This window comes from Sinohyriopsis cumingii, chromosome 6 (assembly GCF_028554795.1).
Source record: "Sinohyriopsis cumingii isolate HCF-2022 chromosome 6, ASM2855479v2, whole genome shotgun sequence".
NCBI classification, from domain to species: domain Eukaryota; kingdom Metazoa; phylum Mollusca; class Bivalvia; order Unionida; family Unionidae; genus Sinohyriopsis; species Sinohyriopsis cumingii.
The window spans coordinates 33,838,159-33,982,337 of NC_142966.1; the positions used below are offsets into that span (position 1 = coordinate 33,838,159).

Here is a 144,179-nt window from a genome sequence, read left to right on the forward strand (position 1 = left end):
TCCATCTTTGTATGCAGTGTAATATTTACATAAAAGTGAACATAAGATCATTTTTAATATATGTAGCATATGAACAGGCGTATGCTTAATTTTAAATCGAAATCTGATCTGTCAGTTTAATAATATATATCAAAGTACAATATGCATGAGTGGACACTGTGGGTAGCACATGCAAAGTCAAAATTATATTCTTATCAATATAAATTATAATAAATACTTAAATATACAAAATACATATTGATTTCACTCTATCTTATTATTGTTGTTTGTTTGTCATCTGAATGTTTGGACATACAACAACAGTACCTAAATTTACAACAAAACTCCACAATATGCTGATAACATATACACACGAATATGATGGTCACATATATTCAGGAATATGTTGGTAACATATATGCACAACTATGCTGGTAACATATAGGCGAATATGCTAGTAACATTTATACAGGAATATACAGGTGACATATATACACATATATGTTGGTAACATATATACATGAATATGCTGGTAACATATATACATGAATATGCTTATAAATCAGATTTGTGTTCAGTTTAAATTAATGGCAATCGATGCTAGTGTATGAAAATCAAATCAATTTGCCGCTCCAACTAGTATTTCTTTCTTTCTTCCCTTTACTATAATTCTTGTTCGGTGATTGGTTAACATTTCTGAACGCGTACAAACATTTACTCGTGAATTATCTGACCAGATGAATGATGCATATCGCTGTCTGCTACTCCATTGATTAGCTGGATAGGGTAGGTATGCAGTGCTGGATAGGGTAGGTATGCAGTGCTGGATAAGGTAGGTATGCAATGCTGGATAGGGTGAGTATGCAGTACTGGATAGGGTAGGTATGCAATGCTGGATAGGGTAGGCATGCAGTGCTGGATAGGGTAGGTATGCAGTGCTGGATAAGGTAGGCATGCAGTGCTGGATAGGGTAGGTATGCAGTGCTGGATAAGGTAGGTATGCAATGCTGGATAGGGTGAGTATGCAGTACTGGATAGGGTATGTATGCAGTGCTGGATAGGGTATGTATGCAGTGCTGGATAGGGAAGGTATGCAGTGCTGGATAAAGGTAGGTATGCAGTGCTGGATAAGGTAGGTATGCAATGCTGGATAAGGTGAGTATGCAGTAATGGATAGGGTAGGTATGAAGTGCTGGATAAGGTAGGTATGCAGTGCTGGATAGGGTAGGTATGCAGTGATGTATAGGGTAGGTATGCAGTGCTGGATAGGGTAGTTATGCAGTGCTGGATAAGGTAGGTATGCAGTGCTGGATAAGGTAGGTATGAAGTGCTGGATATGGTAGGTATGCAGTGATGTATGTGGTATGTATGCAGTGCTGGCTAGAGTAGGTATGCAGTGCTGGATAAAGGTAGGTATGAAGTGCTGGATAGGGTAGGTATGCAGTGCTGGATAGGGTAGGTATGCAGTGATATATAGGGTAGGTATGCAGTGCTGGATAGGGGAGGTATGCAGTGTTGGATAAGGTAGGTATGCAGTGCTGGATATGGTAGATATGAAGTGCTGGATAAGGTAGGTATGCAATGCTGGATAGGGTGAGTGTGCAGTAATGGATAGGGTAGGTGTGCAGTGCTGGATAGGGTAGTTATGTAGTGCTGGATAAGGTAGGTATGCAGTGCTGGATAAGGTAGGTATGAAGTGCTGGATATGGTAGGTATGCAGTGATGTATAGGGTAGGAATGCAGTGCTGGATAGGGTAGGTATGCAGTGCTGGATAAAGGTAGGTATGAAGTGCTGGATAGGGGAGGTATGCAGTCCTGGATAGGGTAGGTATGCAGTGATATATAGGGTAGGTATGCAGTGCTGGATAAGGTAGGTATGCAGTGTTGGATAAGGTAGGTATGCAGTTCTGGATAAGGTAGGTATGCAGTGCTGGATAGGGTAGGTATGCAGTACTGGATAGGGTAGGTATGCAGTGCTGGATAGGGTAGGTATGCAGTGATGCATAGGGTATGTATGCAGTGCTGGATAAAGGTAGGTATGAAGTGCTGGATAGGGGAGGTATGAAGTGCTGGATAGGGTAGGTATGCAGTGATATATAGAGTAGGTATGCAGTGATGGATAGGGGAGGTATGCAGTGTTGGATAAGGTAGATATGCAGTGCTGGATAAGGTAGGTATGCAGTGATGTATAGGATAGGTATGCAGTGATGTATAGGATAGGTATGCAGTGCTGGATAAGGTAGGTATGCAATGCTGGATAGGGTGAGTATGCAGTAATGGATAGGGTAGGTATGCAGTGCTGGATAAGGGTAGGTATGTAGTGCTGGATAAGGTAGGTATGCAGTGCTGGATAGGGTAGGTATGCAGTGATGTATAGGGTAGGTATGCAGTGCTGGATAGGGTAGTTATGCAGTGCTGGATAAGGTAGGTATGCAGTGCTGGATAAGGTAGGTATGAAGTGCTGGATATGGTAGGTATGCATTGATGTATAGGGTAGGTATGCAGTTCTGGATAGGGTAGGTATGCAGTGCTGGATAAAGGTAGGTATGAAGTACTGGATAGGGGAGGTATGCAGTGCTGGATAGGGTAGGTATGCAGTGATATATAGGGTAGGTATGCAGTGCTGGATAGGGGAGTTATGCAGTGTTGGATAAGATAGGTATGCAGTGCTGGATAAGGTAGGCATGCAGTGCTGGATAAGATAGGTATGCAGTGCTGGATAGGGTAGGTATGCAGTACTGGATAGGGTAGGTATGCAGTGATGTATAGGGTATGTATGCAGTGATGGATAGGGTATGTATGCAGTGCTGGATAAAGGTAGGTTTGAAGTGCTGGATAGGGGAGGTATGAAGTGCTGGATAGGGTAGGTATGCAGTGCTGGATAGGGCAGGTATGCAGTGCAAAACTGGGAAGGATTTGATTTAGAACTATGCATGAGTATGTTATAGGTAAACAGTGAATACTTACACGGCATTGTGCATTGGAGTTACCCATGTATATGATTCAGATATTTATTCAGTAAATGTTTGAAAGGCCGTGTGTAGGAAGTTTGCATGGGTCTGATTAATGTGCGTATAGATTGCAAACAGCGAATACAGCATGTGCAAATTATGATACACGTAAAAATGCAGTGTGTGTGTGTGTGTTATTTAGATATATAACGTAGCTTTAACAATTTTTTAGTCACATCGCTACGATGCCTGCATTGTGGCAGTTTAAAGTGATGTATAACACTGGGGCATCATGCAGACATGTAGCATGATGTCCCATGCAGTGACATTATTCCCCTGACTCTGGGCAGACCAGTCCTAACAGTAACCCTTAATGATGAACGCCAAACGAGGCATCTGTTAGTTTAAGTCTTCGGTATGTCTCGGCCGGGGTTCGAACCTGCGATCTCCCATATCCGAATCGGACGCTCCAATCCCTCAGGCCATCGGAGCGGTCATAGTAATGTAGAGTAGACCGGAGAAGCTGATAAGTGAGCAGGGACATATAAGTGAAAATTTGGAATTTAATGTGGCAGAAATACCCATAATTGTGACATAGGTATGTATCCATTTAATAATTGAAGGGCTGCATGTGAGAATTATGCAAGATACTGACACAGTTGAAGTATACAGTGAAGACTGCAGCGTGTGTGTGTGTGATTAGGATTTTTAACGTAGCTTTAACAATGTTTCAATCCTATCGCTGAGCAGCAGAGAGGGTGAACAGACCATAGAATTCCGACAAAATAAATAAAACAAACAAATAAATCATCTCGTAGAAAGGTCCAGATTTTACAAATGAACTTTCCTTGAGATGTTTATTTTTGCAATTACCGATTGTGCTAATAAAACCTCAGTTTGAAATAGTATCTGAAAAAATAAAGTACTCTACGTGTTTATTTATTTCTTGTTTATTTTTTTGACGACCAACGTTGGTAGGTACCCTCTCTGCTGCTCCTCTTCTGCTGATATTAATTAAATTATTATGTTATAATAAAATGGTACATCCAGAATCTCATACTGCAAGAACAGCACGAGAACGATTAGAAACAATTAAAAAATTTCTTCCTGTCAAAGACTCATTTAGAAAAAATCTACAAGCGCAGCAAGAAGCACAAGTTGAGTATGAAGAGGACACTAAAAAACTGTTTAAGCCCGTCACTGCAGCTACTAAGAAAGTTAGAACTGTCATCAAAAAAGATCTTCTTCCGGTATCAAAACAAACTGCAGCTCTGACTGAACAGACAATGGAGATTTTACGAAATCTTCCAACTGACATAGCTGCAGCTCAGCCTCCACCTGTTGGTGAGGAAATACTTGAAGGCGTTGAAGAACTTCGTACTGAAGTCGCCGATGTGAGAAAAAAACTTGCATCTAAATCCAAACCAGCAGGAGAAAACGTAGAATTAATTGCAAAATTTAACGAAGGAGTTGTTGAGGAAATTAGAAAAACTGAAAGAGAGAGATTACCTGAAGCAATATTAAATAGTATATCTAATAAATCTAGTATTTTAAAACCCCGTTATGAAAAAACAAATGATGATAATTTCATTAAATGGATATATCGCGTATATTACAACAAAAAACAAGCTAGAGGTTCAGAATTTGAAAGACTTAAAGAAGAAGTAAAAATACTTTATAGAGAGAGATGGGAACAACCAAAACAAGGAGAGTCCTCCCAGTATCAACTTCCTCCACCTCTGCAACAAATAGAACAACAACAATCTTCGCCGCAGCAAAGGTTGAAGTCGGAACTTAAAAGGACTAAAGAGTCACTTAAAAAAACACCCTCCTCGAAGAAAATTCCTTCACCTTTACGTAAAATTTCTGCACCGGATGTAACATTTACACCGACAGGTTCACCACATGGATTTCGAGAAGGTTCACCCCCGGCCACCACTGAAGTACTTACTCCGGTAATGCAACCACCAGTATTTAAAACACCTCAAGATGAACCTAAAACAGGATCTGGTTTATGTCCTGATAATATCATCAATGACGTATCACGGTTAGAAGTTCTCATAGGAGGAAAACGAGCTGGAAATAATTCACCAGAAATAACCAATGAAGCAGCTGATATTTGTCGGCGACTATTTCAAGGTGGTATCATGGATATCGGCGTTTACCGAGAACTTATTGATGAGCTCGTTGATGACTAGTTGTTAGATAAATGGTAAATAAAATAAGATGATTGTGCATGATAATCATCGTAAACCCACACAGGTTAGAGCGGTAAACTCACGATTACCAATCTATGAAGCAATTTACGGAAATGGACTTGGTGATGTCATCCGAGGATTATTCACGAGGATAGCTCCAAAAGTAGCACCTGTTGCAAAACAATTATCGATGAAGGCTATTGATATTGTTCGTGATAAAGCTCCTGGAGCAATTGTCAATGTTGCTGGTAAGGCGTTCTCGGCGATCAAAGAAAGACTAGCACGATTACTGCGACGAAAACAACAACCACCGGTGAAACTGGCAAGTACTGAGGTGATGCCCTCAGACGTAAGTAAAATAATAAATCAGGCTGCAAATCAAAAACTAGCGGCGATATCTGAAGAAGCAGAAAAAAATATAACGGCAAATTTAATAGAAGGAAGCGGTCTTCGTCGACGATGATTATCATTTGGAAAAATGATAATTATAATAAAAATGTTCAGGCGCGAATCAGACCCAGCATTTGATATGGAGGCACCTGTCCTTAAGTACGAGTCAGTACGTGATTATCAGTTTTATTCTTATGACGCAAGACAACCAAATCATCCGGGGAGAATCGAATTACAGGTTCATGATACAAGTAGATATTTCTTGCCCGCTGAAGCGTTTATTGAAGTAGATGGTACACTTGTAAAGGGGGATGATACGGCATATGGTGCCGATCTGCGTGTTGGTTTTGTCAACAACGGAATTATGGCACTGTTTGATAGCGCCACATACATGATTGATGGAAAAAATATTGAATCAATTCAGAAGGATGTTGATGTTGCTACAACAATAATTGGTCTGGCGAGATATTCTGACGACTTTACAAGATCAGCTGGTCCAACAATGATGTTCGCTAAAGATATCACCGACAACGCCAACCATAATCAGTATATCAAGTTACTCACACCACGGGATACTTCTGTTGCTGATCAGGCAGTAGCTGCCAACCCAGACCGTGAAGGTAGACCAGCTGCTGAATTTGAAATCATAAAAAATATTGCCCCGACTTTCAACTTAGGGTTTGCAACACGCCGATCAGCGCTGTCGGGAGATGATAGAAATTTTTCGTGTGCAATTCCATTATCTCACATCTTTGGATTTTGCAGAATTGTTAGAAAGGTCATCTTTGGAGCTAAACACACAATTGTGCTCGTAAGAAAAGGTAATGATAATGATGCAATCTGGCGAGGTGCTGGTGTTGCTGATGCTGGTAAAGTAGATATAACAAAACTTTCATTGTGGATGCCAGTAATGACTCCATCTATTACTGAGGAACAAAAATTACTATCTTTTATGGATCAAGGCGGTAAATCATTGCTATCATGGTTAACAGTAACCACAGATGCTGCTCAAAGCAGTATTAATGGTTTATTTACATGGCATATAGCATCACAACAGGGTGTTTCTGCACCACGACATATTTTTATTGCACTACAAGATAATGCTCGGACGAATAATCAACAACGTTCACATATGATATTTGACAACCTTGGAGTTAGTGAAGTTTCTTTACGGATAAATGGACATCAAGAACCAACAGAAAATATACAACTAAATTATGCACAAAATCATGTAGCGCGCGCATATCATCGTTTAATGTCATTCATGGGACGTGATCAAAATATAGATACCGGGTTGCAAATATCACAACTAGATTTTAGAGGTCTATATCCGATTTATTATTTTTCACTAGAACATCTTGATTTATCCAAACAATCTGTTGTTGATATACACTTTCGAGCTCATGTTACTAACCCTCCTCCTGATATAGCTGGTCCACCAATTGTTCGCGGCACCTACAAAGCGATCGCGGTCATACTTAGCGACAAGGCCATGTTACTTGAAGGTGGCAGTGGTCGAATGAGGGTCGTTGATGCACCGGTGGAAAATCTTTAATCGTGTTATTTAGAAAAATATATTTTATATAAAAATGTCGTATAGTCATGTTAATGTTACTCTGACCCCGGGTCAGGTAAAAAAGCTTCAATCAAAAACCGCCAACAAATGCGGAACTAAAATATCACTAAAACGAGATCATATTAGTGGTGGTCCAAACAAATTATCGTTGACAAATAATCAGATTAAACATTTCAATAAAGCCCTAGAATCAAAAACTGGAGTTCAATTCCATCTCTCCTCGAGCGCCATCAAAGACATGGTTAAAACGGGTGGTATATTCCCACTATTTGCGGCCATTCCGGCATTACTAGCTGCGGCTGCTCCAGCCATAACAAAAGCGGCCGCGTTAGGTGCTGTTGGAACAGCCGCTGGAATGGCACTAAAGAAAGCAACAGGGCAGGGGTACAAAAAAAAGGGACGCGGTCTAAGATTACCGGGATCTCGTTGGGGGAGAGGCCTAAGGCTTCCAGGGTCATTTCGTTAAACGTTCCATCATCAAATTTTGATTTACTTGATGCTGCTAAAAAATTAAAAATATCCGCCTTTAGAGGTGTTTTTATGCGAGATCAATTACCGAAACAACCAAACAAACTTGAAACAGGTATTATTAATCTTGACAAACGTTCCGGACCTGGTACTCATTGGGTATCATACGCGGTTGATCCGCGTGGAATTGTTTATTTTGATTCGTACGGGTTAGCTCCACCTGTTGAATTTATCAAGTATGTCGCACCACTCCATGCAACCAGAGGTTCCAAAGTTTGGTATTCAACGCTACCAACACAAACAATGACAGATCCGCCAATATGCGGCCGTGAAGTAATTAATGTACTCGACGCTATATCAAAATCATCCAGGCCACCACATAAAGTCGTGCACGATTATACAAGCAACCGATATGTTGCGCGTAAAACATTTTAAACAACGGATCTTATTATAATGGTTGACATTTACGGAAGATCTTCTACTAGTAAGAAAATAAAATCCGACGTTGATCTGTCAAAGTATGCGACTAAAGATGACCTCGCTGATATTATGAACCTGGCTGGAGTTGACCCAGATGAAGTTGTTATTTTTCAAGATCGATATGGTAAACTAAAAACCAGCAATATCAAATGGAATGATATAGTCCGGCGAGTACTTGGTGCAGTTACAGATAATATTCCCGTGTTTACTGAGAGCGGCAAAATCAGAGATTCAAGTATGTCACTTAAAACCATCAGAGATGAAATTGCAAAAAGTGTTGCTAATCGTATGAAAAACACCGGTGACACAATGATGGGTGAACTCAGCATGAACGGAAATAAAATAGTAGTTTTAGCGGATCCAACATCTGACGAAGATGCAGCAACAAAAAAATACGTCGACGTCAACTATGGCACCGTAGACGGTAAATTATCCACGTTACGGGCCGAATATGATGTTCACGTAACCGGTTTTTTAAGGTTTCGAAGAAATTTTCAGAAAAACGATGATGCCATGAGTAAGTTCTTTGGAACTCCTTCCGTCATTGACATGAAACTCGTTGATATCAAAAATAACCTAGACACGATCAAACGAACACAACTAGACATCGTAACGGGAATTCCTGAGATTATCAGTAAAACCAATCTGATTAAAATTCCAGCTGCAATAACTCCCGGGCATATCACAAACATCGTATGCACGGTATCATCTGGATTTGCAACATGGTCGCAGCAAAATAATACTATCAAATATACCGCAACAGTCACTGGCGTGTACAGGCTGTCTGTGTTTTCCGCCGCTAAGTTTGAAATATTTACAACGTTTCCATGGCGTCATTCCACAGACAGGTTTTCCGGGGTTGTATCTGTTGTATTAAATAGCGGAACCGAAGAAATATTTATTCTGGAAGCAGATGATAAGAAATTAACCGCAACATCCTTCTGGTGGTGTTTGGAATTTGTAGCTGAAACACCTCAATTGGTTACGGCATAAAAATATATATGGACGGTGCGCAATACAGATACAATCAAGCGCGTGAATGGCAGGCTGCGCTAAAAGATCAAGTTGATCAATATACAGTAAAAGTAAAAAAATATCGACGACGATTGGTTATCGTTGATGTGATTGTTTATTCAGTATCCGCTGTTGTTGCTGGAACCGGTGTAATATTATCAGCGTTGACAACGATGGCACCAGTAGCTGTAACTATCTGTATTTCAGCAGCAACAACTATTGCAGGTGTGCTTAGTATCATCACAAAAAAAATATGTACTTGTACGAACGAAAAGTTATCCGATTACAAAATAAAATTACATACAGCGACGGTAGCATACTCGAAATTATCCTCGTTGTTATCAGCGAGTCTCAGTGATGGAATTATATCTGATTTCAAATTTTCAATGATGACCAAAATATACGATGAAGGTATTAAAGATACAAGTATCAATAATGACAGAATTACTCCAGCAGATCGTGACCAACACAACTCCGCCAAAGATAACGATGATCTCGGTAAGTTCAACTAATCCTGAATTTAGTGTTAATTTTCCTATTGCAATTCCAGTAAAAGAAATAGCACTAGCACAATTACGAGTATATTACAGCTGGCCAAATATCAGATCAAAATCATTTAATGGTACACCAGCAAATAATTCGCTCGTATTTACTAACAACAACAAACCCGATGGAACACCTGACTGGGTTGTTGTTGGAATACCAACCGGCAGTTACCAGATTGAAGAGATCGGTGAGGAATTTGCGCGTAGAATAAAATCAATAACAGGAAAGGAATCAAAAATATCAATAAACGTTCATGAGCCGACGTTGTCCTCGACGGTTGAAATAAACTCGCCTGATTATGCAGTTGATATTTATCAATCTTCAATCAGATCCGTGCTAGGTTGGCCGGATGTTCCCCCGGTGTATGAAGGACCACCAGAACCGAAGTTAGATGAATTTCTCACAGATGAAGCAAAATTTATAACAATACCAAAATACCGAAATTTGTACCCGTGGACTGGAAATGAACACTACATTTTAGATGGTAAAAGATATCCTGTGATACCGTTTTCTCTCATCGATTCTGATAGGAAAACTTCAACTGAATTTGTTTACGAAAAAAATTTCAAAATAACAGCAAATACAATTAGAACTGAACACACAACTACATTAACGACATTAGCATATTTACTTAAAAACTATATCCTGGAGTATCCCAATATCAATCTAAAACATCAGATCATTGTAACGATACAACATTTAAATCAAATTGTATTAGATCTTAAATACGCTAATCAGGCTGTTATTAAAATGATAAATGATGGTTCTCCTTGGTCAGAACAAAGCCTCAAACAAATATACATTGATCATTATAAAATAACTGAATCGGATTTATTAAATTTTACACTACCAGGATTTGAAACAGATGAATTAAGAAAAACACTTAAGGATCTTATCAACGAAAACTTCCCTAAAATACATGATGCATGGAGAAAACTAGCACCACCTCCAACTGTTCTCAGATATGATAATGATCCACACGGCGGGGGAAGGCACGTATCCCCGCGGATCGTTAATATAACACCGACGGTCGCGGTCAATCTGGTTTGTGACGTAATCGATGGCAGCTATCAAATAGATCTCGGAAGATCAAATCAAGCTCAACAAGGATACATCCTGTACACGTTTACACCACAAGTTCCCCCTGGAAATTTAATCGTGCAAGAACCAACTAATCCCGTGTATTTGCGGTGTCACAATAATATGTTAACACGAATCAATTTTAAACTCACAGACCACCTTAATCGCTTGATTGACATACGTGAAGAAGAGCTTATAATAAATCTGTATGTAAAGTCGTAAAGACTTCCGTCTTAAGGAGTTTTGTCTTAAGGATTTTTGTCGTAAAGACTTCCGTCGTAAGACTTTATCGTAGATCTTTATGTGGAGGGTTTTTACACGCGAGGATTTCTTAACAGTTAGAAGAACATTTGTAACAGAGATCAGAATCAAATTCGATCAACTTAAAAAAATATTTTATTATTACTAGCATAAATTTGTGTTTGGTACAAATTAATCGGCCTAGGCAACTAAGGCCTAGGCAACTAAGGCCTAGGCAACTAAAAAAGCTAGTCGATGAAAGTAAAATTAAAATTTCTATCACAAAAAAAAATAATATTTATTAAATTTCCTGATTTTACAAATTACTTGATTTTGACTACCAACTACCCCCTCAGAAACATAAAAATGCACGAACTACTTGATTTTGACTACCAACTACCCCGTCAGAAACATAAAAATGCACGAACTACTTGATTTTGACTACCAACTACCCCGTCAAAATCAAGAAAGTTCTAACCTTGTCAAATTGTTCCTAACAAATTTTATTTATTATAAATTAATTTTATTTATTAATAATATTATTTTTACTGAGATTTTTATTTTTTTTTTACTAAAATACAACGAAATTGCTCAATTTTCCTGATTTTGACTACCAACTACCCCGTCAGAAATCAAGTAATTTGTGCATTTTTCTTTGATTTTGACTACCAACTACCCCGTCAGAATCAAGTAATTTGTGCATTTTTCTTGATTTTAGTAAAAAAAAAAAAATCCTCAGTAAAAATAAAATTTATAATAAATAAAATTTATAATAAATAAAATTTATTAGGAACAAATTTGACAAGGTTAGAACTTTCTTGATTTTGACTACCAATACATGTGGTCAGCGTTGACTTGGACCCCAGTTACCAAAACTTTCATTTTCATTATCATCAGTAACGAAGTTACCTTGGATCGTTTCACCAGTAACGAGGTTACCTTGGATCGTTTCATGATCTGACATTATTTTTCTTAATTGTCTTATGCGAGTACTAATCGTTTTCTTTGCCTCATACTCGTGGGATAATAACGACTTAATTCTTTCTACGGCGGTAGAAAGAGGAACGAACTCCTTCACATGATCATCTTCTACGGTAGCTAGCGACTGAAACATTGCCGATTGAATCCGTTTCATGAGCCTGTATTCAGATGATAGTGTGTGTGTCCCCATGGTTTTACGTTCTTGTAAAATCTCAAAGTCAGAAACTATTTTTTCAGGATTAAGTTCATCAGATATATTAATTCCATCTTTTTTTAATTTTTTAATAGCGACAATTACATCATTGATATTTTCATGGTTCATTATATAATATATAAATCTTTAAAATAAAAAAAATATCCCTAGAACACCTATCGAGTGTATTAGCGAGTTCGTCGGGATGTTTCAGGGACAGCACAGCCAAGAACTCGTAGCTTGCCACCGCAATCTACCAAGTTCATTAGGCAAATATTCCCTCTACGAGAGCCCCTAACCCGCCAAACAACGGTCTAGAGGCCCAAGAGGGGGGACGGCACAACCCTCATAAACTCGTAGCTTGCCACCGCAATCTACCAAGTTTATCGGATATACACATAACATATAACTAATTAAGGACAGCACAGTCCTCATTAAACTCGTAGCTTGCCACCGCAATCTACCAAGCTTAGAGGATATACATATAACATATATACAATGAATGAAGAGCCCCTATCGAGTGTATTAGCGAGCTCAGATTATGAATGAAACGGCACTAACTAAGGACAGCACAAGGACAGCACAGTCCTCATTAAACTCGTAGCTTGCCACCGCAATCTACCAAGTTTAGAGGATATACATATAACATATATATAGTGAAATGAATGATATACAATGAAATGGTTATATACAATGAATGAAGAGCCCCTATCGAGTGTATTAGCGAGCTCAGATTATGAATGAAACGGTACTAACTAAGGACAGTACAAACATATACGCTCAGCAAAATCACACCCACAATAATTAATCCAGTGGGTGATACGAAAATATGTATCAACAACCAGTCAGTATTGTGGTTGTGAATTTGCTGAGCGGAGGGGTTCTTGCGGTTCCCCCCACTATTATAAAAATCGCAATTATGCGCACCACCGACAAATTGTCAGCCATGGGGATTCGATCCTGGACCGCGAGCGTCACAGTCCAATACCATACTGATCGAGCTATCAAACATTGTTACGAACATATGTTTCGGAAGTTAATATATAGCTAAGGAACCAATATTTACAGTAAACAGCGGTTTCTGAATCATAACAGTTTCTGTATTTGTAGCGGTTTCTGTATTTATAACAGTTTCTGCATTTATAACAGTTTCTGAATAATAGTTTCTGAATAATAGTTTCTGTATTTATAACAGTTTCTGTATTTGTAGCTGGTTTCTGTATTTAACAGTTTCTGTATTTGTAGCGGTTTCTGGATAATAACAGTTTCTGAATAATAACAGTTTCTGTATTTATAACAGTTTCTGTATTTATAACAGTTTCTGAATAATAGTTTCTGTATTTGTAGCAGACCGAAAATCAATAATATAGTGGCATTAATGCACCAGTCAAAGAACTTTCCAGAATTGTAAGTTCAGTGAACACACAACTGCAGGTCAATTACAATGAGTAACGGTTTCTGTTTCACACACAGCTTCCTACGGATCAATAATATTATCATGTGTTGTATGATGGGAAAATATTTAAAAACCATAAATAATACTTATGAGTCTGTTCGTCGGCACTATACGATGCAATTAGTTAAACTGACTAATTACAATCATAAAAAACCAACCATCTACGAAGAAAACTATATATTACAAAGTAATCTCCCCTTAAATCAAAAATTCAGTAGTGTATGGAGGACCTCTGTGGCATAAATTAAAAAAATTAATTCAATGTGGTGATGATAGTTAATAATGTGGTGATGATAGTTATTGATACTGAAAGATGATTTTCTGCTTATATTTTTTCGAGAGAGCAGATCTGGTTATATTATCTGCTACATTTTGTACTGAACGCGAGTTAATATCAAAATATGTCGCAGCCGCGTTCATAGACTGAAACATAATTTCTTTACCGGTTTCTATGTTTGTAGAAATTACCGCCCTCTTTCCGATTGTCTTACATCTTCCTGTATTACCACATGCAGAGTTCACGCTTCGAGTTGTCACTCGAAGGTTGGATAAATTATTGTTTTGAGGATTTCCATCAATATGATCAATAACAAGACCGTCATTGATCAAACCCTTGTGACACTCGTATGTAAATCTATGACATAGATATCTTCTCTTTCCAACTGTAAATCTAAGATAGCCAGTATTAGAAACATTACCAACTTGTCTCTTCAACTTGTGGTGTCTGATGATACCATTAATATTTGATTCATAGTTTGTTATGACAGGATGTGGGACAAATATATTTTGCTCCATTATAATAATATTATATGTTTAAATCATTGTTTGTCTGAAATCTTGATATATAATCCTCCACGGATTTTATAGCGTTTTCACCGCTATTATTTTTTTTGTCATAATATCTTTTAAGTTCTCTGAACCGTTTCCCGCCACACTTTCCACATAATTTTGTCTTTCCTCGCACTCCAATACCACACCGTAGACATGGTATTGGTCCTAGACTTCCTCGTCGTATGTTTTGTGAGTGCATCCAACAAAATTCCTTTCTACAGGATTTGTTGCATCGATTTACTGAGCCGATCATCAACCATCTGCATTGGGACATTGTATATATATATAATTTTCTTTATTTAAATATTTGTTTTAGTTATATGAACGAGTTTGAGAGATTATCCCAAACTAGGCCTGTTAAGTATAAATTCAACCTTGACAGATTATCTCAATTGCCAGTGCGAGATTTGGTTGATCCGAAAAATAAAAGTTTGATCTCGAAAATTCATGACGCTAAGAAAGAATTTTACACGGATGGTGCATCTCATACATGGTCAACGTTCAAGATTATACGCCCTGACTCCGTCAGGGACACTGACTTTGTCACGGACGCTACAATGAATGACAAGCGAGCGGCAACTATCATTAACTACATCGCTGAATACGAGGGCAATCAAAAATATTTATTCAGAGTAAAATTTATTGTATTAACAGAAACAGATAGTTGGATTATCCGTGACAAATATGATCCTGTCCTTGGCAATAATAAAACTATCATATTAAGTAAAAATTCCAGACCGGGTCTATTGACTGGTATTGATAAACCGTAGTATGAGCGAGCGTATCCTGTAACAGCAGTTATTTATGGAATTTATGAGATAAATAAAAAACCCAACGTTGATAAATTAGCGCCGATGAAATTATCATCCTTGACCTTGTCAAGGTTAAATTGTGTAGCTGAACGAGTAATAGAACACTTTACAAACGCGATGCGTGGAAATGGATTAACTGATTTAAGGCGTGAAAAAATAAACTCGTGGGCTGATTCAGTTAGGGATACCGGTGCTACAATAAAAGATGTTGCTGAGTTAGGAAAAATATTAAAATTTCCAATAACTGTGGCGACAATAACGGGAGAAGTACTGTACCAGTCGAAATATAAATCGAAAGGAGCTCCAATAAATATTATCGATCATAACGCACACGCATGGACTAACGCAGTAACAATATTTCCACGTGATCGAACTGTTAGATTTTATCCCACAGAATTATCTGTGGCAGATATGGCTGTGGCAGATATGAGTATGTTTGATTTTATTAACGAAATAAGTAAAACCGATCCTGTATCGGTATGGTTATTCAAAAGTAATGAGGAGGGTGAATTTGATCAGTTTGTCAAACCAAACGGTGAAATATATCGCACAGAATCCCTCCATGACGAAATGAAAAATCTTGCGAAGTTTTTACAGTGCAAGCACGCGGAAAATACTGACAAATTACTAACTAATTGTTTTACCGTTCCATCTGTTGCGGCTCATTTCGCCAGAGAAAGAAATTCATGGAAACCAACACGATTTGATTTACTCGAGGACGTACGCGCAAGTTGCGTCGAATATGGACATGGCGGATTATGGAATACCAAATACAATTACAATGATGTTATTTCGGTTGATATGGTTGCATGTTATCAAGGAAGTTTTCTGGGATACGGAGATTGTTCTACGTACTTTGAAAGATTTGGTCACCCTACAAACGAGATGACGCGAGTGGCAATTAATGGACCATTACCTGATTTTGATCTGACTGGATTCGCCTGTATTGAGTCGTTCGAGTTTAACGAAAATCTTCACAAGATTTGTTATGTTTGGTTTGGCAGACATTTTTGTGAAAAACGTTGGACACCTATAGTTCTGTTGCGATATATGCTAGATTGTGCGATACTGACATCGTTGGTGGTCAGTGAGGCAATTATATCATATCATGCACAGACCAAAGTTTGGTTGCCCATGTCAGATTCTGAAGTTATTAGCGAGTTTAAGGACGATATTCCTAATAAACTCAAAACCGCAAAAGATCTTGGTAGAAAAATTATAGGTAAATTTACTCAAGGTGGTGCATATGATTATAAAAGACATCACGCACGATTAATTTTAGATGATGCCGAGTACGATTTTATAATCGCTGATACAACGGCGAAAAATACATTTGTAAATCGAGAGAGTGTTTATTTATCCGACGGAACAAAATTAGGTACGATCGTTAGTTACATAAATGACGTATCCCCGCAATATACTCATCTAAGATCTTCCATGTTGGCTTATGTTTCTATAAATTTATTATCGATGATTAATAGATTTCCTGAGGCCGCAGTCAGAGTCGCAACGGACTCGTTTTATATTTCAAGTAAATATTTAGAACCTGTTATGAAATTTACAAGTAATGATGAACGATGGGGTTCGTGGAGAATAAAAAAGGAACTATTACACAATTATGTAGAATCAGCAGATGTTCCAGTGAGAGATGTTTATCGTGAGGGTAATAAAATATCAGAAATGTCGAAAGCACCATCGTTGAGTGATCCAATAACCAGATATAAGACAGTATATCTCAATGGACCTGGTGGATGCGGCAAAACAACTCGAACGATTAATGTTTTTAGAAATTCAGATATAATCGTGCTGACACCCACACATAGACTTGCACGTGAGATGAAACAGCGGCAAGTACAATCGTGTACGTATCATAGTTTCTTTCGATGGCGCGGGGATACATGGACTCCTGAACGGATGGGAGAAAAATATATACCTAAAATAATTATTTGGGATGAGATAAGCACGGTGTCATTAGATACATTAAAAATATTTCTTGATTGGTTGTTGACGAAAAATACCGCCATAATAATGTGTGGCGATCATGGTCAACCGCCGCCTTTTGTTGGACCATCTCCACATGATTGGTTAAAAAATTTCGTTAATTATTACGAAGAAATAGATGATGATCATAGAGCTCTTGATGCAAATTTGAAGGAGTTTAAAAAATTAATCAGATTACAATCAAACAAAATTCAGTGTGAAATAATACGTGGAGTGATCTCAGAGACATCAATGAGTGATTTTTTGAACTCATGGAGACCCACCGATTTGATCGTAGCAAGTAGAAAAATAATCAGAGACGCTTTACAACAACAGTTATTTCAACTACATAAAGAACAATATTCAGAACTACCCGTTCCGTTATGTTATAGACCATCAGATACACGAAAACAGAATATTAATGTTGATATTCCAGGACCCTTGACAGAGTCAAGGAAGCAAAATCTCGTATTAAATGATATTGTCACCGTTGATATCAGTGTGGTCGAAGATGCATTACGCGCTGACAAATCTCCATGGGTGTTGGGATACGCTATGACGATCCACTCGTCACAGGGATTAACTATTTCTGACACACGAGTCTGGATTGTAGACGATCGCATCGAGTGGTCAAATTTAGTTTATTTAGCGGTATCGAGGGTCAGAAATATATCTCAATTACGTAGAATTATAATTCCTGAAATCGTTGATAAATTTAACATCATCGATGATTATATAATAAGAAAAAAATTAATCGGATACAAACAATCTGACAAAAAAAATAAACGTGACTTTGATCTTGATGTTGAATTTATTATTGAGTTAAAACAGCAGCAGAACAATCATTGCACCAGTTGTAATTGTATAATGTTATGGCGGTATTCGAGTAATGATTCAAGACAATTTACCGTAGATAGAAAAGATAATAGTCGCGGTCATACACGAGAAAATACCATGTTAACCTGTCTTGAGTGTAATCGACGTCGGGGTGCTGGCACCCTTGGCGCTAGCGCCTTGGGTGCTAGTTAAGTGATCGAAATCACCGAAGTGATCGCGGCGGTAGTTGTGTATCCGCGGGAATTATTTGTAGTTGTTCACGTGTAAATCCACGTTGAGGAGCAGCAGAATCTAATCTGTAGATTGCAGGTCTGGAAACGCCTACATTTCTTCCAGTGGATCTTGTCACGGTAGATATTTTGTGTGTGGTAACACTCCAAATAGGATCAGTTGCTCTCGCGCTACCACCTTCAAGTTCACCAGGCTCATATAAATATCTGACTGTGACATCACCTAATATTTTTTGTTTTCCAGCATCTTTCCGTTGTGTTGGTATATTTTTTTTTGTGACCGCGCTAATGGGTTTCATGTTGGTTGTTCGTGTGATCTCATTATTTAATGCAGCTATCACGATTGGTAATCTTGCAACCCATTCACGAGATCTTTTATCCTGAATAAATTCCCTCGCGTATTGATATCCAAATAACCGCTCAGCAAGTGTTCGATTAAATCGCTCAACAATTGCTTGATCACGGTGAATTGCAGTATGACCTCGTCGTATTTTGGTATTATGTTGTTTCATCAGCGATGATACTGGACCAAGAAATTCTTTACCAGGATCAACCTGTAGCAGCTGTGGCCATCGCAGACCACCTTGTGGTCCGAGTCCTCGTTGATAAATTCGTTCAAACGCATCGGCTACTTCAGATGATGTTTTCGCTGATAGCGGCTCTGCTTCTTTATATCTACTTGCAACATCAACTACGGTTAGCGCGTACTTGTACGTTTTTCCACGCACAGTATCATGCGGTAAAAACAGAATATCAGCTTGATGAACTTCATTAGGAACACTGACATCGAAATACGAGTATTGAATTTGTTTAGGACGTGGTAGATAAATTTGCCATATTGCTTGTTTAGATAACCACGTTTTAGCAGTAGAATGTTTAACCGATGCTGCATCAGCAAGTTTACCAATTGCTGCTTTGCCTCTCCAGTATCCTCTCGGTGAATAATAAATTGATTCCATTATTAATTACCAGCCCCAATCGCTAATTTACCTTTCATCGAGGATCTTACTAACCAATTAGCTAATGATTCTCTAATATTTTTATTTTTTATAGAATTTAATGAATGAATTAATTTTACATCTGCAATATGCCTATCTTGTAGATTTTTACTTTTATAAGCTACATCATGAGCATGACAAGCTCGATCAATAGCGTTTATTGGTTCCTCGCCTGGTTTTGGTTGATCTTGATTATCGAGCCTGATATCGAGTCTGGTACCAGGACCGCAATAATTATATCCTGGTTGATGTTTTTCTCCGCTGTATTTAGCCCATGGAGCACCTGGAAACTTTGACATCAAATTAGCAATATCACCACCCCGCTTATTAGGTAAAAATGAAAATTTCTTTCTACAGCAGACAGAACATTTTCCACCGTACGCTATTTTTTTATTTTTTGTTGTAACTGTAGCTAAATCAATAGTTGGAGTTTTAACTTTACAGCGTAAACAATATAAATTCATGTTATAATATATATGGATATAATTGATTTCTCAGCAACTCGGCAACGAGAGCCAGTTAAGCATCATCCTGCGCTACCGAACTCCATCAGAATGATTATCATAGGACCATCTGGATCGGGTAAGACGCAATTATTACTTAATCTGATAATGAGATGGTTGAAATGGGATAAGTTGTATTTAGTAGCACCATCCGTTGATGATCAACGATGTTATGATGTACTTAAAGATTTCAATGAAAACGCGCGATTACTGGATGAAGATACTGATGTTATAGAGTTTATAACCGATATTGATGAAGCACCATCCGTAGATTCCATAGACGGATTTATTAATAATTTAGTTGTATACGACGATGTGATGCTAGATAAACAATCAAATCCAGCCAGAATATTTTCCCGAGGGAGACATAAAAATACAGACGTGATCTATGTTACTCAACGATATACACAAATTCCGAAGGTGATCAGAGACAACTGCAACATTTTAGTTGTGTTTAATGGCGTAGACACACACACGTTGCGAAATATTCATCAAACATGGTGTGGTGGTGACATGGATATAATTAAATTCAAAAATTTCTTCTCACGAGCGCAAGCTACCCCGCATGGATTTATAACAATAAATTTACATGATCCAAGAACAAGATATCGTGTGGGTATTGATAAAATATTTGGGTAACAGGGGGAGCAGCAGAGAGGGTACCTACCAACGTTGGTCGTCAAAAAAATAAACAAGAAATAAATAAACACGTAGAGTACTTTATTTTTTCAGATACTATTTCAAACTGAGGTTTTATTAGCACAATCGGTAATTGCAAAAATAAACATCTCAAGGAAAGTTCATTTGTAAAATCTGGACCTTTCTACGAGATGATTTATTTGTTTGTTTTATTTATTTTGTCGGAATTCTATGGTCTGTTCACCCTCTCTGCTGCTCGCTGTGATGTCTGCAGTGTGACAGTTTATAGTGATGTCTAGCACTGGGGCATCATGCCGCAAACATGAAGCATGATGTCCCACCCAGTCACATTATCCTGACACCAGGCTGACCAGTCCTAACACTGACACCAGCCGCCAGTCCTAACACGAACCTCCTAATGCTGAGCGCCTAGCGAGACAGCTTTTAGTACCATTTTTGTAAGTCTTTGATATGACTCGGCCGGGATTTGAACCCACGATCTCCAGCTTCCGAGGCGGACGCTCTAACCACTAGGCCACCGGAGCGGTTGACTTCAGCGTGTAGGAAACCAGTATTGGTCTAATACACTAAGTACATAGTGAAAACTGAGATGGTTGTGTGAAACTTACACGTGGGTCTAATACAGGTAGGTATAGAGTGAAGACTGGAAACACGTTGTGTAAGAATTACGCAGGAGATGTACTTTATGTACTCGTTGATGAGCCGAGTCAAACTGCAAAAAACAAAAATAAAAACAAAAATCATGATCTGCCGAAGCATAATGCGACTGTAGATCAGAGTCTATGCTGTTTTATCTACAGGTTACTCCCAACAACTTGCACATATCCAGATCTGCCGGCGCGTGATGCAATGGCAGATCGGCTTATGTGCATTTTGCAGTTGGACTCGTTTCATAAGCGAGTAAATAGGGTATATTCATAGACATGCGCTGGACCTTTGAAGGTTGTGCTTGAGAATTATTCATGAATCTGATGTAGGCAGATAAGCAGTGAAAACGGAGACGAGTTCCTGTACAACTGTTTCTTGTCTCAGACACTGACAGTCGAGAATATACACAATCATACAAAGAATGCTGAAATGTATAACCAACAAATATTTTAAAAAGTAACATTTGTTTTTTAGCTGAACAGTTGGTTTGAGTATTCGAGATTTTTCCTTATTCAGCTTAGCAGCATTTTGTCATTATTAATTACATTGATGAACGCTCCGGTGACCTAGTGTTTAGAGCGTCTGCCTCGGAAGCGGGAGGTCGTGGGTTTGAACCTCGACCGAATCATACCAAAGACTTACAAAAATGATACTAACAACTGCCTCGCTTGGCGCTCAGCATTAAGAGGTTAGTGATAGGACTGGTCGGCCTGGTGGCAGGATAATGTGACTGGGTGGGACATCATGCTACGTGTCTGCGGCACGATGCCCCAGTGCTAGACATCACTATAAACTGCCACACTGCAGAAAGTGTAGCAATATGACTGACAAATTGTTAACTGTTATATTAAAAATCACACACACATACACACACAGACACTTACATTGTTTCTTAAGCTTAATATTCAACTCCATGTGGAATCAGTGCTCCTGTTTTCCTCTCTCATCAATGAGCTTTGAAATTTTAGACAACATGTCATAAACATTGTCCTAATCAGATGGACGGTTAAACAGATTCATCACAAGAGGAACATCCGTATCGACTACACAAGCATATTATGCAACGAACGACTGTCTGGTTTTATCTGGTTGAGTGGTCCAACTCTCAAAAAACACCTATTGTCCAGCTCTGAAAAAAATATGAATATTCCAGAAACGTTCTCATATCTTTATTACACTACACTGGTCAACAGTGAAATCATTACTGACTTGAAAAGGCCCTAATCTGTAGTATTTTGGTGTGCCGAACACGAATATAACCGTGAAAAATTTGTATTGGCTCTCGTTTTGAAGATATTCATATACCTCATTTTCTATGTTTCACTGTGTAAATTTCTCCAGTAGGACTGCAGCAACATCCGGAATAATGATGTAACATTGCATAATACCATCATGCTCACATCATCCACAGTTGATTGCATCATTTTCTGATGCAATGCAATACTAATGCCATGCGGCTGCTGAAGTAAGTTGACGTCAGCAGTGTACTATACATGTGTAGGCCTATTATACTAATGCCAGGCGGCTGCTGAAGCTGACGTAAGCAGTGTACTATATAAAGCCCAATCAGATAGGTTCAGCATTTAAAATATTTTAGACGTTGTGCGAGACAGTTCAAGCTACTGTTATATAAAACTTATTATTTTATCCATTTACGTACAATAAAGAACAGTAATGCCTCGAAAGTGTGTTAATACCGCGGACAATTTTTGCTATATTTGTGGGGAAGTGACATTTGCCAACCAGAAGAAAAGTATCAATTCTCAAGTGAAGAAGGCATATCATCTTTACTTCGGATGCAAGGTTGGTGACCAAGACAAGCCTTGGGCTCCGCATATATGCTGTGCTACATGTACAACACAGCTTTCACAGTGGTTGAATTGCAAAAGGTCATCAATGCCGTTTGCAGTCCCAATGGTGTGGAGAGAGCCAAGCAACCACCTAAATGACTGTTACTTCTGCTTGGTTCCTCCTCTTTCCGGCGGAATAACGAAGCGAAAGAAGTCGAGAATAGTCTACCCAAACATTCCGTCTGCATTGAGACCAGTTCCACATGGTGAGGGACTTCCTATTCCAGAACCTCCAGCAGAATATTCTCTTGATTCATCTGACGAAGACAAAGGTGAGTCGACCTGTTCTTCTCCTGGTCCATCAGCATGCAGTGATCCAGATTTTCACTGTGGTGCATCATCAACCCCACACAGAATAACACAGGAAGAACTAAATGACCTGATTCGTGATTTGGACTTATCAAAGAACAAGGCAGAATTGCTAGGATCAAGACTCCAACAATGGAATCTTCTAGAAGAAGATGTCACAATTACTGCATATCGAAAGCGCCACGAGCAATTGGAGCCTTTCTTCAGAAAGGAAAGTAATCTGATATTCTGTTCCGATATTGAGGGCCTCATGAATGCTTTAAAAATCACTCATGACCCACAAGAATGGAGACTATTTGTGGACTCTTCGAAACTGAGTCTCAGGGCTGTGCTTTTGCACAATGGAAACATTCTTCCATCTATTCCAGTAGCGTATGCTGTCCACATGAAAGAGACATACGATAACTTAAGGCAGCTACTGAATTCCATTGAGTATAACAAGTACAGCTGGCACCTCTGTGGTGATTTGAAGGTAGTTGCCCTTTTAATGGGACTGCAGCAAGGATATACAAAATACATGTGTTTCTTATGCGAGTGGGATAGCCGAGCAAGGGAAATGCACTACATGAGGAAGGAATGGACTCACAGGCAGAATGTAGCCATTGGAGAGAAGAATATCCAACACCCAGCTCTGGTTGAGGCTCAGAAAATCTTGCTACCACCCCTTCACATCAAACTAGGTTTGATGAAGAACTTCGTGAAAGCCATTGACCGGACTTTGCCAGCATTCCGATACCTGCATGAAAAATTCCCTCGACTCAGCGAAGCAAAGATTAAAGAGGGAGTTTTTGTGGGTCCTCAGATTCGAGAGCTTTTCAAAGATGACCGGTTCAACAACTTGCTGGAAGGTGACGCGAAACAAGCATGGAATGCTTTTCGCCTAGTTTCTACAAACTTCCTCGGAAATGTTAGGGCAGAAAACTATAAGGAACTAGTAGAAGACATGTTGATGAAGTATAAGAAACTTGGCTGCAATATGTCTCTAAAGATTCACTTCCTTCATTCCCATTTGGATTTCTTTCCTAGCAACTGTGGTATTGTTAGTGATGAACACGGCGAACGTTTTCATCAAGATATCGCAACAATGGAACAAAGATACCAGGGAAAATGGTCCACTACAATGCTGGCTGACTACTGCTGGACACTCCTCCCGAACAGCTGTACAAGAGACAGGCGAAGAAATCTAAGATGTAGTCAATGACTTGATTTTTTATAGGTAGGCTATTACAGTTGACCTTTTACTATTGGAATGCATTTCGTTATGTAAACATTAATTTCTTGCAGATTACAAAAAAACTAGAGCCAATTTTGCAATTTGACTGTCATATTCGTGTTCAGCACATAAAAATTGATAAGAATTGACTAATTTTATTTCAGTAACATGACTTTTGTAAAAATTTGTTGTCCAGTGCTATTTATGATAAGTGTAAATCTTTCCAAGGTGTAACATGAAAAATTGGAGCAGAATGGACACATCTGTACTTCTTAAATTTTTTAAAGAGAAACCTCCTTAACTAATATATTTTTGGAAACTTATAACAACACCAGTACAGAAGAACAAATAGAAGTATATACTGGTGATGATTCTGATTAGAAATAAGTAGCCCTCTGTGAACAATGTATGGCAGGGGTGCACAATCCCTGGCCCACGGGCCTGATCCGGCCAGCGAACGTTTTCTGCCTGGCCCTCAGGGATAATTAAAACAACAGACAAATCTGGCCCTTGAACAGCAATTATCTTAAAGAAGTTAGTGCATGCAGCCCTCCAGTGGACGAAGAAAATGCAATTTGGCCTTGGCCGAAAAGGGTTGTGCACCTCTAATGTATGGTAACTAAAGAAAGGGTTTTTCTTCCTCTAAAGTTATTTTGGAACCATTATTTTATAATAAAAATAATGCTATAATCAACGATTGTAAATGTTTGTATCTAAAACATGTAGGCATTATACTGTATTATATTTTTCCCCAAATACTCTCCTGTAACGCGTGCCAATTCTGCTACAAAACAACAATATTAATCATTAGATATTCACATTTATATACATTATCTTTGGCTATTTTGTTTAAACGTTATTTTTTATCTCGATTAAAAAAGTGAAATATTTTCCTAATTGTATAGTATTACTGTCATCCACCTGACTAGAGGTGTGTGTGTGTGTGTGTGTGTGTGTATCTGTGTGTGTGTGTGTGTGTGTGTTTGAATTTTATTTTTTAAGCATCTTTAACAATTTGTCAGTCATATTGCTACACTTTCTGCAGTGTGGCAGTTTATAGTGATGTCTAGCACTGGGGCATCATGGTGCAGACATGTAGCATGATGACCCACCCAGTCATATTATCCTGACACCAGTCCGACCAGTGCTGACACTAACCTCTAAATGCTGAGCGTCTAGCTGTTTGTACCATTTTTATAAGTCTTTGGTATTACTCGGCCAAGGTTCGAACCCGCTACTTCCCGCATCCGATGCTAACGAGAAGTAATTCCATGCATATATATCATGACAAATCGTCTGTAATGTTGTCTTCAATAATCTGTTCAAATTAAGCCGTCTGTAAAATTAATATATAAAACTATCGTTCTTAATAGGAAGTAAATTAAATGATGTGTTCTCAATGGTAAAAAGAACCTAATTTATACACGTATGGATATCTTGTGTTCTATAATTGTATCATATAATATTCAATTTGGAAAACATATGTACTATGCAGGTCAATTTATTGCTTGTCAGCCATGATTTTGTGGCGTCCTATATATACATCCTGTGACAAGTACCTGTTAGAATGGGAAGTGATAGAGAAATTAACATTTTACAGACAGCTAAGAAAATGCTCGACAGAAATAACTCTGTAACCCATCACTTTGTAGCAAATACAATTAATTAATTTTGCTTGAAACGTTTCAAATTCGTGTTATAGAAATGTGTTTCATAGATGTATACCATCGTAAACATTTTGAATGCGGCCACTAATATCTGAGAATATAATGTTTCTTATTATTACTCTTCCTATCTTTTGTCTGCGATCAAGTAAGTCTATAAAAGAAAAGGCTGATGTGCTGTTATTAATCCTCGGATGCGGGAGGTCGTGGGTTCGATCCCCGGCCGAGTCATACCAAAGACTTACAAAAACGTACTAACAGTTGCCTCGCTTGGCGCTCAGCTTTAAGAGGTTAGTGTTAGGACTGGTCGGCCCGGTGTCAGGATAATGTGACTGGGTGGGACATCATGCTACATGTCTGCGGCATGATGCCCCAGTGCAAGACATCACTAAAAACTGCCACATTGCAGACATCGTAGCGATATGACTGAAAAATTGTTAAAGCTACGTTAAAAATCTAAATCACACACACACACACACACTGTTATTAATCATCTTGAAACTGACTTCTTAACGATGCTTCGATAAAACATCAGCGTGGGGCTTGCTACTGTGTGATGGTGCCGGAATCAGACTTATTATTATACACCTATCCATTTTTACTCAAGAAAGCGCCATAATTGTACCGTTATTATCTAAATATCGGCAGAAACAATATTCTCATTTCCCAGAATCCCTATCACCTTACTCTCACATTATGCTACTGGTCCTAAAGATGTTCTCTAGCGACGGAATTCTGACACTAACAACAATTATCACCGCAGAACATTTGCTTTATATTTGAAATATCTCAAAGGTCCAAATATGGTTTGTGTCATGGCAACAACAAAAAAGTAGTTATTCCTTACTGTTGAAGCTGTAAATAGAGCTGCAATATTCTTCTGAAGAAGGATCACAATCGGAAAATACCGACATAACATTAAGCACATTAACGGAAATTCATGATTGTTAACGCTGCAGCGTTTACTGAATAATGAATGCATTTGAAAACAAAATATTGAAGATTTGTTTAGAGACGTGTTCCACATGTAGATTATGGACAATAATGCGATTCTGCTATCGAAACTTAATTATTTTCTTGACAATATCGCTTAACCTGACACGAAAGTAAACCAGGTCCTTATATTTGCTGAGCATTCCAATTTGTAAACGGTTTGAAAACGAAACCTCTGTGAGGAAAAACTAATAGTGTTGAGGAACGATTTAGAAACTAGTTTTCATCATCCTCATGGTGCAAATTTAGTAATATGAGTAAAATTGCTGTTACAGAACCTGATGGCCATATCTTTAGGTTTATTTGTCTGTCACGACGTCTGATGGCATCGAATACGAGCCTGATCCTTTATACAACTTGTCACAGGTCAACTGACATGTACTTTCATGCGAATAATTATCCATACAGTATGATTATTGATTATTTATTTGTATATAATTATACTGTTTCAATTATTGCTCTTAAGTTATTGCTTTTATTGAATTCTTAGTATCTAGTTATAATATTTATTAAAAGCGTTCTTTCTAATTATACAATGTTTAATTTTTCTAATTATTTCGCTTTTATTATATCATTATTTTATTATGTTAGTTTTATTTAGTAATATTTCGAAATCAGCGGCATGTCTGTTTCTTAAATGGACAAGTCAAAGACCTTTCAACTTCGAGTGCATGGCCTTCATAGTATTCCAAAATTTGGAGTTATTGACGTGGTTGCATGTATTGCCCAAATTGTTTCCATTTTTGTTTTTGACAGATGAATATTATATTTATTGTATATAATGTCTGCAGTTGCTTTGATTAATGTCACTCCATCTTAGATAATTAGATTATTGTATTATAAGCAATGTAATAAATTAGAATAGGCTTTTTTGCTTTACAAATTACAACAGAATCGTCTAACAGTATACATTACCAATGTACATTTGGTATAGGATGCTTTTGATATTCTTTGAGTATATATGTGAATTCCCTTTAATTGCCTTTTAATGTACTAAAATATGCATGGTTTGAGGCAATGTTTATTTTAGACCTCGTTTAGAAAGAGAAAATGTTATTATCATTATTATTAATATTATTATTATTATTATTATTATTATTATTGTTAGTAGTAGTAGTAGTAGTAGTAGTAGTATTTAAGAGCAGTATGTGTATCTTTGAGATGGGATCTTGGACAAAATTTCTAAAGACAGTACTAACCAGAATGCAGCTCAGCTGAAGTATGTGTTGGAAAACACGTGCTACAATACAGAATAAACAAATTCGATTGGATAAGGACTTCGTTTTGTCATCTTCGCTAGCCATGGTTCAGATATGTTAACCCAATCTACACCTTGACTGATCGAACAGATAGTTTAGTGCTTCAGGTCAATGAATGTCATTGGATGGGGCGGCAAGCCACTGCATCCGATCAAAATTGACTTGTTCAAATTTGAACATTCTTCCTACATGATCGAGAAAAGGGAAGCACGCAATTGTAATGTATTCACAAATAAGCAATTTTCCAATGCTGGTCCGTATTTTAATACAATTACGTCCTTTGCCTCAAATACGCCTGTTGTGACTTTGCTCTTTTACGTAGCATACTTTCGATGTTAAACTTACAAAGTATCCTTTTGAAGCCCATTGCCTCTACCATTTTCGACTGATGTACAAAGCACCTATGTTGCACAGTACTGGTTAGTTGGCATTTCATATTAAGGGAGGCAACAGTGGAATCCAAGATATGTCGCTAGGACAAAGCATTGAAATATTTGATCGATGCGCCAAACTGTAGATAGGGTTAACATATCGAAATCGTGCCTAGCGAAGATATCGTTTTCAGTAAAGTAACGAGAATATTAAAAAAAATATTATTTTAAATGAAGACTATAGATAGTATATATTATATCGGTATAGATATATTGAAATCGTTTTAGGTGTGCAAAATAAGAACATGATTTTCTAATAATAAATTTGTATGAATCTTTTGCTGTGATGTTTTAATCTGGGTCATCCCCAGAAACGCACTCAAATCTTCTATCTAAAATGGTTAATAGTGTTAGAACGGAACGAAAATCATATACATGTTTACATTTTGTGTAGACCGTGTACTAATTTTTATTTATTTTGTTATCTGGATTAAATTTTCTTAATTTTGTTTTTAACTAAAGGGAAATTTAGAGCTCTGACATTTACTATATTCATCCAGTAGATTCTTTGCAGAATTGATATTTCCCTTGAACTGACTGCCCGCCATCTGTTGAAAGAAATGACATCCTTGGTAATCTAAGCGATTTCAAGTAGCCGGCGTGTGCAGAATAGTACAATGAACAGTTTGAAAATTATACGTAATCAAGAAAATACACGGAATAACTGGCACTCATAGTATTAAAATATGTACACCTACCTATACTTATGCAACTGGATGAATGTTGATCTACAGGGTGGCGAACGTTTTCGTTTCAAAAGGAGGCAAATCCTACTGGAGCTGAACGCTCCCTAATAGCCAGCAAACACATCATTCTGTCATCATCCTCATTTCTCTTTTGCTGTCACCATCTTTAAAAATAATATACGTGTAGTTGAACCTGGACTTCTTTCATTACTTTCTAAAAACTTTTACTCGGTATTTGCTTTTAAAAAAAAGTCTGACTGATAGACTGGTATTTGAGGAAAGAACCAAATTATTCTGCCTTAAATACACATAACTGTACGTACTGCTTATAGACTCCGGGTCAGAGATATTACAGCAGCAGAGAAGTTGTACAGACCAGAGTTTCCAGACCAAATAAACCTTCCTACGAGAACTTTCTCCGTAGAAGCCTCAGAAAGCAAAAATAACGCCTTCTACGAGAGCTAATTTTCATGCATTTCAGACCAAGTGCATCGGGTGGTCGCGCCGGTGTGTTAGTAAATATAGCATCCGAGACAGGAAAAATAAATGAAGGGAATAATTTTTGTTTTTTGTTGCAACTTGGGGCTGCTTTTTCATGAATAAATTTGATCGAGACCAATTCGATACCAACTGCGTGGATCGTGAAGATTTATCGTGATGAAACCATGCGGCGTTGCCTGAGCGCGGCTGAATAAATTTTTAAACTTATTTATGTCCATGTCGCCGTTACACCAGGTCTGATGAATATTTCTCAGCGTGTGCGTGTCCACGCCATTGAACACCGATAAAATATTACAATTATCTCTAATCACCTTTGGAATCTGCGTATATCTCTGTGTTACGTAAATAACATCGGTGTTCTTGTGTCTGCCACGCGAGAATATCCTAGCCGGGTTGGTCTGCTTGTCCAGCATAACGTCATCGAATACAACAAGATTATTAACATCGCCGTCCAAATTTTCCACGGATGGAGCTTCATTGATGTCTGTGATGAATTCGATTGTACCTTCGTCGGTATTGTCGCTAAATTCCTTTAACACCTGATAACATCGCTGATCGTCAACGGATTGTGCAACTAAATACAACTTGTCCCATTTCAGCCATCGCATAATCAAATTCAATAACAATTGTGTCTTACCAGATCCAGATGGACCAATGATTATCATTCTAATCGAATTCGGTAATATCGCATGACGTTTCACCTGCTCGCGTCGTTTCGTGGCTGAAAAATCAATTACATTCATGTTACTAGAATACATGGATCTATATTGTGTGAAGTGCCGCAAACACACAGCTACAATAAATCCAACCGAAATCGTTACACGCAACAACAGAAATGCAATCGCAGGAGAATGCGAAGTTTGCAAGACACGCAAGTTCAGATTTGTAAAAAAAGAAAACTAGAAGAACCGGAGGAGACATTTCCGCCTCCTTGACAAATCTACCTGGAACGCCCTGGGCAAAATATCCCGGAGAAAAGCATCTACCTGGATATAATTATTGTGGACCCGGAACAAGGCTCGATATCAGACTCGACGATAATGACCAACCATTTCAGGGTGAAAATCCGGTAAACGCTATCGATAAAGCTTGTTACTACCACGATCTTGCATATCGCAGCGGAGATTTACAACAAAGGCATCTCGCTGATATCAAGCTAATTCACGCATTAGACGCGATTCCTAATAAAAGTTTCAAAGAGAAATTAGCAACCTGGCTGGTAAAAGGCGCGATGAAAGGTAAATTAGTACTCGGCGCTGATAAATAATATGGAGCAGATATATTATTCTCCGCGAGGATTTTGGCTAGGAAAATCAGCGATTGCCAAACTCGCCAAGGCCGCTAAAGTAAAACAATCCGTCGCTGAATCGTGGCTATCGAAACAGGCAATTTGGCAAATATATCTTCCTCCGCCTAAGAAAATACCATACGCAAGTTTCACTGTCAGTGTCCCTAATGAGGTCCATCAAGCGGATCTTATGTTTCTTCCTCACGATACCGTTGACGGCGTCACGTACAAATATGTTCTGACAATCGTTGATATCGCTAGTAGGTATAAAGAAGCAGAGCCGTTATCGAATAAAACAGCAACGGAAATTGCAAAGGCATTTAACGAAATTTATTCACGATCCCCGTTAACATGGCCGAATCTTCTCCAGGTTGATCCGGGTCGAGAATTTCTTGGCGCGGTTACTTCATTGATGAAGAAGAATAATGTGAAAATCCAACGCGGTATTGTAGGTGTTCATCACAATCAAGCTATCGTTGAAAGATTCAATAAAACGCTCGCGGAACGATTATTCGGATATCAGTACGCGCGCGAGTTTATTCAAGATAATCGATCTCACGATTGGGTATCAAGATTGCCTCATGTAATTAACGCGCTAAATAACGAGACGACTCGAACAATAGCAATGAAACCCGCAATTGCAATTACAAAATCGAATATACCCCTAAAGCGAGATTCCACAATTCAGCCTGTACTAGGTAGCGTCACAGTCAGGTATTTATATAAAGAAGGCGAGGCTGAAGGAGGAAGAAAAAGAGCAACCGACCCAACCTGGAGCGTTACAACGCACAAAATATCTGCCGTGACAAGATCGTCAGGAAGACCAGCGATTTATATCCTAGATTCGTTAGCGCCACAACGCGGATTTACCAAAGAAGAATTGCAAATAGTACCAGAAGATACTCAACTACCGCCAGCGTCACTTATGTAGTTTACTCGAATTCGTCCTAGCTGAGATAATTTTCTTACTCTCGATACGGCCAAATATACCAAATTTGACCAAGATATTCTATCATCGACGATCCAAACTTGTCCATCTACGGTCAATCCCTGCGACGAGTGTATCGTTGTTGCGTAGCCTAATTTCCACGGTGATTTTTCTGCATTTAACGCTTCATTAACGAGACTAATATCAACGAAGATAATATCATTCAAGACCAAGTTTTTTTCTTTTCCGCATGGCAAAGTAACGTCGATATTTTGTCGTCGAGTATTAGCGGGCCTATAGCATAACGGTACCTGCAGCGTTGGAAATTTCTCGCAATGCAGCTTGAATAGCATTTCCTGAATATTATCACGAATAATTTTTCTACTAGCAACGATCAAATGATCGGGACGCCACAAATTTAGAAAATCGTTCATCGGAGTCTCGTTGATTATTCTTCTCATTACGTCACACTGAATCTTATTCGGCTGTAATCGAATCAATTTCTTAAATTCGGTCAACAAATATCTGTAGATCTATAATCAGCGTCGATTTCCTCGTAATAATCAACGAAGTTTCTGAGCCATTCGTGAGGCGATTCGCCATCGATAGGATTAGGTTGGCCGTGATCTCCGCACATTATTACAGCGGTATTTTTTCCTTCCAGCCAAGCTAATATCGATTTTAGTATATCTAAATTTACCGTGCAAATCTCATCGAATATTATAATCTTGTTGACATATTTGTCTCCCATTCGCACCGAGTCCCATGATCCACCGCTGTATTTGAAATAACTGTGATACGTGCACGAATTAACGCCACGCTGCTTTATTTCTCGCGCTAATCTATGTGTCGGAGTCAATACAATCATATCGGAGTTCGTAAATAAATTTATTACTCGCGTTGTTTTACCGCTACCACCAGGACCATTTAGGTAGACGAATTTGCTGCGTGAAATTGGGTCAAATGCAGATGCGGCTGTCGAAGATTCCAGAATCGAAGATTCTCCAAATTTACCTTGGTGAAATTCATCGCGATCTTCAACATCAGCGTCTTCGCAATAATCTAGAATATCCTCGTTTTTTATTCTCCACGTCCCCCAGGAGCTACCATCGGTGATTAAATTTTTCAGCCTATCTTGGTATTTTTTATCGATATAAAACGAATCTGTTGCGACTCTTACCGCGATATCAGAAAATTTGTTTATCATCGAGAGCAAATTTAAACTAACATAAGCGAGCATCGATGATCGTAAATGCGTAGATTGCGCTGATTCTCCGTCAAGGTAGCTAATCACGGTACCTAACTTTGCTCCATCAATCATAATATTCTCTCTATTACAAAATATTCCTCGTGATACCGTATCGGCGATTATAAAATCCATCTCGGCGTCGTTGATAAATAATCTAGCGTGCCGGTGTTTATGATCAACAGATCCACCTTGAGTAAATTTGCCAATTATTTTTCTTCCTATATCTTTCGCGTTATCACAATCTGTCGGTAGCCACACATCGGTCTGTTTCCTATACGATATAATCGCCTCGCTCACCGTCAACGACACTAACATCGACGAATCCAGCATATATCTCAATAACACCGTAGGGACCCAGCGACGCTGAGATAAATGCCTACCGAACCAAATGTAGCAAATTTTATGTAAATTTTCAGCAAACTCGAACGACGTTACACAAGCGAATCCGGTCATGATAAAATCAGGCAACGGTCCGTTAATTGCTACTCTTGTCATCTCGCTGGTAGGATGGCCGAATTTAGCAAAATAATCTGCACAATCGCCATATCCAAGGAAACTTCCAGGATAACACGCGCTCATGTCAACGGAAATCATATCTTCGAAATCGTACTTGGTATTCCACAATCCGCCATGGCCGTATTCGATACAACTAAGTTGAATATCAGCGAGATATTCATTCCTCGTAGGCTTCCATGAGTTTTTTTCTCTAGCGGCATGAGCGGCCACAGACGGAACTGTAAAGCAATTCGTTAGCAACTGGTCGGGATTCGACGAATATTTCACCGCGAGATTTTTCATCGACTCGTGTAATATTTCGTCCCTGTAAATATCACCGCATGGTAGAATAAATTGATCGTATTTTTCTTCACTCGAAAATAACCATATCGATATTGGATCAGATGCGCTTAATTTTTTGATAAATCTGAACATGGCATCGGAATTATTATTCTCAACATCCGCCGTGGAAAATTCCACGGGATAAAATTTGACAATACGATCTCGTGGAAATATCATTACCGACTGTGACCACGCATGTGAATTGTGATCGACAATCTCGATTGGTGCTCCTCGGGATCTATACGGTGATGAGTATAATATTTCTCCCGATAACGTTTTCACCGTAATTGGAAATTTAAGTTTCTTGCTCAACGCAGCTACATCATCCACCGATGCACCATTAGCGACAGTCTTCGCCCACGCATTAATTTTATCTAGCCTTAATTGTGTTAAACCAGATCCACGTCGGGCGTTTTTCATGTGCTCGATAACACGCTCGGCCGCGCAATTTATCATTGGCGATTCTTTCATCGCAGGTAGGTTTTTTACGTCCGGATTGTTATTCAGCCGATAAATTCCATAAACAACTGCGCTGGCTGGATAGGATCTAGCATAATAAGGACCATCGATTCCAAGTAATAATCCGGGCTTAGAATTTTTATCGAGAACAACGTTTTTCTTACCGCCACGCACAGGATCTCGTTTATCGCGAATAATCCAAGTATCATCAGGCATTTGTGCGATAAATTTTATTCCAAAGATAAATCGCTCTTCTTTGTGTTCGTTTTTTATGTGCTCGATTATTTTCTTAGCTCGCTCCAGATTCATCGTAGCATCAATAGAATTTGTTTTCCAAGTCGACCAAGTGTGAATCGCTCCATCGTCGAAAAATTCTTTTTTCGCTCGGTCAACTTCAGGAATAATATATTCTGCCTCATCAAGATCAAATGCGTCCATCGATTATATTTTAGACATATGTTTAAATTATAATGAGTAAATGCAAATGGATACTAATCGGCTCAACAAAATTCTGTGACAAATCCTGCAGAGGCGATTATTGCGGTGCTCATATACATGCGATTCGGCGTGGCAGTAAAGGACCACAACGTTGCTTAGTTTGCCAAGTTGGCACGCGAGGAAAAACTCGATTGTGTCTGGCTTGTGGAGGAAAAAATTATCGGGAATTACGGCGATATTATGAAAAAAGATCCTCGTCAGTTATAACATGCGAAGAAGATTATATTAATCGATTCAAAGCAAATAACGATTTAGACATATAGATTATCATATATGAGCCTGAAATCAGCGATTCCAGAAACAACAATGACACACGAGTTTAAATCTCATCCAACGATCGAGGGATACGAAGCGTCGTCTGATGGTGTCGTTAGGCATATCAAAACGAAAAATCAAGTCGGTAATGTTAATAGATCTGGATATCTCAAATTTACCGTCGGTAATGATAAAAAACGAAGATGTACGACTTATTTCTGTCACAGGTTCGTATACGAGTGTTTTCACGGACCAATAAAAATCGGTCTTGTTATCGACCACATTGACGGAAATAAACTTAACAACAAACTATCCAATCTTCGCGCGGTAACTCAAAGTGTAAATTGTAAATTTAATGGCGGATATCGATCAGCTAAGGCGGTAAAATCATTAAATCGAGAAACAAATGAAGAAATTGTATTCACGTCGATGAACGCCGCCGCAAGGTATTTTGGTATTAATCAAGCCTCGGTGCTACGTGCGGCAGAAAAAATTCAAAATGCAACATTTTCATATAAATTCGGCGAGTGGATCAAATCTTCTTATATTCCGATAATATCCGATTCGGAAGGTGAAATCGAAAATTTTTGAAATTGAAGATTACAAATATAAATATAAATGAATGAAGAAAACGTAAATAACATCATCGAAGCCATCGAGGATCTGAAAAATAAAAATGTAAATTTATCTTCTGATTTGGACGCAGGTAAAATCCGGTCCGAATTTGAAACGATCGTCCAAGGAAAACTCGAATACAGGTACACGCTACCATCTGAATACAAGTTTATAAAGAAAATCCAGATTGCCATGTACCAATCGCTTGCGTCTGTCAGCGATGATCAAATCGAGGATTTCGTTAAATTATCGACGCTGGTAGAAAAAGTAAGGTCGAGTTTATCAGACGAGTACGAGTCGAGAAAAATTACAAGTTCGCGCGTCAGGCAGCTAAAAAAGCTGGTCGATGAGAGTAAAATTAAAATCGAAGATTCCTGATTCTTGCCACAAAAAAAAACAAAATTTTAAGAATCTTCGATTCTAATTTTTATTATTTTTTTTTAATTTATTTTACTGAAATTGTGCAATTTTCTTATTTCTGACTACCATTTACCCCATCAAATTTACTAAATTATATAATTTACTCAATTTGACGGGTATTTACCCCAGCAGATTCACGAAATTATATAAATTACACAATTTGTTGGGTATTTACCTCATCAAAAACATAAAATTACACAAATTTCTTAATTTCCCTGATTTTTATTATTTTTTTTTATTATTTACTAAATTAATTTATTTACTGAAATTGTACAATTTTCTTAATTTTGACGGGTATTTACCCCATCAAAAACATAAAATTATATAAATTACTCAATTTGACGGGTATTTACCCCAACAGATTTACGAAATTATATAAATTACTCAATTTGACGGGTATTTACCCCATCAAAATTGAGTAATTTACTAATTTTGAAAAATTTCCTGGTTTTTATTTATTTTTTTTTTGGTTATTTTTCTCTGGCGGGCAGATTTAAGAATCTTCGATTCTACGATCTCACCAGCAAGTTGATACTCAGTGTTTCCCCGCGTATATCAAGCAAATTTCCATTCTGGTCCGTCAGTTTGAAATTTATCTTCGACAATAATCGATTGTGACATCGCAGGTAAAACGGATTTACTGGCTCTTTTATTATCAAAAAACCCGGAGAGGCGCTAGGTGAAAACGAATATAAGATAAATCCCTGCTGTGCCTGCTCTGACACAGACGAATCCACGTTGTAGCTACCTTCAACGACGTCCGCGTGAAGATAAATCGCGATAACCTCCGTTATATTGACGATACCCGGCGAGATATGCCGTCCCCCTTCCGTTTGATCATTATTGTGTTTGAGAATTGATTCTGATTGTATTTTTTTAGTCCACGCGGCATGTAATTTCGGAAATAACTCATCGATGGTATCAGTGACGGATTTTCTCATTTTATCAACATCATAATCGGGAAATTTGAAATTTGATAGCGCTTCTTCGGATGGTCCAAATACTCTCATGAATTTTTGTTTTTCTCCTGAATTTCTGATCAACGTGAAGCTGCTAATAGGAAGAACATAATCGGCAATTGATATATCGTCGATTATCGCCCGAATGAACATGTTGAGATAATATTCAACATCATTCGCGAGTTGATTTAAAATCTTCACGCGTTCGATAATTTCGCTACATGAACCTGATTTATTTAAGATGCATTCATGAAAGGATTCTCGTAGTAAATTTAATTGTAATTTATGTTCTTGATTAAATTCGTCGATGGTTTTTCTTACCAAGATACCATCTATGGGAAATATCCCGCTAATGTTGGTAGCGTCGAAGACTTCGACATTTGGAGGAATTTTGGGAAGAGGCAACCACGAGAGAATTCTTTCGTCCCTAAAAGTAAAAGCGAACATCACCAAGTTAAATTTGTGGCTATTCATGAGATTGATGGCATTGTGGATCAGAGGCTTGTGTTTGATATTTCCGTACCATCCTTCGTCGGTGATAAAATCTGATTTTTTTGGCTCCGGTAGTTCTGGAGGAGCTTCCTCGTGCCAACCTGGAATAAAAACATCTGGTTTTTCTGGTTTTTCCAGAGGTGGGATTTCAGGCCAACCTAGCACTGTCCTAATCGATGATTGGTAAATATCGACGATATATGGCTATTTTACCTCGATTATCGATGACAGCGTTGGTTCGTGTGCTAATATTTTTATTCCTGGATTAGCATCGCCGGTTATATTTGATATCCTACTGGTAAATTCCTTATCTAGTTGCTCAATTTCGTAACTGCCTGTTGGTATGCCAACGACGATCCAATCGGGAGTTCCATCAGGTTTGTTTTTATTGGCAAAAACAAGCGAATTATTTGACAATAATTTACCGAATGGTTTTGATCTAACATTGGGCCAGCTATTATAGACGCGTAACTGTGACAGCGCAATTTCCTTGACGCTAATTGGTATTGGAAAATCGATACTAAATTCTGGCCTGGTTGAGCTTGCCGATATCAGCGTTGTTATCGGTGGTGTCGTGTTTGTCACGATTTGAGTTAGTTCCGACATTATTGATATTCATTTGTTCAATCTCAGAATAGATATTTACCATCACGGAAAATTCGAGATCGGATATAACTCCGTCGTTGAGACTTTCAGAAAGCAGCGATGATAATTTCGAATACGCTTCGTTGACCTGGGATAGTTTACTCGTGTATAGAGACAATTTTTCGTTTGTGCATGAGGATATTTTTTTTGCGATAATATTGAGAACACCGGCGATTGTCGTTGTCGATGAGATTATTATCGTTGCTATGATCGGCGCGATTGTTGTTACCGCGGATAAGATTATACCTGCACCGGCGACTATTGCACTTACCGCGTACACAGCAACATCGATGGCAACTAATCTACGCTGGTATTTTTTTATTTTTGTTTGATATTCGTCGAGGAGCTTTTTTAGCGAATCCTGCCATGAACGCGCCTGATTATATCGATAATCCGATGCGGTCATTTATTAGTTAGTTTATCTAACCAATTGGATATATTCCGGATAAATATTCGAAAATTACTTGACAATCGGCCATCATCATGGTTCTAATTAGTGGTTCTAGCCTAAAAGTTTTTGTTGTATTTTTAAATATAGTAATAACAAAAAGCCAGGATAATATTCACGAAGATCAGAACCATCGTCCATTATTACATTGAATTTTGTCATAAAGGAGATAATATATACTCGATATACGCCAGTAATTGGCGAAGTAAAGCTAAATGTGTTATTCTCAGGTGTCCACTCAACATCTTGTATTTTTACCACAAATGGTACATGACAACTAATATTTTTTGTTTCTACCTCCGCTGGTATCGAAATACGCGCTAATATTCCAAGATTCATTGACGATATTGTTGTGTTAATATCGCTAATTTTTGTAGTTGCGTCAAGAAGTTTCGCACTTAAATCTCGAATTTCTCCGTCGTACAACGATACATCGATCTTTTGACGCGCCAATTCACGTACCACGTTAATTTCCTCGTTGATTTTAGTAATATCCTCGTTGAATTGTTTCGTTTTCTCGCTGATATCATCGTGCGATGTTTTATTGCTTTTCTGACTCATTACGATATTTATTTCGGTAATATCGGCGAGAATATTAGTAATATCCTCGTTGATTTTTCTTACTTTATCGCTAAAATCGTCATGCGATGCTTGATCGGCTTTTTTCTTTGCTAGTTCGTTTGCGGCGGAGGAAGTATCGCTGGATGTTTTTATATCTTCCTCGACTTTTTTACTAAATTTAGTTAAGGTATCGTCGAGTTTTTTAAGATCGTTATTTAGCCTGTTAAGTCTTTTTGTCACTCTGTCCTGAAGATCGTCGTATAATGTTTTATCGGCCTTCAGAAGCAACGTTGCTGATAACTCGTTGTCCTTTTTTTCCACATCCGCGATATTAGCCTTCAGGGGTAACTTCGCTATAATATCGGCGATATCAGCGATGGATTTTGATACCGAATCTGACAGGCTAGTAAATTGATTAATGCGATCGTTATATTCGTCTCGCTTGATTATATCAGTTATTTTGACGTTGCTTGTTTGTAATCTCCCTTCGCGGCTCTGAAAAATAGCAACTTCGCCAGGATCTACTTCTGACAGCGACAGAAGATTATTAATATCATCTCTGGTGGCGAATTTTGATGTATCAACGTCGTCTACCTCCTTCTTCCTGTAGAGGAATCTTCCGTAAATATCAACCATGATATTTATCTACGGCGTATTTAAATACGATCCTATGATACGGGTCGGATGATTTTGAAATTGCGTCGAGGACATCAATTGATTCTGGGCCGCATATCGGTGGATCCATTAACGTCTGCGTCGGAAGTGTCGAATACCAAATCGGAATATTTAACTTTGACACGTAATTGACGAATTCTTTTGGTGGAGCTAGTCCATACGAGTCAAAATAAACAACTTCACGAGGATTAATCGCGTAGGCGACCCAGTGTGTGCCAGGGCCGGTATTTGAATCGAGATTTATTATTCCTGTCTCGGTAGAATTTGGTTTTTCTGGTAGTTGATCCCGCATAAATACGCCTCTGAAAAAAATTTTTTTTTTTTCTTTGCTTCGTTGAATAAATCTAAATTTGAATAGGCCGTGCTAATCTTAGGCCGGATCCGTATGGGGGGCGTCTTAGATAAAGGCCGCTTCCCTTTTTTTTACCATATCGCCCTCCCATTACTTTGTGTACTAGTTTGTCGCCTACAGCTCCGGCCGCACCTAATCCTATCGCTTTTGCAATTGCCGGAAGAGCCCCGGATAATAATCCAGGAATAGCGGCTAGGAAAGGGAAAATTCCGCCCGTTTTGACCATGTCTCTGATGGCACCTATACTAAGATTCACATGAACGCCAGAATTTGCTGATTTGGCTTTGGTGAAACGTTCACGTTGACTCTTAGTTAGCGACAGTTTGTTAGGCCCGCCCTGAATTTGATCGTTTTTCAGGGTTAATTTCACACCGCATCGCTTTGCTGTTGCTGTTTGAAGTTTTTTCATCTGACCCGGGGTCAGAGTTACGCTGACGTGTTCGTATGGCATATTAATAATCGTTTAATCTAAATTTAGAAAATCTAGATTTTGTTACATTTTCTCGACAGGCGCGTCGATGACTCTCATTCTGCCGCTGATTCCTTCCAGGATCATTGTTCTATCGCTGAGAATAACCGCAATTGCTTTATGTAAAACACCTCCAGTGTTAATTCTAGCCTTGAAATGGATATCAACGACGGATTGTTTCACCAGATCAAGATGCTCCAGGGAAAAGTAATAGATAGGATAAAGTTTATTAAAATCTAGCTGTGATATTTGCAATCCGGTATCGATATTTTGATCACGACCCATGAAACTTAACAAGCGATGATACGCGCGGGCCGTCGAGTAATTTTCAAAATCAATCGATATTTCCTCCGATGGTTCTTGTTGCCCGTTTATCCTCAACGATACGTTTGTTGCGCCGATACTATCAAATATCATGTGGCTGTACATTTGATGATATCTACTGATACGCAAAAAAGCGATAAAGATATGCCTAGGCGCAGAGGTACCTTGCTGCGATGCAATACGCCAGGTAAAATCACCATTAATATTGGTGTTTATGGAATCTGTTGTTGTTGTCAGCCATGACATGACAGATTTACCGCCTTGGTTCATAAATGACAATAATTTTTCTTCTTCGATCATTGATGGGGTTATCGCTGGCATCCACAAGGTAAATTTGAGTAACTTTACCTGGCCGCCATTATTCGCGGCATCATTGGCATGTGGCAAACCAGTAGCGGCATCAATAGTACCTTCTCGCCAGATATCATCGTCGCTATTCCCCTTTCTGACGAATATAACGGTATGTTTTGCTCCGTAGATAATTTTCCTGAAATGCCTACAAAATCCGAATATATGGGATAACGGAATAGCACAAGAGAATCTTCTGTTACCTGCTGCTAGCATAGACTTTCGCGTGAAAAATCCGAGATTGTAGTTGCGATTGGTGTTAATTATCATATCTTCGATGTCAGCAGGAGCAGCGGGATTGGCACGATCAACCGATCTTCTGACGTTGTACTGGGTATGATCAGCATGGTCGGAATTATCTTTGGCGAACATCATACTAGGGCCAGCTGATCTAGTAAAATCATCCGAGTATCTAGCTAGGCCTATTATCGTCGTTGCCAAATCAACATCATTAGTAATTGACTCAATCTCTCTTCCGTCGATCATGTAAGTGACGTTTTTGAATAATGCCATAATACCGTTGTTAACAAATCCGACCCTAAAATCTGCTGCATAGGCGGTATTATCCGTTTTAAGAATTTCCCCAACAACTTCGATATACGCCTCAGATGGAAGAAAATATCTTGTTGTATCGTGAACTTGAATTTCCAAGCGATTATTTGTATTTGGTTCAACTGCGTCGTATGAGAAATACTGGAAATCACGCACGGATGTGTCTCTACCTACAGGCTCGTCCATGTCGAACACTTCGTTTGGCACTTGTGCGAACATTTATTATTAAGAATTTCATCTAAAACGAAGACCGCTACCTGATATGAAACTTGTGTTCGCTACTTCCTTTGCTACTTCCTTTGCTAGATTTGTGTTAGCAACTTCCTACGCTAGGTCATTTATTTTTTTATTTGCTGCGTCGTTTATAGCTTTACTGATCTCGGGGGGCATTTCGCTGGTGCTAGGTAATTTGACGGGTTGCTTTTTTTTACGCACCAAATTTGATATTTTACCTTGACAAAATCGAAGCCTTTACTGGCCAAATTACCAACGCCAGAGATGACAGTCTCTCCAATTTTTCCTATTGCTTTTGACGCAATTTGTTTGGCTGCGGGTCCGATTTTAGGGACTACTCGCGTGACGAGGCTTTTAACGATGTCACCGAATCCATTGCCGTGAATATATTTGTATACGGGCAATCGAGAGTTAACTATGCGGACCTGTCTAGGTCTGCGCTGATGTTTGTGAACAATCATGTTATTTCAATTGTGTTGTTTTAATCGATGAGTTCGTCAACGAGCTCCTTGTAAATGTAGGAATCGATGACACCGCCGCGAAACAATCGCTGACAAATATCTGAGGCCTCGTTGATTATTTCACGAGAATTGTTTCCAGCTCGTTTTCCTCCGATTAATATTTCGAGGCGAGATACATCGTTGACGACGCTGTCAGGGCAAATGGTATATCCGCTTCCTGTTTTTGGTTCTGGAGGTAGTTCACTGTGCCATGATGATATTATATCTTCCTCCTCTTCTTCTTTCGGTTCCTTCGGTTTTTCTGTTTCTTTTATTTTTTCTAGAAAATGTTGGTAATCCGGATCACCAAGATCAACGCGCTTTTTAACTGAAGCAAAATATACCGCGGGAATCCAATTTTCTTCGGTATATTTACCAACATTTTTGGGATATAAATATTTATCACTTTCTTTGAAACCATATTTGGCAACGTTGATTAGATTATCCTCACTCTTTCTGATATGCTCGAGAGTATCTTTTGTAAAATATACATAAGGCGAAGTTCCTGCGATGCTGACTCTCCTCGTTGTAGGAAATTCTGAAGATGTGTCGGTGGATTTTATTTGTTTTGGTCTTGCCCCCAATTCCTGCGGTTGTGGTCCTATCGATTTTCCTATGTTGAATAAATGCCTCGCATTTGCTGCTTCTAAAAAACGAGAATAAATAGGATCCGATTTCATCGCCCGGGGTGAATTAACTCTAGCTCGGTATATTTTATTATACCAAATGTCTCGCGATTTAATTTTTTTCAATCCGTCTTCTGTTAAAAAACTCGCCCTACTGTTAAAAGAATCTTCCGCAAACGCACCAAGTGCATCAATATTATCACTAAACAAATCAAATTGTTTCGTCATTGTGCTCCAACCACCATCAGTAAATTTTTCTTTTATTACATCTCGAGGTTCTCTCCCCCGACTATCCTCCTCTTCTTCTTCTTCTTGCTGTGGTTGTTCTTGTGGCGCTTGTGCTTGTGCTTGTACTTGCTGCAATTGTTCTTGCCGCGCTTGTGCTTGTGCTTGTACTTGTCCTTGGCGAATTTGTTCAAGCTGACCTGGCACTAATCGAGTATGTTCCTCAATATTTTTCACCATGGGATAAATTCCACTTTTCATGATATCCTTATCTTTTTTCTCACCAAATACGACTCGCTCGACTGTTTCGGTAACTGGACTTAACAATCTCGACGATAAATCGGTAAAATGATACTTCGCGTCTTCGTAATCACGAACTTTTTTCTTAAAAAATTCCTTTGCTGGAATAAGTTTCCTTACTGACGCTAATTGTTCTCGCGCTAATCTAGCAGAATGAGGCTCTCCAACTGTGCTAGTTTTCTGACTCATATTATTTTCAAGTATATTATTTTAATGCGACGTAAAATTGGCCAAAGCAGCCCCAAGTTGCAAAAAAAAACAAAAATTATTCCCTTCATTTATTTTTCCTGTCTCGGATGCTATATTTACTAACACACCGGCGCGACCACCCGATGCACTTGGTCTGAAATGCATGAAAATTAGCTCTCGTAGAAGGCGTTATTTTTGCTTTCTGAGGCTTCTACGGAGAAAGTTCTCGTAGGAAGGTTTATTTGGTCTGGAAACTCTGGTCTGTACAACTTCCCTGCTGCTATATTACAGAAAAAACCAAGTTAATGTTCACTGAAACCTAATAGGCAAATATACATTTAGCTCTGTATGACTGACCATATCATTCCTAGTGTTTTATTCCAACGTGTTTCGCAGCCACTTTCACGCTTATTAAAATCAGGATGATCCCTGTCGACATGCAAATATGCTCATATGAATCGTGTGCTTCTAAATAACAAATATGAGTATCTACTCTGATATGCGAGTCTACAGAGGGAAGTTGTACAAGCTTTCCAGCAAACATTATTGTTAAAAATTTAATTCCTTTCGATCTTGTGTATTTGATTTACACGTATGTCTTGTCGGTACTTATAGCTTGCTTGTGTGCATACAGTTTGAATCCTCTCTTCCGTACAACCTATGACTGCACGCTTAAATATTGAGAAAGGTTCAGAAAACAGAGAACAAACGTTGATGACAGAGTAAACAAACGCTTTATGTCAAGGCTAGGCCTCGGGCGGTTGAGTGGTCTAAGACTATCGTGTGGTTTCGAGTCTCGGGCTCGGCCAACGTGGGTATGTGAGAAAGCTTGCCAGTAGCTTCCCGCGGTTCGGTGATTTATGCTGGGGTTATCCTGGGTTCTTCCTCCACCATATTTACTGGTCGCCATCTATATCCTGTTATATGCTGAAAACTGGCGTAAAATCCATAGTATGAACAACAGCAGCTGGTCAGGGTGGATATCCTGTAGCCTGTTTATTCTTCCATTCGAAAGAGTTTTCATGATGCAGCGTTAATGTTAGCGTACATAATTTTGTGATTGCTTTTTACTTGTGGCATACACTTTAATTAAATGTAGTTTTTCAATTCAATTCCTTAAAATGAAATATAGTGTGTGTTCCTTTTAGCATTATTGTATCGACCAATGTGCAATAAATAGCAAACAAATATCTTAGACTACGGCTGGCTAAAATATTATGTGACGGCAGACCTATCCTTGAATTGCAAACTTTCCGAAATTCAGACTGCGAATTTACTTGAAAATCTCAAGACGGTATGCTTGCGTGTAGCTAGATAATACTTGCCCTCAATTTTCAGATAAAACTACTTTTTTGTTATAAAAAAAAATCATTCAGCAAATTATTAAGTAAATTAAGTGAAACTAATGACTGAGACTTGAGTAGTCAGTATGGAATGTCTGTCAGTTTAGCATATGATTTGAATCATTATGGGATGTCTGACCGTTTTGGATACGATTTGAATCAGTATGATATGTCTGACAGTTTAGCATGTCATTTTAATCAGTATGGGATGTCTGACCGTTTTGGATACGATTTGAATCAATATAGGATGTCTGACCGTTTTGGATACGATTTGCGTCAGTATGATGTCTGACAGTGTACGTCTGATTTGATTCATTAAAGGATTCTGACAGTTGTGCATATGCATGCGAGCTGAATAAATGTATGCTGTCTGACAGTTGTGCATGCGATTTGAGTCAGTGTAGGATGTCTAATAGTTCTGCATGCGATCTGAGTCAGTGTGTGGTGCCTGACAGTTGTGCATGCGATTTGAGTCAGTGTAGGATGTGTGATAGTTGTGCATGCCATGTTAGTCAATGTAGGTTGTATGACATCTTTGGATGCGATTTGGATAATATTTGTTAGAAATTAAGCAGAATATGCTTTTCAAATGAGTTGACCACAACGACTAAATACTAAGTTGTTTCATGACCTCACCCCACCCGATGACTAAATACTAAGTTGTTTCATTACCCCATCCCACCCCACACCCGATGTCCCTAGCTGACTCCAAACATTACTAAAAAAAGCGTGACGTTTTTTTTTTATGCCAACAATCCATGTAGTTGGGCCACTAAATCTTTTCATTACAGAAGCCCAGCCGATCAAGCATAAGTTTCTCCGACTTCTATAAAGACACACTAAATGTTCTCTCTCTCTCTCTCTCTCTCTCTCTCTCTCAAACACACACACACCCATACCCATACCGACTCACAGTTATCCTTTGCCTAACAAAGTTCAGTGTATGCCTCTATACATCAATGAGAAGGCTCACTTATACTCACTCATTTCAGGTCCTTGTCCCCGTTGGTATAATACGGAATCCCAAAACCATGGCGAATTCAGAGGTCAAGTCGATAAATTTACCTTCTATATGCAGGTTGTCACATACATGGGATAATGTCCTTTAGTTGACCATATTAATGAATAATTACGTAAAATTATTTTGCTACTAAATCAATATGACCCGTTCATTTATATATTAAGCATGACATGTTGCTGGGATGTAAATAAAATGCTTTAAAATGACATATAATAAGATCTTCTACACAATACACGCTTTCGCGTGACCTTTAACCTCGCCATCGTTTCGCTGTCGAGTACATGTATCAGTGTCGCGTTTCAGGTAGTAAATAGAGTATTATTAAATTTTACCTGACGCTATGTGCTTTACATCCTCTGTCAATCAGGAAGTAACAAACATACCGTGTGCGGGACAGGATCTACAAAGCTTTGATATCAGTGCTAGGAAATGGATACATATTGTAAGAGAATTATAATTTTCCTATTTGGATTAGCCGCCGTCCGAAAAGTCTTCGCTGGTAAGATTAACTGTTATAACTACCTGTACTTCTAACTTAAGACAGTGTTTTAGCACTAGCATTCAATGACCTAACTGTAAAAACCGGTTGCAAAATTGGTGTAAATAATGTATACATATCCATATTTTCATTCCCACTTTATGTCCCCACGCTCACCGCATATTACATTCTGCACACTGACATCATGCCTCCAGCCAACTCCTCATCCCGTTATCTCAAATCATCATTCCCGTTATCTCAAATCCTCATTCCCGTTGTCTCAAATACTTTTGAGCAAGAACGTATGGCTTATTTCCAGATTAGGTGTGCAGCCTGGAGTAAGCTATTGCTGTTACGGGTTTTATCCCCATTTTTCAGCGCATGATACTTTACATGGCGGCCAGTATAACGATTGGAGGAAAAACCCTTAAAATCCCAGGTAAGAACCACCGACCCACGGGAAGCAACCGACACAGTTTTTCACATACCCACAATGGCCGAGCCCATGCCTCGAACCCACACGAACAGAAGTGAGATGATACTGATCGGTATAGGCAAGCGCTTGAGACCACTCGGCCACCTGGGGCCCCAGTATGCCGAATTAATATAAATTTATGTTACTAATAGAGGAACCAAACTCATAAAAACTGAAAAGAAGGAGATACTAACTTCGCTCAAGTGAAAGAATATGAAAGCTTGCAAACTGCGCTTAACCTTGAGTTTGGTGTTCGAAGAGTTTCAGTCATTAAGGGGGCCCCCGCTGATATTACGGTGCTTAATCGGATATTACGGTGTCTGAAGTGATGTTACCTTGCCTAATCTGACGTTACGTTGCATGATCAGATACTACAGTTTTTAATCTGATAGTATGGTAGGTCATCTGATATTACGGTGAGTAAACTGATATTACGGTGAGTAAACTGATATTATTGGGAGCAAACCGACATTACGATGAGTAAACTGATATTACGATGAGTAAACGAATATTACGGTGAGCAAACTGATCTTACGGAGAGTAAATAGATTTACGGTGAGTAAACTGATACTACTGGGAGCAAACTGATATTACGAAGAGTAAACTGATATTACTGATAGTAAACTGATATTACGGAGAGTAAACAGATATTACGGTGAGTAAACTGATATTACTGTGAGTAAACTGATATTATTGAGAGTAAACTGATATTACGGAGCCTGTTCTGATAATAGCAGGCCTAATATTGATGGAAGTTAAACAAAAACGAGAAAAGAGCTATCATCGCGTCAACATGACGCTAATATATTAGAAATTTAGAAATTAGACATCAGGAAATGAAACATATTGCTTTTAAAAACTGTGTTACCCACATAAATGATATATGTGATTAGTTACTCATCAGCATTATTTAAACATTATAGTATATTCAACATCGCAATAAGGAATTGATACGGATTTGAGAATATACAACCTATTCCTCTTTCAGCATCTTTTCAATTCTCGATCTTTCTCCCAGCATGGAAAAGTGTTTCTCATGTCGAGTAACTAGGAGCAAGTGATACAAGGTACCGTGTTCACAAGACTTTCATAAAATTGAACAATAACCCTCAATGTTCTTAAGATAAGGAATTCTCTGGATACTCTCATATTTAAATGTTTAGTAATGTGTGATAGGAATAATCATGCGATATGTATTAAATGCTTAGCAATGTGTGATAGGAATAATCATGTGCATCAGATGTTTGGGTCATGTTTTTGGTACTTGGCATAAAATACCGATCTTTGGCTTAGAAACGTGTACCAATGCGAAATGTGAAGCAAGGAAAACCATGCAAGTGTGCATGTAAAGTCTCGTGAATGTGTGGTTGTTACTTGATTAACGAAAATGTATTTATTGCAAGGGCGCATTAACTAACCCTTATGTTGATAACAGAAGGTGTCTTAAGGTCCTTTGACATTTAGGGGAAACTTCGACCTCAAGCCTGCCTCCCGCCAGAGAGAGAGAGAGAGAGAGAGAGAGAACAAACACATCGGATAAAAAGAGACAAAATATTGGATATTACGAAGCACGTCGCAACGTCCCATTTGGTATTTCATGCAATATTTTCCTCGAATATAGAGATTTGGCACTTCAAGGCAGAGGCACCATTTTCAGTACAACTTTTATTATATAGTATGCTAAAATTATTTAGCATTATGCGTGTACAACTGCTTGCTATTGTAGTGGAACTTCAGAGTCTACAGAATGAGTGGCATTTGTACCTTTCTTGAAAAGAATCTGAGCACATTTATATAATCTACATCCAATGCATTCTACTTCATTTTACACCGTATCTTCCAGAAACTGACTATAACCTTAAATATACATTGTTTACGGATACGCCCAGGCATGAAATATCCATTGTTTAAGGATACGCAAAGGCATGAAATATACCTTGTTTAAGGATACTCCCTGACATGCTGGATCCATGTTATATTTGTCTAGTTTCTCATATTTAAAATAGCTAAAAAGACTTAGGTGAGGTACAAAGTCCAAACAAAGCAGCTTAACAATGTATCGCAATAGGTTCAAGAACAGGTTACAATAATGATTTGAGATGCATAGCGCCGCTTTTCAAAGGTATTTTGTTTGTCTGGCTCACTTAATAAAGTGATGGAAAAGAATGGAATTGTTATTCTCCGCTTATCTATGCTTACTCTGTAATTGTACATACCTCACGAATGACGCTAAATTATAAATATGTCCGTTCCTGGAGATTTCTCTTCCTCACCTAACCTTTGGGCCTCCCTCCATTATCCAATTCCTCTTCATAACTACCTTCCTCTTCTCCTCTTCCTCTTCGTCTGCAAATTAAATATAGATATTTTTCTTTGAAATCGTATGAATGCACTGACACACAGCAAAGGATGTTGATAAGGTCTTCTTTTTGATTTCAACTTTCATGTATGTTGTTGTCAGTAATTTCACAATACCATCCGTCTGTCCGCTCTTTACCTAGTCCATCTCTATCACAGGACAGTTCATAATTTCTTGCATGTACGCCATAATGTTATAGCTCCACAATAATTACCTGTCGGTTCTGACATTTCTTTAAAAAAGAAAAAGTATGTCCGAGTCCAGTAGAGAAACGGTGAAGTGGGATACACAAATAGTGCATTATGAATTAGTACGAATTAATACGTTCAGACAATGCATGATGCATGCAAACCTATTTTGCGAATAGTCTATAACAACGAGAATATTCCAATAAAACATTAAATTTACATATCGGTTTTGTTAAGCGATAGATAAACAAAATCTTAAAGTGTCATTGGGATATGACATGAAAGGAACCAACAAAGTACACACCTAACCGTTACATTTTATGGTAGCATTTGATTTAATTTGGCAACAAAAGATTGATATGTCATTAATGTTGACTGGTTTTCGCATACGATTATGGTTAAAACGGTTTAGGAGACTGAATTGCTCTGTAACTAAACCATACGGTAACCAATAAGAAATTTGGTACTCGCTTTACAAGGAAATACCGTTCCATATTAATTTCGCTTCCTTCTTCTCTTCTTTCGTTCTTCTTTTATTTTCTTCCTGCTTTTTTCTTCTCATTTTCTGAACTTTATACACAATGTCTAACACAATTTAATTAAGAGAATTATGCATATTTAATTTGCATGATTTCTTAGGTTTATATATGATATTGATAATGTAACATTATTTGTTGGATTTTACCTTGTCCAGAATCAAGTTCATTTTTTATCTGACCCGAATCATTGATTTTCTTATTCTGTAAACAACTAATACATAGCTAAATAGCTTAACTAATAGTATGGATTAACTGTTTCGATTGTTATTTTTTTTTCAGAGTCAAGGACTTTGTGTTTATTACATTTTATATTCTAACTATAACTGATATTTATTCTAGTGAATATTACGAAGATTCTAGAAGTTCAAGTTGTTTTCCATTATGTAATATTATTTTGTAGAAAATGCTAATTGTGACCTGAGGTCAAGTAAAAGACTATATAAACTTGTTTACATGATGTTATTGATTCGTGATGTATGATCTTAGCAGAATCAGTTATATTATTCTTGTGTTGAAAAATTCGTTTGGGCTGGAAGTTTATTTGTTCATGTTATTTAATTCTCGTGAATCTTCTTAAGAACTATAAAGTGATCAAGAAAAATACTATTCTTGGAAATGGAGACTTAAATTTACAGACATATTTCAGGTAAAGATACATTCTTGGATTGAATTATTGTGATCCAACAAAAGACTGTTTGCACATCGCCACACTATAAGCCACGACATATATACCAACACTTCCAGCGTTGGATTAAATTTGGATTTCTGCTAAAATTTATTCAGAACTTTAATCATTAGGACTTGTGTTTGCATGTCTAGGATTAAATGGAATACCGTTAATTCTTTTTTCTTACATTTTCACTTTGTATTCTATAGCCATAAATTATTTGCTGAATTTTGCAAACCTTGTTGCTTGTTGCCTTTATCCTCGTCTTCTATTAACTCCTTCGTTAATTATCTGTGTGCTTTATATAACGAGTCTAAATGTTATTCTTTAACAATTTCGGCAATTAATTTAGAAATAGTGCCTTTGAACAATCTCTACCACTAGTTCCATCACCCATCCACCATTTTATTTTGATATTTCTTGTTGCGTTATTTTTTTAAACATTTTTTAGAGGAGAGATTTTTTGACAATGGTTAATAAAAGATTCATTATGCATAATTCAGTATCATTCATTAAGCTGGAGTCGCATTATAGAAGTTGGTAGAGCGGTGGACTAGCAACCCATAGTTGAGGGTTCGATGCGAGCAAGAGCAACAATTATTCATTATGCAGTTATATAATCCAGAAAACTAATCGTAGAAAGTTAAATGGAAATTTGCCATTGCACATCATTACTTGCATTAATATAATTGCTGGCCATATCAACATGGAGATGCCACTGAACTATTCCTATGCCATGAAGTTGATCCTCAACGAAGATGGTGCCGATCTGACTTCAAAAGATAGTCGCTATTACAACCACTTTAAAACTCTTTGTATTGCCAACCTCCTTGAAGAAATCACTGTATTGGCGTGGTTCCTTACATAGATACACTTATTTCGCACCGATCTGCCGTCCAAAATGACCAATGTGGTAGCAATTTATTTATATTTATTTCGTATCGCCTCTCCTCCTAATCAGTTGGTAGAATCATCATGGGAAATTGTTTATATCTGATGTCTTATATGACTACCACTGTAACCATAATTGAAATCTTGCTGTCGGAATTTCTACTCAATCTATCTTATTTTTCACAAAAATATTTTGTCAATATGTCGTTTGCCCTTGCCTTATATATGTCGATTAGGTTTCCCAGATTGTCATCTAATCCTCTTGCTATCCTTGCTGTCCTGGTGGGATCTGGGGTTCTCGTTAAACACTTTCAGCAATTTGTAGCTGGTCTTAAATGAAAACAAGACCTCATAAAATCACATCAGCGGCCATCTTGAATATGTTGTTGTGGATAATTTTCGTAACCGGATGGTTCATTTGATGAAGTTTTTACTAAGAAGATTTTACATTATCAAATTGTTCATGAATTGTAATGTGCCAGTCTTCCACCATAGTGGCCATTTTTACAATCGTTATATCTTATTCCATTTGTATGATAAGTTGCATCAACATGGCTTGTTTCCTGAAACATTTTATGCAGGAGATGTTTACTCAGTAAAGAAGCTGATGCAGGTTTGATAACCAACATGGCAACACTGTTGTGAATGAGTTTAAAACCTGAGCTACTGGAGCTTGGGGTCAAAGGTGATTTACTATCTTGTAGTACTTCATTCAATGAATTGTACAAAAAGCCACTTGGATTTTGAACGGGCTTTGTATTTCTTGCGGGGATAGGGGGTCTTTTTCTTATAGTTGTTTACCATTGTATTTGAAATGGATTGTTAGCATAAGAACACAAGTTTTATCAAGCTCTGTGTGTGGAAATCTCTTAAATATCCATTCAATGTGAGTGTAGGTCACATGGTCAAACGTTGCGTTTTGAAGCAGAATGTGTGGTGAATATTCAACTTACAAATACCATTAATCAAGAATTGTAACCAATCGAAGCATGTGTGCATATCTGGAGAGTAGCTGAGATTATATAAATGATCTTCTGTCCATTAGATCAAATTTTAAAGACCACGAAAATCAATTTCGTACTGCGGTTCTTTTGAGAATATGTTAACCCAAATGAAAGAAAAAATGTTTACTTAATCCGATTAGTTGGAGCTTCAGGGTTGGTGTCACTACTCAGAGTCAAAAAAGAATAAAACGAAGAAAGAAATGAGAATCAGTGGATTTATACACATTCGTAGTATAGTGCGTTATTCCTCTGAGCTAATATCTGTTCCAATTTTTGTGTTCAATTTGAGAAAATTACCCAGGCACGAGACAGTGGGCATTATAATTTTAAAAAACGACAAGGCAAAACTAAATTAATATTTTCTCATTATCATCATCTGGATTTTTATTCAAAAATATTTGAGCATTAAAGAGCGAAACAATATAGTGTTCGATATTTTGATTGCACGTTCTACTCTTGTTTGTACTTACAAATGAGATTTTGCTCTCTTTTGCTTCAGTTTGCAGCCTAGGTTATTGGGGAAAGAACTGTGAGAAGCAATGTGGAAACTGTGCTGGCAATGGATCCTGCTCCTACGTCACAGGGTATTGTGACAACAACTGCATTTCTGGATGGACAGAGCCGTCGTGTACAAAAGGTATACAACTTTCTTTCCAAAGCAAATTGAAGACAATTTATAACAAAACATCCTACTGGAGTTTTGTGAATTTTTTGTACAGAGCGAATGAATGTCGAAAATGAGACTCATGCATACGTACAGTACAAAGAAGTTCCATGAAAGCCAAGTTTCGCCTGGTCAGATAGTGAACCAGATTACGTATCGATTAGAGTTATTGTAAGCAACTATCGTATATTCAGAGCCATATTGCTCCCAAACTTAGAGTCCAGTATATAGCAAACTGAAGACCACATTTTAAAATCTAAGGGCCCAGGTTTAGAAATTGAAGGTCTTGGAAGCTGGAGCTCACACTACTGAGACCTCTGTCGTTTTTAGACACACCCTACGTTTGTATAATTGAATTTGAAATCGTGAAATTGTTTATACAAACTATTCTGGCTTCCATTATAGATACAATATATAGACTGCAGCAAAATTTTTAAGGGTTCTAAATGTTAGTGCGTTAGCGCGTTGTGTAACAAAGTTCCTTATGAGTGAACAGTACGTTAGTGCACTCCTCAAAATTATTCCACATTGACTTCTACAGACTTCATCAGTTTATTATCTCATTGTAAAATGTCACTTTTTACTCAACTTTTTCGTATGTATGCTTGTTCATGCACTGGAACACTGTATTCCAACAATATCGCGAGTAGTATATTGGGATACCTTAGCGTCAATGGAAAGCCCAGTCAAAACGGTGGTGGGAATGTTTATCGTCAGGACTTTTCAGAACCACCCCCACCCCCGGGAATGTTTAGTGTCAAGGGTAATCGAACATGGGACTGTATAGCGTCATGGGAATGTGGGGTTGTTGTGTAGGGTAGCGGGATGCGGGTAAGTTCAGCTAGGTCAGCGGGTAGTGGGTAGCGGGATGCGGGTGGCAGGTAAGCTCAGCTAGTCCAGCGGGTAGCGGGTAGCGGGAGGCAGGTAAGTTCAGCTAGTTCAGCGGGTAGCGGGTTTCGGATAAGTTCAGCTAGTTCATAAACTATAATAATAAAACAGCGATTTGCGGGGCGGAACATATAACTTCTTTATAGACAGAAAAATAAACATACGACACATACATAGATTGATGAACATGAATCTATCACACAAAAACTATCCAACCGACTAAAAAACTTTTTAGGCAAGAAATCAAATCTTTTCTTTCAAGGCATATGCGTAGCCCTGAAAAGGGCCTTTGGGGAATTTTTTTTTTCTTCTAATTTCTTCTATTCGTCCACCAGCTTCTTTTTTTGCCCTACACTCTTGGCTTCTTCTTTTTACATTTTTCCTCCTCCTGTTTTCTTTCTCCTCCTATTTCTTCGTTTGAATTTCTTCTTCATTTTATACTATTTTTATTACACTCTTTCATATTCTGTATGTCCTTTGTGTCATTTTTCTCCTCGTTTTCTTCTTTATTTTTGTATCACGTGTTCCTTGGTCTTTTTAAATTGGTCAATTCTATTTTTAAAATGTGTGGACTATAGGCCCCTTTTTCTATTCTCACTAGTAGCACTACCACCATGCCTATCGTATCCACCAATTCCTGTAATTTAAAAATGTTATCTATATGGTTGCTTGCCATTCTCTTCTTTGGTTATTCCGTGTAGAATGGCGCAAATGACATACGCTGCAGTTTATATTTGTCAGACACGGACGTGATTGAAAATATCCCTTACACTGACTTCACATATCATCTACTATCTAGACAAACGTATGTGAACTCATACAAACCCCAAAATATACTATCCACACACGGAAAAAGAAGGAACAAAAATATTATATACTATCAATAAACCCCCAAATCTACTATCCACACAGGGGAAGAGGAAAAACAATCAGAAAATTACTATCCACACACGGAAAGAAGAAACAACTGTTATATACTATCCATAACCCCAAAATCTACTATCCACACACAAGAAGAGGATACAATTACAATACATACTATCCACACACAGGAAGAGGAAAAAAGTACAACATCTGCTATCCACACAAGCTAACTCATACAAATACGCATACATACACACATACATACAAACGTACGCGAATGCACACACACACAGACACACACACAGACACACACACACACACACACATATATATATATATATATATATATATATATATATATATATATATATATATATATATATATATATATATATATATATATATATCGTATCTTATTCAGGCCTGCATACAGATGTATATAGTCCTTGAAATATAACTCGATACAGCGTCCTTTACTCGAATGTATATTTTAGTTACAAGCTAAACGTTTCTTAAAGGAGTTCCACACTGATGGTTCTTCGATGAAAATATTTAAAGGAATTCAGCCTTGGTGGTTCTTAGAAGAAAATTTACTCGAAGCAGTAAATAAAAGTAGCTCAGGTTAAAGTTGATGTTCTTAATATAATAGTAGGACAAGGACGCAAATAAGTAAGTAGAGCAAAAACAACTGTAATAAAACATACACATATTAATTTTACATTGAATTATGTACGCAATTAGGAGTGACACGAAGAAGACAGTACATACATATATTACATTCACATTTTGTCAAAGTGAATAATCCTATAACTTAGGTAAAGTTAAATAAACATGCACATCCAACATTCCATATTGAGAAATTAATAGAAATGCATTTCTTTTTTTCAAACTATGATAGTCGCTGTTTTATGTTATTGTCATATAGGGTAGTAGTGATTGGTGTGGAGAAATGGGATAAGATTTTTGTTGATTTATCATAGATTTTGATTAAAATACAAATTTCTAAATACCAGTATATACTTTGCATGCAAATTGTTCGTTTAGTCCCAATCGGACATGTTCTTTTATGTCTCAGCAAATTCTTTTAATTGTGCTCTTCATGGTACTGCAAAAAGTTATAAAACGTCCAAGGAATTAACATCGTAAAATAAAACTAAATATTGCGTCGATAGCTGCTTACATGATACTATATCGTCCTCAACGAAAACAGTTTTCGACTCGGATTATATTTTGTATTTACTACTCACATTATGAAGTCTCACGATATTCTACACACACACACACACATACACACACACACACACACACACATATATATATATATGTGTGTGTGTGTGTGTCTGTGTCTGTGTCTGTGTGTGCATTCGCGTACGTTTGTATGTATGTGTGTATGTATGCGTATTTACTCGATTAAATTGATATAACAGAAAATTAGCAGCCTGTTTCTGGAGAGGCACATCATTTGAATGTTGCCATTTCATTGGACATGCAGTTGTTTATTAAGAATTCGTCACGTATTGATACACGTTAGTCGATATATGTAAACCTTGAAATATTTTTATAGACACTCTTTTTCTTAGAGTGTCAGAAAGGAACATTTGGCAATAGATGCAATGGATCTTGTGGGCACTGTCTGAACGGAAACGTTAGTTGTAATAGTGCAACCGGACATTGTATAGAGGGATGTGAGAGAGAATGGATTGGTATAATGTGTAAAGACGGTATGTCTTATTTAAGAAAAGCTTTCCTAAGTTATTTCTATTACCGGTGATTTCAGAATATATTAAATTGAAACTAAATAATACGGGTACCTACTTTCAAGATAATGTTGACGGAAAGCTAAATTATCAAGCATTTTTACGTCTTCATTGTAAAATAGATTTCTCCACAAATTGATTAGTGCACAGTTCTTTGTTTTTTCATAGTTAAAGCTAAAACTTACTTAAAGGAGTTCCACACTGATGGTTCTTCGATGAAAATATTTAAAGGAATTCAGGCTTGGTGGTTCTTAGAATAAACTTTACCCGAAACACTAAATCAACGTAGGTCAGTTTAAAGTTGATGGTTTTAATATAATAGTGGGACAAAGACGCAAATAAATGTAATTATTTACAGCAATGCACACCAGCTTTGACAAAACCATTGAATGTTACGAAATGTTTAGGAATTATATACTGTGGTATGGTAACAACAACGATTTCATTGATCCATAAAGCTCTACGCTAATAAAGAATTAAAAAGACCATTTTATGCCTTAATAAACCAACTAATTTCATCTATAATGTGCCATTGTTTAACTAGATTATATTTCAAATGAACTACATGAATAATATCGTTTGTTTGATGAGGCAAAACAAAACCCCAATCTAATGTATTCAGAAAAATAAGAATTGATCATGTTTGCCATAAGCTACGAAATAAAGGAAACCCCTACCTGTATTATTGACAATGATTAGACCAGAAATTAATGTAAAAGGCTCTAATTATCTGCGCTATTAAAAAAGTGCAGTGCGATGGTAATCGTAAACCACGATAAGGAGAGGTACATAACTTACACTATGCTCCAAACCATTTATGACAGCTGCATTCTTTACCAAAAGAACTGATTATAGTTTCTTATCTACTGGAATTGTTATTATAAACTTTATTAGATGATTGTTCAAAATGTGGAAAGGTTAAAGAAACTTGTGACAACTTTCCGATATAAAAATCATTCTGTTAGAATGTGATAAAGGAACATACGGCTGTTGATGCAACAAAATATGTGGCTAGTGTTTGACCATCAATAACAGTTGTTCAACATCAGACGAACTATACCAATATGACTGTGAAGCTGTGTGAGCAAGCATTCCAATCTGCAACTGCAGCTATACTTTGAAACAAACTTTATCTTTTGCTAGCTTGATCTTGTTCCCAGAATTAATTTTCCTGGCACATGGTTTTCTGTTTGATTAGTGTCACGTTTATGTGAAAATCGTTCGTTAAATATCCTAAAACGTCACGCTATATATGTATTGGAATTATTATATAAGTAAGCATAATTGTAATCTCTCATCAGTATATTTCAGGAAATATCAGATCATCCCTTAGTTGTGTGTAACGTTAGCTGGTTTCCGTGTTACTTTTCAGAACGTTTATTAGATACTGAAAGGCGTTATAATGATTGAAATATGTTCAGTGACTATTAGTGTCCAATATTAATTTTATATATTTAAATTTTTTCTTCTAATTTAATAATTTTGTCTCATGAAACATTCATTTAAATGAAAAATATATGGCATGTTGCATATTATGTAGTGATAATAACGCTGATTGTTTTCAATATTCACCATATTTCTCAGTATGCGGGAAAACTGCTTAGTGACGTCCACAGTTTTTCCGATGAAAAAGTAGAAGATACAAATCTTCGGAAATTTCAGAGAGGTGCAATGTGAGACCAAGATTTTCCTATATAGAAGGAACATCTTCATTTTACCTGTACATTATTTAATCGTTACCTGTACATTAATTAATCGTTAAAATGAACTAAGACGCTTAGTTAAAGATAGCTTTGCTTACAAAGTGTCAAGGTGTTTGCTTTTCAAATTAATATTGGTAATATAATCTAAGGAATATATTATCTCTGTAAAGTTACATTCAACAAAGTATCTGGATTTTCAGAATTTAAATATTTCTTCCGCAAGAAAATATCAGACTGGGATCAAAAGGTGTAATGACCACATAGCCTTTCATTCAAGGTAAATTACAAATTGTTACTATCCTATAATTTTATAACGTATTTTTGTTAGGTTGCAATATAGGATCATACGGCTACGGATGTAACGAAACATGTGGCATGTGTTTTAATGGCACCAACAGCTGTTCTGCAATCGACGGACAGTGCAAGGTCGGTTGTGAAGCTGGATGGCAGGGAAGAACTTGTAAGCAGGGTATGTCACATTCCATCTGAAAATGGAATTGTAATTTCGAACAATCTATTAGTTGCCATTGTCAAAGTAAATATGTACGAACTACTGTCATAGTCTTTGCAATGCATTATTAAGATATTTTTAACAAAGGCAGTGAGCTTCTGGCATTTACACATTTAATTTTGTCTGCAACAAAATACTCCACATATATGGAACAGTACACTGTTCATGAAACCTTTCTTTCAAGGGAAATTTTAAATGCGTTTTTATCCTAAAATGCTGTGAAATATATTGTTTCCTCTAAGGATGCGATACAAGGAGATAGGAGCTGTAGGATTTCATAGTGGTATACTCCAATATCGTAACCTAAATGGAAACAAATATGTAACATAATTTTTAGATAGTAAAATATTTAATAAACCATGTGGCATGTGTTTTAGCGGAAGAACATCTGTTCAACGATTGATGAAGAATGCAAGGTCAGTCGTGAAGGCAGTTGACTGCATATAACTTGTAAACAGGGTATGTCACATACCGTTGGAAAATACAGCTGTAATCGTAACCATTATGTAAGTTGTCGTATTCAAAGTAAATCTGTACATCATGCAGGTATATTTCCCGGTATGCTTTTTCTTTGTGAAGGTGGTGGTAACAAAGCCAACGAGTTGTAGAATTTAAACATTTTCCGCAAGGACATACTATACAGGGATGGGACGGAAAAAAAATGTTTAAATAGCGTTCTTTTTAAGAAAAGTAAGGATAGTGTTTAACCTAAATTAATGTGAAATCATTTGCTTCCTTTAGAATGCAATAAAGGAGCATACGGCTACGGATGTAATGAAACTTGTGGCATGTGTTTTAGCGGCAACAATAGTTGTTCAGCGATTAATGGACTGTGCCAGGTCGGTTGCGAAGCTGGATGGTGGGGAGCAACGTGCAAACAAGGTATATTACATTCGGAAAATGCGGATATAGTCTCGAATAGACTGTATGTTGTCATTTTCAAAATAAATGTACCATTAATACTAGTACAATCCACTGAAAATACATTATTATTTCAAGAAAAAGAATCTAAAGTTTCGTAATTTTATTTGTTTATTGCAAGATAATGTCCTACAAGGAGTATGGGTGAAATAGTCGACCTGTCTTTCTTAAGAAAATAATAGTTATGTTTATTCGCAAATGCAGGTTCGTTTTTTGTTTCGTTTTGGCATGTGTAAAACGAACATGTAGCTACAAGTCTGATGAAACTTGTGGTATGTGTTTAGCGGCAAATGTTGGGTGATACATGGATGGTTGCAGTTCGTTGGGAAAGTTGGGTGGCGGGGAGTACTTTTAAACCGTGCGTGGCATATTCTATTTGAATAACAAATTTTAAGTTGTGATTATCAAAATAAATCTGCACATTACTCCAGTATAATGCCCGAAATGTATTATATTTGAAGGATTGCTTTCAACAAAGAATCATTATTTTCAGAAATTAAATATTGTTTGCACAAGAAAATACTCAGATGAGAAGTTACAAAACCCATACATCCTCTTTCAAAGGAATTCGCAATTTGTGTTAATGACAAAATGCCACTTTGCATTTTATTTTCGTGTAGAGTGCGATAACGGAGCATATGGCTACGGGTGTAATAAAACCTGTGGAATGTGTTTTAGTGGCAACAACAGCTGTTCAAGTATTGATGGACAGTGTAAGGTCTGTTGTGAAGCTGGATGGCAGGGAGGAACGTGCAAAGAGGGTATATCGCATTCCATTGGAAAATGCAGATATAATTACTACCAAAAATATAAATTGTCATTATTAACGTAACATACGTACATACTACTATTATATTGTTTGCATTGCGATATTTAGATATTGTTAACAACGGCAATGAGTTTCTGGATTGTAAACATTTCTTTTTGTCCACAAGAAAATACTCCATATCGATGGGAATATAAACTGTTTATTGGGCATTTTTATTCAGGGAAATATTAAAAATGTGTTTATCCAACAATTCTGTGAAACAAATTGTTTCTACTAAGGAACATAATCTGCAGGGATGGGAAGGAAAATACTATTTATAGCGTTCCTTTAGAAAAGTTTTAAGAATAGTGTTTATCTTAAAATAATGTGAAATCATTTGCTTCCTTTAGAATGCAATAAAGGAGCATACGGCTACGGATGTAATGAAACTTGTGGCATGTGTTTATACGGCAACAATAGTTGTTCAGCGATTAATGGACAGTGCCATGTCGGTTGCGAAGCTGGATGGTGGGGAGCAACGTGCAAACAAGGTATATCATATTCGGAAATTGCCGATATAGTCTCGAATAGACTGTATGTTGTCATTTTCAAAATAAAATTGGACTTAATACTAGTACAATCCACTAAAATGCATTATTGTTAAGAATCTGGAGTTTCGTAATTTGATTTGTTTGTGCAAGACAATGCCCTACAAGGAGTATGGATGAAATGTTCAACCAGTCTTCCTTGCAAAGAAACTAACAGTTATGTTTATTTGCTAATGCAGTTTTGTATTTCGTTTCCTTTATGGCATGTGTAAAACAAACATGTAGCTACCAGTATAATTAAATGTTTGGCATGTATTTTAACGGGAACAACAAATATTTAGTGACATGCTGATGGTGACTGATCGTTTCGCAAGCTGGATGGTTGTGAGTACTTGTAAACCAAGCGTTGTGTATTCCATTAGAATACCAAATTGTAAGTTGTGATTATCAAAGTAATTGCTCACATAACTCCAGAATAATGTCCGAAATGTAGCATGTTTGAACGACTGCTTTCAACAAAGAATCTGGATTTTCAGAAATTAAATATTGTTTGCACAATAACATACTCTAATGAAAAGTTACAAAAGCCACACATCCTCTTTCAAAGGAATTCGCAATTTGTGTTAATAACAAAATGCCACTTTGTATTTTGTTTTCGTTCAGAGTGCGGTAAAGGAGCATATGGTTACGGGTGTAATGAAACCTGTGGAATGTGTTTTAGTGGCAACAACAGCTGTTCAAGTGTCGATGGACATTGCAAGGTCGGTTGTGAAGCTGGATGGCAGGGAAGAACTTGTAAACAGGGTACGTCATATTCAATTGGAAAATGCAGATATAATCGCAACCATACTGTAAGTTGTCAAAATCATAATAGATATGCACATACGTCTAGTACATCGCCTAGAATATACATTGCCTTTGAACAGTTACTTTTCGCATAATTTCGGAATGTTCAGAATCCAAGTAGGTTTTTGTGCACAGAAGATACTCTGCTTGGATGAGAAAGTTGAATACGAATACAATATTATTTCAGAGCTAATTGAAAGATTTAGTGAATCCTAAAATGCTGTTTGGCATTATGCCTTTTTAGCATGCCAGAAAGGAACATATGGCTACGGATGCAATAGTATCTGTGGCATGTGTATAAACGGCAATAGCAGCTGTTCAACGATTGACGGAGAGTGCAAGCTCGGTTGTAAATCTGGGTGGCGGAGAGAAGTTTGCAAAGAGGGTATGCCATATTCCATTTTGAAAATGTATACATTATCTCGAACAAAATATACTTTGTCATTATTTTAGCTCTGATGTTCCTACGCGTTTATCTAAAAAATTTAACGTCGAAGTGAATTCATCGTGACTAATATTTCTGTACTTTTTGAATCAGAGGATGTACTTTTTTGATTTTGCATTTGGAAATTAGGTTTGAAATAACATGGGAAGAATCATCAGTATATTTCAATAAATGATAATTTATATGCTTATGCTCAAAATCTTTATCTACATTTTTTTGATGTTGTGTTACTATGTGTCTTTGCCGCGATTACTTAGCACTGGATTCGTCTTTGATTCGATGCCATTAAAGTATTATATTTGTTATAATGATTATGGTAATACAACTTTAAGGAAAATCTTAATGAGTTTTTTCCTTATCGCAGAAATCAATAAAAGAAAATAAAGGGAATTATATTATACTGGAACGAGTGAGATTTTTTATATGAATTGCGCTTTATGAGAGCATGAAATATTTTACTTGCATTTGTTCGTGGAACGTGTAAGAAAAGTGATGCGGAAGATGTCAGAATGCGAAAACCGAACTTCAAGCAACAAAAGAACAATCTAAAATGAAAGATTATTGTAATGTTTCTCATATAAATTTGATATAAATCTCGGCGAATATTTACCATCTGTTTACAAGAGCACTGATTTCGATTTTTAAAATTTTCTTTGACGCAGGATTGCTCTGAGAATACTGCATGTTCATTATAATTTATTTTTAGTACGTATTGTCCTAACACTACTGGATCCAAATTTCATTAATTGTTGGATTTAAATATATATTTATTCTGCAAGTTTCGTCTTGAATTACCACGTGACCGTAAAGCACGTAGTCACAAGGAAAGAAGTGCACATCTGTTCAAAAAGCTTGTTTTTTGTCCTATTTTTTAAGAATGAGAAAGGGGAATATGGGGTTTTGTGTGAAACAAAATGTAGGTATCTGTTTAAACGGTGTCATTATTCGTTTCTTGAGCGACAGATGGGCAGTGCTTGCACGGTTTTGAAGCTTGATGGTGGGGAGGAACTTGTAAACTTAGAAATCTAAGGCAACATAATGCAATGCGCAACAGGCTGGACTTTGTCATCTGTTTGATATTGTATTCTGGGACATGTATTTTTCCTCGTTCATTTGAGCTAGAATTAATCGTGATTTTAAATAACAGTAGGTCCACTCTATGCAATACTATAGTCAAGGTGTTTAAGTAATTTAAGTAAGTTATTTTATGATGTTGATATAAGGAAACGGAATTTATCTACGTAAGATGTAGATAATTCTGATTAATTTAAGGCATGTTATGTTGAGGGTTACAATTAAGTGAAAAGTAAAGATTTGCGTATCAATTAATTGCGACACAATCATCAATTGCGCACTACTTCTCTACACCTAATTATATTCAAGCATACTGTGTTTTTTTCGTCTTTCGTATAAGAAGGTTTTGAAGTGAATATATGTCATTAAAGACTATTGCAACAGTGTGACCTTTCTTTTTTGTAGGGTTCTAAATATGAAGCTGACAATATGAAGTATTTCGCATGTGTCTTGCTAGTCCTGCTTTATCGTGATAAAGTTAGGGGATCGAAGACCACTTAAAAATATACAACAGTATAACAGCGTATACCATATCGTTGCAAGTGTCTATGATCTATCAATTATACCGACAGTTCATGTGAACCAAATGACAACTTGAGTGATTCTGTATAGGTAATGCAGTTATTTATTTTTTTGAATACTCATGAAGTAAACCACGTCATATATATTATTGAAATCAGACATATGATAATATGGTTCATGGCAATAACATTTTGAAAAGAACCAGATGAAATATCAATGTGACTCTAATATCATCATATTATTTATAAACCATATTTATTTCTTGTGAAACAAAATTGGATATATTTACTTCACGATGTAATCACATTCTGGTTATACGCATTGAATATAGGACTTGATGCCATACTAAAACTCCATGAAAAGTATATTATCGGGTAATATATTAAAATAATGCTTTCTTGTCGTATATTTAGGAGTTTTATGTATATTTAATTTACATTAGTTTTAGTATTTTTTATCTATATTCATTATGCGCTATAGATAATTGTATTTTGTACCTATGGTTTGAAATTAAGTAACAGAAGAAGAAAGAAAAAAACGTTTGCAAAAGTTAAAATCAATTTATTTTTCAAAGATATGATTTAAAAGGCGCGAGGAACTTCCAGTTATATGAGGTGAATCAAAACTAATCCTTAAAAAGGTATATGGAAGACGTAGATAAATGAAAGGTTCCTGATAAATTCAAAACCAGAAATGATCAGGCGATCCAGCGTCACTGATGTTGTGATGATAGCGTTGTACAGATTTTCTTCGAATAATGTATAACAGATCTAGAATAGTATTATAGTGCAACCAATGACCGCCTTCTATTTACACTGAACAGTACAAACAAACGTTTTACCTCTTATCTAAATACAGCATAAAACACGTCTGCAGATATTACAAAAAGAACACAATAAATAGGAATGATTTCAAAATTGGACCTAATATCATTGCTCAGCTCTCTCTTTATACACACCATCCATTGCATCTGTATTTCACAATCGACCTCACGTGAGAGACACCACCACTCATTTTGCGTCGATTTTGCTCATCCATATGACCTAGCCCAACCAATAGAAAGTTACTTAAATATTCTAGAAACCTCGAAATCCCATCCGAAATTGAGAAATTAAGACATATGCGCCATCAAGTGTTATTATCAAGAGTATTATTAATACTTGTCAACACATAAGTAAGCACCTATTTATAGATCCTATGTAACTAATAAACTCTTAAGATCATATCACGTATGCAAAATGAACCTCTTTCATTTACAAATGCATAACTGTTGTTTACAGATTGCAAGAATGTTACCTTTGCAAATGTATTATCAATGCAAACAAAATATTTCTGCATAAGGAGCAAACGAATGTTTATTTGTTTATGATATACTCTTATACTGAAAACTTGGATTAATTATTATTTTTTGTTGTTTTGATTTGTTTTGACTTGTTTTTCTTCTTCCTCCAAAAGACAAATAGATATAAAAGAAGCAAACCAATCATGCGTTTATTATAAAGATTTATAATTAAATTGATTCGACAAATTACAGGCTAAAAAGAAGTGATTACGTCACCCGTTATTCAAATGTTTTCTAAATAAGTCTTGGTGATGTTTTCTAAATACGTCTTGGTGTTCTGTTTTCAACTAGATTTTATTGTAGAATATAAGTCCTTGACTATTGACTTTGAACGTGTTTCTGTGCAGTTAGAAGTGGATTATGTTCTTGTGACTATTATGAATATTTCATGGAAGTCTTACATAGGCAGGCCACTGTTTCTGGCCTATCTACAAGAACATTCCTTATTAATTTATGGAATTTTAAGCAAGTGTTATATCACTCGTTGTTCATATTTCCTTTTGTCGCACCTTTAAAAAATAGTTTTGGATTGATTATTTCATTTGGATTTGTACATATGCATGCAACCTGAAACATTAATTATTAGACAAAAGATTTCCATTATTACCAATTTTCATAAAGTTTAGTTGTTCCGTTAACTTATATGGTCAATTAAACTGAATTCGAAGCGTAACCAAAACCTTTGATTCAGGAACCGGAGAGAATTTGATGCCATACTATTTTATCTCAGAATTATTGCTTTCCCTGCAATAAAGTTGTAAAATATAGGTCAAATATATTCAATACATGGCATAACTGATGACTTTAATCTTTCTTTTTTTAATATTATTCACTGAACTAAAAGCCAAGGTGAGCTTACAGACACTTTAATCAAGGGCGTTAACTATTCCAGAACCTTTTTGGGTCTATTAGTAGAAGGGTTAATCGCAATCGGCATGAGCAGATGTAGTTGTAGTAGTAGTAGTAGTAGTAGTAGAAGAAGAAGTAGTATAATTAGTAGTAGTAGTAGTAGTAGTAGAAGAAGAAGTAGTATCATAATAAATTTGTCACTTCTGAATAATTTAATTGAAATGGCTGAAATACAGTGGAGAAAAGAATATTATGTTTAATGGCATACAACAAATATGGTAAACAGTAGCACAGAAAATAGGGATACCAATGTGATATCTGACGATACTCTTATTTATCAAATATTAAAATGATCCCCTCCAAGTGTGATAAACTACAATATTAATGATATGTGATTGATCAACTGGCACTCCGTTTTATATTCTACTGGAAGCCAATGCCATTTGACCCTACTTGAAATCATATCTAAAGTGTAGTTCTCATCTATAAAGCTTGACTTCCGAATACGGTCGCTTTCGTTTTGCCAATGTAATACAATTGGATTTATTGTATTTCAGCAATTGTACCAGAGAATATCCAGGTGCATTATAATAAGCGTGAGCACATATTTTTTGTTGTGGAAAATTTAAGGTCAAATTCAAAGCAAGGATAAGGATAATAAGGACGGGCATAATTAATCACAAATACATAACATTCATTCTTTAAGTCGCAGCAACATGGACATGATGGCTATATTAGGAAGACACTACTAGCGAAAAGAGAACCGACTGAGAACTATTTAAATTGGTATAAAGCATTAGACGCAATGGAAAGTAACATTCAAAACATTGCATCATATCTTCAAACTTCTAAAGCTCAAAAAATTAAAAAATGTTTAGAATAAATCTTGGATGAATTGTTGAAATAACTTACATTTCTGAAACTGAATATGAAGTTTTTCAGATTTATATTTAACTCTGCTTTGTTGAAATTGTTAAAAATGCATATCTTCAAGACAAATAGATAAGAATTAAAGAAGTTCGCACATGACTGTGTTAAATATAAAGTTCTCGGTTAAATACATTATCTGTTGACATTAACATTAGGGGTTACTCTTTGCTATCACTGAACCGAATATGACAGACCAGCGTTCCCAAGCCTAACCACATTACCTGATGGACAGAACTCGGAAGGCCCTATTTTATCATATGACAGGAATAACCATTTCTTGTCACATACAGCTCTACCTGAAAGATGGAAAAAAACATTATTTCCGTCTTTCTATAATATAGACGAAGGATGGTGACTCGTACAGATTATTTCTCTGTGTTCACCTGGGTGACCACCCGTTTCTGGAATATTATTAGGTTACATTTCTCGTATAACTGTCGACATTGCTTCTGAAGTCTCCAGAAAAACTATTCATACTTGTCAGTCTCCACTATTTATTTGAGGGTAGTAAAGTAAGTTAAAAAGGTGCTATAACGGTATATGTATCGTGTGAAGTTCTATATGACTCACTGTTATGCGTTGGGGTGGGATGCTCCCAATATTTATTTGAATTACTGAGGAATTCCCATCCTGGCTCGTTTTTGTAGGAAGTGAAATTAGTAATAGAGAGAGGTAAAGCTCCGAGCCCCAAGTCAGCAATACCCACAATTAAATTATTAAGAACACAAAGGTGAAATCCAAAAGAATAACAATTTAATACAAATTAAACGATATTAATTTATCAACCAATCTACTTCCTCTCGACCATGTGACAACCTATTTCATCACGTGAATTTAGTGTGAGATGGCTTTCCCCTGTACTTGGTTTCTACTCATCTGAGTTTACTACGCCAATTGCATTCCTCCTTCCGGCGTTCTCCAAGTCTTCCTGTCCTCCTCTCCTTTTGTCTTCCTTTCTCCTCCTCCTTTTCTTTCTCTCTTTCCTTCAACGAGGCTTGTTCCCCGCCTAATTCTGTTCTCTATTTCTCCTTCCGGCGTTCTCCGCCTATCTCTATCCTGTCTCTCTGAGACTCGGGACGTCACTACTCTGTCCCCAAAAGCTTCCTACGAAAAACACAAGGACGTTAGCATTTGTGTTAGCCATCTCCCGCACACTAAATCAACAATCAATCATCAGATTAAGGTTATATACATCTTTGGTCACGCATTCGTGTGCATCGAAAAACACACACGTTCTGATAAAAACAGCGTTGCAATAAGAACGGTATCCTACTTATCATACAGAAATCACTAAAGTGCGCCACATCAATATATATATATATATATATATATATATATATATATATATATATATATATATATATATATATATATATATATATATATATTTTTTTTTTTTTTTTCTTAATCTCATTATTCTCAACAATATCACAATAATCCGACGCATTTCTGTACATTACACTCCCACAAGTGTACACAAATATTCAAATATTCATATTATTTAAATTTACACACTGCAGCCATTTTACAAACTACCATTTAATTCACAATGGCAAAATCTAGAATATCACATGAATAAATATACTAGTTTACTACGAAATAACTAAATAGCGAAATACAATACTAATTCTGACGAGCGAGCAATCTACATAATCAAAGCTCATTTCTCAAGTACATATGTAAATTAAATAATACAAGCATAATTCTACGTGCTAACGATTCTAGTAAGTAAATATACATAGTGCACTTAATTACATTTACGTAACATTCTGCAACAATCGAGCAAATAACTCACTGACCTTTACGAAGCTTTCTGTCCTTAGAATGTACTAATAGTTTTCCCGCCAAATCACGAGTGGGTCCCTCGGAGTGAGTATATTCTGCTTTACCAGTACGACGGCTTACGAATCACTAACTCGTTATCAGTTCAAGTGACTGTTAAATTCTGGTTCGAATTGATGGCCCCACCCTTCCTCAGTTATGATCGGATATCAATTCTAGCCCCAGTCTGTCCAGTTTAACAGACGAGCCTCAGGCCATCTGCCAAGCGGAGAGATTTACAATAGCATCGAGGGTCCTTTGTTCTTAGAACAAAGCTTTTAACATCCATATGTTAACACCTAACGAAGGGTTCTTGTACAAACAAAATAGCCGTAACAGTGCAGGGTCGAAATACTCCTTGCGCTAACCCATTCCTTTGTTCCTGACTTACGTAATCGCTGGCAGGCAAACGTGACATATTGCAATGTTTGCATTTTCGCACCGCTAGTTTTTGTCCATATGACATCGATTGGTAATATACTTTGTCCCTGTTGTACAGTTTTGATGGTTTATGTATGTATTTAACTAACAGCTTGGGTGGTATCGGTATAGCGAGCTGGACTATTCATGTCAATTGTTTATTGTTTTGTGTACCTGTTTGCAGACAAGTCACTCAAGATGAAAAAGATGACCACAGTGTAAGGTCGTGGTGAAGAACCATGAAACCTGCCATGAGGATGTTTGCTCTAATATGTTTATTCCGAGCAGGATATTTTAAGTATCCATCCTATTTCTCAACTGATGACCAGTTATATTTTAGACGTATAGATGTTTTCCTTATCCCCTGTGAAGATAAAGAATACACTTTCAACGGTTACCATTATTACATATCAGCTTGTGCGGGAGGTCGTGGGTTCGATCCCCGGCCGAGTCATACCAGAGACTTAAAAAATGGTACTAACAGCTGCCTCGCTTGGCGTTCAGCATTAAGAGGTTAGTGTTAGGACTGGTCGGCCTGGTGTTAGGATCATATGACTGGGTGGGACATCATGCTACATGTCTGCGGCATGATGCCCCAGTGCTAGACATCACTATAAACTGCCACATTGCAGATATCGTAGCGATATGACTGAAAAATTGTTAAAGGTACGTTAAAAATCAAAATCACACCTCACACATATCAGCTTGTAACTATGTATGTACTGCCATTACTTTGCTTGTAACTATGTATGTACTCCCATTACGGCTCTATTGCATTAAGTGTGATATTCAGAAAGATTTCTCTTCAAATCTTACGAGTGAATTCGATGAATCTAGTACAGTTTTGAATCAAATCTGGTAGCTCATTGACCACAAGTCCTTATTCTACCTATGCACCGATTTAGAAATGTTGAAGTCGGGCGTATGGAATTACTTCATGACTTTGTAGACTGATCCATATAGAAAGTTGTACAATAATTGCTGTACTAGGTCCCGGTTTTCAACCAACCGATTCAGTCGGCCGGAAACGTAATGCACGATCGAAATGACTATGAGTCTGTCACATAATGGCTCCTAGATCGACATTTCGTACTGCGACGGTTTCGTATGGCCAGACGTATCAAGTGGGACAACCGTAGAAATACTGTGCATATTCGTTGAACCGGCATCACATATTAGGCGGTGCATTTAACTGTCCGGTCTGGCCCAGCTCGATTCCGTTTTACGAGAATTGCAAACGGCTGGCTTTGCTATAGTACCGAATTAGAAGAAATGTTAACGAATGTTGATGGCTGATTCATCATTACGTTATGACATTCTGTATCATTGGAAGTAAAACAAACGTACGAGGACAATTCTCTGCAACAACATCCTTTTTATGGCAAGGCGATGTATAGGCCGTCATATGAACCTAAATTCCATATACGTTTTCACACGGTATCACAGAAATAGATTCGCTTCTGCTCCTGCGAAGTAATGTACCAACTATGCGCCCTTCTCTTTGGCCTCAATCTCAGATCGAAACGTTAGGCAGCGTCATATTCCATTGCGAAATAGTTTTCTTCTACAGTGACGGAGGCATACTTCAAAAATGTTCAGTAAGTTCGGTATGTTTTCACAATTTGGGTAACATTGTCTATCTCAACTAAAATTTACGATGGATAGTCCATATGTACAAATTAGATCTTATTTATTCACAACACTTTATTTATTAAGGTATGAGGATTCTAACTCTGTCAAACTAGTTCGCCTTTCGCCCAAACACATCGACAGTATCGATTACTCTTGAGGACATCCGCCAGGACGTTCATTTCGGCGAGGGAGTTTATTCAACTCCTCGTCCTGCTCAACGCCAGGTGGACATCATACCTCACTCGGACAGGTGTATGTGTACTCTCCGCAGATGACCCTTCTGCTATATTGCAGCCTGACATCCGGTCTCTTCGATCACCAGAATTCCATTTCAATCAAAGTCAGAAATATATACAAGTATGTTTATATATATATATATATATATATATATATATATATATATATATATATATATATATATATATATATATATATACCTCAAACAAGGCCTGGAGTGGCTAACGTAACGAAAGCCCTTACAAGTCCCACAACCGGAAATATTAATCTGATTGCATGTCTGTTTGTCTGTCTGGAGCCTATACGTGCGACCGAAGTTTGCGACAGTGATCCACAGGTGGGTTCTGTTAGAGAATGCTATTCACATCAGTCTCGTGGAAATGAAACACCTCCCAAGCGTGAATGGAATGCATCCAAAGGAAAACAAACCTGATAGTGTCTTATATTACGGTCGTAGTGCAAAACATCTTCAAACAAAGGGACGGGCAAAAAGATAACAGAATCTTTGCGTTATGGCATATAAATACCTTCGTTAGTCTGCCCATTGCTATATAAAGATGGAATTCCGATAAACCACTTGCAGGCTCAGTGTCCTGGCGGATTCGTTATTAAGGAGAGGCGATCTGATCCATGCAAAGTGTTTTCTCCATCGACAAATCTTCCATCTATTCTGCTTCTTATGAGGCTGACCGTCCTAAACCTATTCGCGACTTGGTGGAGCAAACAAACTGCCCACCTGTGTCCGTCAATTCCCTTCCACAGACGCATGGGCTTTCAACGCCAGTTCAGTAAGATCATATTCGTTCCCTCCAGAGGTTTAATACCGAAATTAATCGCATACGTCTGATTGCCCCTCTCCGAAAGAAGGGGTCTTTGATTAATGATCTGCTCGATTGGAGAATTGAAGTACCTAGGAACATCGTAGCGACGCACACGATTCTTGTGCAGCTGAAGTCGCTATAATTATGTCCGTGTCAAGATAAACTCACGCCTAGTTCTTGTCGACGTTTCAATTGTTGAAATAATCGCGATACTTAGACAATTTCTATTTTGAGGCATAAATATTGATGTGTCAAGTTAACGAAGTCAGACCACCCTAAGTCCCCATCTTTATCATTTGTTTTTCCTATCTCAAGACAAACAGGTAGCCACGATCACAATCAAGAGATACCAATCTATCATTTAAGACACGTTCATGAGTGAAATAAGAGGCGACAGTGGCAGTAATAAGGACGTGTACAACTTGTACAGTTTCCTCAAATCAAGGCCACCCTTGCATACCTTGTTGCCAAATGGAATCTCTCCAGAGTATATACATGGTTCAATTTGTCTAAGTTGATGTTTTGTCTTCATCCTCGCTAAGACGGTTATCATGCAAGATATTTGCTTCCTGACAAAACTAACAGCAGCTTGTAGAATGAGGAAGGACCATGTGCCATTTGTGTGTTCTAAGTACAAGTATATCCGTTTTCGATTAATTTGTACTAATGCGCAACTTAGCTACGTTTCTATAAACTGGGTAATGTCTATTGTCAACTAATACATAACTATTTCCTCTCTCTCTCACTGATTGTTCCGTCGTGGGTGGCGAAGATGCGGTACCATGTATAAACTCTCAGATGCTAGCTGAGATCAGATCTGGCCCTCGGATGGGCGGGGCTCAAGGCAGCATGCGGGGTCCAAGGTAGCAATCGATGGGTACGGGGCCTCAAGCGAAAACATTGCATTGCGGAGTAGCGAGCGGTCCAAGGCTGTTGCTTCCTTCGCCTTACCCTAGGACCGACCCTGACTAAGATTATCTAAGGTGGTGGTTATAGACCTTTCTTGTCGCTCTAGTCAGGAAAGCAAGACATAATCCTAAAAACTGTCCACTTGTCTGATAATATATATATATATATATATATATATATATATATATATATATATATATATATATATATATATATATACATACTCCAATATGAGTTATTTCCACAAGCTTAAACTTTGAACGTGTTGCCTCAATCCAAAACATGGTGTACTTAGTTGGCGAGTACGTTCATTCTGATTTATCCAGTTTGTGCGTGGGTCATATGACCAACTAATGGTGAGATCTGAATCCTTTTGGGCCACTTGATAGTTGTACAGACATGTACCATATCTGTTCACGTCAGCCCAGGCATAACCTTACAATTTTCGCTTGATTCGCCCGGGATCCTTTAATATACGTATTCTCCCGTTTTGCAAATCCTCATATTAGAAGTTCATTCGTGCAGTGACACAATCTGGCTGACATAGGGACAGTTTGGACGCTCAAACATTTCCTCTTCCTCTCAGCTATTCTCCGGATGTGGATGTGACTGGGTAATGTAAACGTTATTACCTTCCTGTATATCATATATATATATATATATATATATATATATATATATATATATATATATATATATATATATATATATATAGGCGGGATAATGTTTTTAGTCTTTCAGGGAGTAGAGAATAGCAACTAATTTTAATTTTTGAACGCGCATGCATTGCCAGAGAAATATACTTTGACCCCCTTTGCATTGTTAAGTTATGCAAAAGACGGGGCAACGGATCCCGGAAAAAATGAGGGGGGAAACTTAAGTAGAGCAAACTGTTATCTGGATTTTCTCGAGTCTCTGCGCTCTATCGAATTGCCGATTCGACCCTCAAAAACTCCAGGATTTCTTAGAATAGTAGCGAACTATAATGGTCTTAGTAATTGCGGCAAAGCATGCTACTAATGTTATACGTCTGTAAATATACTTCTATATATTTTACAATGTAAGGACGTAGCTAGAGAAATCTCTCTGAAAGTATTTTATAACTTCCAGTATCATAGTTTTGAACACTCAGCAGCATAGGTAAGATATTTAAGTTGGGGGAAACGTTAATAAGCTAATAGAGTGTAAAGAAGAACATGTGGCATTCTGAATACTATATGTAGCAACCTTAATTCAAATATAAATTAATAACCTAAAGTATATGTGTAAGTAAATAGGTATCTTACCTTATGGTATGTTGTCGGAAGTATCGGAAGCTACAGAAGAGCTCAACATATGTTTGTATAGTAATTCGACTCTTAATAGTATGAGTATATCTGGTAGAACTATAATAACTTGTTACTCGATTTCAAAATATTACAGAAAATAATATGCGTTGAGGAAAGTCTCTAGCTGATAATTGTGTTTTATCTGTATATCTATATGTGTATGTATTTCAAAGCTGTCAAATAGTGGATTAATATCTCTCACCTATTGTGTATACTGGTATGTGTACGCTAGACAACATAGTATGCTGACATGTATTTCTAGTGTAAGTTTAGTATGATATAAGCTGGTAATAGGTAATACTGGAAGCATACTTTCCGCAACTTCCACAGTCGGTAAATATTCAGAGACGTCACTGAAAGCACGACTGCAGCAAGACTTTATAAAAGGAACTAGGTCTAATGTGTCAGTCTGTTTATTAGTTGACATGGTATACCATCCGTCATCAATACAACATACTGCTGACTAATCGTCTTGATTTGAAAGATAGTATCAGTAGCTTACCAGTAGCAGCATTTATTCCGTAGTATTGACATTGTTAGCTTTGCAAAAAATGGTGCGATTATTATGAGAGAGATATAAACAGACACAGTAAATATAGCTTCTATTGAAGAAACTGACTACAGTTGTATAGGTCACTTACTGACCGGTTTCCAGCCTCTTTGTATATTGTGTGCCTGTCTGTTTGTCTGTCTCTCAAGAAACAAAGCCAAACAAACGACGTCGAAAGTAATATTTATTGAGGAAAGTCTCAAGCTGTTTCTTGTGTTCATTAGATCAAAAGAGTTTGTTCAGTGTGAATAATCCGTAAAACAGAATACACTGGTATTTATTATATATTGCTTAATGAGCTGTGAACTATTACTACGCTTCCAGAATTGATATCGCCACAGTGACGATATCACCTTAGCAGCGACTTTCTTTTAAAATATGTAAAGACGGAATATACATCTATGTTATCAACGAGACGGTGCTATCCAAAATATACCTAGAATCGGATTTAAGCAACAATAAGAAGGATTCAAGTATTAATGTTTTAAAAGAGGTTTGCTCAATAAATATTGCATATTGACAGTGACTGAACTTGACATGACCTGTTTCTATTTGATATTAAGTAACATCCACACAATCTCGTATACGTGTTACACTCTACGACAAGAGGTAAAAGCATTTTAGGAGAAACGTTTTGATTAAATAAAGTAATAAAACTGATTACATAGCGATTTTAATTATCATCACACCTGTAACCGTATTTGGAAGCGATGGAGCAATCGGAAAAAATAGTGTTGATGCTAACCAAAAGTATGTACTGATCAACAATAAGGGGCAGGTGCCGATTACTAAGCTAGACTACAACCTTCCTAAAAGCCATACAATTCAAGCTTAAATGTAGAAATAAACATACTAGAAAACAAAAATTCCCACAAGTAAACTCATGAACATTAAAGTCTTTAACTTACAACTGTTACGTTCTTACGTACATGGGCTACGACTGCTATATGATGTTGTTACATTTTGAAACCCTGCTGTGACTATGTTAACTTATAAATGCAAGCAATAAATATATTAGCAAAAACACAAATCTCATCCTTCTCTTATTAAAATACAGTCCTTAATTTGACAAATAACACAAAACTGAAGTGTTATATCAGCGAGTTGAAATAAAAAGTACTTTCTTCTGAAATTGGCGTCAATTTCGAACAGATGCCAGCTGCTTTGAGAGAGACGGCATTTACTACTCGTGTTATCGGCTCTACACATTGTGAGAAGCATGGAAATGGTACTCTTTAAACCAAGGACAAGAGCCCAGCTTTTCTAGTGAGCGGTATCGCCTTATGGGTTCGCGCCAATGGCAGCCCTTCTGACACGTAAAAAGCCGCCATATTGTTCCTGACAAGATGAGCAGACGAAATCACGGCTACGAGGGCGTTCTTACGGCAATTAACTCCAACAACGTCTGTATCTACGACGAATCTATGGAAAGCAAATTTTACACCATTGCTGCCACATGCCGAATTATTTCTCAATTATTTCCCTGTCTTTAAGCTATTAACATGCACTGGTAATTCAGATTTTCTCGACTTTAACTTTTACAGGATTAACTTAATCGCGTCATACAATGTGTTCTAAAATTCTACCTCAATCAAGGCAAAACTCACTTTTACCTGATTTGATTTATCTGCACTGTATCTCGGCCGTGGTATTGTCAACATTGACGTCGATAGTGTGTATTTTTATATACATCAAGCTTGCTACAAATGACTTCACAGGCATCATGGCATTGTAAAATGCTCCCTAAACTATTTGGAGTGGAAGGGCTCACCGTGTGTGGTAAATGATCTTTTTCGTCTGGTATTAAATATCTAAACATTCAAAGCTGCACAATCGCTTTTGGTGTTTGGCGCACCAAAAGGAAAACTTCAATATAGTTTGCTAAAGCTTCATCGAGTTATGTGACCAATTTCCCACGACTTCATGTGACCTTAAAGGAGACAGCATATGCTGTTGAGTCATTTGGATAATCTGATTTTAAACAAAACACAGTCGTACACAATATTTCGAGGAGAACAATGCTTCGGTAACCTTCGCTCTTTAGTCATCAACGTGGTCAAAAACATCTCCGGCGCGATATTTTATTTGCTTTGATGATAACGAAAGTCATCTTGCATTCCAATTGTCCCACTCTGCTTAATAAAACCCAGTATTGCAAATTAATGTTGTATTAAATAACGTCCTAGTAGTCTAGTTTGATAGGTGGCTATAGCACATGTAATCTCACCAGTGCAAGTATCTTTCAGCAGCTCTTATTGTCAATAGGTTTTTTATGAGATCATCCCAAACTAACCGGCCAGTAACCGGCCAGTAACTATTGACGTTCTCTATGGTTATTAAAACATGCACATGGTTGAAAAGGTAATACAGGCTGTCTTTCGACGAATGATCTCAAATTACAAAGCTACATCCCTGCAAGTCAGCATCACGCTTACTGACTACAGCTGACGTTTTTCTCTAAGTACCTCGTTGGATCGTAAAGTCTTACCCGAGCTTTACGGAACTTGCACACTCACGATACCTAATTATCAATGCCCAGCTACTTTATCGCCACCTTGCACAGAAAAACTCAGATGGAATATATTTGATGGAAAAACAACACACATCGTGGTGCTATTGATACGTATCGTGCACGAACGACATTCTCCTGTTAGTCTTATATAATGCATCATCTGACTATAAATTAAAGTGCGAAAACATTCTCACACTATGAATCTAACACGAACTCCAAAAAGAAGTTTGCATATTTCTTAAATGAATACAGAAAGCTTGTTAAGTAGTTGTTTTGAGCCGTCTGAGTGTAGGACACGAGATGCATCTTCTCTTTCTTGTCTTCTGTGTCTAGCTAAGTCCCCACACGTTCCTGGAGCACGAGCCGACCTAGTAGTTGAGTCCGGCCTACCCTCCATGCTACACTAGCTAAGGAAATAGATGCAAGCGAGCGTGAAGCATGGAATGAAGACGGTGCAAAGCCTAAGCATTGCCTATCGCTCTCTGCCTATTACACACTTTTGGAACTCATGTCTGTGTGTGTGTGTGTGTGTGTGTGTGTGTGCGTGTGTGTGTGTGTGTGTGTGTGTGTGTATGTGTGTCTGCGTGTGTGATTATGATTTTTAAATTAGCTTTAACAAGTTTTCAGTCGCTACGATGTCTGCAGTGTGGCATTTTTTAGTGATGTCTAGCATTGGGGCATCATGTCTCAGACATGTAACGTGATGTTTCTCCCAGTCACATTATCCTGGCACCAGGCCGACCAGTCCTAATACTAACCTCTTAATGATGAGCGCCAAGCGAGGAAGCTGTTAGTGCCATTGTTGTAAGTCTTTGGTATGACTAGCCCGGGGATTGAAGCCACGACCTTCCGCATCCGAGGCGGACGCTCGAACCACTAGGCCAACGGAGCGGTATCATGTGTGGGTAACATAAGTATGGATAGTTATGGTTGGTCTTGAAAGGATTGTTTTTCCCTTTCACAGCCAGCCGGTTTTGATTAATATTCGATTATTACATTATTTACTTCTTCTTTCCAAAATTTCATCTCACTACATTTTATATGAGACGTCGCTGTATGAATAGGTTACAGTGATGCAGCTCTCGGGTAAATGTACCAGTTCTCATGTGCCACTTGGGTCTATGTACTAGTCCTCATGTGACACTCATGGTGTTTTGCGTTTGAGACTCCTGTAATAGATCATATTATGATATAGGTGTTTCTACATATTGCACATAAATTTTGAAATCTGAGTTGTATCAATTTCATCAGATAAATTCTGATCCATAATTGTACAACGAATTTGTAATGTATCTGTATTAAATACCATGGACAAAATTACTGTGCATAATTTTTTCAGAGCAATATACAGTTTACTATCTTTCTTCTGACCTGTTTCTGATAATTTGACACGCTTTTATCCAAAGAGTTGTACCTTACAATGCAGCTCAAAAATATCATATCTGAGTTAGCAATGCATACAGCAACCATGTTAACACTTACTTATCATACACGAATTTAGATATACATTGGTCAATAACTACTGCAAGTACAACATATTCTAGACTATGGAGAGAAAGGTATAGTGAGGATATCACTTTAAATCTCTTGTTAGTTACATATTTTGCGACAAAAACTTTCAAGGTAAGTTACACTTTAAGATTTTATCTTTGTTATTAGGAAATGGTACTTAACGTGTTACGGTGACGAAAAACACTTTACTGGCTTACAGTATATAAAAAGCTACTGTGGAAAAGATATTTTCTATACTGTGCATTTCTAATTTGTATTGGTTCGAATAATGGCTATTATATACTCATCCATTCGTGACCTTTGGTTCTATTTCAGTGTTTTATAATGTAACATCAGGAACTTACAAGTCCCTTTATACACGGAAATATTATCAATGAACATTCCAATTCCTCAATCGATATGGAGCATGGCGGGAAAAATATATTTGATATTTCAATTTTTTGCCGTATTCGGCCACGTTTTCAGTTTCACCATTTAGTCTTTAAAATTTGAAATAAACTATTTTCTATAGTGGTATTGATATAGAATACAATGAGTCAGCAAATCAAGCAGCAAAATGAAAAAATGTGTTAAATGCTGATGGATACCGCTGGAGAATGAATATATATTTTGTACTTTTCATACATAGAAATTAGTTTCTTTCTTAAAGTGTAAATGGGTATAATTATTGCTGCTGTGTATTTTTTTTTTTATTCTTATCTTCATGTTAGGAAAATGTAAAGCAAACTTTAAAACAACTATTCTTCTATGTCATCATGACTCACGTACCATAATCGACTTGCAGGTAACTTTGGAATAATTCATTTTCAGAGTGCGACAATGGAACGTACGGTCGTGAATGTGCAGAAATATGCGGTAACTGCTTGAAAGGGACAAGCAGTTGTTCAAAGATAGACGGGAAGTGTATAGACGACTGTGAATGTGGATGGTATGGAGAAACATGTAAAATTGGTATGTCGCATTGTTTTGGCAAATTAAAATGCCAAATTAGATATAATGGATTGTAAGCTGTCCTCAGTACACGCAAATAAAGTTAAGGGAGTATTCTCCTATTAGAGGATCGTCGATTGATGAATTATTAGATTTCGCTTTCGTAAACATAGTTAAGATACAGTTCCGAAATATTTTTTATTTAATATCTGAATTAATTTATTTGTACACATGTATCTGTAGCATGCAATATCGTTTGCGGGTGTCTAAAGGTGTCAGATTTTCACACTATCTTGTCACAAAGTATAGCATTTGTATGTGGGTATCACTTGAATCGGATAAATATGAAGAAAATGATCAAAGTAATCTCTCTTTTTCAAAGTTGAAAACAAGTGAGCTATCGATATATTTGGTTGGAAATAATAAGTTAATTAGATCTACCATTGGCAAGAGTTTTTCCAGAAAGTACAAGGTCTCACTGTTTTCTGGGTCCATTTAATTAACGTTGCTCTTCCTTACCACAGTCACTCCAGAAGGTGTATCTAGCTCTGACTTCGATAATTTGTCATTCCTCAGCTAGCTATTTTCAATCAGGGCTGAAATCTCGATATTGAATATGGCCAGTTCTCTGCCAACCAGAGCTATTATTCTGTTTGGTAAGCCACACAGAGAGGGGTCCATCATTAATTACAATAGCCCAAAACTGGCCAAAAGGATACCTTTTAATTAGGTGAATTGAATGGCGGATATTACAACAAACAAAAAGATATCATCTGTAGGTACAGTGTACTAAATAAATAGATATGAATTAGCTATGCATGCAGATACATAACAACAAACCTAAAGAACATATTATTTCACAAAATATCTCCGTAGGGAGAAAGCAATATATACGTATTAAGAGCAAATTAAGAAGATAAAATCAGATGTGAAATTCAAAACTGCATTCAATGGTCAGTTAAAAATATTTCCAAGATAACTGAATATACAACTCAATATATATGCTTAAAAGCTTGATAAATATGCGCAGCTAAATTACTTAAAATTCTTATATTCTGGGTTCTTGTGAGATATAGAAAGTCAAGCACATATATTCTTTTTCTCAAATGATTATCTCTATATTTGGCCCTTAAATCTTTACACAATACGCGTTCAAGAACAAAATGATATTCCTCTACAAGGAGGACACACCCAGAACAAAATCTATAATGATATGATTTATATTGTCTCATCCATACACGGGCTTATCGTCGAGTATGTGAGAGGAAAATAAATTGAATAAAATATGCTATCGTTGTTACTTCTGTGAAATGTTTTGCCAGCTAGATTAAAAGTTTATTTGCTTTATTAGTACCGTTTTTACATGGCTCTATTGCTTTGCGTATGTTGACATATGCGCTAACAATTTAAAACAGGTTTTGACCAGAACTAGATTCTTTGTGTAAAGATATTACCTGTGCCTTATAGTTGTGTGAGAACCACAATGAAACTGAATCATGCCTGAAGGCTTAAGGTTTTGTATAATCTGTCCTAGAATTAAAATTTTAAGATTGTATTGTTGATAATTTTCAGTTCATTCAAGACTAATTTGTACCTCATTGCTAGGTAATTAGCAACAACTCTTCTCCATTTGAAGGTATATATTTGAACTATTGGGGCATAATGATTGTTTACGGTTTGTTCCAGAAGAGTGTTTGCTCTACACTGAATTGAACTTTATTCATTCGCTACTTGGGATGAGGTGATATGTTATGAAGTCAAGGTAAACGACGTATCTTTGAACACATATAATTTAGACATGCACCCTTTCCCTCAGTCATGGTGTTCTTGATCACAAGTTTCTGTAAAATCTAAACGTTGTCATAAAACTACACCATTTTTTATTAAGCGTTCATTTATATTATCTCATTGGAATACCAACAGGGATTTGAAAACGTGGTCATGTCAGCAAGCTCCTTTCATGAGTATATTTTTTACATCCGTGGAGTTACAATTCATCAAAAGGACAGGTTGGGATTGGATGATAGTTTCACAGTATATTGTCTTCGCTAAGTAAAGTGGCAAAACAATGTATTATTCAAATAAAAAGTAAAAGTAAATTCTTCTTGTCTTGTTGTTCTGGTAAATGACCTCATAAAGAGGGTGCCATAAATGTACACTCCTATTTGTTATTTTGTTCCTAACTAATGGACCTATACGTAGTGTAGACTTTCATCTTTCAGACTCTTCAGAAAAGCAGATGCAATCGTGTCCCGGTTTAAATGCACCTGCTATAGGAGGATCAGTTGGCGGAATATGTGTGATTGCCATCATCGTTAACATCATCACGGTTGCTGTCTTAAAGAAAAGACTGTAAGTGTCTCTCTAGACTTTGTGATATTATTGTAGACTTTCATGGTGGAAAATTGTATAGCACAACTTGGATGTATGAATTAAAACGTCATACATCTTAGGCATGGTGTACTTAGCAGCACTACTAGTGGAGTTTGGTCATTTTTTATTGGAAAAAATATACAGTACTATGCAATTGCTTCTTAAAGATTGCAATTTTAAACATAATTAACCATCAGAAGTCTTCCTTAAGTTAACTAATAAATGATTTCAAACAGACTTCTGATATCAGTCCGTATGTTATTACCATCAGAGGAAAAACGGAGGCAATATATATGTCGCTTCGCTAATGAAATTACAGTTGATTGTTAGGGATATGACTAATATTAAACGTAATAGTGATCCTTTCCTTTGCATAACAACTGAAACTCAAGCTTGCAAAAACGTTTTTCAATGTATAAAACTTTATAATATGGTATGTTGCAAATACTGATGAATTGTGTTTCCCTGTGTAGAATGGCAATCTCTCTTGCAGTACTAAGTAATATTTAGCATTGCAACATCTGTTAATGAAACGTGTCTTATCAACACACTAGTATCGGAACTTGCTTTAGTAAACCAAACTATTTATATAGAAGCAAAGGCTTCTGAAAGCCAAATTCCTTGAATAATAACTCTAGAAAGGATCAAAATTCGTACATCTTATTTAAATTATTATATCTTCATTTTTGAAACAGGACCGATGCACAATTTTCATTTCTAGTGGTCTAGTTGTACTAAATATTTATGAATGTTGTTTCATCAATTAAGATGTATATTGAACAAGGAATAACGTGCAAATTTAAATGTGTGCTTCCATATTTTCATTCTTTTGAAGATGCAACGTAATACATGGCAAATAAATTAGTAATAACATAATAGCAGTCACAGTTTTATCCATAAACATAATGAAAATGTATTTTCAATGTATAGTATTCATTTTCAGAACTATTATACATGTTTGTGGATATAGTGTATCTTAAATGTTTGACATGATTATAAAAATATAGGCATCTCAAAATATTTGATGTCATATTGGTTTTCCCATTTTGCTACATTACTACTAGTACTGCTAATACTACTACTACTACTACTACTACTAATAATAATAATAATAAAGCAAATTAATACATTATTTATATTCTTCATATGTCAGCGTTGGTGAGGGTGATTATTGATCCATTAACAGTTCTATTTACACTCCAATGCAGGGGAAAACCTGTAACAAATTTATCGGAGTGGTTGTGTCACCCTGTAAGGTTTAATATCACAGGCGTGCTGAGCAAGACAAAGGAACGTAGAATATCGTGTTCTTCAAGTCATGCTTATTTGTCATGACATTAATATCCCATTCACGGTTTTAAAGAAACAGTGAGAGGTCGCTAATTAACTGATGTGCACGGCCATTTGTTATCCTCGTGACTTTAATCTTGAAAATATGTCGTTTCTTATATTTGACGATAATTTGTGCAGGGTTGTCTAATGCTTCTAAGCACACTATTCTTTATTGACTAGGAACAGAGACACCAGTGACAAGGAAATGCAAATGGGAACGGTCAACCACGATTACGTAAATCTTGCCAGTCCCAGCACAGGAAACGTTATCCGTAAGAGAACACACACACACACACACACACACACACACACACACACACACACACACGCACACACACACAACGACTTAACGATACGAATCTTAGAACAATAGTGAACCATTCACAGCAATGCTTTGAGAGAACAATAACATATACTTACATAACGAGTATGTATGGGAATATGTATCAATTTAGTTGGTGCTATATTACCACCATATTTTGCAAATACACTGTTTATTAATTTATAATTATTGATAACGACTGTACTATGAGATATTTTTATTACATGCTAATTCCTCATAAATATAAAGTTTGTTTTTAAAGGAAGGCAGGATAGTTTGCATAGCAGTAATACATACCTAGCGTTATTGCCTTACATACATCTTCTGTGACGAAAGTACCCTCGTAAATGCCCATTGTTCGGTACTATCTTTGGATGGGAAGTTCCATAACATCTAGAACAAAAAGAACACAGACGCTGTCTGATTCCAACTTTATAGGCTCATGCACGACACCCCACCTCTCTTTCCAGAAGGGACGGCATGTGTCAGGCATATGCTGTTGCTGTGGTAGGGTTTAACGCCATTTTCCAGCACACGATAGGCTATACATGGCGGCCAGTATTAATGGTGGAGGAAGAACCCGGGAAAACCCCGGAAAAAAAAAAACACCGACCCACGCGAAGCTACTGGCAAGCTGCCTCACATACCCAAATTAGCCGAATCCGAGACTCAAACCCACGCAGACAGAGGTGAGATGGCAGTGATCCGTAACGGAGAGCGCTTTAGACCACTTGGCCTCTCGGGGTTCCGATTCAGGCATATGCAAATACGTTATTGTAAAGATTTCTTTTTCGGTATGCATTGATTTATATCAGAAATTTAATCTTTTTGCTGTATTCATTGAGCTATATAATTCCAAGTCCTTGTTAACTGAGTGTTATTCTGAGCTTTCTAAGATTTGAGGACCTTCAATTTGAAAGTTTTGCTGTGTTAAATCGAGAGGTCCTCAAATTATAGTATACCGTAGTATTACGCTCCGGTGGCCTAGTGGTTAGAGCTTCGGCCTCGGATGCGGGATGTCTTGGGTTCGATCCCCGGCCGAGTCATACCAAAGACTTATGCAAATGGTAGTAGCAGCTGCCTCGTTTGCCAGTATTACGAGGTTAGTGTTACGACTGGTCGGTCTGGTGTCAGGATAATGCGACTGGGTGGGACATCATGCTACATAGCTGCGGCATGAGCCCCAGTGTTAGACATCGCTATAAAGTGACACACTGCAGACGTCGTAGCAATATGAATGAAAAAAAATGTTAAAGCTGAGTGAAAAATACAAATCACACACACACATGTATCTGCAGCCTCTTTTGCCATCCGAGCATGTATCTTGTTAGCATACTATATAATGGATATTCCTGAAATTTACGCTAATTCTTGACTACACCTTGTCTTGATTCCTAGCATAGTAGACATAGTAACATATATTGATTCATATAATATAATGAATAATTCAGATTCATCATCATCGATATTTGTATCAGTGTCAGAAAATATTTTGAATTTCAGGAGGAAACAAATTTCGGAATGTTGCAAATATGTGAAAATGTGGATACAAAAAGATCAATGCGATAAGTACCCTTTGTATTTGGCGTATTCTCATTGTGCATGCATCGACGGCTGTTAATTCTGATATTTGTGGTCCATTGAAGTTTGGGACCTTGCCGAGTGAGCTTTTCGAACCTCCCTAAAAAGGGAGAGCAAGGACGAGAATATATAAGTTCTGAGAACGGAACTACAATCATATCAAAGTCATCTGGACGGTTATCGACGTTCACTTACCAGTGGCCTGTAAATGGGACCCCACCGTCGGTAATGAGACAAGGTTTAGGTCAATAGCTCACCCACAAATCTGTCTCGACTCGTCTGATATGCTTGAGTGTTAATAATTATTGTTTAGTAGGAAATTTTGTGTCCAGGTTATTTACTTAGTGATATTAGTCTATTAAACAGATAAGAGTCCCTATATAGGTATTAACCAATCTTTGACCACCATAAATAATTCAAAGAGACGTGGTTCTTGGTTTTTAGCTTAGTTGATGCCAGAGGCGTAGTAGTAAGTCGTATGCATTCCATATTTAGAATCTTGCACGTCGGCGTCAAATTCAAAGGATGCGAACGATCCAATCAGATAAAATAGATTAGATAGCTATGACTCAATGGAGCTGAGTCTAACAATGAAGCTGGAATGTTTGGGGAGTGAGCTAAAACAGTTGGGTAGAGAGAAGACGTATCAGTGGCTGAGTGTTATCGACGTCGCTTTGAGAAATCCGTGGGGATTGAATTTAACTCGTTAAGGAATTGGAATTTGAGAGCTTCGAAAGGAAGCTTTTCAGGGAGCCAACGAAGGAGCAGCCTAGAAGAGTTAAAGTAACTAGGGAGAAGGAAGGACAGTAGGAGAAAGAAAGTAAAGAATAGAGATGGAGAATCAGAAAAACGTTGAATGAGAGACAGATGAGTACAAAAACGATCCAAGAACGATTGATACTCTAGCAAGCAAATAATAGACTTTCACATGAGGTGCTAAATTGTTAAATGTTGTTCGACCAACAAAATCAAAAGCTATGAGAATATTATTGAGTAGAGATTGACACCTTGTGTTCAGTGTACTTACCATATGTATTCTCTACATTGATATGCATTTATAAAGTTTTATATTTATTGATAACTTATGCTAATGTATATGTTTATAGTGTTGGCCTTGGCTCGAAAAACGTAATGCACATTTGTAGGCCGTATTATTCTTGATATTGTGACATGGAGCTTATCAGTCCATCGCCGAGATGAACTGTTGTTGTTCGTGAGAAATAAAAACCTTGAAATTATGCATATTGCCGCTCAATGGGTCTTACTTAAATAAAACAAAACATTCATCATTGAATGATATGAGAGCTGCATTTGTGGCAGACGTACACTACTTCCCCTTCTATTACATTTCGTCTTAAGATCTTTCCTTTGGGTCATATTGTTACGCACAAAAAATAGTTCGAACAGCAACAAACGTACAGTAGTAGAGATTCCTACTGTCAGGATGAGTAGAAGAATTACCAGATTGTTAGGTTTTCAGCTTCCTTCCAAACTATAGTGACCGATAGTATGTTCATGCTAATATAATATAGAGATTTGGGGGTTGTTGGGTAGATTTGTATTTTAATTTACAATAGCCACCTGGCACTATTGCTAGCTTCCCTCCTACCACTCCCTCTAATGTCCAAAGCGTGGTCCATATTAAAATAAAAGAGGAGGGATGTCTTGCATTGACCTTTTACGTGAAAGTGAGTGGGTTTGTGTTTGTTCGAATCTAGATGTTACGTTCGTCACAAGATATGTAAGCAAAAGAATAGAGATAAATAAGAATTACTCTAACCCCACACTTCTTGCGAAATACTTAAGAAACGTGAGTCAAAATCTATTTACTTTTCGAAAAAGTTTAGAAAAGTTGCTAAATTAAATAACATGGAAAAATTGGACAGAACATTACTTTAATACGTAATCCGATTTAAGGATATGCCGCACTTTATCTATCTATCTATATATTTATCAATCTATCTATCTATCTATCTATATATATATCTATATATATATATATATATATATATATATATATATATATATATATATATATATATATATATATTTATGAAGCCTAGTGTGGTTGAATCTAGTGAAACCACATAACACATTCAACAAATGAGATTTTTGTTTATAATGCAAAATAATTGATGAATGAATCGAACATTCTACTCAGGCACGAAAGGTTTAGCAAGAAGAATCTGTCATTCTTAACAGATTCAGTCAGAGCACTGATGTCCAACAAGTAATCTTGTATGTCATTGTTGTCGTGGGGATGGTTTTAGCGCCATATTTGGGCACATGGCGGACACTTAGCTGGTGGTGGAGGAACCAGGGAAAATCCTTGGAAGAACCATCTATCCAGACGAGAAACTACTGGCAAGCTTTGTCACACACCCATTATGGCCGCGACTCGAACCCATGTAGACAGAGGTGAGATGTCAGTCATCTGTAAAGGAGAGCGCTTAAAATTAATTTAGCCACCTGGAGCCCCATCTTGTATCTCAACGGATATAATCTATTCATGGAATGTGTCAGCATTTGGTGTTAAGTGCAATGAATTTGTCAACATATATAGTCAATTAGGGGAATTATAAACAAGCATGTATAATATAGCGATATATCAACAGATCTAGTGGATTAATGGAATTATCAGGAAGTATCTTCTATATACTATTAATCAAAAGGTAAGATGATGTATTATATAAATTGTCACAAATATAGTGATATTGATGTTTAGGCTTAAACCCTAATTCATTTGTTTGATCAAAATAGATATTTATCATGTTACATTAAGGTGATGAGAAACAGCTGTTTACAACTCCAAATCTCCATACGAATGGTTAAGGAACAACCTATTGTGGTACGTTCCTCCCAGACCGCCGAAGGATTCCTAAAGAACCTCGCTGCCCCGTAATTTGTTGGTCCAGAACGTTTGACCCCCATAAAAAATAAATGAACATCGTTCCTCGAACCAACTACACTGAATAGCTATATCTACTTAGTTCACCAGTTATACGATCCCACAAAGTTCGACAACTCCATGTAATAGCTCTACAAAACTATCGAGACTGATCTGTATTATGACAATACAGACGCGTTTTGGGACGTAATTATTACTATCATGGCCATGTCCACCACCGGAGGATTTGAGATAAAACGGGTTCCCAGCTGACAGTTTTTGTGTGTGCAAATAACAGAACAATTTTTTTTTGAAAAATAAATTATCGAGATTAAAACTAACACACATCCAGTAACGATGCTCGAAGCAACGAAACCCACCTACATTTTCATCCCTGATAGATAGGCATGTTCGCACAAACAGTTATATGTAACTATTCCTTGGTAAACAAAGACTGGTGCACAATAATAATTATAGTTCAAGACGGCTTTGAATGAGTAAATTTCCTCTGAATAATGAGCGTGAAACAATTCTTAATAGAATATTAAATCCTATGTTCATATATTTGCACTAATATTGTAACACAACATTTATTCATACATATTGAGAAGGAGAGCAAGCTTGTGATAATAAGACCATTTACATATTTGTCTACAACATTTGTATTTTTCTCTATTTAGAGTCGGTCATCGGAGGTGACAATGCAAGAGAAGGATTTCAGACAGGATATACAGAATATGAGGTACGGTTGAAGTACCGTTAAACACAATATAATTTAGGAGTAAGCTTTCATGAAATTATATAATTTATTATCGATTAGTAAAAGTACTGTATTGTAGCTCATATATAGTGATTCGTGTCAGGTGCCTCTTATTTTCTTGTAAGGTTGGAACGTATAGTATTTTGAATCCTAAATGTCCTATCAAAGTCCAAATATATAGATTGTCCTTATTAAATATAACAGTCTTGAATGTCATGATGTATGACAATGATATAATCCAGAATGTCTTTGAAAGAGTCCTTAACCCGAAATTAATTTTTTTAGTTTAAAAGGTCAGTGAGCACTTAGTAAATCCAATTAATAATTTGAATTAAATATTTCATCTCAAATCATATCTGAACGCAACTACGAACCTTCATCATATAATTCAAAAGACTGATATAAAACAGGATTAATACTTGTTTACCGAAATCATCTATATAATAATTTCACTTGAGCTAAGACACAAACGAATATCCAGTGAAAAAACACAGATATTGAGCTCAAACTAAACAAGAATCTTGTCGATGTCTTAGAAGTATAATACAAATCAAGTAGACATTATTTTTGGTCAGGGACTAAGGTGAATCACACAATATAAACTGAATATACATAAAAGTTAGGATGTTTAGTTACGTTGGTTGTATATTTGACTATAACGTTTACTCTTTATTAATACTCACTGGGTTCTACTAAAAAGTCATAGATTATGCGAGAAGATGTATTTCATTTTTGTGCATCGTTGTATATCGTTGTATATCGTTGTATATCGTATCTCTAGCTTCATGTGACATTCCGTTAGTAATTTTAAAACTTTAAAATGTACATCCAAAATTATATTAAAGGATTAATATATAAGAAAATACAAGGACACGGGAAAACTTACATATTCACTTGAAAGTGGATAAAGCTATTTAGAACCTTGGCTTTGTGATGCATGTCAAAGATCTTTTTGGTCTAAAACGTCGAGAAGATGATTCATCTTTGTATTAACATACAAACTGTGGAGAAAATTTAATTGATGGCCAGTCGAGAGACATCAAAGAAACTGTACAAAATACAAACAAATCAATTTAGGAATTACTCCACAGGCAAAATAATAATAATTTATTTTCTCTCATACTTTTGCATTCTAAGGTTATTTACTGTGTTAGCTTATGCAGTTAGCTAAACTATAGATTGACAAACGCCAGTAGGTAAACATAGGTAGTGTGACATAATCAAGATCCCTTAAACAGGGGATCATACAGAGTAATGACGCATACCTGTAAAACCCTCAAAGTGTAAACATAATGATTTTACTATTGTTTGAAAAAATTGGAGATTCGAGTATAATTAATACCTAACTTTTTTAAAATCACATTAAATTTCTGAAATTTCATTTAATTATTATCAAACATGCCACGAAAATTGTCTGACTTGTCATTATTTAATTGTCTACTATGTTGCTGATTTGAACCAACGTATGGGCCCAATGAAACAGTAATAACCTGGAAAATAAGGAACTTATCACGGGAACGTGTTTTAATAATTCTAGCAAAAACTTACTATGCATAATCAAATCTGTTCAGATTGAAATCATTTTACAATTTCATTATTTCCAACACATTTGTTAATCAGTCAGTAATATTGTGACAAACAGTGCATATACAAACTCACTCTTTTACCGCCACACGTATACTTTATCGCACCTTTTTCCTTAATATTTGAAAATTGTAAATCTGGTCCTCTGACTTTTAAACCCAAGAGGTATGAACAAACGGCACAAAGCTAGTCTCTCCACCAAATGATTAAAATATTATGAGGAGAAAAGTGCTGGTTAGCTTACAGCGTAGGAGTACCAATGTTGGTGATCCCTCGCACAATCATTCTCATTATGAACCTTCTTCGTATACCGTTCAGTTAAGGGCGAAGGTTATCACAAGGTTTGATCACCATCCTATTAAAATAAATTGCGAGCCTACTGAGAAATAAACGTTATCCAGGAAAGTCTCCTTTACTTGCAACAAATGCTTCACGGAAGATAAAAAAGTTACATTTTGTGCTAAGTCTTTGTCGCTACAAATTAAAGCTGAATAAATAAAATGCCACTGGATCTTAGACCTTGACATATTGCTTAGTATAATATTATGGATATTTATTCTTGTCCATGATAAATATGATTCATTTAACATCTGAATATAGCAACTAACGACACTACCCATGTTCCAAGTCTGAGGATTTGATTGATAAAGAAGAAACCATAACCGTGTTCGATGTCTGAGGACATAATTCATCGGGAAGAGGTTAAATCCTACCGGTATTTGTATCATACTAATGTTGTGTATCAAATGCCCACCTTACATGATGATATTTGAAAGTACTAAAGGTAAATTCAGTTCAACGTCCATATATAACGTTTCTTCATCTTAAACGAGAGAAATTACACTTTGTTTCTTTTCTGTTACAGAAACTGCAAGACAGAGGGAGAATGGAAGGGTCTGCTTATTGTACGATAAATTACATGGAAACAGGTCAGTAGCGGTCAGAGGATCTTCTTAAGCCTATTTTTCGCGTTTACCTTTTCTTTATTTATGGAAATATTTTTGGTCAAAACATGTCCTGTTAAACATGCTCTTTTATGATTAAAACATTATGATGAATATTTATAAACCTTAACGTACGCATCAAGAGTGAACAGAAATTATTATAGCGGTCAGAGGATGTTCTTAAGATTATTGTTTGCGTTTACCTTTTCCTTTTTTAGGGACAAATATGGTTTGTCAATACATATCGTGTTAAACATGCTCTTTATGATTAAAACATTCAGATAAAGAATTTTTAACTTATGGTACGCATCATGAGAAAACTAAAATTATTCTATTTTATTCAGATGAATCAAATGAAAACAGTGGAGAGGGATTCGGAATAGAGGCAGGCGTAGGCATGAACAGTGATGTTAAAGCGCTACAGTCGGTTGATAGAGAGTTGAAAGACTTGGACAAAAGGAGAAACGATTTAATTAGACAGAAGGAGGAAATTCAAACAAGACTAAGAACAACACAGACTAAAACAAATTGAAATATGTATTCGCTGTTCAAAACAAATTTTGTAGTTAGTTGGATGTTTCGTATACGTAACTACGCAACTTTGATTATGCACAAAAGTGTATAAAAGTACTGCTTTGCATTCCTAGAACCAAACTTGAATCTCATGTATCGGAATATAATATTTATAGTATATTGATATTTCCTTTTTATGTTCATTTATCAGAATGTTATATTATATTCAGATTTATGTGCTATCATGAATGCATTATATACTAAAAGAATGTATATAAGATACCTGAAATTATTACATGTGTCTAATGACGGTTTCCAATATCGATCTACGCATTCACCTGCTTAATTTGGGAGTTGAGGAAATCTTTTCGACTGTGAATTTGGAACATAACTAACATTGTATCAAACGATCGGTTGTCGCATTGCTATTAAAATATTTAAGGGTTAGTGTTGGCAAGTTCTTCTCGTGCTTTTGCCTCCATATTAGAGTACATCTTATGTGATTAGAAACTGAATCATGTAAAATAAAATAAAATACTCATTTTTTTAACTCAAAGAGATTTTAAACATTTTAAATAAAGATTTTACACCGTTAGAAGAGTTACCATCTTGACCTTTCTGTATTTCAAACACTATAGCCTTCCTAAATATCAGTTTGCGGGAGTAAATATGAAATTATTAATGACACATGACCCAGGCCATAATCTCCAAAAAGATGAAAACATTAGCAACTGATTGTTTTAAAGCTTGTTTTAATCAACCAAATTAAAAAAGATCGACAAAATAAATTTGAGTAAAGTACAATGAGCGAGACTGCATATGAAACCGATTCTGATATTTGCTACATACCTTAAAAGGAAATACTGAATAAAGAATAGTTACACATAGAAGCTTTTACGTCAACCAAGCATATTTCCAAAAACATGCAATGTTTTAGGTGAAACCCTGTTAAAGTCAAACAAAGACGTGAAACATTTAGAAGATGCATTTCGAAACAACGAAATCGATGATCCAAAGCAGATCATCTTATTCTATAAGAAAGTTAAGAGATGCAGATAACATGTGGGTGTACATAAATATACTAATATGTGTAAAGTAATACACAAAGGAAACACAATTGATATTTCACACATTAACAATTTATATCTGTTTGATATTTTACTTTTTCCATAAATATATTCAGTAAATCATGTAATAACTGTATCTATTTGATATTACTTTTACTTCTGTTATCGATTTACTATACTCGAGAATTTGTATTTGTACATAAATTTTGGTCCACTTGATATTATGGTTTGGTAAAGTACCACTTAAATATAGAGCGGCGGAGAAACGAAACAGATGAACACCGAAACTGTGACGTTAAAATATTATTTGAAATACATTTTATTCATTGGGCCAAGACTCTCAAGTGCTTTACTATTTTTTAATCCGTATATGTTTATTCGTAATATATAGTTCTAAGGATACGTAATATCGTTCCATTCTTTTTGCCATTTTCATATTGTTGAAAATCCATTGAAACAAGAAATAAAAGAACATGACAATGATATCGTGGATTTTGTGATTGAAGATTACTTAACATAACCGTTCAGAATTATTATATATTTTTTAATTTCAAGACTAATTTAGGGTTCGTCGTTTATACGGAAAGAGTGACCAACCGATAATCCCGATGCTACCAAGCCTTGCTTCTTATGAGCTTCTTAGCATGAGATATAGAGACAATACAATCACTATAGTAACTCTGGGTGTCATTCTCTTCTTACACATAACTGGTTAAGACCTATTTTAGCGACAAAAAGTAACGTTGTGAGCAGCAACGTTAGGAAAAGCATGCACCCAGTCATACATTCCATTCCAACTGGATCTGACACTAAACTAGACGGTACATCAACAGTTTTATGTGTTAACCAGAGTCCGATTCTAGCTGATGGATGTTATAGTACACAAAGTATTGTCTTTAAGAGCTGAAGTGCTAGCATGAATATAAATAATAATAATAATAATAATAATAATAATGATAATAATAATTTGACTTTGTATAGCGTCTGATCTTTAGAAGCTCTAAGCGCATTACAACATTAGACAACACCTATAACATAAAAAAGATATATAAAGATATGATTACAAAAACAAACAACATGAAATTAGAAAACATAAAAAACATGCTGAGACTATTTAAGGTAGGAAACATTATTAGGTCTTTAAGGTTGTTCTTGCAGTAGGAATAAGTGAATTTTGAGAGCACCTTTGAATGGGATCACTGTGACTTTGTCTCTAAGTTTAGTGGGCAATTCATTCCACGTTGCTGGGCCTGGCATGCAAAAGAACGCTGTCCATATGACTTTGCTTTCATAGTGGGCATACTGATGAGACGATTGTCGGAAGAGGAGCGTACGTATCCTGCTGATGTGTACACATGGGTGAGGACAGATAGGTATGTTGGGCTAGAGTCCGTCAGTGAAATGTAGGACACAATGTTGGGTGTCATCAGCGTAGAATTGGTGAGACACTGGATGATGATCTATGACACTTGAGAGCGGCTGAGAGTATAAAATGAAGGGAACAGGTCCAAGAACAGATCTCTGTGGAACAGCACAACATATATCAACTGGACTGGAGTGTATTCCATTTGCAGACAGACACAATATAACATGGTCTATTGTGTCAAATGCTGCAGACAAATCAAGGAGGGTTAGGACTGCAATATTTCCGCTATCCAAAGCGGAGAGAATGCCAGTAACTACTTTTAGAAGAGTAGTTTCAGTACTGTGGAAAGGGCGATATGCATAGTTTACATTGCTAAAAAGACTGTTTGAATTCAGATGAGATACAAGCTGGGATAGAACCACCGTTACCTGTCTGATTTTATCTCTAGAGCATATGCCAAAGCATGAAGAAGTCATATTATTTTTTTTATTTTCTTACTTTCCTGTCGCAGTGTTATGATTGTTTTCTTATATTTTCTCTTATAATGAGAAACGAAGCTTCTCCAGTTTTAGAAGACTTAATCCCCTGCAACAGTACTTAATACAATTCTTTGACAGATTATTGAAATACCTAACATATCCCTTGTCTTGTAAATGAACGACCGACACTCTAAAATAGCACTTGTCCTTTAAATAATCGTCCGCAATTTTAACTTGTACTTCAAATAAACAGCCGACATTCCCACCATCACTTGTTATTTCAATGAACGACCGACACTAGTCACTGAAGGATGAGAAGATCCCAAAGTACTCCTCTGTACTGACAATTGTTTGCCTTATCTAGTCTGTCAATAAGTATATATGTGCATTTTGAAAAGAACAGACTAGCAATGAATATAAGATAGTTAGCTTAAGAAAATATCAATAATATCAACATAGATACAGTTGTTCTAAAGCAAAAACGTCATTATGTTAGAAATTTCTGTATATTAGGGTTTCTGATATGATGTCATACTGTCCGAAGGGACGTTTCATGAAGTGTTCAAAAGGCAAAATGACTAGCTAGACATATAGGAAACTACACTTTCGCATAACTAAATAATAATTGCTGGTAGCAAGAACAAAAAATCATGTGAGTTTCTATCAGCGAATGTATGCCGATTGCAGGGTAATAAATAAATAAAACGAGGTTGTTGAGACCAATCTAAAATTTTAGCAAAACAGATGAAAGACGTTAAGAACAACATTTATAGAGACCAGACACACAAAAAAACACAAACAAAAACAAATGGAAAATATGAGAAAATTGTTTCTCACATGAATTCGTCTACTGCTGTTATTCTGGAGCCACGACACCCTACTCTATATATATATGTGTGTGTGTGTGTGTGTGTGTGTGTGTGTGTGTGTGTGAGAGAGAGAGAGATAGTGAGTGAGAGAGAGAGAGAGGAGAGATGAAAAAAGGAAGGTTACTCAAGTAGTTTTGACCGTATTAGAAGAACAGATCTTGGCCTTTAAAAGTAATAGCTATAAGTGTAACGTGGACTGAATCGTGGAAAGAACGAAAGAAAGAAGGATACATAAAAAACAGCATGAAAGAGATACCAGTGTTTATTGTTCCTCACATGAACTCGGATACAGCCACTATTCTTGAACGACAACAACGCAATGGCGAGGAGGGTGGTAGTGGAATGCAAACATATTACTCGAGTAGCTCTGACTGTACGGGAAGTGCAGATATTGGCATATAAGGTTAATAATAGCTATACTTGCGTAGTGGAGTGAATCCTATAAAAACAGAACAAACAAATCAAGAACATTTATTATTCATATGTAACGACAGTTCGAATTATGCCTAGCTGCTGGAAGTACTACTTGCTATCTGCACACCCCAGAACGTAAGCTTTCCCCCACAGTCACACTAGGGAAGACAATCTAGCAGCAAGCAGAGGAAATTACGAGCGAATGGCACTTCAGATGCAGATTATAGACTGTAAAGATGAGCTCTTCTCTTCTACTTCGAAATTGTCTAATGTTCAACTCGTAAACTTGGATAACTGCGATAGGATGGTTGAGAGAAATAGAAAAAGAAGTAGAATATAGAGAATACAAATAAACAGAAAAGAGTCATCACCATTGTAACAATGGTGCGTCTCTGACTGGAGTATTCAATCCTAAAAAGTGTTAATAAAAGTAAATTTTAACTGGATATTCACGATTCTACAATAATTGAAAATGCAGATTAAACAAATACCAAAAAAAACCTGAAACAAAACTCTTATGTTAAATGAAAGGACGTGAATCGACACCCGTTAATATTGCTTCCTTTTAATGAATTACCATTTATAACAATGTGGTCTGTCTTTGATTTTACTCCATTTAATTTGTTTTTATAGAATGCATCTAGAACACCATTTATACAGTTTTAGAGGGAACTGACTTATTCATATCGAATTTTAATTAGCTCAATAAGCATCAAAACAACCAAGTAGAGTACCTAGGTGCATTTAATTATCGCTACTTTTATAAATTATCATAAGTGGCCATTTACCTCTGGACAAAGTTGTGCACTTTCATCAAGGGTAATGTATCGCAAAGCAGGCTCCTATTAAAAAAACAAAGTAGTGTAACCAAAATAACGCGCGGTTTGAATAACATGTACAACAAGACAAAATCCCCTTGCAGGTTTAGTGGTACAGACATGAAAGAAATACCGTCACATTTACAATGCATTCGTAGTTTGTCGATTCGCAAGGAAACAAAATTAAGCTGTCTGTCTTAGTCCGCCAATTCTGATTAGCTGCTTCTGTGTGTCCTTGAAAATGGCATTTAACTACCATTCTAACGGTATGATATATCCAATAATGTGTTATACATTTCGTTGAAGCAAGAAAAACCACGCAAAACCCTTAGCTGCATTGAATTGTATTAATATGTATGGCATATAACATAAATACTTCAAAACAAAATTATCTGTGTGAAACAAAACACTATTTTGGTATTTGGATGATTTGAAAGATAATGGTTTTCTTGCTAAAAGTTTATTTGGATTGGGTTTGGTGTGTTTATCTCTCTCTGAACATATATTGTAAACCCAGTCATATTTCGGACCACGTTTCCAAGAAATTCCTTGATATGGATTGTTATTAGAAGATTATGTCGCGTTAAAAAAGAAGTACTGTAAGACAAATGGCAGATAGTGCATTGGCTAATCTAAGTATCAAAGAATTTAGTTGTAAAGATTGTAATGTATGAAAAGGGATGCGAGAAAAACTCAATTTGTAAAAAAAATTGAAATTATTTGAATTTGAGTATTTTGAAACAAAATACACTTTACGTAAAGTAAATATCATTAATATTACAATAGACACGATGGTTTTAATGTATGATACTAACAACTTAATTACTGTATATATTCCATTCCATTACATCTTCCACGACGACGTCATAATGTCTGAGGGGGTGTTTTCTTTTGTAGTTTAAGAACAAATGGTTCACCAGCCATATAGGCCAACTAAACTTTCGGATATCTAACTAACATTATGTCGTTTTAAGAAAAAGACAGAAGAAATGAGTTCCTATCATCAAATGTATATTGGTTACAAAGGTTTTGTTTTCAATAATGAAATTATACTTTCAAAGGGTTCAGTAGGGGTTACATAGTCACACTATTGAAAACAGCAACAGCAATAATGCAAATAATGCTAATAATGCTACTAATGTTAATAATAATAATAATAATAATAATAATAATAAATTATTTTTAATTAATGTGATACCATATGTGCGACAATATTGTTCAATACATCTGAAAACGTTGGCAAATTATCTTTCGCTTTGAAGATTGATTCAAATTATGCAAAAGATAAAGGATTTACTCGATAAATCAAGTTATAGTGAAAACATTTTTACATTATCACATTTATGTTTCAATTTTACCATGGCATTACTGGATCCTAGGAAGCTTGTAGTGGGCGCAATTGACTTTGGCACTACCTTCTCGAGTTGGGCCTTTTCATTCACACATGACTACCAATGTAATCCGACAAAGATGTCTATCAAATCCTGGAACCGTGGGAACGGCATTTCACAAAAAGCCTCGACCACGGTTCTCATTCGTGCTGATGGTAAGACTTTGGAAGAATTTGGATATAAGGCGGAGGACATGTATGCAAAATTGGTGGCGGCTGATGAGCACCATCAATGGTGCTACTTCACAAGACTTAAGATGGCTGTCTATTCGGATACGGTATGGCTAGAAATTTCCATCTTTAACCAAATTATGCAAGACCATCAAAAGCCTGGAATGATCTCATGCTACGTATCATTTTTAAATCATTGAACAGCAAAATTATATGAGACAGTAATACGACTCTACGGTCTTAAACGAAGTTACAGAAAAGAGCGAAAACCAACAAGATTTGTAAAATTCAACAAATAATTTATTTCCCTGGAAAACAAATCGAAAATTTAAAAAGACCTTAAATTATTGCAAATGAAATATCAATAGCCCAAAAGTTCCATCTCCAGTCTTAATGAATACAGTTCTAATTAAATTCCTGTGGTGTTCGAAATAAGATAAGGAGCTAAAGGTGTTGATGTGCCTGTAGTCTTGAATGTATTAATGTACTAGTGGCTAGATGTGTGATGGTGTTCTAACAGTCTTCCAATTAATGACAATAATATTCTCTAAGCTGTCATTATCTGAATTCACTATAATTCCATCTTAATGTTTCTATCCAATAATATTATTGATCACTTTTGCAATTCCAGAAAATCATTTTGAATGAATAGTTCCACCCAAATCAAAAACTCAACAGAACAAAACAACTGATTCTGTTTCTAATGTTATCACAAGAATGAATAATGTTTCCAGTAAACAAGATTATATATAAAAACAACTAAGACAAAAAATTAGATCGAGGAAGTATGGTCAAAGTTCATTTCCAGAAAATTCTAAGTTGTAAATACATAAAATCTGTTACTAACATTATAATTAGAACTTGCGAAACATCAGGTACAGCAGGTTCTTCCTGGGGTAATTTCAATATCTTAGACCCAGACCCAAATAAACACGTTTGCGCTTATTGATAGTTATCCTAATATAGAACCCACACTCCATCAGAAATATCAAATATATATTATTTGTTTACAACATAAAACTACTATCAATGTCCCTAGTCCTGTACACAGTGAACGTAATCTTGATTTTGGACAAGGTCAGGTACAAAATACAATTGTACATAACATATTATCAAGGAGAAAAGAAAGTATCAAATACAAATGAAATATACCTAAAATCTACTTCTTATTGCATAGACTAATAGTATTTGCTGCTCATGCATCTACAAAATATGTTGTGATACTAGTAACTAACTTACTTAAATATTTTTTTAGCGCAGTGACATAGGTCGCTACCTTTAGAATCGAGTAAATTGAATTCATTAGATTTCCGTTTATAACAAATCGGTTGATATCAATGAAACCTCAAAGTCCAAACTGAATTAACTAAAACATTTAAGCAGAAATATAGACTTCAGAGTACCATATATATCGTGCCATAGATTAGACGAGGCAGGGCATTATTTAGAGATATTTATGTACTGTTCTTTTTGCATAATCTAACGAGAGTAAGTCCGAAAAGAGACTAATTAAGAAGGTTGCCAAGAGGCAAATTATAAAGGATGCCGTTGGTCAAATATAAACTATGCTCGCCGATAGCTGATAACAGGTTACCGCTAACCTAGAACTTAGGTGCAAATAAGTGATGCGATTTTACTTTTCGTGTTTAACTAAAATTCATGCTCTCTCATTCTCGATTGATCGATGGATCGAAAGATTCAGGCACATGTATCAAGAGTTGCCAGACATGTACTTCAACCAGTTATGCGCTATTATGAATAATTCACATTTATATTTAATTTATAAATTGTACACGGTGAGTCCAACGTCCCCAAGCGTGGTATCATAATGTATCTAAAGTAAAAATACAAACTAGACAAAATTATGCCCGACGTCTCAACACACTAATCATATGGCAATAGGTATTGGAGAGAGGATGATTATCTAGTGTCATTTCTAAGATGTACAATTAACCATATCATGGCGACATGAGAAAATCTATCAGAAGATCGTTGGCCGTCTTTGACGTAAACTTTCATCCTTCTATAAATAGCTACAATGAGCATAAAATGAAAATACAAGACCAATGTTTCGCTTGATAGTAGTGTATAATATGATATAAAATATTAGTGGATATGACGAGCGTATAATTGCTATTAATATACAGATGAGAACAAAACATATTACGATTATGAATCCTATTAATAATATTCCAACTGGATTTAAGTGCATGCAATGAAACACTGTTTAAAAGTTGACTCAAACAAAATTCCAACAATCAACAATTCTTGAATGAGAATCTACACTTCCAACAGGGACACTCACATAATGGTCTAATCTATAAATCGATGTCACAATAACTGTCTACATAATAACTGGTATAATTCATGTGCAGGATCCAGATTATATAGAATGGGTAAATTATTTTACCAATACTTAACAGCAAAACGTAGATCACACATGTTTGAAATTAATTCCCTTTCAGCCAAGGGCTTCGATACCCATTCCTGAAGCCCACAGAATTAAAAATCCAGTCAACAATAACTCAGTTTAATATGAAGTAGTCCAGATTCAAAACAATGTGGAGGAAACCCCTGATACCAGTTTTTCACTGGTGCAAAAAAAAATCCTTTGAGGATCATGTAACCCTTAACCAAATTTGCACTTCCATACAGTGTACTTTAATGATAGTTAACCTTCAAGCCCAATTAGCAAGACTACTACAGGAACTCTCCGTGCAAAACTCAAATTGTCTTCACATTATACAAATGAATAAACCTCGTACAAACAATAGTGTGCCAGAAACTCCGGACAATAAAATACACGAACATGTCATATGACCAAAATACAATAGTCTGTCAGGGCACCTTGACCATACCCAAATCGGGTGTTAGGAAAAAAGCAGTATACATACAAACAGATAGAACTTCACCAATTAAAGAAGATGACTCTCTTCTGCAGGTGATACATGGGCATAGCCAAACACCAGTTAAAGCACATACTGTAAAATCTGACAGTTATGTTTCTCACTCAACATCAAACCAGGTACAGAAGGAACTGCTCTAAAGACACAACCAGCTTCCAATTACACAAAACATACAGCTAAATTAAATAAAAATGCTGCATACAGCAGTCGCAATTCTTTTAGTCAGTCTAGTCATGTAAATCAAGTACTTGTAGTCCAAGCAGTGCATTGTCAAAACCATCAACATAACTAAAGACAGATCTCTTCTCACAGGATCATCAATAATCAAAGGAGTTAGAACAAGACGAATTTTTAAACTGATGTAAAAACCCACAGAGGTGCAAAAATTAATAATATTACAGAGAAAATATTGGAAATGGATATGCCTCCATATCATACTATAATTCTTCTCATTGATGGCAATAATTACCGTAATGGCCAATCTCTAGAGGATGACGATAAGTGTTTGTTGTATTCCATTGTGTAAATTAATCATCTCAGGTGTACCGCTTAGAAGGGATGTACTTGTGACTCCACTAAATGCAAGCCTAAGTACGTTGTGTGAAAATTTCCAATTGCTCTTTGTTCCGCAATACAGGACTCTCTTCAACGACAATCAAGATACGGTGTTTATAGCTTACTTCATTTGTATGAGAAAATATTAACGAGTTTTTCGGATGGATATACTGCACGACCATGAGAGTGCAGTATATCCATCCGACAAAATTCGTTCATATTTACCCATATAAATGCAGCATCCTTTTTCATTATATGCTCCTTTTCTTATTCTACCTAAGGCTTAATTATGTAAACACAAATACACTACAAGAAACAAAGTAACTGAATGTATACCATATTCCAAACTAAATAATCAAGCACAGATTCATCAGTACACAACAACATTATTAATGCGCACATAACTCCGCCAATATAAATTTGAACTTAGTCGCGCTCTAGACATCACTTTCGAAAGAAAATTGCGTTTATTTTGTGTCTACTAAAAATTAAAATTTAGATTCATATTGTGAATGAATGCGCATTTGCAACGACTTTTCTATTTAGTCTGGACTGAATAGATTTTGGCATTTTTTAGATTCTGCTAAATTTTGCGATAATGACTGGATTTATCTGTGTCAATTCTACTTGAAGTGCATCTGATTTCAGCAGTGAATTAGCAGCATATTGACAATTGCAAGTGACCGCTCCGGTGGCCTAGTGGCAAGAGCGTCCGCCTCGGATGCGGGAGGTCGTGGGTTCGATCCCCGGCCGAGTCATACCAAAGACTTACAAAATGGTACTAACAGCTGCCTCGCTTGGCACTCAGCATTAAGAGGTTAGTGTTAGGACTGGTCGGCCTGGTGTCAGGATAATGTGACTGGGTGGGACATCATGCTACATGTCTGCGGCATGATGCCCCAGTGCTAGACATCACTATAAACTGCCACATTGCAGACATCGTAGCGATATGACTGAAAAATTGTTAAAGCTACGTTAAAAATCAAAATCACATCACATCACAAATCACAATTGCAAGTGTGTTTCTGTTCTGTCATTGAATGTTAGAAAATTGAATGTAAGACAAATATGAAGTCTTTCAATTGCAATTATCAAAAAGACGCTATGGAAGATAATGTTTATTTCATTTTGAGTGCAGTAAAGTGGATGTAATTGCACTTGGAATACAACATAAATTACAGTACAATTTCGAAAAGTGTAATCAAGCTTGAGAACCCATGACATGGTTCATGTAATGCGGATTTGCAGAACTAAGAAAGTGCATTTTGAGGAAAGTCAGGCTGTAAAACTGTAAGGATATTTTTTGCCATTCTTATTACCAGCTAAAGAAGACAGTTTATACCTTGCCACTTGCATGTTATTTATAGTGACCCCGTAATTTTATGACCTCTCTGGCGTCTATCACTGGCCTAAATATAAAACATTGTATGAAAAACGTTAACGCGGAATACGGTAAAGCAGCTGTTATGTGGCAGTCCACGAAACATCTGCTTTTGTTCATTCATAAACAAACTTAATCAACTGAAGCGTAAAGCATCTACTACGTGAGTGTACACGATTTGTTTACAAAGTAGTTCCTAATGCAGTATCGGGCACACTTGTCGTGCACATGAGTACAATATGAAGTGAACGTGAGTGCAATATCGTAAATTACTGCACTATTCTGACAATGTAAAGTTAACGGAGAAAAAAATGAGCCTATAATAAACCTAAATATTATACCAGCGAGACCAAATCCACTTGCTCAATAGAAGTAGTGCCTTGTTCCTGAAGAATATTTTTGACCAATGCATAAGACTTATTAAAGGGGTTAGGCATGAGTCAGAAAATTGTTTGTATTGTGGAGAACATGGTCATGTTACACATCAGTGTCTGCACGGAAAACAGATTTTGTGCTATGTTTGTCATGATCTAGGACATAAACCACCGTCATACACATGCCAATATGTAGAAGGCAATGAAGTAGAGGCAACACATATCCAACAACAAACTGGATTAGAATATATGTATACTTTTCAATATAACTATTATAATTATTTAGACAGGTTTCAGGCACTATCTGATATGTGTGGAAAGTGCGACTTGTTAACATGTAACCAACTATGTGATAATGTTAAAGTTACTTCTTAATCTCAGAGGCATCTCAAGTGTCTAATATGTCAAGTGATTCTTGTGCAGATGTAAATCAGTCTCATATTGTGCATTCTGATTATCAACCTCTACCACATGTGGTCATGGTACAGCAGATGATTATTGTATGTTATCTTCACTTGTTTATGTAAATAATCAATGTGATGAAAATATATATTAAGTCTAAAAAACAACACATTGCATACTATCTGAAAATCAATCCTCTGATCAAAACTGTCCTGTGCTTGGCCTCTGTAAGTAGTCAACTTAAATATCCAACACATCCTCTCTAAACTGAATTTTATTAAATTAAAGTTACAGCAAACTTGAACAGTCAGTATTCTAGGTCTGTGTGAAACCTTTCTCTCTGATGATACTGATGATTTGGTTCTCCAAATACTGGGGTTCAACTTTAATAGAAATGATATGGTATCCAGGGGGTGGATGCTTTTCTCAGTGTAGACAGTTCCATTCATTATAACAGTTGTGTCGATATAGGAACTATTGGGATGGAGAGTATCTGGATCAAGGAATCATTTGCCCAACTAAAGCCAATACGCTTATGTTCAGTTTACAGACCACCTCGTTATACAGCTGATTGCACTGATAAGTTTGAGGTGGAAAATCAGAAAGCCTTGCTTAAGGAAGATTTAAGCACAAATTATATTAAGTGATTTTAATACTGACTACATGAAAACTCGACCATTAACATGCATAAGTAACTTTAAAACTGACAACTTTGCACAATTAATTAACACCTCAGCTAGAGTAACAGATAAATGTGCTACCATCATTGATCATATTTATGCTAATAAACCTGACTACACCAGTGAAATTAATGTGCCAGTGTTTGCACTGAGTAACTTCTATCAAGTCTGTATAACTAGACATGTTCCAAAATCAGCTAAAAATGGTCAACACATTGATATACGAAACAGGGACTTAAACAAGTTTGATGAGGAAAAGCTCTTAATTGATTTAATTTTCAAACCCTTCCACTCAGCATGCAATATAGCTGTTGTCAACATTACCTTTGACAAACGGTAGCAGATATTAAATGCAGTCGTAGACAAACATACCCCAATTAAAACAAAAAGAATTAAACCCCAAATTACACTCAAGTTGATTACCCCTCAGATCAATGAGACTAGGCACCTAAAACATACTTTCCACAAGAAAAAAAGAGACGAAAACTATAGAAAGTGGAATGGTAAAGCGAAGCACCTGATAGATAAGGCAAAATAAGACAAATATAAATGAGCTATTAATGAAAGTAAAGCTACCAAGACATTGTGGAATCATCTAAAAGAGCTGAACTCACCCCAAAACAGTTGTTATTACCCTATACATCAGCAAAATCATGACATAGCAACATCTGTAAAAGACATTTTGAAATGTTCAATGATGTTTTCACAAGTATCTCCAGTAACTGTATTCAGAACCAGAAAAACATTTAAATTGAGCTTGATGCTATTCTATCATTTATAAGAGCTAAAAGTCTTCATGATAATGTTTCCAGTAGCTAATGTTAATGAAGCTGATGTTTTTGGTATGCTCAATAATTTGAGTAATAATAGATCCTCTGGTTTGGATGGTATTGGTCTACGTTTTATTAAAATTACTGCACCAGTAATTACAAAGTCATTAACGCATATCCTATATTTGTGTAAATTTCCATAAACCTTGCAATGTACACAGGTTACACCTATCTCTAACAAAGGAGAAAATGAGGATCCAGAGCATTACATACCAATATACATTATACCTGTATTATCAAAATTATTTGAAAAGCAAATGGACATGCGGGTCTATAAGTGTTTTGAAAGTTACCCTCTATTTCATAAAGAACAATCAGGATTTAGAACGTACCGCTCGTGCCATACAAAACTAACCAAATTATCAGATCTTGGGCTAAAAGAAATAAATAATAGTCGTAAGACTGTGCCTGTTTTCCTTGACTCGAAAAATGCCTTTGATCTTGTGGATCATGAATTCTGCTGCAAAAGTTTAATTGTCACTGTTTTGGCAATCCTTCTTTAAAATGGTTTAGACCATATTTAAACCAAAATATCTCAACTAGTAAGCATTGCAATATTAGCTCAAAAATTCGCACTATTCATCCAGGAGTTCCACAAGGCTCAGTTTTAGGCACTTGCCTCTTTCTTACTTATGTAAATGACCTATCATTAAATAATGCATCCACAAATACAGATTGTTTGCAGATTATGCAATGAATGTTTGTAGACGATGCAATATTGTATACATCTAGTTATGATACTGAAGTTATCCATACATGATTAGGCTCAGACCTTATTACAGTTCATAATTGGGCACAGCGAAATAGGATGGTAGTTAATGAAGGTAAAAAAATTGTATGATTTTGGGGACATCAAAAAAGCTACACAAGCTAGGGAACCCGGAACTATATCTTACAATAGGTAATCATCCGTTCGAAAACGTCAAACATGAAAAATGTGTGGGTGTGTCTGTAGATAATAAGGTATAATGAGATGACCATATTCACAAGCGTCAAACATGAAAAATGTGTGGGTGTGTCTGTAGATAATAAGGTATAATGAGATGACCATATTCACAAGTTGGGGGTGCGTGGCCTGGGCCTGACGTCCCGTTTGCCAAAGGAAAGTGAAGCGTCTCTCATAGCCCCTCCTTCCCAGGTGTAGTGATCGCCGCAGGACCACTGTCTCGCTCTGCGGGGCAGGAGGTTACTTGCATATGGCCTCTCCTACACTATTGTGTCCACAGCAGCACCTTCACGCGGTGCCCCCTGTTTTAACATAGCCTGCTGTGTGGCGCGACCGAGTACCCGGCGGTATAACTGGGTGGGCAGACTGGGCTCATTAGCCTTGGCAGGCAACCAGTCTAAGAGAAGGGAAACTCTGACCCCAAACCCGGGCAGATGAAGCTCGTTAACCTTGTCAGGCAGTTCATCTAGGAGAAGGAAACTCTGATTCAAAACCAACCAAGTCCCATCCATTGGATTATGGCTCCACTGCCTTGTGGATATCTTCGGGAGAAGGAAAGGCTACGGGAGTAAACCCAGACAGAAAATCAGGAGTGGAGCCCTTAAGGCGGCTGGGGGTCGACTGCGACCTCCTTCCGGCAGCTCCTGCATCCAAACTGTTGCCAAATGTCATGCTCAGCATTCCTTTGGACCCCAAAAGCAAGGACGAGAGGGGGATCCTGACGTCTGGGCAGCCCAGGATCTCCATATTCCACGCCCAGGCTTGCGCCCTGGAGAGGACACTCCAGTCTCGCTACTGAGTGAGGAAACAACACGGAAGCTGACAGTTTACCGGTTATAAGTCCCACCCGATTGGCGTAGGGAAGGGGCGCCACGGGTCAGCTTTGACGGTGGGAGGGATCATCGTGTCCCACTGGCCAACTATCGCCCGCCTCAAGCCGGGCAGCCCCCGGTCAATAAGGTGTTGACCCGCCATCGTCTGCCTGCTCCAGTGGGTGTCTGGAGCTCAGTGTGTTGTTCAGCATGACAAGCAGACGGTAATTCCACACCAGACAAAAGAAACAAGAAACCAATAAAGAAGACTCCAGCTCTTCGATTTGCAAGCTGGAATGTGCGCACCATGTGTACAGGCATCTCCGACGACCTCAGAGAAGTGGACGACACCAGAAAGACGGCCATTATCGATAGAGAACTCACCAGACTAAATATCAGCATAGCTGCCCTCCAGGAAACCAGGCTCGCCTCTAGTGGCTCCCTCAGAGAGGAAAACTACACCTTCTTCTGGAAGGGTCGAGAACCTGAGGAGCCCCGTCAGCACGGAGTGGGCTTTGCCATCAAAAACAATCTCCTGGCCTCGGTTGAACCTCCAACAGGGGGCACTGAGCGTCTCTTGTCCATCCGCCTCACCACTACTTCAGGTCCTGTCAACATCATCAGTGTCTACGCTCCAACCCTCACGTCATCAGAAGACGTGAAGGATCAGTTCTATGGGCAGCTGGACGAACAGATCAAAGGATGCCCCAAAAATGAACCACTATTCCTCCTCGGCGACTTTAATGCCAGAGTAGGTGCGGACCACGAGTCCTGGCCTACCTGCCTCGGATATCATGGCACTGGAAAGACCAACGAAAACGGCCAGAGACTGCTGGAGCTATGCACCTACCATGGCCTGTGCATCACAAACACCTTCTTCAAGTGTAAGCCACAACACAAAGTGTCATGGAAACACCCCAGATCTCATCACTGGCACCAACTCGACTTGGTCATCACCAGGCGCTCTGCCCTTAACAGCGTCCTCTCCACCAGAACCTACCACAGTGCAGACTGTGACTCCGACCATGCCCTTGTGAGCAGCAGAGTGCGATTACAGCCACATGTGCTACACCGCACAAAACCAAAAGGATGTCCTCGCATAAACACTGCACAGATGTCAGTCCCTGCCAAGGTGGAGGAGTATGTGTCTGCCCTGAACAAGGCTCTCCAGGACCTGCCTGAGTATGACGCTACAGCCAAGTGGAACGCCATGAAGGGTGCCATCTACAGTACAGCTATGTCAACGTTTGGCAAGAAGGAACGACCCAGCCAGGACTGGTTCAATGCACACCTATCAAGGATGGAACCACAAATCGAGGAGAAACGAAAAGCCTTCATAGCTTACAAAAAATGCCCTAATGAACGGACGCTTGCTGCTCTCAGAAGTGCCCGAAGTAACACCCAACGCATTGCTAGACAGTGTGCGAACGAGTACTGGCAACAACTGTGTGAAGGGATCCAGCGAAGTGCCGAGTCCGGACACATCCAAGGCATGTACAGTGGCATCAAGAAGGCTCTAGGCCCTACAGTGAAAGGGGTCGCTCCCCTGAAATCCCTGACGGGAGAGAAGATCACAGACCGTGGGCAACAGATGGCCAGATGGGTGGAGCACTACTCAGAACTATACTCCCGAGAAACGTCAGTCACTGATGCAGCCCTCAGCAGCATAAAGAATCTGCCCACCATGGAAGAGCTCGACAAAGTACCAACCTTAGAGGAGCTCAGCAAAGCAATCGACTGCCTTCCAAACGACAAAGCACCAGGTAGTGACAGCATCCCACCCGAAGCTATCAAACGTGGAAAACCAGCATTGATTAAACCACTGCACGAGCTACTTTGCCGCTGCTGGGAGGAAGGAGTAGTCCCCCAAGACATGCGTGATGCCACAATTGTGACCCTTTACAAAAACAAGGGCGACCGCAGTGACTGTAATAATTACAGAGGGATCTCGCTCTTGAGTATTGTTGGTAAAGTGTACGCCCGCATCATACTCAACAGGCTGCAGTTGCTGGCAGACCGTGTGTACCCGGAATCACAGTGCGGCTTCAGAGCAGGCAGGTCGACGACAGACATGATCTTCTCCCTACGACAACTCCAAGAGAAGAGCAGAGAGCAAGGTCAACCACTCTACATGATGTTCATCGACCTCACCAAGGCCTTTGACTTGGTCAGCAGGAAGGGCCTTTTTGAACTTCTGAGTAAGATCGGTTGCCCCCCAAAACTCCTCAGCATGATAATCTCTTTCCATGCAGATATGAAGGGAACAGTCATGTATGATGGATCATCCTCAACTTCCTTCCCAATTAACAGTGGTGTGAAGCAGGGCTGCGTGCTGGCACCAACACTTTTTGGGATCTTCTTCTCCCTGCTCCTGTCCTACGCCTTCGACACGTCCACGGATGGCATATATCTACACACCAGGTCTGATGGGAGCCTGTTCAACCTGGCACGACTGCGCTCAAAGACCAAAGTAAGAGCTGTGCTCATCAGGGAGATGCTTTTTGCAGATGACGCAGCTCTTGTGGCCCACACCGAGGAAGCCCTCCAGAGACTGGGAGACCGTTTTGCTGTTGCCTGCACGCACTTTGGTCTCACAATCAGCTTGGAAAAAACAAATGTCAGCGTGCAAGATACCACCATTGCCCCTTCAATCAAAATCAACGGTGTCACCCTGGAAGCAGTCAACAACTTTACCTACCTAGGGTCAACCATCAGCAACACTCTCTCAATTGATATGGAGCTGGACAGAAGGCTTGGAAAGGCAAACACCATCATGGCTCGATTAACAAAGAGGGTTTGGGAAAACAACGCGCTGACAGAGCACACCAAGGTCCAAGTCTACCAGGCCTGCGTTCTCAGCACCCTTCTATATGGAAGTGAGACGTGGAGTACCTACATGAGGCAAGAACGCCGGCTCAACTCCTTCCATATACGGTGCCTAAAACGGATCCTGAAAATCAGCTGGCAAGACCGTGTTCCACACAGCGGGATCCTGCAGCGTGCAAGAACCCCCAGCATGTACTCCCTGCTAATTAAACGCCGCCTTCGATGGCTGGGTCACGTCCGACGCATGGAGGATGGAAGGCTGCCAAAGGACATCTTATATGGACAGCTGGCCACTGGCATGAGAAGAGTCGGACGCCCCTCACTCCGTTTCAAAGATGTGTGCAAGAGGGACATGAAGGCATGCAACATTTCACCCGATGGCTGGGAAGAGCTGGCTGAGGACCGAGGCACCTGGAGACTGATGGTAAACAATGGCATATCAGTCGCTGATGCAAGGAGAGGCCAGTTGGTGGCAGAGAAACGTAAGAGAAAGAAGAACGCAACAGCAACCACAGTAATGCAGCCTTCCCAGTATGTCTGCACCAACTGCAGTAGGGACTGTCACTCACGTATAGGCCTGCAGAGCCACAGCAGACGTTGCCAACAGAGACAGGCAACACCCCAAGGGCGCTATTCGCATGGTCTTTCGAGACCGAGTCGCCAATGATGATATTCACAAGCTTACTAAAACACTGTCATCCAAATTGTGCTATTTAGCAAAATGAAGAAATATGTACGGATGGAAACTCGCAATCTGTAATACAAGTCATATTTTCTTCGAACAATGGATTATTGTTTAACTGTATGGGAAAACTGTGCCTAATCTCTGCTTGACATGATTATTAAATGTCAGCAACTGGCAGCTCGCATAATTTTAGATGCATCTATTGATCATCCCTCAAAAGCATTGTTTAAAGAAACAGAATGGTTCACAATATAAAGGTAGATTTTAACAATGCAGTTCTTGTATATAAATGTCTCTATGGAGTTGAACCATAGTATCTTCAGGACACACGGTACTAATTATACGGAAGAACTGTGAACCAGTCTAGAAATGGGTGAAGAAATAATAGGGTATTTACAGGTTTGGTGGTCCATAATTGGTTAATAATGAAAATTAAAATTTTAGGAAAAATATCTTTTGAGAGCTTATCCTATATGTAATGTAAAAAAAATTGACAAATTTCTACTGATGCAATTTTAGCATTTTTACAGGCTTGACTCAGGAGTACTCAATACTGAAAGTAGCACCTGATTCATTTGGTGCAGAATCAATAACACGTGTTTCATGCACATGTATGTAAACAAAGTGCCGCGGGTCATATGGTGTTCTCCACACATAAGCTTGTACCAAGGTTAGATGTGCATGAAGAATTATAGGTGTCATTATCAGCACCCATAAATTTTAAGTTATTGAATTTTGAATATGATAGTGTTTCCATATGTTTACCATTGGAGTGGAATTAATACCGTGAATCCTTCAGGATGTAGTCAGGCATTTTTCAACACAGTACCAGATGATATCAATATCACATGGAAACATTCAAACACCAAAACCATGAACAGAGCAATTTTAATAGAGCTTCCAATACTCTGGTACAGTTATGTAGAACTAGCTTTTACTACATGCACAATATGAAAATATTACAGTATTTAAAAAGAAATATTATGAGTTATGTATGATTTCTAATAGGTTATAATGTAATTTAGTATTTTAATACTAAATACGTTAAAATAAACAATAATTACTGCAATCGTTCATATAATGCACATTGTTATACTGTTCTTAATAGGGCCTCAAGGGAGAATAATCCTTTACTAAATAAATCATCCACTATGAATAAAATATTATTATTATTATTATTATTATTACGCAATAGCTATTACAAAATTTCAGCGACTAAATCGAAGAAAATGAATAGCTGATTAAATGGGAAGGGAACTACCCGCGATGACCGTCATATGCCTCGTAATTGATCACCTCAGAAAATATTTTTTACTCCAATGTTGCAGTAAAATTTCGGGTGCAGTTTTGAATTATGGCATTCAATGGGTCCTGACTGTCCCAGCGATATGGAATGACAAAGCTAGGCGGTTCATGCGTGAAACTGCAACCGCGGTATTTTCAATGTACACACTTTTCTTCTTTTCTTTCCTTTTTCATAGTTGTCGAATGTGATCGTTCACAATGAAAATAATTCTAATATAAAAGAGTAATTTTGACAGACCTCAATTTCAAAATTTGTTGGAACTTTCTGCAAGTACTGATAGCAAGAATCGGGGGACTGAAGGAAACTATTATAGTTATCGAATGAAGTTGGAGAATATATTCATTAATATATTTTGAACTTTTTTAAAAACATCTTCCAAACAAAAATATTTGAAGTCAACATAAATTGTAGATAAAAAATGCATGACGTAACGTTTGAGAAAAATGAGAATTTTTTTATATATGATTAGTCTTAAAGCAGTAAGAACTATAATTGAGATTTTTTGCAAAGGGTTCCTGTTAGATACACAAATTGTGACTCCTCAAAGGTTTAAATGATTTCCTAAGTTGTGTGCAATTATTAAATGCTCATTGTGTCTTCGAGATCGCTAAAATTGTTTTAAGTCTGTTTCCATGGCATGAAACGTAGATAATATAATTTACCACCAAACACTCCATGATCGTTAACAACGGAAAATTGGATTCAGCAAGGAAATTATCTCATGATATTAAAGCTTTTCTCCTGGAACTCTATTCATTTACTACCTTATGGAAATGCAAGGTATTGATCTATAAGAAAGAAAACAAATAATCTTATACAATTTAAATAAACAAGGATGTGACTTGCATTTTCTCCTTTTTAAGTAGATAGCAAAGCTTCAACTCAGTACTGAAAACATAAGTTTCAATATCAACACCTTTAATCTCCAACCACAAAGCAAAGCATGTGTACTCATTTATTGGTATGAAAACTTAAGTTGACAGACAATTACGGTGTAGGTCAATCTTAATTGAAACAGATTAAGTACAAAAGCGCCTGGCATAGCATTTTGTTCGAAAATGGAATCTTTTATTTAGTAGTGTACATTTTTATAATAATGATCTAATATGATCGTCAGTTTTCCCTTGTCTATAAAGAGAAAAGCCTTATACAATCCAACATCATCATTGAAGAACTTTGCTTGGCATTTTGATTTTCTCGAATATATTTTCAGACGCAATTAAACACAGATATTAAATTATGAAATAATAATAATAAAAACTGTATTCACTTCCAGGCCTGAATACCAGCTGAATATCTTACCATCGCACTTGAACCAGAGGTAGCATCCATCTACTGTATACAGATCCCCCTACAGTCCGTGACAGCATGGGGGAAGAAGGCCCTTGTTCCGCTTCCCGAAGATACTCGATTTATAGTGATTGTTGCTGGAGCTGTATATATAAAGTTGGCGACTTGTTGAATATGTTTTCATATGAAATGAAAGTTTTGCCAGATTAAATTAAGCTGATAAAAACTTTTCCGATTGAGCCTTTATCAATATAAATTATCAGCTTCATCACTTAAAGCGTATCTATCGATTGCGCTAGAGAGGTCCCCATAGGCTCTATACGAGGATCCAGGAAACTCAGCTGAAAAACACTTGCAACTTCGTTGTAATGTGAATAACATGATCTAAAAACCTTCACTGCGTAAACTTTTGACATAGCATTGTTAGGATAGCCAACAGGTGCCCGGAACAGATGTTCAAATTGTAAAAGTACAAGCTGCGCCATAAGTGCCAAACAATGATCTACCGTAATTTGCATAGTTACACAACGTGTATATATATATATATATATATATATATATATATATATATATATATATATATATATATATGCGCTCAAATGATGATCTGTCAATCGCTTTTAAATTCTGCTAATACGAGTAAAACTACCTTAATCGATTTGTTGAAAGTTTAAAAGTTTAGGTCGAAATTTCAATACTCCTATTCAATTTAATAGCAGAGAGGGCTACACGATGAAGATTATATTGAGTACTTAGTGGTATAGAACAGTTCTGATGGTTGGCTGTGGCATTCTTCTTCTGGGATACTTCGAATTATGTTTGCAACAAAGATAAAACAGTTTCACAGCATCTCCCGAATGTTGTTAATTTGATGATGAAAGTGGTGTGACGGCGGTACAACATTACCTTGTGAGTTTAACTCTTAAACTGTATATTCTATTTTAATTGAGAATTATGTGCAGGGTATTGTCGTTTTAGCTCAGCAACCTGAATGGCAGTAGAGACTAATTAAATGAAACGTAGGCATGCCGACAAAGACAGCAGTTTAATACCTTGTCATAATTTTCTTGAACTATCATTACTCTGCATTAATTTCTTAAAGTCTTCTTCAAGTTCAGGTGTGATAAATCTTGACCAATTTTCCCTGTCTCATACAGAGTGTTTGGTCGAATGTTTCCTGGCTCTTATGAGTCCAGTTCTAACTGTATTGATTTATGCTTTTTCCTGGTGTTTCCCTAACAGAATGCTGAAATTTTTGTTGCATTTGCTCACCAGCCACTTCTGAACCCTACATGAGGATAGACATTCCATTCACTTGTTCTTATGCATTATCACAGGATTACACTGGATGATAGATTCAAGCAAAGTATGTTTTATGGTGCAAGATGACGTTTACACTATCAAAGTATGTGACCATAATCACATAACCGCAGAAAAACAAGACTTGTACAGAAATATTGTAAATTAAACTTTAAATATTACAAAATTATCCAACTTTTTATGAATAATTTATCCAGTTATGATATTCGTTATGTTTATCATGGAATCGGTCAAGCAGGATGCAATAAAATAGGTAGTAATTAAAACTAACACAGACGAAACGTATATATCATTTAGCGATTACTTTGTATTATACAAATTCTGTAAAGACCGAAGCGAGACAATAGTTAAAGCAAGGATCGGGTTCTTCGATAGTTATCGATGTATGTAATCGGGGTTCGTTGATAGTTATCTATGTGTGAGATCTGGTTTCGTTTTAAATGTATTCGTAACGACATTTACCGTTTTAATACATGAACATATGAACTCTAAATGTATCCGTAAAGACATTTATCCCTATATTTATTTCAACAGATTTAAAGTTGTTCTAAACATTTATTTTTCCAATTGAACTTTATTACACCACTCTTGTTAACTCAATCATTCCCGGTAACGATTATCATGAACCTTATCTCACAGAGTGATCAAGGTTATTAAGATGTGAAGAAAGACACATCAATATCAAGCAATAATTTTATAGACTTCAGACATGTCTACATGACATTATTATAGCTCTCCTAGAATATAACAAATGACATAAATACTTACTATTAAATCAAATTGTTAGCAAATTAAGGTATGTTACGGACAGCCGAAAGTGGAATTAAAGGAGAAATAACTATGGGCCCAATTAGATAAGCGAAAACAATCTGTTAATAGTATACTGGTACTGAATGAAAAACTACAATGACCAATGAATACAGCAAAAACGACGTAAACATCTTTTACTATGCATATCGAGCATAAGAACTTGTACGATGCGGCGATAAGTAAATACAATCCTGTGAACAATGTTTGATGAGCATCAAAGGAGGAAATAGAATGGATTAATAGACACTTAAATAATGCAGAGGATAATACAGATGGCGGCATATTAGAACTTGAGTAGGAGATATCGAAAGGTATGCATAGCAATTTCAAGGGCTACCCTCTATCTCCAGAGAAATATATTGCCTAGAGTGTATGTACGCTGCTTTAAGAAGAACGGAAAGCAGGAAAACCATCTGTACCAAAATTACTTTTTGCCAGAAACAGATAACATAATACGGTAATCATTACAGAAAATTAAAGCTTTACCTTAATTTAGGTTTGAAGTTGGAAAAATTCCACAGCGTTTTCCAGCCTGAACAGTAACCATGCCTGCAGTCAATGTGAACGCTATTGGAAGCCCAAAGACAACACACGATTTCGACCAAGACTTTTTCAAATGGATGAATAACATTATTTCGCTAAATAGTGGAGAATCGCCCTAAACTAATTTAACAACATGTATATAAGAAAAGGAATAAACTAAAGATGACACATCGATATTTTGCCAGCAGCAAGATAATTGATAACGAAACGGTTTTGACCTGATCAAAGCAAACAGTAATAATGGATGTAACCAAAAGAGTGATGATGGGACAGAAGGGTCCTTTCTGTTTCCGAAAAAACCTGTTAATCACAACATAAAGTGGATTGAATCTGTGGGATCGAATAGGGTGAGGGATTGGAAAGTTCTAAATCCTCCCAAATCCCGCAGAAAGCTCAATGGTGCATATGAAAAGAGGAATAGAAAGAGCGTAAGTAAAATATATCAAAGACAGGGTGAAGACTTTGATCAAACTCATTATTGATCATTATTATAACCAATAGGAACTCAAAAGTATTTTTTAAAAAAAGAAATATATTAGGTATTACTCTGGAACGTTTATCATGTATAGGTGTATAAGTTTGTAGAATAAGTCATATATATATATATATATATATATATATATATATATATATATATATATATATACCTTATTTACAGTATATATCGAAACAGAATACGAGTATTTCTTTCCTGTCCCAGAACTTATGAAAAAAAAAAATTGTCAAGGTATATGTCCTAAGACTTAAGAAACGAAATAATTTTGTGTTTAATATGTGCACCAAGCCCCCCCTCCCACCTGCACGGTACGATAAAATAGATAAGCGAAACACTTATTTGAACATAAAATGAAAGAAACTAAAGTTGCATTGCTATCATTTATTCCTTCTTTTTCATCATGCGAAATGTATTCAAGAAAAAAATATCCATGAACTCCGTATGTGTAGCAGATGTCGGCTGGCGTATCCATCCTTACTATGGTATGTATCGCTTATGTGAGATAACAAAATCGGAAATGAGACGCGAATATCACCCGATTGCTTGTATGCATCTGCCATCCATGCATGACACGTTATAAGGTGCAAAATGACCCAGATTGTATTGTATAAAAGTTAACTATACGAAGGTATCTGGCACATAAAAATCACTATTTGACAATACATTCACTCTAAGTCCAAATGATGTTTTCGCTAGCATGGTTACAAAAGTATTATTAAAGCGAGTTATTGCTGTGTATAATATTTAGCTTACGTAGATGAATGAACGTTTGTATCAATTATGATCACATATAGTAAACAAATAGAAGCCCGGCAGATGAATAAACACAACATTGCTTAAACTTACAGACATGATAACAAATAAAAATGTTATTTTATTACCAAGCAAGCCAACCCCGGAAACTGACTTTGGATTCTTTTCAGTGTGCCGATTTTTTTTTTATGAAGTAGACACATAAGGAAGCCAACTTTGGTTCATTTGGATTCTTTTAAGTGTCGTTTCCTTTTTTCTTACAAAGTCGGTCAACATAGGGAAGCCAGCATTTATTCCTATTTACCTGTATTAATGGGAATTTTTTGAAATAAATTGAAACAATGGAACAGTTCTGAAAGCAAAACAATCTAGTGCGTCGTGCAGGCACATCGATATAAGGCTGACTAGTAAATTAGTTTTCAATAATTTGACCTAAATGTTCCCTATCTATAGTTTATAGCGTTTTATTTTTGACAACAGGAACCATGTACGTCGTCTTATGTGGATATATGTACGTCATTTCCGGTTGGCGTCCTCTCTAGGTGGGAAATAGTAGCTAAGGGGAAGTAACAGTTTTGTTTACTTCTATTTCGAGTAATGAAAATATTATTTCTTCTTTACACTTGATACTTTTTTAAATTCGTTTTGTGCGAGTATAAATACTTTTAATCATGTAATGCAAATCTGATCTAGAAAGAAAAATGTTATAGTATTAGCTACACCATTCGTTACAAGTCTACCTTCCACTTCAATAAACGCCTCAGCGGGTAAAAAATATCTACTTGTATCATGAACTTGTACGCGGTTGATCCACGTGGAATCGTTTATTTTGATTCATTTGGGTTATCTCCACCGCATAAGTTTATCAAATATGTTGCACCACTTCACGCGCAAGCTTGGTATTCAACGGTAACCACACAAACAATGACAGATCCTCCAATATGTGGCCGTGAGGCAATTAATGTACTTAACGCTATATCAAAATCATCCAAACCGCCACATAAAGTCGTGCATGATTATACAAGCAACTGATTCGTTTTAAACAGATCTTAGATTTTATATAATGGTTGATATTTACGGAAGATGATCTTCTTCACGCGTTAAGAAAAAGCCCAACGACGTTGATCTGTCGAAGTACGTGACTAAAGATGAACTCGCTGATAATATGAACCTGGCTGGGGTTGACCCAGATGAGGTTGTTATTTTTCAGGATCGATATGGTAAACTAAAAACCAGCAATGTCAAATGGAATTATATAATTCGACGAGTACTTGGTGCAGTTACGGATAATGTCCCTGTGTTAACTGACAGCGGCAGAATCAAGGATTCAAGTATATCGTGTACAACCATCATAGATCAAATTACAGCAAGTGTTGCTAATCGCGTGAAAAATACCGGTGACACAATGACGGGTGAACTCAGCATGAACGGGAATACGATAGTAGTTTTAAGAGATCCAACATCCGAAGATGCCGCAACAAAATAATATCGTAAACTATCCACGCTGCGGGCCGAGTATGATGTGCACGTTGGCGCTTTTGGAAGATTTCGAAGACATTTTCAAAAAACCGATGAATCCATAGATAAATTCTTCGGCACTCCGCACGCCGTTCATCTAAAACTCGTTGATATCAAAACTAACATCGACACGATCAAAAAAACACAGCAAGACATCATAGCCTGAGATTGTTAATAAAACCAGTTTGATTAAAATTGCAGCCGGAATAACTCCCGGGCATATTAGCAGCATCGTATACACGGTTTCATCTGGATTCGGAACTTGGTCGCAGCAAAATAAAACTATCAAACATACCACAACAGTCACCGGCATGTACAGGCTGTCTGTGTTCAGTGCTGCAATATTTGAAATATTTACAACGTATCCATGGCGTCATTCAACTGATAAGTTTTCCGGGGTTGTATCTGTTATATTAAATAGCGGAAGCGAAGAAACTTTTATTCTGGAAGCAGCTGATAAGAAATTAACCGCAACATCTTACTGGTGGTGTTTGGAAGTTGTAGCTGGAACACCTCAATTATTTACTGCATAAAATATAATGAGTACCACAATCGACGATGCATCTCAATACAGGTACAATCAAGCGCGTGAATGGCAAACGAACTTAAAAGATCGAGTCAAACAATACACGGTAAAAGTAAAGAAATATCGACGACGACTAGTTATCGTCGACGTAATCGTTTATTCAGCATCAGCTGTTGTTGCTGGAACCGGTGTGATATTATCAACAATGGCAATGATGGCACCAGCACCTGTAACTATTTGTATTTCAGCTACAACAACGATTGCAGATGTGCTCAATATCACTGCAAAAAAAATATGTACTTGCACGAATGAAAAATTATCCGATTACATGATATGATTACATACAGCGACGGTCGCATACTCGAAGTTATCTTCGTTGTTATCAGCGGGTGTCAGTGATGGAATTATATCTGATTTTGAGTTTTTAGAAATGATTAAAATATATAACAGTGCTGTTAAAGGTACGAGTATTAATAATGACGGAATTATTCCAGCAGATCCTGACGAACACAACCCCACACAAGACCACGATGATCTCGGTAAGCTCCGACTGTGATTCGCGCAAATGAAATTGCACTAGCGCAATTACGAGTATATTACAGCTAGCCAAATATCAGATCAAAATTATTTAATGGTACACCAGCAAATAATTCGCTTGTATTTGCTAATAAAAATAAACCCGACGAAACACCTGATTGGGTCGTTGTTGGAATACCAACTGGCAGTTATGAGGTCGAGGAAATCAATGAGGAATTTGCGCGTAGAATAAAATCAATAACCGGAAAAGAATCAAAAATATCGATTAACGTTCATGAGCCGACGTATCTTCTGCAATCGAAATAAACTCTCCTGATTATGTCGTTGATATTTATCAGTCCACGATAAGATCCGTACTAGGTTGGCCGGATGTTCCCCCAGTGCGTGAAGGACCGCCAGGACCAAAATTAATTGAATTTCTCACGGACGAAACAAAGTTCATAACAACACCAGAATACCGAAATTTTTATCCATGGACTGGTAGGGATAATTACATTTTGAAAGATGGTAAAATATATCCGAAGGTAACATTTTCTATTATTGATATTGATAGAAAAAATTTAACTAATATTGTTTATGAAAGAGATTTCAGATCAAAGGCTAACGAAATTAAAATTGAATACACAACTACATTAACGACATTTGCAAGTTCAGTTAAAAACTATATCCTGGAGTATCTCAATACCAATCTAAAACATCAGATCATTGCAACGATACAACATTTAAATCAAATTGTATTAGATCTTAAATATTTTAATCAGACTATTATTGAGGTAATAAATGCTAATATTTAGATAGATAAAAGAGAAAAAAGTATCAAACAAGCATATAGTGATCATTATAAAATAACTGATTTAGATTTATTAAATTTTGCACTACCAGGATTTGAAACCGGCGAATTGATAAGATCACTCAATGATCATGTCGCGAAAAACTTTCCTGAAATACTAGCTGTGTGGAGAAAAATAGCCCCACCAGCAACTGTTTTTAGATACAATAACGATCTACACGGCGGCGGTTGACATGTATCTCCGGGAATCGTTAATATAACTTCAACGGTCGCGGTTAATTTAGTTTGTGACATAATCGATAGCAGCTATCAAATAGATCTCGGAAAATCAAATCAGGCTCAACAAGGATAAATTTTATACACGTTCACACCACAAGTACCCCCTGGGGATTTGATCGTGCAACTGCCAAACAATCTTGTTTATCTGCGGTGTCATAATAATATGTAAACACGAATAAATTTCAAACTAACAGACCACATAGGACGATTAATTGACCTGCGTGGGGAGGAATTGATTGTCAATTTGTATGTAAGATCGTAGATCTTTATCTTATGATTTCTGTCATAAGACTTTATCGTAGATTTTTCAAAAATATTGTAGTTATTCTGAAATATTTTAATTTATCAGAAATATTTTGTTTTATCAGAAATATTTTAATTTATCAGAAATATTGTATTTATTCAGAAATATTTTATTTTTATCAGAAATATTTTATTTTTATCAGAAATAATTTATTTTATCAGAAATATTATATTTTATCAGAGATATTGTATTTTATGAGAAATATTTTACTTTATCAGAAATTGATATGTTGGTTGATACTCAAAATCGTGTAAATTGATCAGTTTGTTAATTCTGATGGGTATTTAGGTACTCAAAATCGTGTAAATCAATCAGTTTTGTAAAAATACTACAAAAAATATCCTTTTATTCTGAAATATTTTATTGCGAAATATTATTTTTTATTCAGAGATTGATATGGTGATTGGTACTCATAATTAATAAAATCAATCAGTTTTGCAAATAATACTACCAAAAAAATATCCTATTATTCTGATGTATTTTTTTATCAGAAATTGATATGGTGATTGGTACTCAAAATCATGCAAATCGATCAGTTTCTTAATTCTGATGGGTATTTAGGTACTCAAAATCATGCAAATCAATCAGTTTGTTAATTCTAATGGGTATTTCGGTACTCACAATCGTGCAAATCAATCAGTTTGTTAATTTTGACTAGTAAATGGGTACTCAAAATCGTGTAAATCGATCAGTTTTGCAAGTAATCTGAAATATTTTATTCTGAAATAATTATTATAATCTGAAATATTTTATTGTGAAATATTTCATTGATTCAGAAATTGATATGGTGATTGATACTCAAAATCGTGCAAATCAATCAGGTTTGCAAAAATTACTACAAAACAATATTTTATTACTTGATACATTTTTTATCAGAAATTGATATGGTGATTGGTACTCAAAATCATGCAAATCAATCAGTTTGTTAATCCTGATATGTTGTTTGGTACTCAAAATGATACAAATCAATCAGTTTGTTAATCCTGATATGGTGTTTGGTACTCAAAATCATGCATATTGATCAAGTTTTATGGAAAATAAAATATTTCAGAATAAATATAAAATATTTCAGAATAAATAAAATATTTCTGATAAAATAAAATATTACACGTGTTCGGTCGTTTCACCAACGAAGTTACTTTGTTTCTTTTCACCAACGAAGTTACTCGCTGGCATAATTTTTCTTAATTGTCTTATACGAGTTCTAATCGTTTTCTTTGTCTCGTATACGTGGGATAACTCCGATCTAACTTTTTCTACTGCGGCAGAGAGAGGAACGAATTCCTTGACCTGATGATCTTTTACTGCAGCTAGTGACCGGAACATCGCCGCCTGAATTCGTTTTATGAACTTGTTTTCAGACTACAGGGTAAAATCACCATCATTTTTACGTTCTTGTAAGATTTCAAAATCAGAAATAATCTTTTCAGGATTCAGTTCATGAGATATATTAATGCTGTCTTTTTCTAATTTTTTAATAGCAACAGTTACATCATTGATATTTTCATAGTTCATTATTTAGTATATATATATATATATATATATATATATATATATATATATATATATATATATATATATATATATATATATAATAAAAAATCCCCTATGAACCTCTATTCGACTCTTTTAGCAAGTTCAACGGGCACAGCACAACATATAGCATTTACATATTTACAACCCAGAACTTGTAGCTTGCCACCGCATTCTACCAAGTTCAACGGGCACAGCACAACATATAGTATTTACATATTTACAACCCAGAACTCGTAGCGTGCCACCGCATTCTACCAAGTTCAACGGGAACACGAAACACTACCCCCTATGAGAACCCCTAACCCGTCAAACAACGGTCTAGATGCCCAAAAGATGCGTTTAATGAAGACTGCACAACATATAGTATTTACAACATATAGTATTTGCAAGGACAGCACAACATATACAGAATATTTACAATGAATGACATGGAATATTTACAATGAATGAATGACGGCACAAACATACAATGAATGAATATACAATGAATGACATGAAATATATACAATGAATGACATGGGATATATACAATGAATGACATGGAATATTTACAATGAATTAATGACGGCACAACATATACCGGGGGGCCTTCACTACGTTCAACAGTTTTTGAAACCCACTCATATAATCAGCCCGTGGGTGATACAAAACATGTATCTACCACCAGTGATGTGGCAGGTGGGTGTCTTTTCTGTTGAGTTTTGAGGCTTCAGGCGGAGCTCCCCAATTAATTATAAAAATCGCAAATATGCGTAACCACCGACCAGTTGTCAGCCATGGGGATTCCATCGCCAGACCTCAAGTATTACGGTCCGATACGTTGTCAACTGAGCTATCGAATCATCTTACAATATACGTTTTAGAAATTATTATATAGCTACAGTTTTTGAATAGATTGTAGAGTTATGCATATTTCTACCTTAAAACAGCGGTTTCTGAATAGATTTTAAATATGTATGCATTAAAACAGCGGTTTATGAATATATTGTAAATATTTATGTATTATAACAGCAGTTTCTGAATATATTGTAAATATCTGCATTAGCAACGTGTTCTGCCAAGATTTCTGGTAACAGATTGTAAATATCTACACTCAAACAGCGTGTTCTGCCCTGATAAAATATATACATGCTACCACTGCATTATTAAACGTTTTTACCTACAGATCGGTTTGTATATTTATATATATACAGCGGTTCCCAAACAGATTGCAAATATCTGCATTAAAACTGCGCGTTCTGCCTCGATTTCACGTAACAGATCCAAAAATAACTCCGCTATATTGTACGATGGGAAATACGTTTATTTTTTCATTTTGTAAGCTAAAAACCATAAATATCCTTCTACAAGTATAATTATTGATATTAATTACGACGTAGATGGTTAATTGACTAATTACGACCATAAAATCAGAAATCTACTGATATATATATATATATATATATATATATATATATATATATATATATATATATATATATATATATATATATATACAGAGAATTATCTCAATTTCGCATGAGTCAAAATATAATTAGTATAAAAGTGAAGCTTTCTCCTAAAAAGGATAAATAATTAAAAAATAGTTAATAAATATAATTCGAGGTAGTGATGATAGTTTATATCATTAACAATATTAGAATATGATTCCTTGTTTATATTTCTCGGAGACAGTGGATTTGGTTATATTTTTCGCGACAAATTGTACTGAAGGCGGATTAATATAAAAATATTTCGCAGCAGAATTTATTGATTGAAATATAATTTCTTCGCCAGTTTCTATGTTTGTAGATTTTACCGCCCTCTTTCCGCTTGTTTTACATCTCCCAGTATTACCACGTGTATTATTCTCGCTCTGGGTGACAGCTCGAAGGTTGGATAAATTGTTATTTTGAGGATTCCCGTCAATATGATCGATCACAAGACCGTCTTTGATCAACCCCTTGTGACATTCATACACAAATCGATGACAGAGATAAGGTTTCTTCCCAGCAGTAAACAATAGGTGACCAGTATTATTAATGTAACCAACTGGTAATTTCTTCTGACAATTTCTGATCATACCATCAATATTTGATTCAAAGCTTGTTATTGAAAGATGTGGGACAATTTCATTTTGCTCCATTATACAGTAATATCATTTGTTTAAATCATAATTTGTTTGAAAACTTAGTTAGATAATCCTCCACGGATTTTATAGCGTTGTCATTGACGTTATTTTTTTATCATAATATCTTTTAAGCTCTCTGTATCGTTTACAACCACAACTGTGTTTTTTTATCGTACTCCAGCACCACATCGCAGACATGGTATTGGTCCTAAGCTTCCACGGTGAACGTTTTGCATGTGTTGTCCGCAGAATTCCTTCCTGCAGGGCTTATTACAACGAGTTAATGATCCGATCATCAACCATTTGCACTGAGACATTGTATATATAATATTGTTTATTTAAATACTTGTCTGAAATATAATATGGATGAATTTGAGAGATTATCCCGAATAAGGCCTTGGAAAACAAGTAAATTCAACCTCGACAGGATATCTCCTGACGTGCCGATGCGAGATTTTGTTGATCGGAAAAATAAAGATTTGATCAATAAAATTCACGACGCCAAGAAAGAATTTCAGATGCAGATGGTGCATCTCATGTCTGGTCAACGTTCAAGATTATTCGCAATGGCAAAGTCAAGGCCAAAGGTATCATCGATGCTACGATGAATGATAAAAGAGCAGCAGCTACTATTAAATAGATAATGATATAATAGATTCCATTTGGGACTATGAAACGCATTACGTTAGAAATGGGGGCCCCGAGTGGCCGAGTGATCTAAAGCGTTCTCCGTTACGGATCACTGCCATCTCACCGCTGTCTGCGTGGGTTCGAGTCTCGGATTCGGCTAATGTTGGTATGTGAGAAAGCTTGCCAGTAGCTTCTCGTGGGTCGGTGGTTCTTTCCGGGGTTTTCCCGGGTTCTTCCTCCACCATTAATACTGGCCGCCATGTATAGCCTATCGTGTGCTGAAAAATGGCGTTAATCCCTAAAACAACAACAACAACAACTGTCAGCGACAACATATTTTGACTACCTGCGATCAGGTTATGTTTTAGCGTTATTATGGTTCCGGATCTTTTACCGACGCGGATTGTAGTTTTTAAATCTGACCCGGAGGCAGACTGACATTAACATAATGGTATGACGTTTATAAATATCCCATGATTTTAAATCATGGCGGTGATCTAACTACAATTACATATTTTCAACTGGAGCGTCAATAACTCTCATTCATCCACCAACACCTTCGAGTAACATTGATTTATCAGTCAGTATAACAGCGATTGCTTTATAGCCACCAGGGGGTAGTCGAGATACGCGAGCTCAGAAGTGTATATCAACGATATACTGCCTGAATACAATTAAATGCTCCAACGAAAAATAACAGATCGGATAAAGCTTTGTGAAATCTCGCTGAGATATCTGCAAACCAGTATCAACATTTTGATCACGTCCCATAAATGTCATCAGCCGATGATATGCACGTGCTGCATGATTGTGTTCAAAATTGAAGGTTCCTGATGTCCTTTATGCTGAAAGCAATTTTAGAAATTCCAAGTGCGTCAAATACCACTGGATTTCCTTCCTGTGAGTCTAACCTGGCATTTTCCTGAAATGCGATGAATATACGTCGTGGTGCCGACACCCCCTGTTGTGATGCTTACTGCCATGTGAACAATCCAGCACCATTACCCTGAATACTGAGTTGATAAAAGACAGCAATTGCTGTTCTTCAGCAATCGATGGAGTCATTACTGGCATCCACAGCGATAGTTTTGTTAATATTACTTTACCAGCGTCAAATGCGTTGGGTCACCAGATTGCATCATTGTCAGTGGCTTTTCTAACAAGTACCACTGTACGTTTAGGGGCGAATATATCCTTTCTAACATATCTGCAAAATCCAAAGATATGAGACAGTGGAATTGCACATGAAAACTCTTCATCGTCGCCTATCTGCATGCGGTAAATCCTAAGTTCAAATTTCCATTCACTGATGCAATTTCATTGTTACGTTTCTGTTTTCTGGATGATCAGTTGTGTCCTTCGCAAGCGTCATTGTTGGACCGGCCGATCTCGTATAATCATCACTGTATCAAGACCAAGTATCTTTGTGGCAACGTCGACCTTTTCAAGACACGATTCATATTGTTCTGTCAAATATGTTTATACCGCTGTTAAACACGCCATGCCACCATTGTTAATAAAACAAACTCGATCACCATTTATGTATGCTGTACCATCTGCTTTTAAAAATCTAACTTCGACCTCGATAAAAGCCACAGCGGGCAAGAAATATCTACTTGTATCCTGAACATGGAAATTCGATTCTTCCACGTGCGTTAGGTACACGCTCATCATAAGAATAATACCGATAATCACGCACATACTCTTCTTTGAGAACTGACGCGTCCATGTCAAAGCTGGGCCAGATCCACGTCTGAAAATGTTATTTTAATTGCCATGATCTAAATCATGGTCATCTAACACGAAGACCATTTCCTGCTATCAGACTTGCAGTTATATTTTTTCTTTTTCTTTTTCTCATAGTGGCACACCAGCCAGCTCTTCGTGCTTTTGATTTGCGGCTTGATTTATTATTTTACTGACATTTACACTCAAACTTTCGGTGCTTTGTAATTTTACTTTTGGTTGAAGTTTTTGTCGTATTATTCGTGCTAGTCTAGCCTTGACTGCCTAGAATGCTTTACCGGCAACATCACCAACAGCACCAATACCTTTATCGCGAACAAAGTCAATAGCTTTCATTCCTAGTTGTTTTACAATCGATATTGCTTTTAGGGCTATCATTCTGAATAAAACCTGAACAACATCGCCGAACCTATAACCGTAAATCGCTTTATTAGTTGGTAATCGCGAATTCATCACCCTGACCATTACAGGTCCGCGTCGAGCATTATGTATCATCTTATTTATTATTTATTTATCTAATCACTGTAGTAATCATCAACGATTTCATCCATAAGTTCCCGGTAAACACCGATGTCCATGACACCGCCTGTAAACAATCTTCGACAAATATCAACTGCTTCATTAATAATTTATGGAGAGTTATTTTCAGCACGTTTCCTTCCTATGAGAATTTCTAGTCGTTCTACGTAAGAAAGAACGTTGCCAGAACAAGCAATAAAAGGAAAACCACTTCCAGAAGCGCTGGTATCAGGTGCATCGTAACATTCTTCTTTAGCTTTCCTAGAAGATTGAGATTTATTGTGGAGGAATTCGCAAATGAGATTGTTGTTGTTCTATCTGTTGTTGCGGTGGAAGAAGTTGATATGAGAGTTCTTGCTGCGGTGAAAAATATTGTTTTTGTTGACGTTTTTGTTGTTGAAGTTGTTTCATGGCCATATTATGAAGTGTTTGTACTATTTTAGGAAGAATTACGAACTCTGAATCATCATATTTGGCTTGTTTTTGTTGTAATATATGCGATATATAAAGTTAATAAGATTATCACTGGTTACATTTTCATGATTAGTTTTCATAAATATACTTTCTAATATTTGTTTAGGTAATTCTTGTTCTTCAGTATTTTCAATTTCTTCGTCTATACCCTCCTTACATTTTCCTTGGACACATCAACCACCAAAATATTGTCCCTATTTCGCCTTCGTTTGCTACTTAAATAGTCCAATAGCACAATGTTGTTCACACTACATGAAAACAGACACTGATTCGTCCAAAGTAGACTCGATTTATTCATTAAAACGAAGAACAAAGGAACACAGAATGGAATATTATGCATGGTTAAAGTCCTTCAGTACGTTAAGTACTTTGATATTAAACCTATACATGTATAACTGCAGTTCATGCAGCTTAAATAACAGTATGACATATGTAGATTTCAAAATTCTGCATTTAAGACAGAATAACAAAATCACTAAATTTAAAACAAAACGTTTCATTATTGATCGTGTCTCAGTCGAATATAATTGTACTGTCGCGTTTGAAAGAATTGTTAGCGACGATGAACTCGCTGACACACTAAGAAGAATTTGATACAAAATAGTTCCATGAGTAGTATTAGTAAATATAATGAGCGTTGTATTACATTCCACTGCTATATTACTAACGGCACAGCATATATTCTTAGCTGAATAGATAATGGTTGCTTTCTACTTAGGTTTTGGTTATGTTTAGAAGTCTGTGGCAGTGTAAGCGGCTCCATAGTTAAGTTGGTTAGATCGCCGGTCTTGTAAACTGCAAGTCGAGAGTTCGAATCCCTCTAGAGCCATTTGGGATCTTTTTAGGTTCGAATTGCCTTGGGCGTAGGTTGCCGGTTGGAATCAAACTGGATCTCTTAAACTGAAGCTTTAAAGATTTCATATGGTTTTTCTTTTTCTTAGTTTTGTTAATCTTGGTATCATTTGCCTAATACACACGAAATAATGTCATAATATTCGTGACGTAAGCTATGTGAATCGGGAACTCACAGTGTTTAAAATCACCATTAATCTGTAATAATTGCAAACCGATCTAAGGTATGTATGTCTTGCATACTGTGTTTTTTCCAGACCCTGTTTAGTAAGAATATCCTCTCTTCTCTGAAGCACCTATTTTAAGTATCCATGAAATTCTACAAGCTCTAGGGCGGCTCAGATTTCTTCAAAGAACTATCAGAAACACATTTACAATGTTGACATTAGCTAGCTGGAAACGGAACGAAGTCTTTTTACACTTATATCAAGAAATAATTATTATGAAAAAAGATAAGAAGCCAGCTGTACACCGGCTAGTCAACATTCAAACCAATATCCTGTCCATCCTACAAAAAATTAAAAATAAATCTGTATACATTTGGCAACGTACTTGTCCTCGCTATTCCTATTCCGCGAATACACATATAGATACACACACACACACACACACACACACACACACATGCACACACACACACACACACACACAAAGAGAGAGAGAGTTGTTCTTGTTGTAGGGTTTAACGCCATTTTTCAGCACACGATAGGTTATACATGGCGGCCAGTATTAATAGTAGAGGAAGAACCCGGGTAAACCCCGGAAAAAACCACCGACCCACGAGAAGCTACTGGAAAGCTTTCTCACATACCTACATTGGCCGAATCCGAGACTCGAACCCACGCAGACAGAGGTGAGATGGCAGTGATCCGTAACGGAGAGCGCTTTAGACCATTTGGTCACTCGGGGCGAGAGAGAGAGAGAGAGACAGAGAGAGACAGAGAGAGAGAGAGAGAGAGAGAGAATTTTGCTGTCCTGGGACTATGGCTCTCGTTATGTTACTAGTGATTATGAATGATAAATAAGTTTTCTCTCCCTAATTAGTAGTGATATGCCATTTTAACAAAACTGAAGACCTTAAAATATTGCAGACCAAAAACTGTGTTAAAATATGTCGGTCTCTTAGCTCTACTAACGTTATTTTTATGTTTTTGACATAAATGTGTTATATTTGGGGGTATCACGATGATGTGTCTGACAGAGTACATGAAGTCTTACCAAAAATGGTTTGATAGTGTCTTTTGATTTACCTGGAGACTGCTGGTATAATTACCCCAAAACAATTTGCACATCATTTTATACTTTGGAGACAATTTAAAATTAAGTATGCAAATAATCATATTAAAAACAAAATTTAGCTCACGGCCTTCTATGCCTGTGTGTCTATCTCTTATATATATATATTTTATTGCAAAGGTAATGGGTGATACTTGAGGGAACCTCAAGGATAAGGCAGAATCATGGCATACCTGATCACAAAAAATAATAATAATGAGACAATGAGCAATCAGAATGAAACGAATTGAAACCAAAAATGTAGTTAAAGGAAACTAAGCTTATTAATTGGAATAAAATGCTTAATAATGATAAGTTATAAATAATGTATAAATGAATTTAAATAATCGCCATATTTTGCATATATTAACGTTTTGACTTTGGGAAGCTGTAATGAAACTGCAACTTTTCTTCTTTTAAACTTTTTTATAAACTGTAATTTCTATTGTTTAACAATTTACCAGAAAGAGTTCAGTTGTATGTAGCAGGCTAAAATGAGTTACCACGATACATGAAAGTTAAAATACAACTATACTACAGCATTTTTCAAGCTTAATTTGAAATATTGATTGACACCTAACCTTACCTTACCATGGTTATGGCGTAATGTATAATGTCAGTATGGAATTGAAATCAATACAACTGAATGCAAACAGTAGATTGATTTTTAAGTCACGACGTTTTATTTCCTTTTCATCAATCAAGATGCCCATTGTAAGCGACGAACATGTCGGCTGATACGTTGTGATCTCATTCCTTGATTAACTATTGGCAATTTCGAAATTATGAAGTGAGAAAATCATAATGTGAGCAAATGCACTACACAGTGAAACAAATAAATGAATCTAAGATCATTCTTCTTGAAAGACATACATTTTAGTTTCATTCATCGTGAATATGAGAATTAACTGCTTTGTTTTTAGTATTAAATACTGTTTTCTTTGTAAACGGTGAAATTTCCATCATGGACCGTTTTAGAGTTTACTTCCTATGTGCTCTACATGCGACTGTTTAGCTTTAAATTGCAATGCTGTAACAGTCAAATAGATCAGCGTGACCCAGGCTTACGATAGGAGTCGGGCCGCAATTATTATTTCATGATCAGTTCCCAAAAATGTAGTCTATATCTGTTGTTTGTAGAATATATTGCTCTCTTTGTTTTTGAGATTTTAGCGTTCTTGATAATGATTAAAACCAAAGTTGTGTTATTTAAAGCAATGAGTGTGTTTGTCTGTGTGTGTTTTTAATGCAGGCTTGTTGTAGGTGGACTAAAAGGTAATAATGTGAGCTATCGTTTTTCACTACCAGTGCACAAATTGTTATAAGTTGCATAGATCCAAGCTGATACTTGTCTTAAATGTCATTCATTGGTCACGTTTGCGGTATAAAACCTGTGCATGTGTTACTCGTCTGATGCAAATGCATACATGGCATATATTCTGCAGAGTTGTCTGAAAGATTCCACTCTTTTTTGTCTCTGTTTCCACCCTTTGTCTCTCTATGTTTGTCTAACGTTACCAAAGCGGAGGAAAGTGTACCATTTTATTTACGGATACACATTTCAAAAACGACTATCTAATATTTCCCCATACAAACATATGCCTTCAATAACCAGAAAGAAATATTGAAAGTCTATATATGGTTAGTCAATGATTAAGAATATTATTGTTTACAGACCAAACATTGAAAATGTCTCCAAGCTGAGTTACCGCATGACTTCAAACGTTTATGTATGCTACATTTGACGTTTGAGGGGGAAATAGGTGCATGGGAGGTAGTAGGTTAATAATATCCCCTTTGCAAGGTGTCGAAAGGTAGTGTCTACCTGTTACATCACATCCTGTAACTCTGCTTAGCCAGGACATGAAAACTAAAAATGTAAATGATTACCGCAATATTGATCCACCGTATTTTTCGTGTTGTGCAAAGGCCTCAGGCTGCTCGATTATCATACATTTTTAACTCGTGTGGTGGAAATACAATTTCAAACAACTTACTCAAAAGATTGTACGTTTCCCCAAGTTCATATGTGTGCAACTTTATAATCTGCGTTTTCTTGTCTCGAGTATTTTCCTTGAAAAAAGCTGATAAAATAAACAGTTCATATTCAACATATTAATTTCGTGACGAACAGTAAGTAATATATAAATACACCTATTAATGCAATGCAAACAAATATTTCATTCATGTCGCGTATGTATCGATATATTTTTCTTCATTTCCAGCCTTATATTCGAGAAGGTGTTTATTCTAAATTCATGAAGTTCATGCAATAATATTTAAAGTACTAATTTCTCAAATAAATAAATAAATAAATAAATAAATAAATAAATAAATACATAAAATGAAATAAATAAATAAAGAAATAAACTAAATATTTACTATCAATTCAGCAGTGATGCATAATTACTACAAGCACAACTAATTGGTCAGAACGATGTCCCCTATAAAATGTGAGGTATTTTCATTTCAACGATATAATTAATGATTCTTCTGTATTTCTTTTGTTTGACTGTCTCCTTTGGCAAAAAAACTTAAAATACACAATACCCGGAGGGGGTTCAAACTTTAAATGTATACCTCGAAACTTTCAAAACAGCCGAATTCATAATTGCTACGATTTTTGATCACATGTTTTAGCATGTTTTATCTCTTCCTTTGCTTCCTTAAAATATCCAAATCATCTAACAGTAAATACCGATAGAGGTTATTTGATCTTACATGATGGTAACCCAGTGTCAACTAATATTATTTTAACCTCTTGTCATTCTTCAATGATCAATGTTTCACAATTTGTTCCTTCCATATATCTTAACTGGTTTTGCATCGACATAGATCTCGTATGTTTGTTCGTTTCCTTTTCGTCCATCTGTTCCAACTTCTTGTCATTTATATTTGTTTCCAGGTTATATCCTTGTGCGTTCTATTTATTTGCTATATTAGTTTGTCTTTGTATGGAGACGATAAGCAAATTAAGGATGTAGTAACTGTAGATGATTTCACTAGTCATACTAACTTTCATCACAGCAAAAGATCACATCTTCACGACAACATGGCTGAATTATAAATGTGTGGTATATATTTTTTGACTGAAAAATATGCAATGAATAATAAAAGATCACATTTTCACTACAATAGGAAATGAGTGGTAAATGTGCAAATGAACATAGTCCTGGACCTGACACTTTTTGCTGTTGTTAGCTCCTGTAAACCATTGAAAAAAATACAAGTCGTTCTCTAATCTAACTAAATGCAGCTAGTATCTGTGTGGATTATGGAGTTGATATAAATAACGACGATGAAACATACTAAAGAATTAGTTTTATCAAAGATTGAAGTTTATATTTTTTAAGATTTCATGATAGGAACAATTAAAATGTCGAAACTTTACTCGTTAATAAGAAGACATAACATACGATCAATTTATATACTGAAAGATGAAACGTTTATAGTAATTGAAGAATAATTAATTTTGAAACCTTAAAACAAGCCATTGCAGATATTGATAATAATGAAATATGCTATATAGCAAGTGTAATTTCATCAGGTGAAGTTACGCGTATATATGAACATACAGTGAATAATATTTTTTTTTACATGTTAATAATAAAGGAATGCGTCAACTCATATGCTGTGAATATAAAGGTAGTTATCGTTCTTATACATAATAACATTGTGTTAAATCAGTGGTATCACGTCATAGAAGATTGTCTAGAACTTGTACAAGTCAGCAAGACCATGCAATATACGCTTGTCTAGAACTTGTGCAAGTCAGCAAGACCATGCAATAAACGCTTGTCTTAATCTTGTATAAATGATTAGGATCATGTAATACACTTTTGTCCACGATTTTTGTAAGTCAGTACTGCAATTGTATGCACATTTGTCTAGAACGTTATTATTATTCTGACGTCTACCGTCTTTATTACTTTAACGGATTAGGACCTTGCGTTAGTAAGTGTGTATTGACTAATATTTAAAGGATTTCTGACATACCAAGTGAGTGTTTGCTTATTCGTTCGTTCAGTCAGTCAATCAATATATCGATCATTTAAACTGACAATGAGATAGAGAGGAGAGAACTGAAGTAGTATAAGGGGTGAGATTAGCGACAATGGGAATTAGCATTAAAAACAACCCCTGGGTAAGATTAGCGACAATGGAAATTTAACATTAACCACCCTGGGTAAGATTAGCGACAATGGAAATTTAACATGGGCAAAAAACCCTGGGTAAGATTAGCGACAATGGAATTTAACATTGGAGAAAGGAAAAAAAAAGGAAATATTGATTTTAGCGACAAAGGCATTCGAACAACGAAAAAAAAATATCAATTCTAGGGACAAAGGCAATTGAACATGGGTAATAGAGTTTGGGTTTGTCTAGGGACAAGGGGAACTGAACATGGGAATAAAGTGTGGGTTTGTCTATGGACAAAGGGGAATTGAACATGTTAGAAAAAAAAACTACTTTAGGGACAAGGGGAATAGAACATGGGATTTTTTTTTTTTTAAAAAAATTTATAAAGGGGTAGGCAATCGAAAGGCTATCTCTTTTCGAGAAATGTGGGTGGCCCTGAAAAGGGCCTTTGGATTTATGTTAATATTAATATTAACATAGACGGCATCTGTCACATCTTCTTCTTCTTAAACTCCTTCTAACTGCAGGTCCATACACAAGTACCCTCTTGAGGCATCCTTGTCTTTCTATGTAAACTCTTCTCATCCATAGACTAGTATCTGTCCTATCAACAACAGTCCACTTGGACCGGACATACATGAGCATGTCCGTCCTAAACATCATTGAAGACACAAGGCTGGATGATTCAACTGTGGTCCACATCGTGAGGCGACGAGAACAGGTGAATCAATGCAGTGAACTGCGCTTATTTATAGGTAGAGAAAGGATTGAAACGAATTGAGTTCATTCACCAATCCGAACACGCGTTACAAAATTCAGTCAGTCCGCATCCAATCCGAAGAGAGCAGTCTGTGACGTCATGTGGTCTATATAGATTCGCTAGCGCCTGTGTGCTGTCAATCTATGCGACAGTGATTCAACATGACGGAAACTCAGAAAACGATCCATTTGGGTGCACCAGTAGTGGAGACCGCCCAAGGGAACCCGGACTTACTTTCAGAAGAGGTACATTTGGATTTTGTGGACTTTCTTACCTCGCAAGAATTTGTTCCGGAAACTTCGTCTCATTCCTCATTACCGCAAGTGGAGAATTTTAGACAGAGACAGAAAGAAGAATTGGAGAAATTTATGCAACGACAAAAGGAAGCGGAACAAGCTTTTCTCCTACAGCAACAGCAACAGCAACAAGAAGAGGTAAGAAAAAAACAACAACAAGAAGAAGTAGCAGCAAAGAAACAAGAGGGTGAAAATCAAACGGCTACGGTACTGTTGGACATTTTAGCAGAGTTAAGAAGTCTGAAACAAATGTATCAGACTTCTTTATCACGACCGAAGAGAATACGACCTTCCCGAGCTAAACACGCCAACCCTGTGACTAAGCCTATCGTACCACCCTTAGTGATTTCAACCCAATCATCATCATCAGAAGTAGGCCTCGGCCGTGGCAAAGGCTTAAGACAGTTAAAGTTGATTGCTTAAACTCAGCCCTACACCAAAAAAGGCCCTTTTCAGGGCCACCCACTTCTCTCGAAAAGAGATAGCCTTTCAATTTGCCAATGACTCAAAAATCAACAAAAAAACCCATTTTACTCTTATAGTACATGTCTGTGTATGAGTGCGTGAGTGTAGCTTCTTATTTTAAAATCAAAACTCAAAGACACTTACCTTATATAATTAATGTATTCTTTTCTCCATAGTTACAATCCAATTCACAGTTCACAGAACACTTTATAAATTACATTCACTTCTTCTGTTTCTTTTTTTACTCTCTCTTTCTTTTTCAATTTCGTCACCGTCACAGTCTTTTCCTCCTCTTCCTCCTCACTTTCTTCCCTTCTTCTTTTCTTCACCTGGCTGCTTTCATCCTCTGAAGAATCTCTCTCTTCTTCTGAAGAATCCCTCTTTTCTTCCGACTCATCTTGTTTCTTTTTTGGGCAATCTGGAGACCAATGTTCTTTTTCTTTACAATAATAACAGGTATCTTGACTTTTCTCTTTTCTAGCCCCTGTTTTTGTTCTTTTTTGACGGTCTGGACACTCTGAAGACCAATGTCCTTTCTTCTGACAGATATAGCAAGTATCTTGACTTTTATCTCGAAAGGAAGGAGAGTAGTCCGTCGGCTGGTCTGAAGAGAATTTTCTAATGACCCCTCGCAAAGCTCTGATGAAACGTTCCATCTGGGTAGTCTCTTCCATCGTTGTGCTCGGTTTGAGAGTGAAATGAATAGTGAAAGGACAAGACACACACCCTTTTTATATACGCTGGTTTGCCATGACTATAAATTAGTCTGTGGTGTTTAAACTTGAGTCATTTGACGTTTTGCACTCAAGATGAAACGATCCTATTCATTCGAGAAGAAAGAAGAAGAAAGTAGGAGGCAGAAACGTGATCTATCGCCTCGTACCAGAGCTGAAGTCTTGGCACAAATTCATGCCAGTGATTTTGAAGAGGACATGAGTGAACCAGAATCCGAACCCTCTAAACAAAGTTCACCACTCTTAGTCAACCCTGAAAAGTACTATTCCATTCGAGAGACGGAAAAGCGCTCCTCTAGAAAATTTAGAACCACGGCTTACACCTACACAGTGAAGTTTAAAGATTTCAAGTCCGAAGTACCATTGGAGAAAGCAGAAGGGTTTATCACCGAGATGTGGGATTCTTTGCTCACCGCACTCAAGCGACAATGTCAACCGAAAGAAGACGATCGCTTGACACTATCCATAGATCACGACAGCTTGAAATCCCCTGTTTGGATCGAGTTTAGCAGACCCGCAGAACTAACCCCTTCCAAAGTCATGGACAAGATTCAACACGTACAACAATCTAATGACCAGTTTGACATCACCGATGGTAAAGCCACACTGAAAATGGCCCACGTCTCTCCTCCTCAAGGGACCGGACAACGCAATAAGGTGTTATTGGTGAACGACCTTCGCAGCAGCAAAAAGAGTCTCGTCCAAATTCACAATTCTCAAGACCAGATGTGTTTAGCCCGAGCCATCGTGGTGGGACGAACCTATGCCAACAAGAACGACACGGTAGAATGGAAAAGAGCCTGGAAAACTATTCAACGATCCGACCGAGCCAAACAACGAAACGAAGCAGAACTCCTGTTACAACAAGCCGGACTGTCCAAAGACACACCTTGTGGCATTTCTGAGATGCAGAAATTGCAAGATGTCCTAGCTCCACTCTACACCTTGAAAGTGCACCCTCAAGAAATGCGCGGACCTCTGTTGTTTCGAGGGAAAGACTTTAAGGACGGAAAATACATTCATGTCTATTATCACGATGACCATTTCGATACCATTACCAGTATCACTGGATTCCTGGGATACAGTTATTACTGTGATAAATGTGACTATGGCTATAACAATCGAGAGCAACACAAACATTGCGGATGGAAATGCCCAGGATGTTTGGCCTCTCCACCCTGTCTGAGCGAAGGACAAGAAAGAGTACAATGTCCTGCTTGTCTGCGCACGTTTGTCAGCCCTGCCTGTTACCAACAACATCTGAAGACGCAAGGTTCACAGCAGATATGTGCTTGTCAACTGCTGAGATTGTGCCCTACGTGTCGAAAAGGCCTACGTACCAATAATACCAAGGCACACGTATGTTCAGGAAAGAAAAAATGTCACATTTGTCACCACATCGTGGACTTGGAACACCAATGCTACGTGCAAAAATACCAACCCCCACCAGAGAAAGAGGACGGTCACAAGAAGAAAGGCAATTTCATCTTTTCGATTTTGAATGCATGCAAGAGACTGGCATTCACATTCCTAATTTCTGCGTGGCTCATCGAGCGTGCGAGAAGTGCACTCAAGAACCTATCTTCAGTCATTGCCCTCACTGCAGCAAGATTCCCGGAGGGCGTGAAAAAATCTTTCGAGGACCGAACACGTTAGCCGATTTTGCCCAATGGGTCTTAGATCCCATCGACAAGACGTGGAGCCAAGAGGACATCGAACGTTACGGAGATTGTCATCGTCATGCCACGGTGATGGCTCACAATTTCTCCGGATACGATGGACAGTTTCTTTTGAGGTACTATACGGAACATGGCACCGAACGTCCTAAAGTCACTTTGAACGGAGCCAAAATCATTTTCATGCAAGTGGGACAAGTGCAGTTTAAAGATTCGATGAGTTACTTGGCCATGCCTTTGAGTCGAATGCCTAAAACGTTTGGAATGACAGAAATGGCTAAAGGTTATTTTCCTCACTTTTTCAATACGGAAGCCAATCAACACGCCGTTCTACCCCATTTGCCTGAGGCTCACTATTACGACCCCGACAACATGCGTACCGAACAACGAGAAGCTTTCTACGCTTGGTACCAGACTCACGCCTCCTACCCTTTCGACTTTCAGGAAGAAATGCTAAAGTATTGTCGTTCTGACGTGGACATTTTACGGCGTTGCTGTGGAAAATTTCGAGAACTGTTCATGGAACACGGAAGGGTCGATCCTTTGAAAGAAGCTTGCACCATTGCCAAAGCGTGTTCCTTAGTGTATCGACAACGATTCATGCCTGAAAACACCGTGGCTGTCATCAGTCCTCAAACGACCCACTATGTCAAACGTCAATACTCGGTCAAAGCCCTACATTGGTTACGTTACTTGTGCGACAAGGAAGACAAATGGATTCAGCATGCCCGCAACGGAGGAGGCGAAAAGACCATCGGAACGTATTCGGTCGATGGCTGGGACTTAGAAAACCCGAAGATCGTGTACGAGTTTAACGGTTGCTTATTTCACGGATGTCCCGTCTGTTACCCTGATCGTAGCACTAAAAATCAGTTTTTACAACGAACCATGGAAGACTTGTACGAGGACACTTGTCAGCGACGCCTAAAGTTAGAACAGCAAGGATACCAAGTGGTGGAAATGTGGGAACACGAGTACGATCACCGTATGAAAACCGATCCCGAGTTTAAACGTGCCGTGGAAAGTTACAAGCTGATGGCCCCCCTAAACCCGAGGGATAGTTTGTACGGAGGAAGGACCAATGCCACCTGTTTGCTGTACCAAGCCGACGAAGAGAAAGGAGAAGAAATCAAATACTTGGACGTGTATTCGCTGTATCCTTACGTGTGCAAATATTGTCCCTTTCCTGCAGGGCACCCACAATTGTTCATGGAACACATCAACCTGAAAAACATTCGACAATACGAAGGCTTGATCAAGTGTAAAGTTTTGCCTCCCACGAACCTATACCATCCCGTCTTACCTCACCATTGTCAAGGCAAACTGATCTTTCCATTGTGCCGTACTTGTGCCGAAACGTGCAACCAAGACCAACCTTGTCAGCACACCCAGGAAGAACGTGCCTTGACGGGAACCTGGGTCAGCGTAGAATTGTTCAAAGCTCTGGACATGGGATACCAACTGTTAGAAGTGTACGAAATTTGCCACTTTCCCAAGACACAACAATACCACAAGGGTGACCCCAGTCAGAAAGGCATTTTCGCCGACTACGTGGATGCCTTTTTGAAACTGAAGCAAGGAGCCAGCGGCTATCCTTCCTGGTGTCACACTTCCGAAGACGAAAAGACATTCAAAGAGAAATACTATGAACAAGAAAGCATCTCTTTAGACCACATCGAGAAAAACGAAGGCAGGCGGTCGTTTGCCAAAGTGATGTTAAATTGCTTGTGGGGTAAAATGGCACAACGACCGTGTTTACCCAAGACGGAATATTTGACAGAATCTTCCCGCTACTTCAGATGATTCACGACAAAACCAAATACATGAAACACGTGGACGTCGTTCGCGAGGATTTGATCTTGGTCAATTACGAAGAAGATCTGGACTTTGTACAAGACGACCCCTTTGGAAATGTCATCATTGCGGCTTACGTGACAGCTCATGCTCGCTTAAAATTGTACGAAGCTTTAGAACTGTTAGGGGAACGTGTCCTGTACTTTGACACGGACAGTTGCATTTACATCGATCACCCGAGTCAACAGCACCCTGACATCGAAGGAAATCGTTTAGGAGCCTGGACAGACGAGCATCCCGACGACAAGATTCTAAGTTTCGTCAGTGGTGGTCCCAAAACTTACGGCTACGAATACCGGGACCCACAAGGAGAATTGCACACGACGTGTAAAGTGAAAGGATTGACTCTGAATTATCGTACCAGTCGTGTGGTGAACTTTGGGGTATTGAAAGAAGCCTTGCAATCGGGAGAGGATGCAAACTTTAAAGTGACCACCTATCAACCGAACAAAATTGTACGTTTACCCACTCACTACATCGTCAGTCGACCCTTGGAAAAAGTCTATCAAATCGTGTACCAGAAGCGAGTGCGACTTCCCAATCATTTCACCTTACCGCATGGACACGTCGGTATTGGTCTGTATATAAAAAGGAACCCTAGGCAAGATCGATAGTTCATTGTGACTACCAAGACCGAGCGAACAAGATGAATACACAAAACAAGTTTAGACAGGCACAATTCAAGTGTGGGGCTTCTGAAGTGGAATGCGATTGTGAGCCTTGCGACTTTTCAACCTGTGTTAGTGACGGTGCCAGAAGAACCCGTCACCCAGGACGGGACTGTCGTGGACAGGCCTGAAAGACCCTTTCTGGAGGACACTTGTGTGACCTTACCCCCTACTATAGAACTGGTTAGAACATTGCCCAAAACATGTTGTACAGACACTTGTGTTTATTCCACGTTAATGGTTATCATGTGCCTTTTATCCTTATACTTAAGCCTTTGACTTTTATGCATTTTTGTCTTTCGTATTCATGTTTGAAACATTCAATAAACGTGTTCTGAAAAAAAGTATATAAACTCTTGTCTTGTTTGTTTTCGTGTCACAAGTGACATTTCTCACACTATGGCTACATCTGCTGTCTCTGCTCCCTCTTCCTCTAGTGTCAAAGTCATCGACGAACACTTAGATCGTGCCAGTTGGGAGGCTTTGTATCTTCGCCATCCCTTTAACATGCTCATTGCTGGACCTAGCGGTTCAGGCAAAACCGAATTCGTCAAACGTTTGATCGAACATAAACATCATTTGATCGATCGGCCCCCTCAACGGATCGTGTGGTGTTACAAAGAGTGGCAATCGGCGTACAGCCTCTTGCGAGAAAGTCAAGGTGATTCCATCGTGTTTGTGGAAGGCATTCCTAAAGAAGACGACGGCATCGTCTCTGACTCCCGTCTAACCCATTTGGTCATTTTTGACGACATGTTAGGAGAAGACGAAGAAGAAATTAAACTGTGGTTCACGCGCAAAGGGCATCACCGTAATGCCAGTGTCGTTCACATCACCCAAAAATTTGTTTCAACAAAGTAAAGCCCATCGCACCATCAGTCTCAATGCGCATTACGTGGTCTTGTTTAAAAGCCCTCGAGATAAATCGCAAGTGCAAGTCTTAGCCAAACAGTTAGGAACGCCTTGGTTGACTCAGGCGTACGACGATGCCACTGATACTCCACACTCCTATTTACTCGTCGATTTGAAACCTACGACCCCCGATGATTTGCGATTTCGTACCCACTTGTTTCACCACTGGTGCCAAGACGGAGGGCCTGTCCTGCACACGTCTCCGTCCTCGACTTAATTTCACTCCACATAAAAAAATCTATAAAAACCTCAGACCCTTTTTCGTCTGTCTCACACAACGTCAACATGACGTCCCTTCAGTCGCATCTTCCCGTCAAATTGATTCGTGCCTTGTATGGCATCAGTCGAGAAAAAAATCCACAAATACGAGGTCGTGTCTTAGAAGCTAGTCTCAAAGAAGTCTTACGATGGTTTACGGTGACGGCACGTCAATTACTCCAAGGAATCATTCAGATTCCTCATCAAACCAAACGCTTTTTCGATCGAAACAAAGTCGCTTTGGTCCAACTGGCCGATCCCCGCATCGACACTCAAACCAAAAAACAAATCATTTTGAAACCTGGAGGGAGCGGTGCTCTAGGAGGGGTCATCATTCGCTCTCTCTTAAGATGGGATCCTAATGCCCCCAAACTTCTCCCCAAGAAAAACGTCCAACGAAGCCCCAAGAAGAAGAAAAAGACCAGGTCCCCAAGAAGAACTTCTCCAGTGGCGGGACCCTCCTCTTATCAGACACCACCCCAGAAAACGAAAAGAAGCCCCCAGAAAAAGAAACAGAGAAAAAGTCCCCAGAGAAAGAAAAGTCCACAGAAGAAAACTAGTCGCAAGAGGGGCACTTCGGCCAGGACGCAACTTTACACTCGCAAACCACGACCTGCCACGGCGGTGACCGCATCTCCGGCAGCCTCACGTTCATCCACTTCTCCGTTGATGACACCAAGAACTGAAGAGTACTTGGAGACGTTGATCACACCAAGAACTTCTCCGTTGATGACCCCAATAATTACTTCCCCAGTGGTAGGACCCTCCAATTTAGTGGCAGTAGCTGCTGCTCACAAAGTACCTTCTCCCAAAATCAAAGTTCAAGAAAGATCGGGCATGTTACAAAGTTTACTGGATTTGTTCAAAAGCAAGAACTGGCT

At 37.1% G+C, this 144,179-nt stretch overlaps 1 protein-coding gene across 3 annotated transcripts; it reads left to right on the plus strand.

The window, feature by feature from the left end:
• The first annotated feature begins 47,120 nt into the window (after nucleotides 1-47,120).
• On the plus strand, nucleotides 47,121-94,497 carry LOC149796695 (uncharacterized). 3 transcript variants are annotated; one of them, XM_089961323.1, is made up of 12 exons: nucleotides 47,121-47,268; nucleotides 53,870-54,007; nucleotides 59,575-59,715; nucleotides 60,499-60,639; nucleotides 61,837-61,977; nucleotides 62,638-62,778; nucleotides 80,535-80,675; nucleotides 82,877-83,006; nucleotides 84,540-84,631; nucleotides 89,830-89,891; nucleotides 92,359-92,422; nucleotides 92,782-94,497. In XM_089961323.1, the coding sequence occupies exons 1-12, from the start codon at nucleotides 47,199-47,201 to the stop codon at nucleotides 92,967-92,969; spliced, it is 1,449 nt and encodes a 482-aa protein (XP_089817449.1). In that variant the 5' UTR covers nucleotides 47,121-47,198; the 3' UTR covers nucleotides 92,970-94,497. The 3 variants fall into 3 exon arrangements, with proteins under 3 accessions (XP_089817449.1, XP_089817450.1, XP_089817451.1); XM_089961324.1 differs by having other exon boundaries at nucleotides 84,546-84,631; XM_089961325.1 differs by lacking the exons at nucleotides 89,830-89,891; nucleotides 92,359-92,422; nucleotides 92,782-94,497 and adding an exon at nucleotides 86,185-88,180.
• Nucleotides 94,498-144,179: the final 49,682 nt, after the last annotated feature.

Excerpts from the sequence above, each read along its gene's own strand:
- LOC149796695 (XM_089961323.1), top strand. The coding sequence starts at position 47,199 with ATGGATACATATTGTAAGAGAATTATAATTTTCCTATTTGGATTAGCC. Across the intron at positions 47,269-53,869 it reads CGTCCGAAAAGTCTTCGCTG|TTTGCAGCCTAGGTTATTGG; the intron begins GTAAGATTAACT and ends CTTTTGCTTCAG. Across the intron at positions 84,632-89,829 it reads CAGCACAGGAAACGTTATCC|AGTCGGTCATCGGAGGTGAC; the intron begins GTAAGAGAACAC and ends TTCTCTATTTAG.